At 37.3% G+C, this 129,583-nt stretch overlaps 3 protein-coding genes across 5 annotated transcripts; 1 reads left to right on the top strand and 2 right to left on the bottom strand.

Moving 5' to 3' along the window:
* Positions 1–36,263: 36,263 nt before the first annotated feature.
* Positions 36,264–47,671, bottom strand: CDO1 (cysteine dioxygenase type 1). Its single transcript, XM_006203955.4, has 5 exons — positions 47,236–47,671; positions 44,076–44,153; positions 42,333–42,487; positions 37,843–38,012; positions 36,264–36,991 (listed from the first exon to the last, which is right to left on the bottom strand). The coding sequence occupies exons 1-5, from the start codon at positions 47,403–47,405 to the stop codon at positions 36,962–36,964; spliced, it is 603 nt and encodes a 200-aa protein (XP_006204017.1). The 5' UTR covers positions 47,406–47,671; the 3' UTR covers positions 36,264–36,961.
* Positions 47,672–50,880: 3,209 nt separating this feature from the next.
* Positions 50,881–63,060, bottom strand: ATG12 (autophagy related 12). 2 transcript variants are annotated; one of them, XM_006203954.4, is made up of 4 exons: positions 62,636–63,028; positions 59,328–59,464; positions 53,239–53,301; positions 50,881–52,568 (listed from the first exon to the last, which is right to left on the bottom strand). In XM_006203954.4, the coding sequence occupies exons 1-4, from the start codon at positions 62,796–62,798 to the stop codon at positions 52,509–52,511; spliced, it is 423 nt and encodes a 140-aa protein (XP_006204016.2). In that variant the 5' UTR covers positions 62,799–63,028; the 3' UTR covers positions 50,881–52,508. The 2 variants fall into 2 exon arrangements, with proteins under 2 accessions (XP_006204016.2, XP_031529010.2); XM_031673150.2 differs by lacking the exons at positions 50,881–52,568; positions 59,328–59,464 and having other exon boundaries at positions 53,240–53,301; positions 62,636–63,060.
* A 56-nt stretch (positions 63,061–63,116) lies between these two features.
* On the top strand, positions 63,117–127,638 carry AP3S1 (adaptor related protein complex 3 subunit sigma 1). 2 transcript variants are annotated; one of them, XR_012070729.1, is made up of 7 exons: positions 63,140–63,345; positions 81,992–82,083; positions 85,094–85,205; positions 99,083–99,154; positions 110,082–110,189; positions 123,101–123,205; positions 127,536–127,638. XR_012070729.1 is itself a non-coding variant. In XM_031673147.2 (6 exons), the coding sequence occupies exons 1-6, from the start codon at positions 63,277–63,279 to the stop codon at positions 119,321–119,323; spliced, it is 582 nt and encodes a 193-aa protein (XP_031529007.1). In that variant the 5' UTR covers positions 63,117–63,276; the 3' UTR covers positions 119,324–119,920. The 2 variants fall into 2 exon arrangements, 1 of the variants encoding a protein (XP_031529007.1); XM_031673147.2 differs by lacking the exons at positions 123,101–123,205; positions 127,536–127,638 and adding an exon at positions 119,195–119,920 and having other exon boundaries at positions 63,117–63,345.
* Positions 127,639–129,583: the final 1,945 nt, after the last annotated feature.

The raw sequence follows: 129,583 nt of genomic DNA, 5'->3' as shown, positions 1-129,583 counted from the left end.
CTAAGACTGCCATTTTGCTACCCCAATTAATTTGACTCCTTATCTATTTCTCCAGGTTTGCTGCAAATGCCCCAAAGCCTAGCACTCTCCTGGATTCAACTCACCCCTCCATACTGCAGACCCAAGAGGACCAGGCAAGGAAGGGGTGGGTCCCTGCAACCCAGCTTCCACCATAGCCTTCAGCTGGGGAGGCAGGAAGGGAGAGGATGGAGAGAGGCCAAAAGCAACAGGGCTAAATCACCTTACATCCCTAACAGGAAATATGAGGGTCAGAAATAACTACTCAGCTGACAAAAAGTAATACTTAAGATGCATTTCTGTTTCATGTATCACCAAAACAGACAAAAGAACTGTTCTTTAAACCATGTCACACCACCTAATGTAAAGTACACCCCAATTAGAAAAAAATTACAAATTGGAGAGAGAGAGAGAGAAAAAGAATATTAGAATCAATGAAGTATAGTAGTTATAGTAACAAGAGCTAAAATTTGGAGGTAGTAACTACGTTCCAGGCTCTGTTAAGCTCTTTATTTGTCTTGTCTCATTCAGTCCTCACAAGACCCTCATCAAGGCAGGTATTATTATTCCCATTTTACAGAGGAAAATGGAAGTAGAGTGAGATTAGTAACTTGTCCAAGGCCACATAGGAATTAGTGGAACTGATCATTTGAATCTAAATCCTTAATCTTGCATTACTGCAGCTCATTTGGAAATTACAGAAAATATATAGAAGCAGGAAAAGAGTCACTTGTCATCTAAGTGCTGAAAGACAACATCACAGACTGGACATTGTTCCTTCCAGTAATAAAAATAACAAGACATTTTCTATGAGATTTTTAATGATCAGTATGTTCAAAGGAATAGTTTTTACAGGAACCAAAAGGAACTGTTAGTAAATATCATCCTGAAATTTCTGTCCAGTATTTGAGAATAGTCCTATTGTGAGTCCTTTGAACTACACAATTTTCGTTGGGCATCCCAGCCAATCCCCTCCTTGCTTACTGGGTTAATCCAAGCCTTCCCATGGTTTTCCCAATTTCCATACGATGCTTAAGAAAGTCACCCAGTAGTGTGTTTCTTTTGTCAGTGCCAAGTGCCTCACTTAGAACCCGGGCCCTGTAACATGATTCTGTGGAATTTTTGCAGAAAATGATCACAGACCCCCTGAGACACCATATGGCAAGAAACCAGATGTCATCATAAAAGTATGACTCAGATTTCTGGGCAGCCAAGAAGCCTCAGAGGACAAAGCTGCTCCAAGGCCTTGGAGTTCTGGCAGCACCGCTAACTGGTTGGAATGGATATTTCTAGGTCCGAGAACCAATCCCAGAGGGTGTCTGACACTTTGAGGATGCAAGTGGGGCTTAAAAGCTTGTGCATAACAAAGTTGAAGACTTCGCCTATGCCTATGACATCAGTCATTCACACACCCAGCAAACCCAGACAAATGGAATGCAGATTAACTCTGTATTCTACAGGAACAAACTGAAAGCATTATATGTAGGTTTTCATATAAATATATGCTGCCATATATTTCTCCTTAAACCACAAAGAAGGAAATAATGCCGTACCTCCAAAGACCTCATATGTGATTGAGAATGGTTTTGTATAGAAATAAACTCATGGCTGGTGTAAGTTTTTTCAAATCAGGTAGGTGTGAGAGGGACTTGCTGTTTCCTAGAGGCTTGGAAGTTTTGTGAGGAGTTTTAAATGTTGAGTTGTCATTTTGAAGGTAGCATAAAAATTATCTTGCTATGAAGAGATCATTCATTTGCAGTGATAATTCATATCTGAAAAATTCTTTTTCTAGAAAGACTCTTGTTTCTTATTGTTTCTCCCATGAAGTGGGCCAGCATATTCTTGTGACTTTATGAGAAGGTTTTTCTTTTGAAAAGTTTAATATAGCTCTCAAATTTGAGAAATACTGATCTGGTACATTAAAAAATTTTTTTTCTTAAACTACAACACCTAACTATAATTTGGGATCCCTCTTTATCTTGGTCTCTCTGTTGCATGACTCCACTCGCTCCCTTAAATGAGATGTAAAATCGGGTGAAGTTAATAAGCTGTAGCTCTCTCAGTGGAAAGATACGGACTTAATGAAGGGCATAAATTGTTTTTAGCTCTAGAGTAGGAATGCAAAGCACTCTACAGATAAGAAAAAAATTCATTCTTACCCAGAAGCCTTGTGGGGGCGAGAGGGAGACAGAACAGATGCTCCAAGCCAGCTGGTCGGCTCCTCTGGCTTCTACGCAGCGGTGGAGCATCCCGGGCATGACCAGCAGGGAGGCCTGAGCAGGAGCAGCAGGGGGGCTCCTGTTTTGGTCAAACGAGCAAAGTACACCTCTATGGAGAGGAAACAGTTGCACGCAGTTGAAAGTGCACCTGCAAGTACCTACATGACGCCTGGCACAAAGCCGATGCTCCTCGGGTGTCCGTTCATTCCACGTCTTTAATTCCAGTCCTGGAGTTGTATATGGAACAATGTGGCTTGACAAAACTGTTGTTTTGATTAATATTCTGGATATGCTTTTGTATTACGCTTACTTTGGATATAGGTCCAATGAACGTAATCACATTTGACAAGCCTGTGGAGGACCTCTACCATAAGCCAGACACATGTGCCAGGTGATTATACAGATTGCAATTCCAGTCCTTCTCAAGTCGTCCAGTGCCCGAGGGTCAACCAGTCTCTAAACACCCAAATAAATAACTACAGTCCCTTCCCGCATTACTCCGGAAGCCCAAAGCGCAAAGATTTTGGGAGGAAACTCCCTTTTTCCTAGTAGTTTTCTGTCTGGTTCACTTTATATCACAAAGTGGATACAACCTCCTCTCTGTCATTCCCCAAAGCACACTATCTGGGGCCCTTGTGCCCCTAAAATGAATTCAGTTGCTTCTCTGAATCAGGACTCTTATCCCAAACAGTAAGAGTGTCTTTTTATTCCTTACTCTACCTTTAAATTCCTAGCCCCAAATAAATCACCCTGCCTCTCCAGCCAGCCGCCTTACTATTGACTCTGTACCTAGATTCAGAATGCTGGATACGCAAATTTACACTGATGCCTACAAGTGCTTAAATAGAAATTAAGGTTGATCAGAAAGGGAAGTTGCCTCACATTTGAAATTTTACCAAGTCTTTCTATTATAAGGCCCTATCTCAATTATTTCATTTTGGAAAACAAAGTACTATTTGGGCAAGCATGCTATCAATACTAATTATGACTGCTTATAGAGGTCACCTGTTGGACAAACAGGTATCCTTAGTTAAAAAACAAAGGAGGAATATAAATTAACATACACTTAGTTACTATTCCTGAATGTATTACCACACAAGTGGTGACTGAATGCTCTTGTAAATAAGCCTTTTTAAAATTCCTTTTAAAAGCAGTACAGTAAGCAGTTAAACTTGGGCAACCAGAGAAATACATACCTACAGACGGAATGAAAAACAACACCCCAGTACGGTCCTGCCATTAAGTGACCATGCGCTTGCAGTTTGCTTCAGGGTTGCGTTCAGCTACATGTCACTGAAGCCTGACTACAATGGCTTAAACAAAAAGACGCTGACTTCTTTTCACATGGCAAGAAGTTTGGCTACGAGCAGTCCAAGTCTGGTAGAGCCATACTGCAGTCCCACTAGGAACAAAGCTCCTTTTCACTTTCCCTTCACGGTTCTCATCGTGTGATTTTAGTCCTTCTGATTACAAGATGACAGCTCCACCTTCCAGCTTCCTGTTTACATTCCGGGCAGAAATTAAAGAAAGGATTAGGCTCAGAAGGCAAGTCAAAAAAATGCACGCAAGCTAAGTACTCCTTTTATGAGTAACTTTTCCTGTAGCCCATCCAGCAATTTTTGCTTACGTCTCGTTGGCCAGATGAACTGTGTTCTGTGGTCAAGTCGAGCTGCAAGGGAACCTGGGAAGGTGGGCTATTTTTGATTGGGTACTGTCAGCAGAAGGGGGTTGAAGAGGGATTCCAGGAGGTGAGCTGCCCAACCGGAAAAATGTGCGAGGAGCCGCCAAGCTGCGCAAGAGACCGCGGGAGTAGGCGAGGAGCCGACATGGAGTAATACGGCACTTTATTCTAGTTCAACAAGATGGCGCACGCGGCGTGGCGCACTCGTCCTGTTTTAGCCATTCTGCCCGCACATGCGCACTGTTCATGAGGCGTACCTAACGCACTAACGCATGCGTACATCTACCTCCTTTTTTTCGTGAGGCTTACATAACTGGCGCATGCGTACATCTACTGCTTAGCTCTTACACAGGCGAGTTGTTGTGACCTTTGACCTGGGTCCCACGGCCTACTCGCTTGAGGCTGCAGACAGGTATATTGTTCCACACAAACAAAATTGGAGTTCCCTAGTTAAGGTGAAAAATAATGGCTACTGGGAGAACAGTGAGCAGCGTCTGCCTTAGCATCATACAGAGGTTCAGAGCACGCTGTACTGCACGCAGTTGACAGAAAGTGAAGATTGTGTGCTCTGAAAAACAGGTGACTGGAGATTACATGACACTTGTGTAGACCAGTTCCTCTCAACCTTTAATGTGTATACCAGTCACCTGGGCATCTCGTTATGTATTTTGACTCAGTAGGTCTGGAGGAGAGCTGGAGAGTCTGCATTTCTAACAAGCTCCCAGATGCCAGTGCAGTTGTTCCATGGATATGTGTAGCAAGGAAGAAAAAAATGCATGTGAAGAATATGAGTAAAATGGCTTATTGCTCTGTTAGAATGGTGAAAGTAACATTTATAAATTAGTACATTATTTTCTATAATGTGTAATTTAAAATATGGGAACATCAAATTTAATAAGTGAAATTGTGTAAGTAATCGTTTCAAAATTTCATCTACTTAAGTAAAAGTTTACATATTCAAGATGGCCCCTTGAAAGGTTTAAAAAATTAGTCTCAGTGAGAAATTAGGAAACACCTTTTACCTGGAGTTGCTATCTGTCTGGGCATACTGAGTAATTTTGGAATCTTGCATTATGTCCTATAACTCAAATACTCTCCTGGATTCCATACCTGACTCCTGGGGCCACTGTTTAGGTCACACTCAGTAAGATAAGCCATTTTTATGAGATGTTGTGAGGGGAAAAATGATGAAGAGATCTAGCTCTCAAGTTAGACAAATCTGAATTCTAATCTCAACTGTATTAATGATCTCTTCCTAAATAATAAATTACCTCCAATTTAGTAGCTTAATATAGCCATAATCATTTATTATCTTTTGTAGAGCTCGTGGATTTATCTTGTGCTGTATTTTATTGGATACACAAATTAGCTCTGATTTCAGTACGGGAGTAGATTACGCATGGATGGGAATATCAGGAGGTAAAGGTCACCAAGAGCCTTCTTAGAGTCTGGCTACCATATTTCAGCTCTGTCACTTATTTTGGGAAGATTCCATAACCCCTCTGAGCACCAAAGTCCTTATCTATAAAGTGGGAAATAATAATAGTCTCTAACTCATGAAGTTGTTTAAAGCTGAGATAATTTAAGTGTCTTCACTTAGTAGGAACTCTGCATACATTAACCATAATCATCCTAATACTATCATCAGCATTGTTAGATGATGGCTGTGATATTATGATTTATAATAAGAAATACAAATTTGGTCTTCCTCCCCTTCACGCTGCTCCTAAAATCCTTGCAATTTCCTAGGCAGTAAGAGGAATGAGAGCATCTCTTTTTTTTTTTTTTTTTTTTGTCCTGATTCCTGAAATAGCTCCAGAGCAATAAAGATGAAAAGAGTGTCTTTTGTTATTCATAAAGAAATCCTTTTAACCACACTTGAATTTATGTTAATGAGAGGAATTTTGGAAAGCCCCTAGATGACTGTGTGATAGGGGCTTGTTGCCAAGGAAACCAACCAGGTGATTAGAGGATTTGCACTTTCAGCCCCACCCTCTACCCTTCAGAGAGTGGAGAAGGGCTGGAGTTTGAGTTATCACCAGTGGCCAATAATTTAATCAACCATGCCCACATAATGAAGCGTCCATAGAAATCCCTAACCTACGAAGCCTGGAGGTCAAAGAGCTGCTGGTTTGGTGAACATGTGGAGGTGCTTGGGAGGGTGATATGCCTGGAGAGGGCATGGAAGCTCTGTGCCCCTTCCCATACACCTTGCCTATGCATCTCTTCCATCTGGCTGTTTCTGAGTTTATCCTTTCATAATAAATCAGGAACCTAGTATATAAACTGTTTTTCCAAGTTCTGTGAGCCATTCCAGCAAATTATCAAACTGGAGCAGGGGCCTGGGGAACTTCTGATTTATAGCCAGTCAGAAGCACAGGTGACAATCCAGACTTGGTGTCTGAAGTGAGGGGCCAGTCTTAGGGGAACTGATCCCCTTAACCTGTGGGGTCTGATGCTAACACTAGGTCGATAGTATCGGCAATGAGTTCAAATTGTAAGACATCATCTGTTGCTGGAGAATTGGTCACTGTGAGAAAAAAAAAGCCACACACTTGGTGACCAGAAGTGAAGTCTTAAGAGTGATGTGTGCGGAGAGAGGGAAAACGATATTTTTTTCCTTTTCAATGGCTAAAAATATTCCCACATTGAAACCATATAGGTATCAATCCAGTTCACAGATTAGTCCACATTGGCCAGGTCGTGAAGTGGAAGACTGACACAAACTTGCTGATTCCTTCAGAGATTCATAGAATGTGAGAGCTACCCACCTCCTGGCATCCCTCCAATCTCTGTGCTGAATGACTTATAGTTTCATGTTACTCCACATTTTCAGCCTTTGTTCATGCCCTTCCCTTGCCTGGAATGCTCCTGTCTCTCCAATACTTCACCTAACTTGATCTCATCCTTCTTTTCTCAATATTAATTTGTTTTCCTGTGCGTTCTCTTTTTCTCTTTTTCTTTCTTTTTCCCATGTATGTATTTATCTTCTTTTTTATCCCCCTTTTCTTTCATTCTTTCAACAGAGAGTTACTGAATGTCAACCACGTGTCAGGAAAGCATTAGTCAACAAAACTAAGTGGCTGTCCTCCTGGAACTTATATTTTAGGGAGAAGCATAGGAATAGGTAACCATCCCCAAATATATACGTGTGTGTGTGTATATGTGTGTGTATATATATATATATATATATGTGTGTGTGTGTGTGTATATATATATATATAACATAATGTGAAAAGTGCTATGAAGAAATACTTAGTAGGGTAAAGGGATAAAAAGTTGTGGACATGGAGAGCTATTTTAGTCAGAGTAATTTAAATAACGTAAATAATTTATCTTCCTCATAGCCTATAAATTTCTCAAAGTCAGACATTAGATCATCTACTTCTATATCTCCAGTACTTAATGTGTCTGGAGCTAAGGAGATGCTTCATAAATAATTGTTGAATAAAAGAAAGAATGAATAAATGTATGGATGAATGAATGAATGAATGAATGTTAGTTTCCAGTATAAACCCCAGATGAGAAAACTGCGGCCCAGAGAGGTTTGATCTCCCCAAGAGCAAACAGAGGGCAAGAAATAGAAATCTTAACTCTCCAGAATGCTTGCTTCAAGGACAATGCTGTTTTTACTGTGTCATATTATGCATGCCTAAAACATCTTTGTTTTAATAATGCCCCATCTGTTCCTCTTTCAGCATTTGACTAGACTTGGCTACTTGGATGGAATTCTGAGAGGTTGTTTTTCTAGTTTTTCATTTAGTCTTCATGGAAACCATCACTATTTACTCTTAAATAGAGAAAGGGTTTCACCCAAGTCTCCACAGAATATTTGTTCACCTGGTCAAGGAATTGGTTGGTGGTAAATCACAGGGATTCAGAACCCACAGCAGGTCAAGGACCAGGAAAGAGTTCCCATTGAGATCCCCTAGGATGCTTTTATAGAGGAAAAATAAGTTTGGGACAACAGTTCTCAAACTTTTTGGCTCAGGACAACTTTACTGTCTTAAAAATTACTGAACACCCCAACCAGCTTTTGTTCATGGAAATTATATCTACTGATACTTACTATACTAGAAATTAAAGCTAAGTAATTTTAAAAATACTTATTATTAATTTATTCTAACGTAACAATAAGAGGCACATTACATGTAAACCTAAATAACATTTTTATGAAAAATAATTATTTTTTCAAAATAAAAATATATCATGAGAAGTGTGGCAGGGTTTTACATTTTTTGAGAATCTCTTTAATGTCTAGCTAGCTTAACAGAAGAAGTCTAGAACCTTCTCTCTGCTTCTGCATTCAGTTTGTGGTGATACCACTCACCATTTAGCCTCTGGAAAACTCCACTGCACATCCATGAGAAAATGAGTATGAAAAAGTCAAATAACATCTTGGTATTATTACAAAAGTCATTTTGATCTGTAGATTCCATGAAAAGGTCTTGGTGATCCCAGAGGCCTCCTGGACCACACTTCAAAAACTGCTTGTTTCAAGAGCCATAAACTTATATTGAAAAAACAAACAAGGAAAGGCAATTAAACTATGTTTTGAGTTTTTATTCTAAAAATGTTTGTATTTCCATATTCCTATAACAGTGGTCCTCAACTTGTGGTGCATATGCTTAAGAATCACTTAGGAGACATATTTAAAATATCGATTCTGGGCTTCCACCCCCAAAGTTGCTGATGCACTAAGTTTCAGCTGGGATATAGGAATGTGCACTTTTTAACAAGTCCCACTCTCATTCCTCTGCTCCCAGGTAATACTAATCCATGGTGGATGGTTTGAGAAAAATTGTTCTAGAGAAAAAGAATAGTTTAGGTATTTTGCAAAACTGAAATACATTTCAGTGAGATGAAATTTTAAAATTTGAAATGAAAAATAATACCTAAAACAAAGGGAGCTACCAAGAAAAGGGAGACCCATTTCTTGCAACATACATGGCCCATTCTGTGGTTATTGCACCAAGAATGTGTATTCTTGGTAGGTTGTGGCATATAGAATTTCCTGTCCATTGGATTTCACTATAGCTAAAAGTCCGTTAAAGTCAAGCAAACACAGTTCTTCAACCTACTAGTAGGATATTTCCTTTATGCCATGAAAGTAAAGAACAACAAAAAAAATTGTTTTTTTCTAGAAGGAGCTAAAGGTATCAATAAAGCAAAAAACATTTTCAAGAATATGTAAACATTTTAAAATGAGGACTTGAAGATCTGTGAACATTAAGCAGATGCCTTTTCTAAACAGTAATGGCAGTTAAATTCACCATTTCATGAGTTCATTTATCAAATACTTACAAAGCTTGTATATCAATATCAAAATATTTACCCAAAAGGCTCTCCCATTTCTGCCACCGGCACAACCATCTACCTATTTGTTCAGGTTGGAAATCTGTGAGCCACGTGACTTCTTTTCCTTTATACCCCACTTCACATCTATCAACCAGTGTTTTGACTGTAACTCCAAAAGACCCCTCAGATCTGTAGGCCCTTCTCTGACCCCTTCTCCTCCCCTTTACAAAGCCACCATCATCTTTTGCCTGGACACCTGCACTTGTTAATAACCTTTCATTCATTCATTCATTCAATATTTATGAGTACCTGCTAAGTACTAGGTATTTTTCAGTTCATGAAGATAAAGCAGGGGGGAAAAAAAGACAAAATCCCTGCCTTCATGGAATTTTCACTTTAGTAATGGGGACACCAGGCAAAAAACCAATTATGCAAATAAATGTGTGTACATCAAATAGGTAATTAGTATAGTGTCAGAATCTCAAATGAGAGATCAGGACAGTTATAATATTTCTGTCTTCTAGCAACTTCAGAAGCAAGCCAAGCACTCATTTGCTCCCAGGGCCTTTGCACATACTGTTCCCTCTACCTGGGGCTCTCTTCTTTACATTTTCCAAGACTGATGCTTTCTCACACCTCACAGCATATGTCACCTTCCTTGAGAGGACATCTTTGATCACTCAATTTAAATTAGTTCCCTCCTACAATTTCCTCTCAGGAATACCTATTTATTCTCCTTCTTAGTATACACAATAACTTGCAAATATACATATAACTTGTCTATTTATTGTTTCTGCCAATACTAAATTGTACCTTCCATCTTTATTTTGTTTATCATTGAATATTTAGTGCCCATCACCTAGTGGACGAGAGAACAGAATCAGTAGATTATAAATCATATATATGTATGAGATTTATTGCAAGGAATTGGCTTATGTGTTATGAGGGCTGCTGAGGCAACTCTGAAATCTGGTAGGAAGGCAGACTGGAAATTCTTGGTCAGATGTGCTGAAGCTGCAGCCCACAATCAGAATTTTTTTTCCTCAAGGAAACCTTGGTTTTGCTCTAGAGGTCTTTGAACTGATTGGATGAGATCTAACCAGATTATTAAAGATAATCCCCCTGATTTAAGGTCATCTGATTGTATATGTTAATCACATTTACAAAATACCTTCACAGCAGCACCTAGATTCATTTTTGATTGAATAGCTGGATTCTATAGCCCAGCCAAGTTGACACATAAAACTAACCATCACCACAAGCAATAAATATTTACTGGATGAATGCATAAGTAAATGAAGGAATGAATGAGTGAAGGGTTCCTGCTTTCAGGGAGCAAACAGTCTAGGAGAAGAGTTGAAGACGTAAATAGAGTATTCCAAAACAACAAGGCAACAATGATGTCTTAAGGGATGCACTCAGTGCCATGGGCATCCTGAACAGGGACCAAAAAATTCACATATATTGAAGCTGCAATACTAATTCATATTTAATTAGCTATGAGATTAGTAAAAACTTCCACTGGGAAAAGTTGAAATTCACTTTTCCCGGAATCAGCTAGAGACTTTCCATTTGCTCTGAAACATTTTCCAGGATAACTTCCGTTGATGATGTTTTCTGGGTTTGCTAACACCATCAACCAGTGAAAGAATTCATAGCTGTGGAAGCCACATCTTCCTCAGTATAGTTTGGGGAGACTAAATGAGAGAGGGAGAAAAGGGCATAAGCTCAATTTAATTTGACATTTTTAAAGATAACCAGGTCATTAAAATTATCTTATTTTTTTTAAATTTTAGAAAGTGAATCTTTTTATTGTTCCATAAAATGTTCAATGTTTTAACTAGAATATTATATTTAAACAGGGTTATCAGGCATCCAGTATATATGGGACATACTCCGTATTTAATCATGTCCTGTATCCTGTATAGACTCTGTCAGGACACATTAAATGCACTATATTCAGCTTTTTTCAAGAAATTACAAAAATTCTTCAGTTAGAGCTGTTTTTTCTGCCACAATGATTGGTGCTCAAGTCACTTAAATGGCAATACCAGCTGAAACCATACCTCTGCAAACAACCATGTGGATAATCTCTTATTATCTCTCCTGCAGGTTTGGCTGAGGGGAGACCAAAAGGGGAAACTGAGAATTAAAAATGTTTTTCATATTCAAGAAAAGAAAAGACAAAAATGCCAGCTTTTGAACAAGTTATACTTGATATATAACCACTGCTATACTTGATACCAGTATATATGCTCTGAGTATCAGCCAAACAGCTATAGCCTCACTCTCAGGGTCCTATTTCTGGAAACTGACCAATCAACAGCCTCACTCCAAGCTTCTAAAAGCAAGCAAATCAATGACAACCTGAGCCTCTGAATGCCAGCCAATCAGTGATAAACCCCAGTTTTGAAAGTCAGCACGCTGTGACAGCCCATGCTTCTATATAACACGGATCAGCAAGTGCCTCACTCCAGCAGCCATGCTCCTGGAGGTCACGGTCAGCCAACCAACAGCAGCTTTCCTCCAGTGACCACACCAGGGCAGCTAAAAGTCCTTCCACCTCTGTAAACTCTTGGTTTTGAAAGTCCGCTCGTCCCTGAATGTCAAACTTCTCAAAACCTTAGGTAAGATCAACTTTGGTTTTTCTCCTGGAAACTATCTTATGAGTGTAGCTCACCCTTGCAGGCAAACAAGAGCTTATTTGCATTAGATACTGAGTTTTATTGTTCGCTTGCAACATTGAAACCCTGTTTATATTTCTTTATAATTTCAGGTTTGTGAGTGATCAATGGCATTGAGATAGATGTAAGATTATTAAATGAAAGTGTCTCATATTTTGCAGTGATTGATAGTAGCAAATCGATAATTTTTTATTTGTGTATATTGGAAATTTCAAATGCCAAAACATAACAGTAAATCTTGTGATGAATTTCTTGGTTTTTTGTGTGTTTTGGGGGGATTGGGGGGAAGTAGTTCCATTTATTCATTTATTTATTTTAATGGAGCTACTGGGGATTGAATCCAGGACCTTGTGCATGCTAAATCCATACTCCACCACTGAGCTACACACTACCCCCTTGTGATGAGCTTCTGAACAGTGTATACTTACTAAGAGAGAAAAAAAGTCCTTTTGAAGCCTTTGTGTAATATAAAAATTGTCAGATATAAACCAGCATATAATAATAGCTGAGCATAAGAGGTGTATGATTTCTTCAACTAGTACCAAAGAAAATGATAAAATAATAAATATTTTTAATTGAGAGAAATTCAGATGGAGGTAAAATAATCAAAGCAGAAGTTATAATGACCTGTACAGTCTATATCATCTATCTTTCAAGCTCAAATGTTTAAATTTACTGCTACCAGAAGGATTTTCTGATTCCAAAACTGCAAGCAAATACTCAAGTGCCAAGACAAACTCTACAATCATCATAAAAACGGTTATACCTGCAGGATTATCAACAATCTAAATGCTTCCTCACTTTTTTTGCAGCATAGCCACAAATAATTGCAATAAGAAAAAAAAAGTCCTTTTGCTTCTGCAATATTTTTCTAGTAAAAAGGCGTACTTACAAGGACATTTGTGAGTAAAATTTCTTCCAGATTGAGACTTTAGAAACAGCAAATTTTAGCAAGGACTCTCTTACAGAGCTAGGAGTCAATTTTACTGCTTTTGATGTAGATGATGCAGACATTTGTGTAAAGGTACAGAAAAAATTTATTCAAATTTGAAGCAAAGCATGAGATTCCATAGAGTATGTTGGTTGTCCTACCCATACTCTGCATAATGCTGCTTGAATAGCATGTGACATTCTTTCTATGTGATGAAATGATTCTCTTACTTTAGCACCTATACTTACTAACAACATTATGCTGTTTGTATTGAACAGTTTAAAAAGTTTGTGATTTTGTTGGCATTATTCAATTCTCTCAAAATATCTACTGGCTCTCTTTAACAAATACATTTGAAGTAATTCTTGGTTTACCACTTAAAGTATGAAATCATAGTTTAATTATGAAGGAGATAATTCTAAAATTCTTGTTGAGTTTTTACTAAGCTGTTCAGTGAAGGCTACTTATTTTTTGTTCATAACTTTTAATCAGTTTAGCAAGAGGATTATGCAAATTGAAAGAAGCGCAAACATTTTTGAAGTACACCATTGCTTAAAGAAAAAAATGATGAAAAATTTATCTCTTTCATTATCAGGGTTGTTCTTAAAAGAGGTAATAGTACTTTTGAACAGGAAAGAAATTCTGACTTAAAGTGGACAATGATATGGACAACGATTACAACTGGGCTTTGAAATTGTGAAGAATTTGATTCTTTTACCGGATGTTACTAAATATTCTTCCAGCATGGGAACAAGTGAAATCAGGTGTATTGTTGAAGAAGAAGGAGATAAAAATGGACAACAATACTCTTTCATATCAGTGGACAACATTTTAAAAAATTATTGATCAAGAGATGCAACATAGCCTTCAAGAATAGAAAAGCAAGTTACACCATGAAAGACGGTATGTGCTTCAACAAATAACATTTGAAGACCAATGATCAGAATTTAACTTTATGCCAGTGTATGTTTAGTATACTGGCTTATAATGCTAATATTAAGTATACATTCTTATTGATCAATGTTAAATTGACAAAAGAAAGAAGTTGAATGTGACCACTGTAGATGATATGTTACAATATAAATAGGAAATAGACTGTAAGCACGAAGAACTTCACAAACCAAGTCTATGAAACAAGAAAGTTAAGGAGAGCCAAGTCATCAGAGGAATAAAATTAAAGGAAGCGGTATGTAATTCAGATGATTATAATTTATTTCAGATAAATACCAATACTTTTACAGTAAAGTATGTCCCATACAGTATTTCTCATTTATTGAAATGTATAAACGCCAAGGCAATTAAAAATAAATCAAATTTAACTAGGCATCCTGTTTTGTTTACTAAATCTGCAACCCTATATTTAATTCAAATTTAAGTTTTAATGGAGTTTTATTTTTACATGTTATATTTATAGTTTATAACAAATTACAGCACTTTGTATACTGATGTGTATATTATAATTTTTCGCATGTAATAAGGCTTGGGAACATTGCTTACCTCTTTATTGCATGACTTGGGGTTATTTTCATCTTTGTTCTGATCTGGTGTTATTAGCAATATTATTTCTCTTTTCATATTTTTATAGCATATTTTATTCAGCTTTAATGAGAGATAATTAACATAGTATATAATCTACCCAACTAAAGTCTACAGTTCAATGGTTTTTTACTATATTCACAGATACACATCTGTGTGCAACCAAGATTGCAGTCAATTTTAGAGCATTTTCACCACCTCGAGAAGAAACTTGTACCCTTTATCTATTTGCTTTTGGGTCTCATCCTTCCTCTTCACTTCACCTCCCCTTCCTGCCACCCAGTCCAAAGCACCACTAATCTACTTTCTGTCTCTATAGATTTGTTGTTTCTGGATACTTTGATTAAATTCAATTTGGGTAGTTTTTTCATTTGTTGCTTGTGCTTTCGGTGTCATAGCTAAGAATCCATTGCCAAATCCAAGGTACTACAGATTTACCCCTATGCTTCTTCTAAGAATCTTATAGTTTCAGCTCTGAAACCTAGGTCTTTGATCCATTTTCTGTTACTTTTTGTATGTTGTGTGAAGTAAGCATTTGATTTCTTTCTTTCTTTTTTTTTTGCATATTGCCCAGTTCCCAGCACCATTTGTTGAGAAGACTATTCTTTTCCCATTGAATAGTCTTGGTAATCTTGTTGCAAATCAGACCAGAGTCTGAGAAATATGGAGGAAGAATCCTGGGATGAGGATTGAAACTTGGGGAGAGCATGCCTTGAGGAGATCTGCAGATCTCTACCCAAGGGAAACTGATGGACACCTCAGGGCAACTGAACAGGAGCACACCCTTCTCCTTCCCTGAGGAACACCAGCTTTTACCGGTGAGAAGAATGAGAGCAGGAAGCTACTCTCTGGTCCTTGACCAAGGAAGGAGTCACAATTGGTGTGCTTCTCCATCGCAGGCCCACGGCAGCCAAGACTACCGCATCTGCAGCATCACTCTGCTTAATACACCTCCATAGCTGAACTAAACCTTAGGTGCCAAAGAGAGGGCCAAGAATAGACAAATTGTCTTAAGCAACCCAGCAGCCAAAAAAGGATAAAGAGCAACAAGAATGCCCAGAATTGGGTTAGCTCCTATTTGTAGTAACTGCTAGAGGAGAAAGAAGACAATTTTAATAATAAACAAACAAACAATACTCAAAGAGATTCTATTATAGCATAAAAAGGACTTTCTGGACCCAAAAGCATTGTTTTGAAACTAAATAATTCAGTGAAAAAATAGAAAGAGAAAAGATGCAATTGAGAACCCAATTAATGGCATGATAATCAAGCTGAAGAAATAACTCAAAACAAAGAACAAGAGTTGTGGTTTAAATAAAGACTGAAGTCATCACCTTGAAAAGGTTTACTGAGTTCCAGGCAGGATGTGAAAAATAAATAATATGTTTACTCCCAGATACATCCTGGTGAGTTTTCTAAATTGCAAGGATAAAGAGAAAAATCTTACATGGTTCTGGACAAAAGACAAAGTATCATCTTGGGACCAGACTACTTCTCAGCCACAGTGGGAGCCAGGAGAGGGTAGAATGATATCTACAGGGCGTGGAAAGAAAGGAATGCAGTCTAAAAAGTCTACTCTCAGCCAAGATGCCATTCACCTCCCAGGGTAAAAAGAAACTTATTGATGATCATGGGATGATTTAGGTTATGTATCCCAGCTGAGAAAAATACTAAGAAAGAACATTTCAAGCAAAGGGAAGCTCAAGAGAAGATTGGAGCATGACAAGCAATGAACCTGGACACACATATTGTTCTATTTTAAATAAATAGAGGCAGAGAGGCTGCAAATTTGGAATGTAAGTGTCAGAGTCTCAAAATTGAAGAAATTGAAAACGCATATGGCACATGAAAAATCTAAAAGTAGTTTAGAATTAAAAATACCAAAGGATCTCAGCCAAGAGGAATTGGGTGAGGGTGTGAGGTAAGGGAAGTCCTCGCATCCTAAAACTCCCCTTTAGAAAGTGAGGAAGAAAAACACGAGGATGAGTAGAAAGGCAATGGAACCTTTTAGTATCATGTTTTTATGTAACAGTAGAAAAATAATCTGTTTTCTAATGGGTAGGAGAAATTTTAAAACAACTTCCAGTGGACTGGAAATGTAAGTAAGAACTTCTAAAATGAGGGCCATTTGCCAGGAGAATTTGGACAGTCTCAGTTTTATGCAAGAGGGCTCAGTTTCCTGGCTCTCAGAATCTGAACAGCTCAGCCTGAAGCCAGGACGCTTATCTAGCCTGGAGACTGTGAGAAAAGCCTGCTGGAGAGGCGGGGTTGGGGTGGGGGCGCAGGGTGAGTAGAGCACGATATTTGGAGTCAATCAGAACTTGATCCTCCTCAGAAGTCTGAGATTTTGTAGCTTGTCCTTATCTGTAAAAGGAGGATAAAACACACCCTCACAAGGTTATTGTGCAATGGGGTGAAGTAATACATGAATATGCATGTAGTGCCTAGCATAAGTAGCTATGCTATGCTACAACGGTGATTTTTACTTTTATTATCCTTATTATTATTATTATCCTTATTATTATTTGAGGGGATTAGCTCAGGCTGTGCTCTGGAACCCAGGGGCCAGCTGGACTCAGCTGATTAGCCAGGGACTTCGGTTTCAACACCCTGACTCCTGTTTTAGTTCTTCCCTGTGTGACTTTGCGCTGTAACTCCAAAACAACCCTCTCATGCTGAGACCCAGGACATTCCTGGATTCCACCTCCTACCTCGGACCTCTGTTCACCTGAATCTTTGGAATAACTTTCGATGATTTTGTTGATCAGTTTCTCTACATTTTGTGAAGTGAGGATAGGGTAAAGGGAGTAAAAAAAGATCATTTTATGACTATTCTAAAAAAAATGTGAAAATTACTTTATAAAGTAAAAGAGTTCCATGTTTTCAACCATCTTGGATTTTGAAGTTTCAAAAATTAAAGTTGGATTTGACCTTCCCAGGCTAGAACTGAAACCTGTGAACTAAAAACAGATTTTTTTTTTCCCCAGTTGGGACCACTGCAAATTCCTGCCAATATCTGGTATGGGTGAAGAAAGAATGTGTCAGACTCAAAATTTGACTTAAAATATTGTAGATGGGAAAAGAACTCGATGAGGGTCTTGCAAAAAGGGCTGAACTAACATATGCAGACAAGTTTATATCTTGGAAAAAGACAAAGCATAGCAAAATAAGTAGAACTAGATGTAAATCAATGAATTTAGAACACTCCCTCACACCATACACAAAAATAAACTCAAAATAGCTTGAAGACTTAAATATAAGACATGAGAACATAAAACTCCTAAAAGAGAACATCGGCAAACATTCTCTCACGTAAACTATAGCAATGCTTTCTTAGGTCAGTTTCCCACGACAATAGAAATAAAAGCAAAAATAAATAAGTGGAACCTAATTAAACTCATAAGCATTTGCGCAGTAAAGGAAATCATAAACAAAATGAAAAGACAACCTATGGACTGGGAGAAAATGTTGCGACTGACAAGGGCTTAATTTCCAAATATACAAACAGTTCACATAACTCCATAATTAAAAAAAAAGCAATAAAAAAAAATAGGCAGCAGACCCAAATAGACATTTCTCCAAAGAAGATATACAGGTGGCCAACAGACACATGAAAAGATGGTCAACATCACTAATTATTAGAGAAATGCACATAAAAACTACAATGAGGTAACACCTCACACTGGTCAGAATGACCATCATCAAAAAGTCTACAAATAATGCTGGAAAGGATGTGGTTGGGAACCCTCCTATACTGTTGGTGGGAATGTAAATTGATGCAGCCACTGTGGAAAATAGTATGTAGCTTTCTTAAAAAACTAAAAATGAGAGTTGCCATATGATCCAGCATTCCCACTCCTAGGCATATATCTGGAAAAGACAAAAGCTCTAATTCAAAAAGATTCATGCACTTCATTGTTCATAGGGACACTATTTACGATAGTCAAGTCATGGAAGCAACCTAAGTGTCCATCAATATATAAATGGATAAAGAAGATGTGGCATATATATATATATATATATATATATGCCACATTCCAATATGGAATGGAGTAATATATATATATATGTATATATACACACACACACACACACACACACACACACACACACACACACACAATGGAATATTACTCAGCCATAAAAAGAATGAAATGATGCCATATGCAGCTACCTGGATGGACCTAGAGATTATCATACTAAGTGAAGTAAGTCAAGCAGAGAAAGACAAATATTATATAATATCACTTACATGTGGAATCTAAAAATGGTACAAATGAACTTATTTATAAAATAGAAAAGACTCACAGATATAGAAAACAACCTTATGGTTACCAAAGGGGAGGGGAGAGGTAAATTGGGAGTACAAGACCAACAGATGCACACTACCATATATAAAATACATAAACATCAAGGATTTACTGTATAGCACAGGGAACTATATTCAATATCTTGTAATAAACTATAATGGAAAAGAAACAGAAAAAAAATACAAATATACACATATACATAACAGAGTCACTGCCGTACACCTGAAACTAACACAATATTGCACATCAACTATACTTTAATTAAAAAAATAGAACTAGCTTTTCATGCAGCTTTAAAACCACCTTTAATGATTTGTATGGGGATTTTTTTTTCTGAAAGAAATGAATGTGAAAATTCTTTCCATCATGTACCTATGAATTAGACTCTGTTATATTTACTTCATAATAATCCATTTACCCAAGTAAATTAAGTGAATCTTCTTGTACAGGGAATTTTTTTTTTAAGAGGAACTCCTAGAAACAGAGGAGAATGCTGGTTGCCAGGGGGTTGGCGGTGGGAGAAATAGGAAGAGACTGGTAAAAGGATACAAACTTTCAGTTGTAAAATGAATAAGGTGTGGGGATCTACTGCATAACATGGTGACTACAGTTGATAATACTGGACTGTATAACTGAAATTTGTTAAGTGCATAGAACTTAGTTGTTCTCACCCCACCCCACCCCCACCCAAAGAAAAGGCAAATAATGGATATGTTATTAGCTCAATGGTGGGAATTCTTTCATAGTGTATACATCTAACAAATCATCATATTTAATATATTACAATTTTACCTGTCAACTACACCTCAGTAAAGTTGAAAAAATAAATTTATGAATACAATGAAAAAAACAGAGTCTATACATTGCTGTCTTGGCAATTCACACAGAATTGGCTGTCCCTGTAAAGCATCTTCCATTCCTTTACTGACTGTATTCGTTTTCTTTGCCCCACCTTGCTCATGTTTCCTTTCAGGCTGTGCTCTATTGATAGCAGTGCAATTCAGTTTGATAAGAGAATTCATATAAAGCAGATTAGCTCATAAATTCCATGTCTCTGTGAAACTATCCAAAAATCAAACAATTTTTATCTTTACAAGATACATTTCTTCCTGACTTGTCTGTGTAAGTACACGTCATCTCTTCTCCCTGGAGCCTGGTGGAGACGTCAGAGCCATCTTTCATTACTGGCTCCCTACGGCCAATCCATGACCAAGTCCTGGGGATTCAGCCTGGCCAATGGTTTGTCTCTTCCTTGCCTCCTATCCTTTCAACTGCCAACACCTAATCCAGATCTCCCTGTCAAAACTCCTGCAGAGTCCTCTAAAATGACCTTCTTGTCCTGACTTCTCTCTTTTCCCCAACCCAGTTCACACCAAGAACCAGGTAAAATTTTCTAAAACCGAGCTCTGATCACATAATTCTTCTAATTTGGATCACTCTACATTGCTTTCAGAATTAAGCCCAAAGTCTTCAGTCTTGGCCCCCTGCTTTTCCCCTCAGGCTTCCACTTCTACCCTGCCCTCTGGTCAAACTGGATTCAAAATTTTCCTAAATAGTAAAGCCCCCTTAAGTGTATGTGACACAGAAGTGAGCCTTGGCTTTCATGAGACTTTCCTTCTTCCTACAATATACTATCTTCCATGTCTACTGGTGAAAATCCTCCCCATCCTTTAAGCAGGGGAGTTTCTCATTCTCAGCTTCCACAGTTCTGGGTTGTTTTTTTCATAACATTTATCATTGTTTTTATTAGTTTGATATTTATCATGTGTGTGTGTGTCATATACTTCTGTTCAGGATGGTGGCTGTGTCCTACTTGGGTTTTCTGCAACTTCTCACACAGGTCTGGCACCTTAGGAGGGACCAGTAGATGTCTGTTGAATGAATAAATAAATGAATTCATTTATTGAATTGGGTTTTGCCAAAGAAGGCTTTCTTTCTGCAACTAATTTAAAGTTTAGTTTCCTGAAAGGATTTCCTGAAATTTGGGCAAATTTTACCACATCACAGATAAAGTATTAGTTACATTAAACAGGTTTTATACATATGGGTAGCTTTTATTTTTTCCTACTGGCGACAATCAAACAGCCAACTTAGGGGTTGCCAGTGATGATATATGTCCTACTGGCCAGGAGATAATTAGACTGGTATGGGACAAGTTAGTCTAAGGTCATATAAGTACTTGTGGCTGCCACGCTGTATTATATAGTTCTGTAGACAAGGTGTTTGTTGTGGAGGACAGCCCTTCCCAGCAGGTGACGATGCTGGCAAACTAGGGCAGGTGCCATTGGTGTCTTCCAACATGTTCAGAGAGGGCAAGTATTTCTTTGTACTGTACTTTCCTTATTTGTACACATGCATAGGAAGGATACCTCTTGATTCTTCAGTTAATGGAAGTTATTAATGCCTTTGGTACCTCAATCCTTCTGGCCAAAGGAAGAACTTTTTCGCTGCTCCTGCCAAGTAGCTGGTGCCCACTCTTTCCAGAGAACACATTTCCATGGCTGAACATGGCCACCGTTGCCCAGCCTGGGAGGATGTCTCCCTTGTTTGCTGCCGGTCCAAGGCTCTTCCTGCTGGGGTGATAGCATTACTGCCCTTGAACAGAGAGAAAGAACTCAGTGGAATCATCTTATCTTGTCTTGAAATGATTTGATGTCTCTCTGAGTGGAACTGTACCTTTTAAATGCTCTAGGTATCCACTGGACAGTCTATTGTCTCTTCCCACACAACTTGTAGATAGTTTACCAAGGACATCACTGTGAGAGGGGTAATGTGGAGAGGAAGCAGGAACTCTGATGGAGACCGAGCAGGAGTGGAGGGAGGGGCATTGTCCTTCTCTGATAATTAGGGTTAAATGACTCTTGAGTTGATCCCCTGGTGAGCACTGGTTGTCACAATGCCCATGTCATCCACTCACACCTCTGGTTCTTAATGCCACATGCTTCCCAGAAGTGAATCTTTCTTCTCCAGCTTAATAAAACTAGCTCCTATTGACTGGGCATGAGATGGGGCAGAAAAAACCACCAAGAAGGACTTGTGCCAGGGATTCCATCCAGGATCTCTGGTATCATAGACACTAAAGATCAAGGGACTCTTTTAAAGACCTTATTAAATACTGAGGATTAAAAAAAATCAGCAATAAGGTCTCTCCCCTGCCCAAATAAAATCATTTTTTGGAATTCCAAGGTATAAAGTAAAATTTCAAAGCCAAGGAGTTGGGGGTTAGGAGGCAGTGGCTTAATGCCAGACTATTAATCTATCTTTCACTCCTCATTAAATCTTTGGGTCTGGGGAAAATCCAAGTATCCTAAGGTTCTATGGAGCTCAGTATTTAAAAGTTCCTTTAATTGAAAGATGAGGAAGCCAAGGCCCAAAGAAGTTAGAAGCCTGATATCCCATACAAGCTGGTAACTCAGCGAGGTCAGAAGCCAGATCCCTTGGTGGAGTACAGTTTCTATCCCTCTTAGAACAGGACTGTGATAGAGAAAGTCAAAGGAGAAACAGACTAAAATGAAAAGAGTTACCAAGAAATAGTTAGGCATATGCACTGTAGCAGAAGGAAGTCCTAATAACAGTAATGAGTGGTATTTCTTCAAGTGTGTTCTGTAGACCTTCTGCATCAGAACGCCCTGGGTTTCTGGGGAAAGTTGTTAAAAGTGTAGATTTCTGGTCCTCACTCCAGATCCGAAGAGTTAGACTATCTAGAGTTGGGTCCAGAGACTACATTTTTAAACCAGCTTCCCCAGTTGACTCTAACACTGACTACTGTATAATCCATCCTTCCCACAGCGGCCTCACACCCAGGTGGGTGTGTAGTGAAAAAGAGGATATGGCAACTACATACCATTTATTCTAGCTGCTGCTACTTAGTTTTTGACATTTTTTTCCTTAGAATATTTATTTATTTTAGTTTGGGCTACATCTTGGAGTAATGAACTCCATAAGTAAGACAACATAGTGGTAGATAATATTCCCTAATATTAACTGTTACCTTAGCTCAGTAGTGCTTTTGGAATAGCCCTTTGTGGAAGTGTTCTGAGACTCAGTGGGCACCAAGCCTGGGCCTCTCTTAAAGGTTTTAGCTACTTTAGTCACATCCCCTTGTGTTAGGGTTCCTCCCTATAAGAATTTTTCTGTCTCTCTTCCCACCACTCATCTGTCATCTCACGTGCCCCCTCTGCATCTTCTCTAACTCCAGAGTTTCTGCCTTAATTTGTGGTGCTCTGCCTTCCACCCTAAGTTTTGTACTTTGGAAATAAAGTGTCTTCTGCCTTGCTTCCAACACTCTGAGGATCCCCGATATTTTTCTGGTCTGTTGAGCACAATAGCTCATGAGTTCCACTGTCTCCTTTGTTGCATTGAATTGGTAGTTCAGAGCCTATCATCCTATAAATGTGTTTGTAGTCTCTGCAGCTCCTCCTTTTCATAAAGGGAAAATAGTTTTTGACTTTTAAAAGTATCTTTGGTCATATTGGAAAGAGGGCATAGTGGCCCAAATTTCGAAGGTAATTTCCTGTTTTCACAGTTGCTTTAGCTGGCTGATCTTTCATAAGTGTTTCTGTTCTTTCCTTGAAACGTCCCCAGGAGACAATCATCTAACCTTCAGTTGAGTAGGCCTCTCGTGGTGAAGAAAGGTCAGTGGTAAAAGAGGGCATTTCCCACTCCTGCTGTCATTGTTTCTTACTTCTATGGCTTGACTGGCTTCCAGAGCTCACCCTCTTTTTCTTTTCGAGGGTGGTGTTTGGAGAAGAGGTTGTAATGAATCAATATGGAACCAAAATGGGAAAGAAATTGCAGTCCTGAGTCTCAGGCTGAAAGGTGATGTTTTTCTCCTTTAAATTTATATTGAGGATGTGGAGAAAAGGGAACCCTTGTACACTGTTGGTGGGAATGTAAACTCATGCAGCCACTGTAGACAATAGTATGGAGGTTCCTCAAAATACTAAAAACAGAGCTACCATATGATCCAGCAATTCCACTACTGGGTATAGATCCAAGGAAGATGAAAACACTAATTCAAAAAGGCATATGTACCCCAGTGTACATAGCAGCATCATTTACAATAGCCAAGATATAAAAGCAACCTAAGTGTCCATCAACAGATTAATGGATAAAGAAGAGGTGGCATACACACACACACACGCACACACACACAAACATTGGAAAAAGAAGAAAATTTTGCTATTTGCAGCAACATGGATAGACTTGGAGGGTACTGTGCTTAGTGAAATAAGTCAGACAAAGAAAGACAAATACTGCAGGATATCACTTATATGCAGAATCTAAAAAAATACAACAAACTAGTGAATGCAACAAAACAGACTCACAGATGTAGAGAATGAAGTAGTGGTTACCAGTGAGGAGACAGAAGAGGGAGGGACAAGATAGGAGTTAGGGGATTAAGAGGTACAAACAACTGTGCATAAAATACCTAAGCTACAAGAAATATTGTACAGCACAGGAAATAGAGCCAATAGTTTATAATAACTATAAATGGAGTATAACATTTAAAATTTGTGAATCACTGTTGTACACCTGAAACTCATACAACATTACACATCAACTGTACCTCAACTTAAAAAATTAACATTAAAATCACATATGGAAACAGACCTAAGAGACAACTTGGCCACCAAGAACGCTCTAACCACCATCCTGCTATGGTTCCATGACTGCAGCCTAGGCTGGCACAGCCCTGACTTCTCTGCAGTGGGCTCTGGGAGCAAGGAAAGGAAGAAGGGGGAGAAAGAAACAGCAGCACCTGTTGTCACCAAGGTTGAGGAGAGCACATGTGACACAATCAGTTTTGCTTCAAAAGGTTCAGATACTAAGATTCAGAATCTAGAACAATGTAGGGTCATTCTGAATCATGCCCACAATGCTGGAGTTAGGAGAAGAATCAGGAGACTCCATATTAAAGTCATATGATTTCTAGTTCCTGTTTCATGAATCCTCTGCTACCATTCTATGGATTAAACTGTTGAAAAAAACTCAAAAGTAATCTTCCCTAACTTCTTTTTTCATTGAGTATCAACTTTCATGTCTTATATATTTGCCTTTGGCCAAACATTGAATCGCATAACTGCCTGAGTAGGGGCTTACTCCTTTTGTAGGGTGACATCATCACATCAGTATCTCATGGCATGATTTCCCCAAGTGTGATATACATCTGCTGATATATATGAAAGTATTTTAAATGGTTCATGGACAAGCAATTTTTAATAGTTGATTAATATAGTACTTATTTTAATGTATATCAGAAAAAATGTATAATTAAATCAAACCCCTGATTTCATGGGAATTTTTGCTTAGGACAAGCCTATAGTAGAAAAACATTAAAGAAACATAATAAACCTTTAATAATAATACAATGAGAGGTATGACATTCACGTTTCCATGCAGAAGCTGCTCAGCTTCTCTAATGGTAGGTGTGCCTCTCCCCACCCCTCATTCTGCTGGGAGGAGGGGGGAGTCATCTGATCAGAGTTTGGGAAAAGGGACTGAGCATGCGCACTTAGCCCTTTCCTCGGTGTTTGACTACTCCCAGCTTTGCAGCAAGCGTGCTGCTCCTGGGGAAAGGTGTGTGTGAAGGGAAGGGAGTTGGGGAGGAGGCTTGAAGTTTTCCAGCTGAGCAAGTGCCTAGATGAGAGACTAAGTCTAATCAAGGAATGAAATTTTAGCTAAGATGCTTGGCTACAATCCTGAAGTCATACGGGCCAACCAACATTGTCAGTAACAAAGTTAGTACCTTCTGCTCTATACATCTGATTCCTAAGAATATCCTTCAACTTGTTCCTTCAACTTGTTCCTCAGGCTCCCTGAAATTCCCACTGTGTGTGCAGCTATGAAGGCAATGAGACAGGCTGGAACCTGGGACCTGGGACCCTTTACTGCAATACTTGCACCTGGACAAACATCTTTTCGAGAACAACATACCCAGAAACTATAAGGGACTAAAAATAACTGCATGGGGCAAATTATGAATAATAAGATCCAAAAGATTGAAACCCAACTGCAACTTCTGAGGTGCCAGGAGCAAAAGTAGGGTGCTGTGCATGATCCCTGCCCACAGCACTGCCTGGTAGGGGGCAGACCACCTAAGCCACCCCTCTTGCCCGAGCCTCTGATCCACCTCTACCCTCACCCTGGTCAGGGAGGGAGCCAGGGAACCTGTTACTTGTTTTCACTCACTCATGCTGCAGCACGAGTCCCAGTTAAGCCTTGTCTGAATTTCTCATTTGGCCTCTTATCAATTTCTATTGATTAAGGAGTCCAAGAACCCAGGTAGGTAACAGGAATCTCAGAAATATGGGAGTGTAAGCTCCATCAAGACGGTGAAAATGGATTCAGCTGATACCTGTATCTCTAATCTACCAGTGCATCCCTATTATTATGACTTGGGTAACAAATTACTCCAAAATGTAATGTAAAGCAACCATTTGTTATAGTCGTAATTATGAGGATCATAAACCCAAACAAGGCACAGAGGAGATGGCTTTTCTTTACTCAATGATATCTGGAATTCTCTGAAAGCTCGTTTACTCACATGGTTGGCATTTTTTGCTAGCTGTTGGCTAAAGACCTCAATCCCTGTTCTCATGGTCCTCTCCATGTGATCTTTCTGCATGAGCTGGTTTGGGCTTCCTTGAAGCATGGTGGCTGGATTCCAAGAGTGAGCATGCTGAGAGAGAGAGACTGAGAAAAGGTCGAAAGTGGTAGTCTAGCCTTGGAAATCATGCAGCATTACTTCTGCAACATTGTACTCACCGAACCAGGTTTGGGGAGGGAAATAGGAATAGGTTCTGGAAGCTCAAGTGGACCCAGAGGTAGTGCTGTAGCCATTCTGGAAAATATAATCTGCCACACAGAGTAGCTGGGTATAAGAGAAATTGTCTTCCTCTTAATAAATGTGTATAAGTGCTGTTGTAAGAATATGCTACAATTAGGTCATTGCTTATGCTATTGTGGGTCTATATTGTGGGTCCATTCCTGTGTCCGTCTACTCTGGATTGCTGATCAGCTCTGAAGAAGGTCTGTCTGTCAACATGGAAATAAGGAAGGGGTTGAGGTGGGCACCAAGGTGGCTAACTAGGGTGAAAAACAGAATAAAGCATTCAGGACTCCACTGCTCTATGGGAGAGAATATGATGTGCTTTGTCCATGGGGCTAGGCTGAAATGTAGCAAAAAAGATTTCAGAGGCGATGTCAATGAAATTGCCAAAGCCCCAAAGTGAAGTTGTGGTAGGAACTGGATATTCCTATTGAAAAACCTTGTATTGTACGCAATTTTTTTTAATGAAGTATTTTTTGCCAATATTTGATTACAAACAATTACAAATATAGTGCCTAAAACAATTTAGCCTAATTGTAATTAATTAGAATTAAATATTGGTTTACAGATCTTTTTTAAGGTAAAAATTTAAATTTATTCATTTTAGTATCAGTTAACTTCTTTTAGTATTGCGATAGCACCATGTTCAAGAGATTTAAGGAAAGTAGCTTTATCCTCGTGCAGGCCAAAGTGTTGAAGAGGGAGCAGCATTCCCTGGGACCAGGCTAGGGGGTGGCAGCAGAAATTGGAGTGGAAGAGTCTCATGGAAAAGCAAGACTCAAGGGCATAAATGAGACATGCTTGGCCTGCTGCTGCTCACGCATTAGGTCCAAAAAATCTCTCACCAGCCTGCAACTGTAACCATAGATCATCACGTTTCTATTACATATATTCATGATGAAGCTTCATGGCCCCACCAGTATGATTTTGGACCCTAGTCCTGGCCAAGAGACACAGGGGTATTCTTGAGAACACGTAGGATGCTGTCTTGTGTGTGTTCGACAACAGCTCCCTTTGTTCCTCCATGCTGCCTCGCCTACTGATAATGCCAATGATTCTTGAAGATTTCTGGCCTTGGGCCCACCACTGCAGCCCCAACTCTGGCCTCAGGGAGAGGACACCACAGCCCCTTTGCAGATTCAACTCAAATCTTCCCTTGATCCTTCACGGCCCTGCAAAGACTAAATTAAAATGAACAAGACATCGCTGAGGGCTTGCGCACAATGAAATGAACTGTGTATAATACAGAGCCTCGTGGTACTGCTAGAGGTGTTTCCCAAGACCCCAGGCTCAGACCTGCTCTGAGCTTCCTTAAAGGGTGGCCTCCTGCCTCCACCTGGAGGGAGCAGCCCTGCCTCCTACAAAAGTGGCCAGACTAAAACCATATGTTACACTCTTCTGCTGGGGAAGAAGAAGGAATTTCTCACCCCCTTCTAGCCTGTGGCTCACCTTCTCTTTCCCTCAGCCAGAACCTGCCTCTTCCTGGAATGACTGAGAGAAAACAGACACTCCATTCAGGAAAAACCTGTCCCACCCTGTCCCCCACCTCTGCCTCCGGACATGACCTGGCCTCTGGCTCCAGCAGGACATTCCCAACAGAAAACAGTCCAACAGAACTACCTTGCCAAAGTCTGGTGTATTCCATCTTGACAGGGATGCCTGCAGAATGGCTCCCAGCCAGTCTAGTTCCTTTCCACCATCTCCCGCAGAGTGAGATGACCGTGACCGTGAGGCCGTCTTGTCTCTCCAGCTCGTCTCCTGCAGGCCCCAGGTTGACACACTGTCAACACAGAGAAAAGATCCATTTACTCCAAAGTAACAACAAAGTCTGCAGAGACATAGACTGAATTCATATGATCCCCCGGAGCATTTAGCTTATTTATCTCAACACCTGTATAGAGAGAAATGATAACATCACAGTTTTCCCAAAAGCAAAGGTGTGGGGGCTCATTCATTCTTTGATTATATTTGTTATTAAAAGACTGTCTGAAAATACTTTCCAAGAACCAAAAGTTAGTCTTTCGCAGAAGTATATTTGGAAAGATCTAATAATTTTAAAATCACATTTCCCCCCAATTTCCTATTGTCCTCAGAGTTTCTAAAAATTACCAGGGCATCCCATTACACTTACTCATCTTCTCTACCTCACAAAGATTTGACGGCTTCCATGATTGACACACGTCTACGGGTGGTAGTTAACTACTGTACCTGCTGATGATGATTTGCATTTTGAACCTCTGACAAGTGCCTGTCATCTGCCAGGTCATGACTATTGTATAAGCTGCCAGCATGGGGAAGTGCACATTTTCAGAAGAAGGCAAAACAAAATGCATCTCTCAGGGCTCACTTTGAGCTGGGAAGCCCCACAAAAAAGACCAGCAGGATCCCCAGGCAGGGCCACTACTCTCCTGCCAGCAGCATCTGCTTACCTGGCCCAGCGACTTTATCTTACTTTTTGCCTCTGAAAGGGCTAACTTCTAGGAAAGTGGGCTCACTCCTGATTGGTCCATTTCCCTCACTCCTGATTGGTTATTTCTCTCCCCCCGAAGTTGGTCCATTTCTACAAAGCTTGTTCCTAATTAGTCAACTTTTGTTCTACTTTATTTACATATGATTTTGCAAAGTGTAAACTGGCAGCCTATAAAAGCCTGTGTAAACCTACAGACGGGGTCCAGAGCTTGGAGTGTTAACTCCCCTGGGCCTGCTGGCGTAATAAACCTGAGTTCGCCAACTCTCCAAGTGCTGCTTGGTCTCTTGCCCGGATCCAGGTTGCTGTCACAACTGAGCTGTAACACTGAGCTGTAACACTGAGCTGTAACACATTTTTTCTGCAACAACCAGATCCCTGGATGACAGTGCCTTCTGTTCTTAGACTGTGCTCTTTTGCTTATGATTAGAACCTTCTCTGAGTTAGAAATCCAGTCAGCAGACTCTTGCCCCAGGGTCCAGTGGACTGCAAGTCTATGAATCTGGACCCAGCTTGAAAGAATGTCCCTTTGACTCAGCATTCTGTTCGCAGCAGCTAGGCTCTAATTCAGTACTGAAAGCTGCATTACTTTATTTTTCTGTGAATCAAATTAATTCCAGCTCTTGGTTAGTATTTTACCAGGCTGGTGGGAAATACACTTTTAGGCTTTTATTGGAGGCTGTTCCTTCCTCCACTCAGGATTACACAAGAGTTCAGGAAGCTTACGTGATGCTGAGAAAGTAAATATCAGGCTTCAGTTTATCTTTGTCATCCCTGATAGGCTTATTGCTTAAGTCCGTGTGGTCTCTGGAAATATCCTGCTCTGTGTCAAGGCTGAAGGCACTTGTTCTCAGAGTCCAGCCTTTTGGGGTGCACCGTAAATCCTTGCTTTTCAAAATACTTCCAGGGGATGGGGCACAAGTCCTTCCAAAGGAAGCGTGTTGTTTTCCATCCAGCTACCATCCACAATCCTCACCTTACCCAGCTCCTGAACACTTATCATAATCTCTTCAATCAGTTTAGGCTTTTTGGGGGGAAAAAAAAAAGGTCAGGAGTGTTTGTCCTGAAGTCACTGCTTTATCCCCTGAGGCAGGGGAACTCAAAGACAGACACAACCAAAAAAAAAAAAAAATCAATGGCCCATATTCTTTCTGATTTATGTAAAGTAGCAAAAATAAGACACAAATTATATTCTGTATAAAAAAAAATTGTCTACAACTCAGTACAATAGGAATTAGCTGGGCCCACTGAAGGGTGCTCTGTCCAGTGCCTCAAAAGTCTGTTATCCAGTAGTAGAACGAATACAAACAAATTCCTGTAACCTAGAGCAGAATGTGATAAATGCTGTGTCGATGAAAAATTAATCAGTCAATCTAAGAAAGAAACTGAAAATCTTATTTGAGACAAATTTGAGGATTATAACCTGGGAAGAGCGTCTCAGAAAGCTCTTAGAAATGTTCCGCCTGTTTGAAGTCAAAAGCAATGAGTTTTTTTTGAGACAAAGGGCTGTACATTAAATGATATATTAAGGACAGTGTACACAGTCCAGAGCCAAGCCTCGTCATGGCCCCTTATGAGATCAAGAGGAAATGTTATCTTTTAAGGACTTGTCTTGATGTGAGGGGAATGTTGCTCTTGATGGCTGAGCCGGCATTTCTGCCAATGGGGGAGGTTTGGTCGATGCACAATGCAGATACACAATGCACAGCAGCGGGAAGAGAGGAGGCCAAAGGGCAGAGAAAATTTTTTATGTTTAAATTTTTTCTTGTCTCGCCATAAAATATGAATTTTATTTCACAGCTACAAGAAAGTGAAAATCAAATTCTCTGGAAGCCCAGAGATGGAGATTCCCTCTCACTGGGGAAATTCTGGAAGAATTGGTGAATCAGCTGGGCCTCAGGAGAGGAGCTGCTCTTACCCTCAGAAGGCAGAGTACTCGGGCAGACTGCAGCGTAGACAGGAGACCGAAGGCAGTGAGGAAGGAAAGGTATTTAGCCACAGCACAGGGAGGCCTAAGATCTGAATGGAAAATCTGGCTCAGCTGGGGTAGAGGGGTGGAAATAGGGTGGAGGGGCAGGAGATACAGGGGGTATGGCCACAGTGGGAACCAGATGTGGTTCCAACAGACTTATGCAGTCGTACAGATTTAGGAATGAACACTGAGAGAGGGTCTGAGTAACTGACAGTGGCAATACAAAGATGCCAGCTCCTCAGCCTTACCTCACAAGGGCCGGGGAGGGGTGATGGAACAGGCTTATTGCTAGAAGAGTGGGGTCCGCCCACTCCTAATAACTCATGAAGGGAAACTTCTGACCCCTCCTCTCAGTGACTTTGTTCACTTTAGCATATGAGGGTATTTGACACCTTTTGTTTTCAACCTTAGGATTTAGCTAGATTCTGGGACAATGGAGAAAGCACACTTGCTTCCTATCAAGTAGAGCTGTAATTCTGGTAGAAAAAATTTGTTCATGGGTTAGACTTGATGGAGGATATTCACATATTGGAAGTTTCCTGGGGGCACACCCACGATTCTGTCTGTAAATTCCTCTTTGGGTGTGTTATAAGTTTCATTGGTAAATAAAAGAAAAACAACTAGCATTAAATTGTTTAAAATGATATTACCAGCGGTAAAAAGGTGATGGTGATTTACATGCGATGATTCACTCACTCCTTCATTCATTAATTCAACAAACAGCTATTAAACCCCCATGTAGTAAAAATTTGTTGATTTTGTCTGCATAGCATCTAGTCTCCCCCTTCCCCTTGCTTCTCATGACAGAATTCTGATTTCCCTTAGCGACCTGACCTCCCATGGCAATTCATTTGATTTTGTGGAACTACTCCCACCTCTGACTCCAGAGGCAAACCAATGCCTCGGGCCAGGGCCGAGCTCATACCCTGTGGCCCACAGTGAATGGGTCAGGGATGGGCATACGATGCAATCAGAGCCCACAGAGCTAAATCCCTCCACTTCTATAGAAAGACTGCCAACACTGAAATTGAAATTGCAAGCCTGGAGATGCTGGGAATCACCTCACACCACTAGGGTAGTCTTCAGACGCAAGAAATGCAGAGGGCAAGGTAAGAGTACTAAAAAGCTGTTTGAGCCCCTTTACCCACCCTTGTCTGGGGATCCCCTGCACTTTACAGTTACATGAGCTTGCTTTTCTCAAGTCTCAATGGGTCACATTTTGTTACTTGCATCAGAGTAGGTCCTAATCAAAACAACCTGGAATACTGCTGTGGTGCCATGGGGTGTAACTACGAACACAGTCCCAAGGCTATAACCTGTGCGCTGTCAAACATGCAGGAGCAAAGCACAGTTCATTCTCAACCTTCGCTGTGGCAGAACAGTTAAGTGGGTCCACTTGGGGAAAATTCGACTCTACTGTCTCATTCAGCCTGAGTACCTGGTGAGTATTTTTTTTTTTTAACTATGAAGTCAGCTTGACATATCTCAGACAGGAAAGCCACAGAATCAACATTGTGTTGGCCACATTGTTAACTCTCTGTCCCTGCTTAATAGTTTGTCTCTTCTGCCAAAGGTCCAAAGTGTCCTGGGCAGAACCAACGTCTGTTTTGGTTTTTCCATTACCCAGCAGTGTGTCCTTGGGTAAACTACTTTATCTACATCTGCCTACATGTCCCCACCTCTGAAATGGGGAGGGGAGAAGTAATATCCCTGTCTCACTTTAAGGGATTTCTCTGAAGTGACAGTAACATTTTTCTACATATGCAAAAGTGACTTAAAAACTTATTAGTCCAGTAACAATGAAAGGGGAAAAACATATATTTAAAAAGTCCAGGCAAGCTCTGTCTTTGAGTTGACTGAATAGCGTTTGATACAGTGACATGCTGTCAAATGTTTAATAGATTCTCTTGAGGAAGAGAACGACTTTGATTTGTAGTATTGGCAGATTTCAACAGCATGAATATTCCCACGTGGCTGATTTAATCTGCCAATCAGCTTGTGAAATCAGTATCAACTCCCCAGGGGCTGTGTGAATCTGCACTGGTAGAACACCGCTCAGGTACAGTTTTAACCTTAACCTCACCTGCCTCAGTTTCCTCTTTTATCAAAAGATTTGTTTGGCAGCATGTTCACTCAAGTACATGTCATCTTTGTGATTCCATGCTAGCGTTATTTTCTAAATATCAGTTAGATGAATCCTTCATAAACTCATTCTGATTATACTTTCATTTGCTGAAAGGTGCATCACAGTGATATATCGCTGTAATGACACTTTTTCTTCTCGTTGTGACATGCCTAGGAGGGCTCTTGGGATTGAAGGCTAATTAGTCATTGGTTGCATTAGATTTCTTTCCAGTTCTCAAATATTTCTACCCTTCACGTGCAAGGGGTTTTTCTGGCTGCACTTTTAGATGAATACTATACATACCACTGTAGCATATGATGGGCAAACATAATTATGTTAAGCAGATGACCATCTCCTTGAGCTGCTACAGGGATGTCCCTCAGACTACTGACGCAGGCTTACACCAGTGCTCAAAATTACATTCAGGAGATCTGAGTCTCACAGTTTCTTTGTGTCTCTATGTGTATCACTCAAAAAAGAAACAAAATGCCCCTCATTAAGAAACCTGTGAGGTATGTTTTCTGATAGCACGTAAAGCCATCACATCTTCAACCACTCAGAAAAATTCAGTGATAAAAGCAAACAAGAAACAAAGGTTAGGAACGCATCAGCTCTCCTGCCGAGCATAGGCAGAATTCTAAATTTTTTAAAATTTAACTTTAAAAATTTTTTATTGAAGTGTAGTTGATTTACAATGTTAGTTTCAGGTGTACAGAATTCTAAATTGGCCGTGACTAAACCATTAGCCTTCTCATGAACATGTGGGCTCTCTGTGGGCTTTCTTGTTTGTGAGAAGTCATCTCTGTGAGGGTTAAGTTTCTGACAGCGCTGGAGGCTTCACATGGACACACTTGACCAACGAACTTCAGACTGGAAGTGGCTGAAGGACTATGACATCAGGGGAGTGGTTCTGCACTGAAGGGGTCCTCCCAGCCGGGGCAGCTTGCCGTGACCTTCCCCTGTTATCCTTCTTCGGGCTGAGTTATCTTGGTTGTTTTGTGATAAAGACATGTCAACTGATACTTGTGAAATGACGTTACATACATGGTTATTCATTGCAGAATTGTTTGTAATTGTAAATCTTGAAAGTTACGTCAAAGACCATTGATAGTGGACTTGTGGACGAAACTATGTACGTTCATACAATGCAATACCATGCAGCCGGCCACCAGTACAAAACTGTTTGTATTTCGATCTGGAAAGATCTCCTTGTAAGTGCACCTCATGGACTTCTGAATGCTGCCCTGTGTATAAACAGTGGGAAAAAGTAAAGGAGGAAACACAAGAAAGTGGTAATATAGGTCAGGCTACATCTAGAGAGGGAAACTGAGAGTCTGGGGATGGGAATGTAAAAAAGGTACTTTTCACTAATGCCTTTCATACTGTTTGCTTTCTCTATGACAGTATGTCTTACCTATTCACACACACACACACACACACAGACTTTCTTCCCACTGACACTTTAAAGAAATAACTTATTGTGGGAAAATAGGCATAATGTTTACTATTTTAACTGTTCATAAATGGACAATTCAGTCACATCAAATATATTCACAATGCTGTGTACCCATCACCACCATCTACACCTAAACCATTTTATCATCCCCAACAGAAACTCTGAATTAAACCGTAAGTTCCATTCCTCCCAACCCCTTGGCCTCTGGTAACCTCTAGTCTGCCCCCTTTCCCTATTGGCCTATTCTAGGTATCTGGTATAAATGGAATCACACACTATTTGTCCTTCTGTGTCTGGCTTCTTTCACTCTCCTATGTACACTTTTTAAAGAAAACATCTACCAAATGGATAAATAAAGTTGTGAAAGTCTGCAAAATCTTTCATGTCTTAAGAAACAGAGAGAACTGACCTTGTGAAATGTGTGGACGTGCCGGGGACAAGGTAACACCAGCCTCTGATGTCTCCTAGAAACCCCACTGGAACTTGTTTTTATCCCATGGTAACTTTTAAAAGGTTAAACAGTAGCCCAGTTGGCTAAGGCCTCCCTAGCTCAGAAAATGAGCTGAAATAGCCACCATTGACAGAAGCCTCAGGAAAGCCTCACACATGGCAGGGCTCTTTAACTCAGGCCCCTAGGGGCATTCCAGAGTCCAGGAATCTGTTCTGAAATTGGATGCAAATCTGCTGTGTGCTGGCCTTTCTGGGGAGTTCTTTAGCATTTGAAGATTTTCAAAGTGGTCTGTGAGTCAGAAAAAAAAAAAGACGAAGCATCATTGCTAAACGTAATGCTGTCCCCATGAAACACAGGTAAAAGCCCTTCAATCATCAATCAGTTTGTCTAAGTGCATGATTAATGAACCCATGCCAAAAGTTAAGCCTCTGACATGGGCCTTGCACATGGCGCTGTGAAACTTCCGACTATTGACCAGTGGAGCTGTAGGAAAATAAATTTGTGTTGCTTGGAGCCACTAAGTTTGTGGTAATACATTACAGCAGGAGTAGAAAACCAATAGTACCTAATTCATATGGAAGTTTTGGGGAATTCAGTGTATCAGTTCATCGAAACAACTTATAACATGCCTAGTATGTTGTAAGCACTCAGAAAATGTTAATATCCTTCTCAAAGATGAGAGGAGCAAAGATACAAAGATGTAAGTAATTCTATGAGATGCTATAAACACCGCAACCAGAACTATCTTCAAAGGACTTGACTTTTCTACTTAAGTTCTCAGAGACAAGAAATGCTAAGATTATGGCAGATATTACTATGGAAACTGCCTAAAGTAGGGGCAGCAAACTCAAATGCATATGTAGGCTTTGCAAGTGACATAAATAAGGGAACCAAGCAAGCTGGGGGCTGCTGCAGATGGGAGAGGTGGCCCCATCCAAGGGGCAGACCCCAGCCCAGCTGACTGGTATTGAAAATGCAGTGCGGGTCCAAGGTTGCCAGATACTTCCAAGTCCACATCATCTTCTGTGAAATCTCCAGTTTTTAAGTGCTGAAAACCAATTCATGTTGAGACACACACAGACCCTACATACAATTTTCAGGCAAAACTCATGATGTCCCTGAGCTGCTGTAGGGCCAGAAGACCTTGGGCTAGTATCTCTGGCCAGTTGGTGAAACACATATCAAAGCCCCAAAAGGTAAGATGCTTCTGGTAGTCTACCTCAATCTAAGAAACCACGAATTATATGAATTTCTCATCATGTAAAAGAAAAAGACAACTTCAGATAATGTTCAAATCCAGTTTTATTAAAATTATTTGGCAATTTTGGCAGCAGTAGGAAGTCTGACTGACCACTGGACACGTCAGACATTTTGGTTTGTTGTGGGTTTGGGTACATGTACTTTTCTAAATCTTCTGCCCTTCATTTCATTACCAAATGGCAAAGTGCCAGAAGTTTCTCTATCTACAATACCCTATTGTTTATGGAAGAGAAATCTGTAAGGTAAGACTGAAAAAATAAAATACACAGATTCAAAAAATTCTCTTCAAGTATTAAGAACATACAAAGTATATTAAAGACATCTACATTTAGTCCTCCAAAAAACAAGGTGAGCAGTTTGATGTCTTGTTTTTATTTATTGCTAATTATAGTTCAAAGATCAAGGTGTTTCAAAAAACTATAAAAACCTTATTGACATTCCCAGTATGGTTCCAATGGCTTTAGAGGATAAAACCAGTAAAGCACTTGATTTGACCTTAAAAATCACTAGCCTTTTTATATTTAGTGGGATTTTTATCTTCTATAGTAGCTCAGGGCACTATTTGTTTACTTAATGCCTTATAATTAGCATCTGCCTTATCCTAGATCTAAGTATTGGCTTTGTAAAGTGTATTACTGGACAGCAAATGGTGGGAGGCCTTCCTGCCCAAGGTAAAACCTTCATCAGACCTTAAAGTAAAACCTCAGAGGACTTGGTGCTCCTTAGTTGTTCTCCAGTGAGCCTGAAGTTGCCTGTAAGAAAAAAAAAACAAAAAGAAAGCTGTGTAAGAATCTTTACCTGTGACATGCTTGTTCTGAGTAGTCCTGCTTTTCTAGCAGCGTAAGAAAATTCAGTGTGTGAAAATGAAGTCGTGTTGCTTTGTTCCTGTGATAAGAGTATCTCTTGGGGACAGGAATGCAGGAAACAAAGCAGGGCCATCATTTGAGAAAATGCTGCCTTCCTTCTCTCAAAGGCTGTGCTTTCTTAAGACTGACAAGGATTTTCAGTCTTTGTTTTCATGCACTGTCTGTTTCTGGGCATTCCAATGACCAACTTAAGACTATTCCCTAAAATGGCTAACTTGTTTCAGAGGTAGAAGACTGCCATACCATGCTGCTGCTGGCTGCCATCAGTACTCAAAGAAAAAATACCTTGGCAATCAAAACAGCAGTCTTCTTTATTCATATTATCAGACTAGGGTCTCAACCTTGAAAAGGTCAACTATGCAAGTTATTTGTATTGTCTCAGCTAATTAGACCATGAACATTGTCACAGCAGTAGCAGTGTACTTCTTAGTCTTACTTCCCTAATAAAGAGAAAATAGTTTCTTTAGGAATAAGTGTACATTTTGAAGTTCTTCAATAATCAGCTCTTTGCATCTAAGTTTGTTTTTTTTTTAATGAAAATGTAAAGTTAAAGACAGTAATAGGATATAATGGGCCTTTCCCCCAAGTTCAGGTTCATCTCATTCTCCAATTTAAGAATACTCAAAACTTAACATATTCAAATTCTATCTAGAACAGAAAAAAAAAAAGCAGTGCACACAGTATAATGCTGCCAATCCACAACGCATTTACCTCTAGGAGAGAGAAGTTATACTTACAAATGGAGTCCTGATTCCAAATTTGCTATGGAATGTCATGGTGACTTTGTTTTTATGTCCTGTTCTTTGATCAAAGGCATGGCATGTATCAAAAGGCGGACTGTATAAGTGAAGGCTCACGGCAGGTTCTGTGTGGCTAATATTCTCTACCCGATGTAAACCAATGGAATCTAGACAATATCCAAGAGGAAGAATAGATGAAGGATCTTAGATGAGAGCTGTAGATAAAAAAATTTGTCAATCGCCCAAGATCCTAAATCAACTTGATACAAATGGAACTGATAAAAATTCATTAGAATTGAACCCTCTCAGTTAAAGATAGTAAGTGATATGCACTCTGCTTTTTCCTGAGAACCCCAACAACTGCAGTAAAAGAAGAAAAAAGGCATCAATGTACAAACACAGAGAAAATGGGAAAAGAGAAAACTTTATTGAAATTTTTAAAAAGATTTTTTAATTTGAAAGCTTAAAAGTAGATGGCTGGCTTTGCAGAGGAGAGAAAGCTAAATTCTCAGCTACCCTTGGAGACAGCCAAGAAATAACCTGATTTATGTCCTGAAACTAATAAACAGCTCAGGAACTGGCAGCACAGGTACTTCCTGAAATGAAGGTGAGGATGGATTACAAGAACTGGCTGAAGCCTATTCAAGTTCAGTCTCAAGTCCTTTTCACCACCTCTCCCTCACCCTGCCTCCACCCCTGGTAGAAGTCTGAGGTCTATTCTCTAGAAAGATTTTAATAGATGAACTCAGGATGGGTGGCTACCTGGTGAAAAACAGGTGACTTACGTGAAAATTTATACACTGAGTGGTAAGATCTCCACTTGCTTCACCAGAATGCTGCCAGACAGGACTTTCTTCTTCAGGCAGAAGATGAGAAGCAGCTTCTCTGAGAACCTGATCAGCTCAAGAAAAAATTCCTGTAGATACTGCTATTGGTTGTTCCTCAAGGAAAAACCTTACCAGATTATCCTAGAGTGAGGTCCAGTTGACAAACACCATTCATGTGTGAAAGCTACCAATTAGCTTTTTGTCCCTGCTTCTTTAAATATTAGCCCACAGCCGAGGCCACCAGACACACGAGCAGAACCTCTACCATAGGAGAGGCCAGAACAACCTGAAAAAAGGCAACTTGAAATAGACTTGAAATAGACTACTCTATTTCAAGTAGGAGAAGACTTCAAAAAAACAAAAATGAAAACAAAAACACAACTTATCATCATTAATACCCTCATAGAGATAAGAGAAAATATAAAAAGGACCAGAGAATAAAAAGAGCTTTTAGAAATAAAAAGATGATAGCAGAAGTAAAAACCTGAGTAGAAGGGTTGGAAGAAAAACTAAGGAAGAGTCGAGAACAAAGGGCCAAAGATAGAACATAGGAAAGATTAAAAAGAAAACAACAAAAAACAACCTAAAAAACCCCAGAGGACTAGTTCAGGAGGTTTAACATCTGAGCAGCAGTAGTTTCAGAAAAAGAGCAACAACAAAATCAAAGAAAGTACTTGAGAATATTTTTGTGAATTGAAAGACACGAATTTCTAGATTTTCAGAGCCTACTGAGCTCCCAGCACAATAAATGAAGAGTCATGAAACAAAGTACATGACTATGACACTGGGGACAGAGAAAAACTATCCAAAGAAAAAGTCCCAAAAGTTTCTAGAAATGAAATACAGGTTTCATCAAAAGATTGAAGAATCTGAATGGCACCAGGCTTTCAACAAGACAACTGGAAACTAAAAGACAAGGGGTTGCCTTCAAGTTCTGAGAGAAGATGACTGCCAGGTCATGAGCTAAATTATCCAACTAAATTATCAATCAAGTTGCAAGGGTTGAAGATAGAGATTTTTAGATATAAGAAGTCTCAAAAATTTACTTTCCACGAACCCTTTCTCATAGAGTCATTGGAGGTGGTATCCCACCAAAACAAGGGCAGGAACCCCAAATGAGTTCAGGCAACAAGAGGATCAGCAATAGGAAGAGAGCAAAAGGAAAGCCTGGATGATGTCAGGAGACCCCAGGATGACAGCTGACCCCTGGTAAGCCAATCCACACGAAAGCAAGTCAAAAGGCCTATGGGGGATGCCTTCAAGAAGATTAAAGTAAAGACAAAACACTTGATTTTTCTAACTATGGTGATAAGAAACTTACACAGTAAGTAGAGAGTCTGAGGATTAATCAAGGAAGGAATCCAGTGTTTGAGTGTAGTTAATACAGGCGCAATTAGGCAGCACGCTTTATGATCCAGATCTATGAAGCTACACAATAAGGAAGAGCACAGCCTAGAAGACTTCAGTTCCACTCCCAGCTAGAGTGACTGCCTTTGAACAGCTCAGAACTTCCAGGATCTTCAGTTTTCCTCATTTAAAAAAAATGGAGCCTAATTCTCAGATCTGTAAACTCTTCGATTCTATGGCTTACTGCTTTTATAATACACTGGCTTAATTGAGCACAATTCTGAACAAAAGTTATGAAGAACTGACTGCTTTTATACAAGTAACTTTTCTTCCCCCTCCAATTGCAAGTGCATAGATCACCCAATGCAAGCAAAGATCCCACAAAAACAAGTCACCTATCCTTTAGAGAAGCCCCCACAACTCATGTCTGATCTCTAATGTTAATAATCCCAGCATGACTGTTATTATTATTATTATTATTATTATTATTATTATTACTATGTCTGTGCCTCCTTTTCCTTTATGCCCATGACATACCTCTGTCACAATAATATTGGACGTTTCTTCGTGATACTTATGAATGCCAGCTTGGTGGAGGCAATGTCCGCCTTTTGCCTATTACAATAGGGAACTTGATCTCCTTGCCCCAGTTCTCCCTTTCCTCCATCTGATGATGCATACTGCTACTGAATTGATCTAGATATTCCCAAACAGAATTCTGCTGACCAAAGAAAGCTCTTATTTTAAGCTGATCTTGGAGGTTAAGGCCCTGATCTCACTTTACTCTTCTATTACTATCCAAGCCCATTTTTCCTTCCCTCCAGCTAGACCATGTCTGCATAGCTTTCATTCTTTGCAGTGGTATGCCTTCATTGATGCCATTCCTTGTACTTGAAACATCTTTCCCTGATTACTATCTATCTCTAGCCCTCCTCTGGCATCTGTAAAAATCAAAGGTTGAAACTGTGGGGCTTTTGAGTAATCACTCTACAGAAATATTTAGCTTATCCTATCCAATATTTTACTGATTGGCAAAATTTCCCATAAAAATGACAATTTCCCACCTCTATGGAAAAAGAAGTCAGGACAATCTCATGAGAGCTGGGTGGCCATTTCTGTCCCCTTAGGCAGGGTGGCTTGCACACCAGCACCCACAGGCTACACCTGGCCTGCATCACTCACCTTACCTGCTTGGTTCCTATAGACTTTTACATTGAAGAGCCCTGAAAAAAAAATATTACGTGTTCTTCAAGATCTAACCCAGCTTCACAAAGACTCTGTGACTCTGGCAGAAAGTAATTACTCTGAAAGGCTTTTGGCTTTATTGTGAGCAGTACAGGCACTCTTATTCTTGGAAATTTGGTGTGCCTTCTCTATATAGCAGCTCTCAAATAAGAGTTTCCTGCTACCTAAGAAACTAACCCCTTTGTGTTATGTGAATGGGTTAAAAAAAAAACTTGCTATGCTATCTGACCTTTGTAAGTGACTTGCATTCTTAAACTATCAAGCCAATATTGAATTTTAATATCTAAGAAGAAAGAACCTGCTTTGACAGAGAAATCTCTGTAATATTTTATCTTATATAAGTGGGATAGCATCCCAACAAAGACTATGGGCTTTGGAATCAAATTCCTTGGGTTCAAATCCTGAGGGACCTCGGACAGGTTATTTAATCTTCCTATGTGTTGGCAATCTCATCTGTAAATGGGAATAAAAAATATTATCTCAGATAAGCTTTTAAGGAGCTTTTTAGAAAGATACTATGCCCTCTAGGAATACAGATGCTAATCACTGCCTCTACTGAAGAGCATTTGGCTCTCTTATATCACATTTAGGGTAAAGAATGAATTCTTTGTACAAGATCTATAAATCACTGCTAAATAATGGGCTTTGGAAAGTTTCTCCTGAGAATACTTTAAGTATGCTGTATGCACTTTAGTAAAACAGGGACTAGCTAGCATTCTTAATCACTTCCAGAACATTTCTTTACGTTTTCTAACCAAAGGCTAATACTTCCAACTTGGCCTCATGCCTTTATTAAAAGACTCTACTTAAGTAAATTCATGTTTGATTCCAACTGTCCTAAGGCTTGGCAGCTAAACGACTCTTCTGTGGACGCTAATCTTTTTAATAAGTGATTCCAATTCACATGCAAAGCTTTAAAAGAAGAAAACCCACGGCTTTTAAGTCACTTCCTAAGCAGATGAAATCATAATTCCATAATCCAAGTTCTACTGCACACATGTAAGTAAGCAGATGGGAATTCAAGATTTTTCCCACTTGCTGAAAAGCGTATTGGATTCAATGTATTACCATTGATGTAGGCACACTGGTTTTCCCTCAAGATTCTTTCAGACTTCTTGATCATCTCATTGGATTTTTTGTCAGGCCAGGCAAACAAAGTTTCCTTTAGATTTCCCTGCAGCATCTTCAGAAAGCAGTGGGAGTCGGTGTGATCATGGATACTGCTATATATACACAAAATGACAAATGAACTCAGTAGATGGTCCGGTAGCCCGACTTGTCAGTCTGTCCAGAGCTTACAGCTGCAAACTGTCAATAGGATATCTCCCAGGCCAAAGTCCATTTCAGCTGGATTTTAAAATGTCATCAATTTATAATTCTACATTGTTCAGGGCAAAGTAATAGAGTAATACTATGTCTTCCACATCAATGTATATAAGGGGTACAGTTTTGATGCATACCCCTACTGAAGAACAGTTCACTTTTTAAAACTTTATTGTACTACCCCTTTGATAACAGAAACACAAAACCAGTAACCATTTATCTTCTCTGAGATATAGCTTTTAATGATGCAATTAAGCTCAGTGAGAACTTGATTTAAAAACTACATTAGATAAATTTTAGAAAGGATAATCATCTGTAATAATTGTATCACATTGAGAAGATCACACAACAGTGTTTTTGTTTTTGTTTTTTTCCCTGGTCTCTTTCTTTTTTCTCCTTCTTTTGAGGGACAAAAGGTATGCATATGTGTTACCACCTGAAAATTATACTGTGAAGTATACACAATGTTTACACTGTGTAGATTTAGAGTATTCTACCTGTGATTACCTTCCAAGATTGGTAGGACACAGAAAGCAAATTGGATTTGGGGAAAGAATTTATTCCTGAAATCTTACAGTAAATAGTATTTAAGTTTATTAAAGTAGTATTAGCTATAGGGTTGATTAAAAGATACGAACCTGTGTATGTTACTAGCATTTATTTCATATGGCAAATTGTTAACCCATATGTGTACTGTAAAAACTTGTTTCCTAATTCACAGGGCCTCATCTTAATCCTGGCTATGATCTGCTTTCAAAAAAATACTAAGAAAAAACAAAATATTGAGAGAACGAAACAACTCCATTCCATACAAGTACATAAATGTACTCTATAAACCTAACTTTCCCAAATCTTGTAAATTCATGTTTCTTTTCTTGCATCAAAAATGGGTCTGGATTATTATTTTTTAACATTCTCGAAAGACTGAGGAGGATCTATTTAAAGAGATAACAAAACTTGATTGGTAGTAGGATTGGCAAATGTATAAACTAAGGAAAAATTAAGGAACCAAGTTTCAAGAATTGGCATTAGTTTAAGTTGCCTTATCTCCTGTGTAAAGAAAACAATGAACTTGAAGTGGGAAGAAATTTTCTGAATTTGTGAATTGCTTTTCTAGCTCCAAATCTGGATGCTTCGGTCTTTGGTTCCACAATTGTTTACACACTTCAAAGCACCACAAAGGTCAAGTTTTAGCACAATTCCATGTAAAGTTTAACTCCATAGGAGACAGAGGTTAAGGTAAACTGGTTTCTTGCCTGCACCTCCTTTGACTACTCATTTTGGGGGCAGGTCTGTCATACATGGTGTATGTCTAACCCCCTCATGCAAATTCTCATGAGAATTTTTGCTGGGATCAGGGGATATTGTGAACAAACAATTATAACATGCAATTTGTTAGTGCTCATGAGGCCCGTGGCCAGCCTGGCACTGTACTTTTCATATGCTAGAATAAATTAATAAATATCTGTGAATGAATAGTTGTATTACCTGCCATGTCCTTCACCCCAACATAGAATCATTAGATTAAATTTTCCATTTCCTTGATCCACCAGATTTCGGGTATACCTAAAAAAAATGATTTCAGAAGTTTGAATTTGGCTGATGAAACAAGCACTGGGAAAAATAAGTGTGTCATAAAGTATCATTCATTTACAAATGCAAATATTTCTACCTCTAAGCAACTTTAAATGTGGTTGTCTAAGTAGAAGCCGAGCACAAATGAAAACAAATATTTTTCATAGTTCACTTTAGACATCTTTGTATTTTGAATCACTGCATTTATAGCTGCTCAGTTTTAGATAATGGCATGAAAAAGATAACAGGAAAAACAAAAAACTAAATTCCTTAATTCTCCATATGCCAGCCTCAAACTGATAAAAAGAATAAAAGTTTCTCACAGAAAGTATTTGCATAGTGCATTGCTGCTCTAGGCAAGAATGTTGCTATTGTTTGTTTGTTTTTTCCTCCCTGCAGCTAAACCAGAATTTGAGAAACAAGGTTTCATTAAATAGCTGTTCTAGAATTCTCCTTAGTTTTACTGTAGCCCAAACACAAAGGACATCCACATTCAAAAGCATCATAATAGAATGTTCCCAACAAATAGAGTGGGGGTTGACCTAAGTACCAGAACAAAAGAGACCACAGTAGGGAAGAAAAATGATACTTTCCACCTTTTACAATGAGGACAAATTAGCAGTTGACCCCCAAAATCTCAAACAAAACCATCACACCCACACCATCCCTCCAACCCCCTCCCCCAAAAATCAACTGTAAAGTTTTTATTGCTCCAACAGCCTCTCGTGACACCATCTAATTAGCAAAGTTGATAATGATGATATTCATTTAGACTCATTTTTAAGGAAAGGAATCTTTATCCCATTTTGGGGTAGCATTTGCTCACATGGTCATCTGTTCACTTTTGTCCCATATGCCACCTTCGTTCCCTCCCCTCCCCCAGGCTGGAGGCCAGGTGCTGGTGGAGGATCACTGACAGAGTTGATTAGTGAGTGCTTTTTCCATGTCAGTCAGTCATCCTGACTTTCTAGCCTTTATGACCTAGAAAGGGGCTGTGCACACACCCTTAAACCCCAGAAAACTCGGTTCTTGTACCAGGGAGCCTACTTTTCCCTCCATCAGTCCTGGGGACACTCCTCTTGATACTCGGGGCTTCTTTCAGAGAATTTACTGCCTGGCTTGCACTGCAACATATTCCAGCTTGATTCTTCTGCACTGGCCTTCCCAAGGTCAGAGATCAGAATCATTCACAGTGCCAGGACATTTATTAGATGCAAAAATTACCATCCCACTGATTTCTGCTCCCCTATCTTCCTCCCTCCCTACTCCAGCTGCCCACCCAGGACTGTACCCACTGTCTTGTTGACCTGTGCCTCAGAAACCTGTGGAATAGATCAATCCAAATGGCAGCGTTCCAGCCGGTTTACAGCTTGTCAGTGAAGATGAATTCAAGGCCCGTGGAAATGCCCTTGTTCTACATACGGAAAGCCCTTACAACCCACCCTGGTTAATTAACTTGGTCAGTAATAAACCTAGGCAGAAGACGGTTATGGCATCATATGCCTGCCTGCTGGAAGTTCATGAAGTTTAGTAGTGGTTTACAGTGTAGGCTCTGGGGAAAAAAAATGCTAATTTGAACCCTGGAGCTGCTAAATGATATTAGTATGTCCTTGTGCAGGTAATCCAACCTTTTCATTGTCTACTATTCCTCACCTGTAAAGCAGGGATAAGAATGGTACCTATCGTATAGAGTTGTGAGGAAATGAGTTAATACATGTGTCAAGTGACCGGAAGAGCACCGGAGCCCATAACAAGCCCTCAACCACTTGCAGTTAATGCAAAATTAAAGTAAACTGGTAGCTTCATTGGAAGCCACGAAAGAATAGGAACCAAAAGAATTTCCTAGGGCTGCCTGCAGATGGAAAACAGGGTCCTAACTAGACTTTTTTACTTCAAATCCTAAAATACAGTTGAAACAGTCCTTGGTGACAAAACTTTACCAATACATACGATGTACAGTGTAACACTATATGTGTATGTTGAGGTAAAGTGACTAACAGAAACTGCTGGGAAAGAAAGCTTCACCTGTCCATATACTTCTCTTTCAGCCGTTCCCCCTCTCCCTGCCCTCACCACAACCAACAATTAAGACTGAAGAGCTGGCTGCCCGTCAGAAAAGAAACTCTCATTTTTCAGGGTGATTAAGTTTTACTTCTCGTCTCAAAGGACTGGTGCAGTGATTTATTTTTACTTAATCTCCAAGCCCTCGCTGAACGGAGCAGCCTCCCAGGGCATCTCACCCAAACACATCTGGGGAGCAGGGCTCTTCAATTTACATTCCAGGCCCTCAGATCTAAGGATAAGAAAAAGCATATTGCTTGGGGGCTAAAAGAGAAGCACTAGTTTAATTTGAGAACCTGATAGTGGGTTTAAATAAACTCTCAGTCCCGGGAGTCAAAATGGTTCGGGAGTGGGGAGCAGCATAAACTGAACAATAGCAGCTGACAACCCCGAGACGTTATTTTGTATCAGCAAAAATGCTTGTTGGCAGAAGCCTTGTTGCAGGCGACCGAGAGAGAAGTGATGGAGAACTGGTGTCGTTTAATTGTGACCTCCACCGTCACCCCTTTTTGTGGACGGCTGTTGGAGTTCTCTCCTGGGAACACCCCTGGTTAGTCCAGCCAGTCGGGAGCCTGAGCGTGGCGGGCCGGGTAGAGCCTGAGGGCCACCGGGGTCTCCCCGCACCTCCACCGTGTCCGAGGCAAACGATGGCTCCAGAGAGGAGGGTTTTCGGAAGCCGAGGGGTCGATTGGCGAGAAGAGAACAGAAAACTTGCAGCCCCGCGGTGGCCTCCCCTTCGGGAGCCTGCCGCAGTCTCCGGCCAGTGCGACCCACCTTCGGCCCAAAGCTCCGGACGGCGGCCCCGCGGCTTGCGGGCGAGGAGGCGCGGCGCTGGAGTGCGGGAAAGGCCCGCGAGCGCTGGGACGGTGGGCCCGGCGGGCGCCTCCAGAGCCAGACCCCGATCCCCTGATCCCGCGCCCGCGCCCGCTCCCGCTCCGACTCCGAGTCGGCGCCGCTTGGCAGCGAGGCAGGCGCCCGAGATCCTCCGCGGGCAGGGCGAGAGCGCTCTCACCTGTACTGGTCGAACTTGGCGTATATTGCCCACTCGGCCGGGTCGCTCTCATAGGCTTCCATAACGGCCTGCACCTCCTCCACATTGACCTCCTCGCCGGCGAAGAGCTGGTGCAGGATGCGGATCAGGTCGGTCAGGGTGCGTGGCTTTAGCACCTCGGTCTGCTCCATCCCTTGCGAAGCTGGCGGCAAACGTCTCGCTGCTGCTGGGCAGCAGTGCTGGGGCTGAGCGAGCCGAGGAGCCGGGGACTAGGGGCGCGAGCTGCTAGCTAGACAGTTACACACAGACACAAAGCCTCCAAATACGAGTGCCACAGCTTAAAGAAACCCTCGTCAAGATATCAAGAGACACCCGCTCAGGAAGGGCTGCGCATCTAAAGACGTGCCGCCCACAGAAGCCTGGACCAAACCTGCTGGATTCAAGCCTCCCCGGCCCCTTTTAAGCTCTCGGAGTCTGCGGGAATGTACCAACGGCCCTCAGAGGGTGGGGAGACGCGTGGAGCGAACAGAGAAGGGTGGCAGGGGTGGCAAGGGCGTGCGGGCAAAGCCCACGCACGCAGCCCCGACACTCTCGTCCCTCCGGCCCTCCAGGAGCCCTTCTTTCCTGGGTCCCAGCGCTCCCGGTGGGCTTCGTGCAATCTCTCCCCCACCTTAGCAGAGCGCGTTTTGGCCGCCCATCCCAACCCCTCTCCCCGCACCCTCGCCCCTCCGCCGCTCCCTGGGGATCCTCTCCTGCGCGGTGGCTCGCGACGCTAAGACGTCGATAGAAGGGGTCTGGAGAAGGATGGAGGACGCTGAGGAAGGAATGGGAAGGAAAGGGACCCTTCCTTCCAAATGGAGCCGAGGGATTGTGAAGAGTTGGAGAAAGTTGAGGATGGATTCCACTCCCAAGGCTGAAGAGCTACTATTTTGTCGACTGAAACCATATGCTTCAAGGCTCGGTGAAAATAATTCAGTCTTCTATTAAAAAAATTTAAATGTGCTGTACTGAAAGTACAGTTTGACAAAGGAGACTCGGGTCTACAGCAAGACTAGTGAAACAGTGGAAGGCCTGGTATCCCTTCTTGGATTTTTAAAAATCAAACATTTCACTAAGAACACTATACTCAGTGCAAAGACCTGATGTTTCAAGTAATGGTTCAAAGAAATGCTGATTTTTTTTTTTTTACTCCTGATGCAGTAATTTAAGATTCTAATCCTTCAATAATAAGCATGTGCTTGAAGGAGTCTACTGGTAGGCTCACACATATACGGAAATACATTTTTGTGTTGTGCATAGCATGTAGCAAGCTTTGAGAATAACACAAATTAAGTATGAACGAAAATAAGAGAAATATGAGGGACAGAAGAAATGGCAGTAATCTTTAATAACTTTAATGACTCAGAGTTATTAAAGATCTAGACTTCTGGAAGACTTTTTTTCCTAGACTTTGTTCCAATGTATGTATGTACATACATATGTGTATGTATATAATGTATATACTTAAATTTACCTGTGTTGCCTGAAGTGTTTAACATCCTTGGTTAAACTGATGACACTACAAGTATTCTAACAACGTTGTCAGAAAGTAAAAATGACATCTAAGTCACCTCAAAATGGATAGAGCCTTCCTTGTGGCCATCACTAGAAGTAATCAGCCTAAGTTTCAGGTGTATCTGCTATGAGGACATAGAATGAACTACGGGAGTTGATTTCTAAGGATTCTTCTAACACAAGATTCTAGTCACTCATATACATAAATGTTTTATCTTTCCTCCAGTATCATGTAAATCACAGGTAAATTTAATATTTGCTATCAAGTGTCTTTTTCCTTTCCATTATTTCAAAAAATTCAACGTAAAATTTCAAGAATTATTTAAGTTCATACCTGACAGTCTACCTCCCAATTAGAATGAAAGTTCCAGGAGAACAGGGACCTTATGTCTTATTCCAATGCTTAGGAACATTAGGCACTTGATAGGTGAATAAACAAATGGAAATTTATAGTTTCAAGCCTTTTGATATTGCCAAAATGTCCCCTAAAAATGTAGTATCAATTCACATTTAATTCAACAAGAATATGACAGGACTTACCTCTCCACAATGTTGCCAATATTGGTAATTATTCTTAACTATTGATACTATGAGAGGTGATAATCAGCATTTCAGCTTTTACTTGTAGTTTTTATAACTAATGAGGTTCAGCACTTTACATGCTAGCCATCTATATTTTTATTTTTGGTGAGTTACATTTTAATATATTTTCCCAGTGGTCTTTTTTTTATCAATTGAAATGAGCTATTCAATTATTGGACATCAAAACCCTGTCATGTTACAAATATTTTCATCTTTTGCCATACAAAAATTTTAAAACATGTAAATTTACTTCATTGCTGCTTTAAGTTAAATCATTCTGCAAGCCACAGGTAATTTCATAAACACAGTATATAATGAATTACTGATTATGTATGAGTGTAAGGAAATGTAAAAAGTACTATGCATGTGGGCACCAAATAAAAAAAAACCCAAACGTCCTATTGTCAGGGACATTACAATGATGAAAGGGTGTTGGTCATGCTTATAAGGTAGCAAGTGCAGTAACTGCTGTTAACAGTGGTAACTGCTATGTTCTTACGAGGAAGAGAGTACCTCCTCCTTGAGCAATTCAGATAAGCCTTAAGGAAGTTAAAATCTGCATTAGGCAGAGAGGTAGCACTTGAAGGGGTGGAGGTTTAAGTACATTTCCAGAAGTGAACTGCATGAATAGACATAGGAAACAAAAAAACACAAGGCATGTCCAGGGAAGAGTGAATAATCCAGTGTGGGTTGAACAATTTTGCAGGAAAGTAGTATGTGTAAGACTAAAACTGCTGAACAGTTTTCTGAATACTTTCCTTCTATTATGTGGTCTGTAGCTGAATTCTCTTAGTTCCAGAAGCTTACTAAATATATTATAATCCTTGGGAAATGAAGCAGAAGCTATATAAAAGGTGACTTTCATTTTCATACCCCGGAATACTGCGATTTCCTGCTTTGGGTTACACACAACTAAACTTGCTGACTAATGCTATAGAATCTAAAAATGCACCTCTCTGAGTTTTCTACTCTTATCAGTGTAGATGATATTTAAGGTCTCTTCAGGGTTAGAACTTCTAGAAAATCATAGATACCAGGGAGTATTCAGTATTACTTTGATTATAGATAAACAATGTTAGCTTACCTTATCCCCTAAACAGGGAGAACTCATTGTGAAACCCTTGGCATAGGTAGCTTCAAAGATGGAAGCACAATATTCTTATATACACCCTGTATACCACAGGTCATCTTTCCATGCTGAGATAAAGCATGACACAGTAGACCTCGATTTTCTCACAAACATGGAAAACTTAAAATATAACTTGAGGGTTTCAGTTTCCCCCCAAGCTCAATTACAATTAAGACATTTTAAACCAGACATCTGCAAAAATATTTCGTGAATTGTATTTTAGGTTCTAGTCACCCAGTAACTTATGGGATCCAGGCTTATGAGTAAATGTTGCAAAGTTAGCACAGAATGATTAATTCTTTGGGTAAGGGTTAAAAGACAATAATGTAAATATGGTTTGAAAAAGTGTAAAGCCCTAGGTATTCTTAAACGTTATGAGGGAAGAAAACAAAATATACATATTTAACTAACCTCAAATTTAATACATTAATAAATCATTTAGATAAAAAAAGAACAATTAAGTTGATCACACAAATTCAAACTCAAGTAGTTTTGATTGTTGAGATAAGTAAATATTCTACCAGTTGAAACCTTAGCAGCAAACATAAACTATGCATAGGTTAAACACATTTGTTATTTGTTAAATATATATGCATATAGATAAATATATTTGTATCTTTCAGTAAATTCTAAGAGCACAAAACTAGAGAACAGATCTTTTCCACATCCAACTTATTTGACTTGAAAGTAATACTTTCCAGCTTTCAATATATGTACCAATTTCTTACCTCATCTTATAAGACAGAATTTGTTCTTGGGCAGAAATGAGAAACAGTGATTTCATCACCTTAAATGGAACTGTTCCTTAGCATCCCCTAATGCAAATGCATGGCAGATCATTAACGACAAAGTACATTCTTGGACTTAAAGGACATAAGTATATAGTTCAAAGTCCTTTGAAAAAGTCATAACATTCTCATTAGCTTTGAAAATACACACAGAATTCTTGTACATACCTTAGATTCTATTTGAACATTCCATTCAATTTACTGGAATGCTTTTTTTTTTAAATGCTGCATTACAAGTATACAGAATGAAGAAAAAAAGTTAAACCTCACTTCAAGCAAATATCAGTTTAATAGCATCAGTAAAAATGGTACTTTCAGTCATGGCATGAAATACACATAAAATCTAGCTATTTTCCAGTTATTTTTGAGCATTTTCAAGTTGGAAAATACATTATTAAAAACTCAAAGATGCTGCCAGGTTTACTTATCGATTGCTTCTGACACTGTAAAAATAAGAGAGAGAATACCACCGCAGTTAGAACCACTGGGACTCAAGAATCATTAAATGATAGGACTGAAAGAGCTAGGTGACTCGTTTGTCCAGAATTTGTAAAATTCCTTATTTCCCAACAAAAATATGAAACCTAGACCACGCATTTTCTCCAATGCAGTCTTCCAGTGTGTCAACACGTGAGCTCTTCTGGCTAGGTATTTCCTAGAAATTAGCAGGAATAGCTATTACTTTCTGGCAAAGACGTAAAACCAAACTGCCTCTTTCTGCCAGCTGGGTTGCCCTCTACTGGACTATGCTGGATATTTGTTTCACAAGATAACATCGGATATAAATGTAACTGAGAAAAGGCATATCCCATACTTCAAACTGAACTTCCCTGAATACACCCAATAAGAATCCTTTAGTAAATTGACTTTTATAGTGGGGGGAAAAACAGCACCATGCTAATTCTACAAGTAAAGAATTTCAGTCATTTTGAGAAGGGGTACAAAAGCAGGTTTACATAATTTTAGTCTCCTTGTCAATATGCTGGAGGCAGCCCTAGAGCAATAGCTATAGTAATGGTATACTGTAATATCAATCTTTTACAATGATTTGTATATTAATACAAATCACTTTTTGTGAGTCCATCTACTCTGTGGATTTTTTAAATGTATAAACATGGGTCATAGTAGATACATGCTGAATAGAACATATCCATAAGTCTCCTGCTACAAGATCAAAGCCTTTCAGGGCTGTTTCCTTTGTGAAGATTCATTTTAAGTTAGCAAGATCTTCCCTCTGTAGTTCATCCCCATGCCTGAGATTTGCAGTAATGCAGGACCAGTTTACCATCACTGCCAAAACACTGGAAAAAGAAAAAAGCCAATAAATTAAACTCAATTTTTGTCATTCTTAGATGAAACTACGAAAAAAAGTTACATCATAAATATCCTCATACATGTACATGTAAATTATCTATAGGGCTATTTCTTTCAACAGATGCTAGCTGCTATCGGACACATATCAGTAATCAGAAATGTTTCATATAACTTGTCCTTTAAGCACTGTAGGCATGGACAGACATACATATTTTAATCTTAACCCTTCTCTACATCTGACTATAATGTATGTACTATTTTCTGTAGTGCTGCTAGTCATTCTTACACATAAAGCCATTCTTTCACAGTCCTCTTTTCAATTTCATGGAAGGAGATCTGGATTACTGATTATACAATGTAGAAGAAACTAAATGTAGGTAAAAAAAGAGGAGACTTTATTTCCTGGGCATATTTCATAGTCATCTTCTGCTTGTGTTACTCAATCCTTAATTCTTCAATCACTGTATAATTTACTGAGTTCCAACTATGTTCAAGGTGTTAGAGATGTAACTAAGAACAAGAAAGCAATCTCTTTGTTTCTTTTTAGACAAGTAAGGTTGGCTTATCATCTCTTAAAATGGTATGAATTAATTTTAATGATCATACTATACACAGGTGTGCATATTCCATTACAAAAATAAAGCAGTAATGTTTTACCTCATAAAGGGTTCCAACTTCCTGGTCTGGGGAGGGGGCAAAGGACTGATTCACATAAATAAACTGCAAGAAAGAAGAAAACTTATGGTGATTCATTTTTAATGGTATCCAGATTAATCTGCCTTTTTTCTGGGTCCCAATCAGCCAGCTATTTCAAATTCCTTGTCTTCAGAATTGAAGAAAGCTTCCCTAACTTTCTTTCTAATTCTCATAAATTAGTCAACTAGTGAGATCTTTATGAAGAGCATGCCTTTCCTCTGGAGGAATAACAGAACTTTTGTTCCCAACCTTTTATAACTAAGAAACTTTTATTGTTTTTACAAACAGCTTTTGAAGGTTATCCAAGAAATTACATTATTAAAAATAACAATTTGCTTACTTACTCATAAAGACAGAATTTCTCCTAACAAAATTTTACACACAGTCCAAAATCAAGAAATCTAATAGAGGCTGTTTGTGCATTTTTCTTGAGTAAATGACACAAATGGCTTTTTTTTTTTTTTTTTTACCATTACCACTTCTGAAAACTCTTTAAGGTAGTGAACTTCAGGATGAATGCAACTACTGTAATGTCACATGCAGCCAAATGAAGTAGAAAAACATGTCCTAACACAATTGAAACCAAATGTCCTTACAACCTTGTCCTTTAAAGGATTCATTGTTCAATGTTTCACTTTAGTCTGTTTTTACTAAAACATTTCCAGTACTTAAAACATTCCTGAAAACACTGAAACAAAAGATCAATGTCAAAGTGCCTTTTGATAGTTTTCTTTTTAGAAAACAAAACATTATTTGTAGGTAACATTTTCCTTCATCTATAATCAAATTCTGAGACTAAAATTTCCTGGGCTTAACATGGTCCTTAAAATATATATATATATAAAATACACATTTAAATAGTTGGTTGAAAGACACTACTTGGGTCACCAGCTGTAACGAGAGTATCACTTACATTTTTCCTTCAGGTAATACAGTGTGGTAATTAAGACCAGGGGCTCTACTGAGACAGATCTAGGTTTTAATTCTGGCTCTGAATACAAAAAACTTTCCCCAAACTGTTTGTAAATATGGTAACAGTACCTATACTTCTTGGAGCTCCTGGGAAATAGAATGAGATAGTATACATCTAGTATCAGTGCTTAGCATGTACTCAACAGACGTTATACTTATTATTTAAAAATAGTTCATGCTTAAATATCAGTTCATTGTAAAGGCTGAGTAAGGTTCTAATATAATTTCAGAAATTTAACAGAAATCAGTGTGCATTTTAATGTGAAATTCCCTGTGATACAGATATAATAATTTGTGTTTGGTTCCTGGTAGTTTAACTATGAGTGAACACAGATTTTACTCTTTGGTACATTTTAAATTAGGCGAAAAGCTCTGGACAACAATTTAGTTTATTTCAGCAAACATTCCCTGAGTGTCTATCATGTTCTAGGAACTGTACAGTGTGTGGAACAATGAAGATTAAGATGACGTTTCCCCTCAATGAGTTTTCAATCTATTGGAGAGGCAGACACACACAAATAGTTTAGAATATAGATGGAAAAAATGCATCTGACAAGGTGTGTAGTATAGAGTTCTAGCATTATTTTAGCCTAGTCTTTTTTGGTCAGGGAAGGCTTTCTGTAAGGAAAGACGGGAATAAATTAGGACTTAAAAAGGTGAAGAGAGTAGTAATTAGGGCTTTGTAAGCAAAAGGAACAAAAGTAAGATGTTACAATGGCTGAAGGAACAGTAGAGCAGATGTGGTAGAAAACTACAGGAATTCAAAATAACAAGAGTCAAGTGACAGTGACTTTAACAAAAAAAAAAAGCAATTAAGCTAATCTAAATGGAAGTTTCATGGAGGTAAAAATTTCAAGATGCAATCTTTTGCTAAATGCTAGAATTTGAGAGGATAAAATTTTTGTTTTAAAGAGTAATGATTCTTTATATCAATGTCTCTTTAGTTATCTTGGTTGTTATAAAGCTCTTTCTCTGGTAGATTCCTCAAGAACGGTTCGTGGGAACAGCATTCTCTGAGTTCTTACACATTGTTAACAGTTTGTACCTTGAATAAAAAGTCAGTTTTGTTATGTATAAAAATCCTTATCTCACTCTTATTTTGTATCTTTGCTGCCACAGTTTGGTGGTAACCTAATTTCCTAGGCCATGTCACCTTCCCAGATGTGAAAAGGGTTTTTTCTTTTTATTGCTTACCCAGTAATTTTACCAGAATGTCCTGGTGTTATGATGAATTAGTATTCTTAGGATCTTGGTGTATTTTTTCAATACGTGGTTTCAAATCTTTTTAAAGAAATTTCCCTTGAATTATAGTGCTAAGTATTTTTGTTCCTTTGCTTTGGTTTTCTTCTTCAGGGACTCCATTATCTGTAAGTTCACTCTCCTTTTTTCTATATGCAATATTTGTCATTTTTCTTTCAAATTGTTGCTTTCCTCCACTAGGGCCTTCACAACCAAAAGCTGGGAAGGTTAAAGTTTTTTATTTAAAAAATTTTTTTTGAAAATTAAAAAAAGTTTTTTCTTAAAGGTTTTGAAGTTTGCTCTGCTTTCAGACTGCAAGGTCTGAAAGTAAACAATTGATAAAGTAAACACCGATAAAATAACATCAAATACTTATTTTTTAAATAATATCACAGTTTTGGGAATTTGTATATTTTAATAAAATTCTGGACAATATGTACAGTTGATTCTTGAATAATGCAGGGGCTGAAGTGCCCATCCTCCTCACAGCTGAAAATCCGCCAATAACTTTACAGTCGGTCCTCAATATTCATGGTTGTGCATCCACAGATTGAACCAAATTTATACAATTTTTATAGGTTACTTTCCATTTAGTTATTACAAAATATTGGCTATATTCCCCGTGTTGTACAATACATCCTTGAGCCTGTCTTACATTCAGAAGTCTGCACCTCTCACCCTAACCCACAATGGTAACCACTAGTTTGCTCTCTATAGCTGTGAGTCTGCTTTTTTTTGTTATATTCGCTACTTTTTTGTATTTTTAGATTCCACACATAAGTGATGTCATACAGTATGTTTTTCTCTGACTTATTTCACTTAGCATAATGCTCTCCAGGTCCATCCAAGTTGCTACAAGTCAGCTGACATGATCCCTTCAAGTCTTGTATCATTTTTCTTATGTCTTTTAACATCTGGTTGGCATCGTAAGTTACAGTTATTGACCTGTCTAGTAGGCACATTTTTCTGGCAGGCTTTCATTGTCTTTAGGGATGTTATTGGTTTACTTTTCCTTATAAACATTGTACAGGATTTGATCTTGACACTTCTCTGTTGCTTATTTTTACATGAAATTCATTTATTCAACTTTTAGAAAAATGGGGGGTTACTGTCATTGTTCTAAGTCCACAGAGCTCCCTCTCTGTAGTTTTTTGTATAGTGTTGAACAGTATGGAGGCCTGCTTTCTGAGCTTTCCAGGTTCCCCTCCACTTTTATCTGGTCCTTCTCTTTCCTTCCTCTCTCACACTCCTGCCCTGCTTAAATGTGTTTCAATTCCAGAAGTTCCTCCTCAGTGTAGGATCTTGTCTTGGAAGGGAGTCTAACTAAGTCTGTTTTGAGATCTCTCAGGGGCTATCCTAGTGCAGATATACTGTAATCGCTTCTACAGGGGAGAAACAAATCCTTTCAGTTTCAGCTACTATTCTTAAATTGGCCCACTGCACTTTCCAGTAAACAGCTGTTAGCTATTTTCAGGTTCTCCCTGTCTCAGTGCTGTCAGACGCCAATCCTACTGCTTGCTTTTTTCAGCATATTTGCTGATACCACACAGATTCTGTGGTTGGTGGTGGATCATCCCCAACCAACTTGCATCTCAGGGTTCATGAGGATACTTTGTCATCCACTGATCATGGGTTTTTGGTTTTGCTACCTAGTTGACTATGTTTTCGTGGGAATTAGAATTTTAACCATGCCTCTGACACCACTGCTATCTTCCTAGAATCCCTACTGTTGATTTTTTCTTTCGACAATCATATGTGCAAATAATGTGGGGCAAAGCTCTATTAAGTCAGAAGGTGAGTTCTAGTTTAATCTAGAAAAGTGACTAAAAGACTACTTTGTTTATGTTTCCTATTGCTTAAATGGGAAGGGATACTCAGATTCACTAAAAAGGTTTAAGATTGGACCATATGAAATTGCTATTTTTACAGGTTAAAATGATTAACTGACGGCAATTTATATTGTTCAACCTAATAGATATTGACATCAATCAAGTCCTTTCAGATCACTGAATATAGGCCATGCAAAATGCCAAAACTCTAACACGGAATATAATGTTGTTTGATCTTTTCTTCTATCAACAAAGTTCTAAAAGTAATGTTTTAATTATTTGGTGGTCCTCTGGTTTCCTACCTCTCCAACTCTTCATGCTCTACCCTTAGTAGAGATTCAATGTCTGCTCGTTTCTCTTAAGTGTATGTCCTCATTCCCCTTACTTTTCCATTTAGACTTGGACTCTGCTCCTGAGGTTTTAGCTACCATATTCAAGTGGATGTCATAATAATCTTCTTGCCCAACTCTGATATTTAATTAAATCCTATACAGCACTCATAAAACAGATGATTTTCTCTGTTGATCCACTATGAGGGATCACAAAGGGAGATGTTCACCTGTAAAACTTCAATATCCCCAGCACTTTCCCCTTACAGCTTCTTTTGGAGGAATCTCTGGCTCCCTGCTATCCTTGCCTCAAATAAGTTCTAGTGATTAACCTATCTTGCACTTACTTTTGCACCTATGACCCTTTTGTGAGAGCCACTTACTGCCAAACTCTCAGATCAGAGTACTGTCTTTCTCTTCATTGGCAAAAAGAAATAAATTCCAACACTTCATGCTTTAATAAATAATCAGTTCATTTTACCAGTTCTCACTCCTGTGTTCAGAAGCAACCACACCCCTCCCATGCTTAAACATAACTGTATTTAAGAAATACTTAGTGATTCTTCAATTACCTATCCACTCATATATTATGTTAATACTGACAAAGATCGTGGTTTGAAGATAAAGGTGTCTATTAACATGTGACAAAATGTCAAATGTATGTATAAATTTTAATGTCTGTAATCAAATACCAAGTTAAAAGCCAGTGGCATTTAAAGTATTAATCCTTACACCCCACCATGAAATGCTTAACATGTACCTTGATATGAAATAAGCACAGCTGACCCCTGAACAATGAGGGGCATGGGGTCCACCATCTGCACAGTCAAAAATCTGTGTATACAGGGCAGATTCAATCACGTGCAGACTTTATAGTACTGCAGTATGTATTTATTGAAGAAGATCAAGTGTAAGTGGACTGGCACAATTCAAACTCATGTTGTTCAAGGGTCAACTGTATATCTTAGTTCTTCCACAACACATGGCAAAGGTTTATTGCTCACCTCGGGAACGATGAGAAGGAAGCATTTCAGATAACAAAACAAAGAAAGAAAACCCCAAAACTTTCTGTACCAATGTTCTATGCTAGATCTTTCTACATGGGCATTGACTTTTTGAGGAGAATGACCAATACAGTAGATTAAAAGAAAAAGTCAGTTCACGTTGTAAAAGCAAATCTAATATTCATTTCATTCCAGGGTTCCCCAGAGAATCCTTCAATAAAGCACAGAGATTCCACTAACAAAAGAAATAACAGGACATTACTGAAGTTAACATGTGTGGCTCCATGTGTATTTCTATATACAACAGTTATTCATTGTTGCCTAGGGACTACAGTTTGCCCTCTGTATCCATGGGTTATGCACCCTCCCTCAGATTCATCCAAATGCAATGGAAAATACTTGGGGAAAAATTTTCCAGAGAGTTCCAAAAAGCAAAACTAATTTGCCATGCACCCGCAACTACTGATGTAGCACTTATACCGTATTAGGTATCATAAGTGATCTAGAGATGATTTAAGGTATACGGGAGGATGTGAACAGATTATACATAAATACTGCATTTTGTATAAGGAACCTGAGCATCTGCAGAGTATAGTCCTGGAAATCAATTCCCTCAGACACTGAGAAATGAATGCATGTGAATTTTTGTAGGGCAATGATCACTACTGCTTTCATACCAGCTGTTCTGAAGCCACAAGTTTAAGGAACTTTTTGATGAAGTCAATGAGTCCTTGGATGGTTCGGGTTCGCTCTACAGCCCACTTCTTTGTTTTCATTATAGGAGTGTCTCCCACAGCCTTTAGCAGGATGTCAACTGCAAAAGGAAAAAAAAAAAAAAAACATGATCCTGATCAAAACAGAAGTTAAGGTTATCAACCCTCATGCAGTCAAAAATCCACCTATAACTTCAGTCAGCCTGCAGTTCTGCAGCCATGAATCCAACCAACAGTGGATTACGTGGTATTCTAGCATGTGTTTATCGAAAAAAATCCAAGTGTAAGTGGACCTGCTTAGTTAAAAACTATGTTGTTTATGGGTCAACTGTACAGACAATTACACTGAAACATTTAAAAAGACTGTGATATAAAAAACTTTACAGAAAACTTAAACCATTAATCAATATACAGTTTATGTATTTCTGATATTGGAGGTATGCCTGAGTTGATAAACATGAGATACAAAAAGATTCAAAGGATTTCACGTTCATCAAAACATTTATTTTTAAGGAAAAAACCCTGATAAACCTAAATATCCAATGAAAATATTTAGAGTGAACTGGTTAAAGGATATTACACTCTACGATAGGATTTATATACTGCAGTAAAGAGTACACACTCTAAACTCCCGGGGTTCAAAATCCTGGCCCTGCCATTTGCTAGGTATATACATGTATATCTAGATAAGCTCTTTAATCTCTCTTTGCAACAGTTTTTCCATTTGTATATTATGGATAATAGGACCTACCTCATAAAATTGTTATGAAGATTAAATAAATACATGTAGTGTTTAGAACAGGATCAGCTCATAACTTATTAAACCTTAAGATTATTAAGTTGCCATTAAAGAAACATATAATAAAAGCATATTTATCAGTATGCAAAAGTTATTAAAGGCACTAAATATAACTTAATTTCATTAGAATCATCACAAACACATATTCACATAAATGTAGAATATATACCAAAATGCTATTTCTCAGTAGTGACATTATGAGTGATTATTATTTGATTTTGTTTGTACTTTTCGTAACCACCAAGTTTTCTATAACTTTTTAATAAAGGAAAACAATAAAAATTATTAAAAAGAAAATACAATTAGGGTCGAGAAAAGTTTCAGAAAAATCAAAGGTTTTAACAACTCAAAATAAAAAGATGCAAACACGACGACTATGAATCTATCTCCTGAAGTTACTTTGCTTATTAAAAAAAAAAAAGTTTCCGCCATCAAAAGCAACACTGAAAGCAAAATAATGCTCTGCTGCCCCCTCAAGTCAACTCTATTCTATTACATCCTTTTGTCCCATTCTTTTGTTTTAAAAATTGGGACCCAATGAGGTTACTGAGATCATACTCAAGTTTACCCATGGATTGAAGGCATCTAAAACATAATGCACAGTTTATCTTCCTTCTTCCATTTAGTAATTCCACCCTAAGTAACCTAAGGGAAAGAGATGAATTGAGAGATACCTAAGGGGATTCTGGTTAACTCACCTTCCATACCTCCCCTTTCCTGCTCCCTCAAACCCCTAGGGCTATCAGTCAACTGCAATTGGGCATTCCAAGAAAGTGGAGAAGAAAATAGAGTTGTAATTCTGAAGAAGGGGCAGGGGGGCAAGATGCTGGAGAAGTAAAAATATTTATTTTAATTATTTATAATTATAGCTGTACTTTCAAAAACAATTCTAAAGGTGCTTTGCTGGTAGTTCTCACCCTAGCTACACATTAGACTTAACTGGGGGAACATTTACAAGAATACAGGTATCTACATCAATTAAATCAGAATCTTCTGAAAGTAGGGCCTTGGCATTGGTATATTCAAAAGCTCTCCCAGATAATCCAAAAGTGCTTTCAGGGCCAACAACCTCGGTCTGCCTCAGTAACCTGTAGATTAAATCAAACGTGGAGCATATGAAATATTTAAGCTTTTTTCATCAGAAGAGGTTCTCAAAAAAGGAAGACAAATTCAGGATAGAAATTCAAAAGCCAGAAAGTAAGCTTTATACCAGAAAGGCTAACTCAAATGCTCACAGAAGTCAGAAAATGAAATTTTGATTTTTAAGTGATGGTTTAAAAACATAAATTGTGCAGACCAAAGAAAACATGCCATAGTAACACCTCAGGCCATATCTGGGTTAAGGGCCATTACTTTATAGTCACTGTTTTACACAGCAATCTTCAGGGTCAAGTATGTCCTAAGCTGTTGACTGAGACTGCTAGATATTAAAACAAACCCTTTGAAAGTCTGTTCCTGCTTACAGTAAACCTGAAGGAAAAGAGGGAACAAAAATCTGTAAAACTCATGGGATTCATCTGAAGACGGATACTAGTAGTTACTTACAGAAATAATCGCAGGTTTTTGTTTCTCTACTGGTGTATCACGTGGAAGTGACTGAACAGACATCCCTCAAATGTAGATGCAGTCTGACTTAAAAGGAGGACAGTGCTGGGAAAGACAATTATCCTCCAAAGCAGCAGAAAGTGAAATTGGATGAAAGGCCCCGAGATCTCTGAGAACATGCCATACCTACACTTTAAGACTCTGGACTGAGAAAACCTGTCTGAGGCCCAGGGTCAATCTCTTCCAACAGACGTTCATTTCCTGCTTTTCTCATAGGTAACTCTACATAGAGTGCGCCACTTAGTAACTTCTATATTTCACAATAGTGAACTAATTCTTCAGCAATAAAGGGCTGAAGACAGCTAGTTCAAGCAGAGAAATGATTCACTTACAAAGGTTCCAAAACAGCGTTTAAAAAAAAAAAAGGCGATGTCTATGCCTTCGGTTTCCCCTTAGCATTCTTCATTCTGGGTAGAACCCGTTTTTTTTTGGTCCAAGGTGTGAATTCACACGCAAATGGTACAGAAAACAGCAACCTAGTGGGAAGGTGTGGATTCTAATTCAGATTTGCTACCGATCTTCTCTATCACCTAAAATCACTATTCAAATAATTGGGTCCCGCGTTAAGTACCTGGAAGTACAGAGATCCCACTGAGCTCCCACCTTCAAAGAGCTCGCACTCCGGCCAACTCAAAGATGCGAGTACAGCGTAATAAACGCTGCGGCACCCAAGCACCGAGCACCTTGAGACGCAGTCAACTCAAACGTCCTAAAAGACGAAAAGTACACTTCCTCTCCCCTGACTTGTCAAAAACCGGGTCTGGAACCAACCCTCCTCAAAATTTGCTTCTTTATTAGCCGCCATCCCTAGTCGAACACAATCTAAACCTCCCGCCTCTGCCCAGGGTGAAAGTGCTCCGAAAATTACTTTTTTTCTTGGTGTCACCGACAGGTTCCTCTGTACCCGGGGAGACTGCAGCGGAAGAAGGGGGCTCCGGAGTGACCGTCTCTGGGGAGCCCTCCGTAGGACCTTCGCCTTCAGCAGCACTTGAGGGAGGGAGCTGCAGAGAAGACTCCGGGTCCTCTGCCATCTTGCTCTGAGGGAAGTGAGGGCGGAAGTGGTGGCTCCGCGTGTGCAGTGGGCGGGCTTTGCGCCGGGGAGCGTCGCTAGGGAGGCGCCGGAGTTGGTGAGGGGAAGCTCAAAGTCGGAATTGCAGGTTGGTCCTCCGCGTCCAACCTGTTGCAATCCCTCTGTCGTGGATAGCGCTACTGCTATCTCCCCCAGCAAGTCCCCGGAAAAGGTGGGTGGGCACCGTCCCAGCGAGCTGACGAGTGCGCAGGCGCCCCTCTACTTCGCGCTCCGGCCTGGAGCAGTTTCCGCTTCCCTCCGCGCCGACCCCGCCCAGGCCCCGCCCCACCCCAGCCCCGCCCCGCAGCACAGGGGCGCGCGCGCGCGCGTGTGCGGGAGGGGGCGGGTGGGGAAGGATCGCCGGCGAGATCCTGAGGCGAGGCTCGCGCGCCCGCCCCCGCCCTGGCCCCCAGCTCCCACCCGGTCGGCCCGGCTCAGCCATGATCAAGGCGATCCTCATCTTTAACAACCACGGGAAACCGCGGCTCTCCAAGTTCTACCAGCCCTACGTGAGTACCCCGCCGCCGCCGATCCGGGTGAGGGGGGAGTCGGCGGCCGGCGGCGCCCTCAGGGCGACCCCCTCAGGCGCGCCGCGGCCCTTCTCGCGCCCCGGCCGCCTCGCGCTCCCGGCTGTCAGCCTCCGGCTGGGTGTGAGCGCGGTGCCCACCTCCCGCGGCACTCCCATCCTCCGACGTGGCTCTCCCCGGGCGGCTCCTTCGCCCGTCTGTGGGCTGGGTTGTTTCCCGGCTGCGCGGGCGAGGCCCTGGAGACTTCGCGTTGTCGGGCCGAAGCCGGTCGGGCAGCCGCAGCCCACCTGCGCCCGCGAGCCCACCCGGCACCCTCGCCTTCCTGCTGCCCGCGGCTCCTGTTAGACGCCGAGGGAGGCAGCGCGGAGCCCGTTGGTTTCGCAGCCCCACCTCCCCGACTCCCAGCCTTTCCTGGTGGACTTCTTTCTCTCCTCCCGTGGACAGATGGGCTGCTGTTTTCCGCCGTAATCCTGTCCTCGCGCAGGAACTTGGGCTTCCTGCGTTGGGAGGACTGCACGCTCTGTACGGTCTCTCCTGTAGGTTGTTGCCAGACGTGATCGACTGCCCACGGTGACTTTCCGGTGTCTCCTTATTAAAGAAAAAGATGATTGAGGACCCAACGTTTTTTATGTGGCTTTCCCCCAGTGCTGCAATTTATTTACTCCTGCAATAAATGGCAACATTTGTAGTTGACCGATTAGAATTGTGATTTTGTACTCAAAGTTGGCATTTTTCTGCGTAAGGGAATTTGCCCCAATTTGTAGTTTTTCTCCTTATGAAGAAGAGTAATATTTGTAAAACTCTTTTAGACGTGTTAATATTGTTGAAAAAGTGCAGGAGGCTTTAACGTAGTAAAGATAAGTAATTTGTCAACGATTGCGGGAAGGTAATAGGCAGTTGTGCCTATCAGAGGGCGAAATTCTCCACTAGGTAAAACACAAAATTAGGCTCTCAGTGATAGGATTAATGTAGAGGTATAACTGTTGTGTAGTGTTGAGGCATTTTGCTTAGAGCCAAAAATGAACTTTCAATTAAATATTGAAATTGTGCCAAGGCTACCACTTCTATGCAGCTAAATCGCAGATGGAAATCATTCCTGCCATTAGAAATTAAATGTGAAAATGTCACTTTACCTAAAACGATAATGCAGTCTGTGGGTGTTAGCTGAAGTGAGAAATCTTAAGTTCATTCCTCATTTCCTTAAGTAGTTTTGCTTTTGCTGGCAATAAAGAATATTTTCTACTACTCTTGCCTAGTTTGAGTATAGTATAATTTAAATCCTAATACTCTAAGAATTCTACACTATTCTTTAATCCAGGATAAAATCCTTCTTGATCCTTCTGAGTGAAAAAAATGCCCTTAACTTTGCATTGTTAATCATTTGGCTAAAATATAGTACTAACCTTTACTGAAGGAATCGTTCTCTTTGCCATTTTGCCTGTGCCATCCATTTGCAATGTGAAACTGATATGTTCCAGTTGTGAAACAGAATTTTAAAATGTTTTTCCATATCTACACTAAATAATTAAGCAGTATTCAAAACAGTAGATTTCATGGCTAATCCATAATGTCAGTGTTAACCACTCCTGTAGGGCAGAATTTAATCATGTACAGAAAGATGTATTGAATTTGGAAATCCAGAAATACATCTTTTTCTTGTCCAACAATGGGAGCAGAAATATCTTTTACCTTTACTGGGTAGGCAGCAGTGAAGGTGAATGTGGGAGGAGACAGTTCTTGCAGCAGTGGCAGCTCTGGTGTCATTTTTGGCCACTGCTAAATGACAGTGTCACAGGGGCAGAGAGAGTTGTAATAAAAAGAAGAATCTAGTGGTCACTGAACATGTGGAAGTGGGGATGCCAGGAACTGTTTCTGCATTACTAGTCTTTTATAAATTGAGTTTTGCCAGCTATGTGTTTATTTTTGTCATTCAGGAATAATTTAAGATAATTTATAATTTGCTTCCTCTGATAGATCATAATCTGTTTGAGGGCAGAAATCTTTTTCATTTCTTTATTCCATCAGTCATTTTGTTGACAAATACTGATTTCATGCCTACCATGTGCAGTGTTTAACAATTTGGAGATGAAGGAACAGATAACTTCTGCTCTTTCAGCAGGGGGATAGACAGAGCTAATAAGCAGAATGTATACTATGCCAGATAGTAGTAAGTGCTGTGGGAAAAATAAAGCAGGGAAGAGTGATAGGGAGGACAACGGTGACAGTTTAAAATAGTATGGTCAGGTACATTTTCACTGAGAAGGTGACATTTGAGCAAAAGCTTGAAGGAAGTGAGAAAGCCATCCTTGTAGATAACTGGGGGAAGATCATTCCAGGCCCAGGGAGCAGCAGATGCAAAGGCCCTGAGGAGAGAATGCCTGTTTGAAGAACCTGCCCTATTAGAAGAACACCAAGAAGACTGGCATGGCCAGAGCAGACGCTGTGAGGAAAGGGTAGTTGGAAATGAGGTCTGTATGTATAGGCCATCAGTTTATTCTTATCTCATTGCCGGGAATGTCCTTCCCTTCCATTGCCAAATGGCCAAATTCTAGGCTTAACTCAGACATCACTTGAGCATTCTTTGAAGCCTTTTATCTTGCCTAAAAACTCCTCTTGGTTCTTAGGATTTTGTTTTTAGCATTATTATGGTACAGTATTCTGTTTCACAGCCCATAATTCCTTGGGGCATCCTATAGATTCTTCAAAAGAAGATATCAGATTTTAGATATATTTGTGTTACCGTCAGCAATCAACATTGAGCCTTGAATATAGAGAACTCCATAAATCTTTGCTAAATTCATTCATTAGAATCTCCTAGCTTGAGATGGAGTTCGCATTAGACATGCCTTCCTAAGTTTCCTTCTAAGTCTTGAAATTTAGTCCTTTATTAACTAGAGGTTTTAAGAATCCATGCCTTTAGGACAGAAGTAATAGGGGAATAGCTGTTACTACCACTGTTTCTGTTTTAAGTTGAAAGAAGTCTTTAAGAAGTATATATCCAATAATAGTGACAGTTTTGAGTTTAATTTATTAAGGGGTATCTAGAGGTGTGGCTGGGGTACTCCAGATGCATCCACTTTATTTTGCCTTCTGTATCCTTTTGCTGTGACTACAGAAGTTCAAATGTTTTTCTTGGTTTATTTCTTTAATTGATGTTTAGCCACAGCGATGTGGCAACAATAAACTTTCGTCTTTTAATATTTTCCTGGAGAAATGTATATATTACTGTGAATGACTAATGACGTATATATTTCATAAACAAGATATATTTTTACATAGCAGTCAAAAAAGAAAAAAACCCTTTGAGGGTAGTTAATGTACCGTGGAATATCCATTGGTGAATCACTTTAATAAAGTAAAAATATTTTTCTTTCATATGCATTGTCTTAGTTGTATCTACAGATATAAAAATTGTTTATGTATTAAGTGTGCACACACAAAGTACAAACAGAAACGTTTTCAAACTGTTTTGTACATGAGTTGCCTCAATATTTTTATAAACTGTATCTGATTAAGTTGTTTGTCATCCAAATACAAGCCCTAAACAGAATGCTCAGATTGTTCTTTCCTTTTATTTGAATTTGTTTACATAAAAAATATAAAGGACAAGTAGGAATAACTGTTTCTTTTAAAAAAATCCTTGAGATGCATTTATATTTACTGATGTCTTTTTTTAGCAACTATTAAGACAGTGTGGCATATGGGATAAACTTATTTTTATGATCAAGATGTAGTTGTCATCAGTTCTAAGTATTAAGGTGTTAACACATATTAGCGCATAGTGTTTGAGCTGTTTTGTTAAGAAGATGATTCCAAATGAATTGTTTTCCTTCCATATGAGTTAGGATGCTTTTGCCTATGTAAATTGGGTCTTATGTAACCTGACTCCAATTTGCTTAAGAAGAGCTTTGTTAGCATACATGTTAGGAGGTGCAGACTAGGAGATTCCAAAATTATTTGATTCAGCAAATCAGTATCTTGGTCATAGAGCCAATTTCTTTCTCTTTCTCTGCTTTGCTCTTCACAAAGTTGACATCCAAAAGCTGATTTTCTCCTTGAAATCAGTGGTGATCAGTAAAATCCACAAGTGAAAGTAGTCTGTTCCTGCAGTCCTGGACTATATCTTTCCCTTCAGTCTAGTTAATTCTATCCAAGACCAGTGACAGCTTGTGCTAATCAGGATACACCCTTGGAGCTGAGAATGAGGGTGGAAACATGAAGAAAATCGATATTCTCTTGGAAAGGTGGAAAAGAGGAGTGTTTAGGCAAACAGGTGTCCGCTATTCCCTCTTTATTAGCCCATGTTATTTTCTTTTGAATAAGTATTTTTACTTCTCTATAATTTTAGATTGCTTCTAAGGTTGTTAGTATCAGGAATGGTTCTTGATAATATGTGGTTCTGACCATGTGCCACAAAAGATCTTAGTTCAGGATATCTTTATATCAAAGGATCATTGAAAAATTCAAACCCTAATATGATCATAATGTTTGTATGTAGTATGCTTGAAGACTTGCTTTTAAAAAATTAAGATTAATAAACCTGTTGAAAATTGAATAAAGTAGAAATAAAGTATTTTGGGAAAAAAGTGATAAATAGGGCAATGTTTTAGGTCATTCTTCTGCCTTTCAAAGCAGTAAAGTGTTGTACAGGGTAGCTGTATTGTTTCTTTAGTAAAGGTGATTGTTAAATTATTTATTATTTTCATTTTTAAATGTATTTCTTTATTGTGATTACATGGGAAATATTTAAGTATTAAGATCAATAAGGCCATCCTTGATCTCACCATCCACAGATAACTATTAATATTTAGTATATTTCCTCTCTATATTTTTTTTCTTTCAGAATACCCTGATGAAGAGTATATATACCTTTTAGACATAATATCACAAAGAGTGCATTGAACCTGTTGGTGAATTTATCGAACATTTGTGGCTTTAAGATAATCAAATACGTGAATATCTGGCTGTTATTTTGTTAAATGTTTAAAAATACGATAATGTATGTTAACTGCACTTTAATAATTGGCATATATTTTTTCTCTGTGTGTCTTCCCCCAAAACTGAACTTACATAAGTAACTTGAGTGTATCAGGGCCCTTCCCTTTTGTGATCACGAAGGGAAATCATTGCTGATTTTTATTATAAAGTCAAAGAATTCATTATTTAGCGCTCGGAAGTGTCTTTGTACTTTTTGGGTTGTGGATTTCTTCACTGCTGCTGCTATGCCAAGGTGATTCTGAGTTACAGATCTCCTAGAGGAGCCAGTCCCCTTCCAGCCTCTTGCTGTGTAAACCTCTCACATTCAGAAGAGTATTGCAGTGTAGGAGGAGTTGAAGGTCAACATTCTAGCTACCAGGTGTCAAGTTCTTAAGACTCCAAGGAGAGGTATGCTTAGACTTTGCTCTTTGAGGGTAGGAGTGGCCTTTTGGACCATTAAACTCTCCTTTCTCTCTTTTCCTGCCCATATTCCCTCAAAAGATACTTATTTGTTGTTTGTATGCCCCTTTTCTCAGCACTGGTGATACTGTAATGAGTAAGACAGATGTCCTTCCTCCCCTGTGAGTTTACATTCTAGTGATAGGAAATAGACAATAAACAAATTATGTAAAACTGTGATTAGTCTGTAAAGAAAAATGAAATGGTGTAAGAGCATAAAGAATGGGGTGGGGGGAGAGGCTATATTAAAGATCATCAAGAAAAGCGTCTTTAAAGACCTGACATTTGCGAAGAGAACTGAGTGAGGTGAGGGAGTGTTTGAGAACAGCTGAGGAAAGAATGTTTCAGGGAGAAAGAGTTACAGGATCCCTCAAATGGGACCAAAATTTGTGTTGAGGAATAGCAAGAAGGCAAGCTGAGTGATCACAGGTAAGAGGGCAAGAGATAAAGTCAGAGAGAAAGACAGGGACAGATCACGCCTGTATTCCAGATCATACAGTCTCTTCAGATCTTTCAATCCAATGACATAATCCCTAATGTGCTTTCCATAAGAAATGGTATTTCTCCTTGAATCCTTCTGTAGTTTGCACAGTTGAACAATGCCTCTGGACTCTGCAGTAGAGGCAGTGATGCTGTCCGTTGTTCAGTTATTTTCTTCTCTACCTGGTGTGGAGAGGTAGGAGAGCTAACCCAGTGAATGATGGTAAAAGTGAGTGCTCCAGTTCTGTGCAGCCTCTATACAAATGAGACCAGTGATCAAGCTGGTTCCATTTCCTAAGGAACCTGTGAAGTGATACGACACAGGAAGAAAAGCATTTATTTTTCTCAGACATCTCACAGCCTTAATTATAGATGAGCAAAGTTTATGTGAATCCCGCTAGACCACCTGTTTTATTGTGTGGAGAAGCATTTACATCTTTCCTGTCTTGTTTGAAGCCTTGTAATTCTAGAATCGCTAGCTGTCAGTCATTTGTTCTCTTTGTTACCCAGGAGAAAAGGGGTCTTTATCAGTGTGTCAGATCCATTGAATTGTTTTGATTACTGTGCGCTGTCTAATTAAGTGGGGGAAGATTGCCAGTTTGCCCCACCCCACATATAATTCTGCCATTTCCTGTCATTGATATATCTTAGTGGGATTGTTATAAAATAATTTGATGGGGGTAAAACATATGTAACATTTAATTTACCAGTTTAAGTATATAGTTCTGTGGCATTAAGTAAATTTGCAGTGATGTATAACCTTTGCTACCATCCATTTTAATAATTTTTTATCTTCCCCAAATGAAACTTTATACACTGGTAAATGCTGATTCTCCATTCTCCCCTTCTCCCAACCACTGGCAGCCATCATTCTACTTTATGTCTCTATGAATTTGACTACTCTAGGAATCTTGTGAAAGAGAGATCATACTATGTTTGTCCTCTTATGACTGGCTTATTTCACTTAGCATAAAATCTTCAAAGGTTTACCCATGCTGTAGCATGTCAAAATTTCCTTCCTTTTCAAGGTTGAATACATTTCCTGACTAATTAGTGATGTTGAGCATCTTTTCATGTGCTTACTGATCATTTGTATATCTACTTCAGGTAAATATCTATTTAAGTCTTTTGCCCATTTCATAACCTGGCTTTTTTTTTTTGAATTGTAGGAGTTATTTATACTTTCTGAATATCAGTCTCTTCCCAGGTATATATATATATTTTCTCCCAAACTATGGGTTGCTTTTTCACCCAAGGAATGGTATCCTTTTTCAAAGGATAGTGTCCTTTGATGCATTTGATACCATTCCTTGCATTCCTTTTTATGATCAAATAATATTCCATTGTATAGATATACCACATTTGTTTATCCCTTAATCAGTTGATGGATGTTTGGATTACTTCTACTGTTTGGCTTCTGTGAGTAATGCTGCTGTGACCATTTACATACAAATTTTTGTGTGGACGTATGTTTTCATATCTCTTGGGTATATATCTAGGAGTAGAATTGCTAGGTCATATGGTAACTATGTTTATTAATTGTTGAAAGAGCTGCCAGACTGTTTTCCAGATTGTCTGTTCCATTTTACATTTCTGTCAGCAATGTGTGAAGGTTAATTATTTCCTCATTAACTCATTATTTTATTATTATTTTTTGATTCTAGCCATCCTGGTGGATGTCAAATGGTATCTCATTGTGATTTTGATTTGTATTTTCCTAATGACAGTGACTTTGAGCATCTTTTCATGTGCTTATTGGCTATTTACATATCTTTGGAGAGAAGTCTATTCAAATTCTTTGCCCATTTTTAAGTTAGGTTATATGTCTTTTTATTATTAAGTTTGTAAGAATCCTTTATATACTCTGGATAAAAGCCCCTTATCAGATGTATGATTTATAAATATTTTTTCCAATTCTGGTTGTTTTCACTTCCCTGCTGATACCATTTGCAGCACAAAGATTTTTAATTTTGATGTTGTCCAATTTATCTGGTTTTTTTTTTCTTTGCTTGTGTTTTTGGTGCTGTATCTAAGAAAGCTTTGTCCAATCCAAGGTCATATAGATTAGTACCTATATTTCCTTCAAGAGTTTTGTAGTTTTCTTACACTTAGGTTTATGATCCATTTTGAGTTAGTTTTATATATAGTGTGTGGTAAGGATCAAATGTTACTTTTTTTGTATGTGGCTATCCAGTTTTCCCAACACCATTTGTGGAAAAGGCTATTCTTTTCTCATTGAACTGTCTAGGTACCTTACTCCAACTTTTCTCCCCAATTTTCCTTGTTTTTGAGTTCTCAGACCTTTCAGCTTCCACCGTGGTTCAGGCTCTCTCATTAAACATTTCAAACCCAGTCTATCACCTTCTCAGCTATTTGTTACTTACGTAAGTAATAGAGTTTTTGCCACTGAAAGTGGGAAACATCTTAGTATAGTAGATGTTAGTTTTAGAGTCATAATAATAGCTTTCTTTTACTGAGTGCTATCCTTCTTGTGCTTAAGCAGGTTTAATGCATTTTTATGCATTGTGACGGAAAAAACCAGAGAGTTCTTCTCTAAAGAAATTTAATGAAGTATCTGGGCAAGTGTTAATTTCTGTTGTAGGTGCCCTCTTCCCTCCTTGTTTTTTGGGATTTAAGGATAGACTCATCTTGACTGCTTGTTCTTTACACACTTGGGCTAAAGTGAAGCCTTCTCACGTATACCAATTCTCCAGCCAGACTTCCTCCTTGGGAGCAGTCTGGCAAAAAAATATGCTAACTGAATTTTCTTTGCTGATGCCTTCTCTTTTTTATGATTCCTAAGTGTTGGAGTACTCTGAGGCTTAGTCTTCAGACTTCTCTTCCGTTTAGGAAGAAGACAAAATCTTCTCTTCCTTTTGCATTTTTATGAAAAATGAACTAATTATTATTCCTCATATATGTTCTTTGCTTTCTTGATTCCATGCTTTGGCCCAAACTTTTCCTTCTACCCCCAATATCATACAACTTAACATTTCCTCTTTTCTGCAGTTCTGAATTATACCTATTCTTTAAAGCCTTTCCTAGATATCTTTCTCTTTTCTTTGAAGGTGATAATCTTGCTGCTGAAAATCATGTGTTCCCCTTGACTTCTTACGTTATTTGTTCTGTTCTTATATCAGGGGTTGTCTTCTTTTTAAAAAGACATCTGTTTCTTTTTTGAAATATAAAAAAGGCAAGATACAGAACACTAAATTAAAATGTTAAATAGTTATATTCATTTTATTTCTTGTTTTAAGCTCTTTGGCAAAAAAGCCTGTTACTCTTTCATCTTGTTAATCCTCGATATTCTAATTTTCAGTAGAATGATTGAATGCATTTTAAGAAGAACGTTCTTCTTTGAGTATGTGTGGGAGGGAGGGATGAGGGAAATGACCTATTTACTCTTTGATTAAAGGGAAGTTTGGGGTTTGGAGTTCCCTTTTATGATCTATACATAGGACCAAGAAAGGAACATAGGAAAAGATAAAGTTTTATCAGTGGGATGCTGAATTTTAAAACTTCAATTTTTTGTTAATGCATTAAAAATATTTAAAATAATTTAAGTTGTTGCCTTTATGTAACTCTAGTTGTCTTTAGACTGATGTAATCTGGGAGTTGTGATGACCAACAGAAATGAATCTCTTTTGACTTCTGCTATGAACCTAAAGCAAGAAATCTGATCAGCCTGAAGCAAGCTCCAGGCTTTATGAAAGCTGTTAAATTAAATTGATCTTTAAAGAAAGGGAAATTGTTTTATGTCAGCAGAGACCTGATTTGTTTAATCTTAACTTAGACTTTGATTGTTTTATTAAAATTTCAAGACATTCTTTCCAGTATTGATTTTCTTAGTTGAGTATTGCTTAGCATTTTAAGAAAGACGATTCCAAGTGGTAATCTTGATGTTCATATGAGAAATCCTTTTCACTATTTAAATAGTGAAACATAATTAAGGTTTAGCATATTTAACTTGCTATTTGTTTATAAACAATAATATAATGCAAGAAGATAACTTTCCTTAAGAGAAAACTCCTGTAGGACCTTTATACTATCGTTAGTATTTTCGAGCTTATTTAACAGATGATGACAAGGCCCAGAGATAGATATTTTAAAATAAATCAATGTTAATCCATGCTTATTATGGGCTAGCTATTATTTTAAGAGCTTTATGTACATTAATTCAGTCCTCACAATGACTCTATGAAGTAGTACTGCTATTTTTTCTTGTTACAAACGTGAAAAACTCAGTCACAGAGAAGTTAAGTAACTTGCTCAAAGTCATACAGTTAATAAAGACCATATTCAGGAATAAATCCATGTAATCTGGTTGTAGATTCTATATTCTCCTCCCTGCCTTCTTTATTTTAGTTTGCTTATCCAAATTATATGTAAACATAGGTTAAATAATGTAATAGTTCTATAAAGTTTATTTTGAAAAATACCATGCTGTCATTTCCCTCTTTCCAGTAAGTACTTTTAGCTGATTACTCAGTGTCTATGTACATGTCTCTAAATAACATGCTTACTTTGCTGCCTGATTTTTCACTTGTAGGCATGATCTGTTGACTTCTGCTATTGAAAAATATTATTTAGCTCTTTTTCTACCCATCTCGCCCAACATCTGTGTCCTTCCAGTCTTCTCATAGTTATTTCATAATTTTGGTTAGATCAGTATTTGGTTTTTACATTAATTTCCTGTGTAAACGCTGTCCTCAGCCAAGCCACCTTGTAAACTGTGCTTAGTTTTTCCCTTCCTGACATTGCATTTTCCTCGGAGATACAATCACCTTTTCCTTTGGTCTGGTTTTCTATTTGCTTATCACTAATTCATATCTTTGCCAATTGTCTCAGTTATGTACATCTCTCAATTTCATGTTCTTGAAGAAATCCCTCCCATAATCCTTTGACTAAGGCCAATCTGGACCTGTTTTATGGCAGTCATACTAGGATCTTTGTTATCTTATGTATTCCTTTTGCTTGTTCCTCCAATTTGTGATCCCCTTTGATTTCTTGGTTTGTTATCTTACCATGGTGGAGCATATCCTCCATAACTTCTTGAGAAAAGACATGCGAGGTAGATTTTTTCAGACCTTGTGTCTCTGAAAAGAGTCTTAGAACTTCACCTTGACTGCCTATAGAATTCTAAGGTTGGAAATAACTTTTCCTCAGAATTTTGATGGCATTGATATATTACCTTTTAGTTTCCAGTATTGTTATCAAAAAGCCTGAAGCATGTTCCTTTAGGGTTAAGCCCTCTAGGCCTGGTTAACCTTAATCCTGATAAAGGCCCACTTCCAGTCTACTCATACAGAAAATGTACGTACTTTTATGCAGGATGTTCATGTATCCCAGAGAATGAAGTTCAGTATTATTCTGAAATATTAAGGACAAAAATAAATGTGGAAACACAAATTTTAACTTAACAAGCAACTGTTTACATTTTTCTTTTCTAGCCCCATAAATTATATCACCTCCTTTAACTGTATGATATGGGGGTGAAGGGCATGGGGGACCTGGAAAAGTCTTCCACACAAGTCAATGAACATGGAGTAATTATTTTCATGGATAACTCTAAAGTTGACCTTACAGAAATATGAAACAGAATTTGCAATTGGGCTAATTGTTCCTACGATCAAAGAGTTAAAAAGGTGGCTGAGAAGGTGTGGATGGGGGGTGCTTAAGCCAGTGGGATGGGGTGGAATATGGTCTTATTTACCAATCTGTCTTTTTATTTCATGCTTATTGGTAACACATTGCATAAAACTTAAACTCTTCAAATTTGAATATATATATCTCAGTATTTTAAATAGGAGATAATGCTTTATGGAATTGGCATTTTTTAAAAAGCCTAACTGCTCTCATGTGCAAATTTATATATTTTTACTTACCAATTCATTAAATATTCAACCCTAAAAAAAAAAAGCCAGAAGCAATTCTGATTACTTATTCTCTGTGTATGATCTGTTTTTATTGTCCAGAAAGTATGTAAACTCTTGTTTGTCTGCAGCTTCTGAAGTTTCACAGACCCTTTACATTAGTTGTGCTGGATACTTGATGATCCCTTTAATTCTTGAAATTCTTGTCCTCTCTCCTTGAAAAACTTTCTCAGTTTTTTCTTTTTGAATCTCTTTTTATTCAGCATCTGGATTGTTCTACTTTTTTATCCTTTCTCTTCTATTTTCCATCTTTTTGCCCTTTAGGTCTATTTTTTGAATGATTTTCTCAACTTTATTTTCCAGTCTTTCCCCTGAATCTTAAGATTTCTCCTTTATTTTTAATTTACATAAGCTCATTTTAAAAAATTTCTGAGTGTTATTTTTTTATATGCTGTTCTTGTTTCATAGTTGCATTATCTTTTTTTTTAACCTCTCTTTTATGATATTAATGATAAATACTTAAAATTTTTCTTCTACCTACTTGGTTTGTTTCCTCTAAGTTTCTTTTCCCCCATTTTTGTCCTTAGTTTTTATGTTAGAGCTGTCTTCAGACATCCACTAATCTTTGGTTGAGTTCTATATAAAAGTAGGACACTAAAAGTTAATTGGAAGCTCTGAATCCATGAGTAGAGATTGTCTTTATAAGCTTTATTTGAGACTATCAGGCTAGGCAGTTTAGTGTAAGAATTGCAATTGTAACAACAGCCCCCCAGTATTAGTACCTTGACACAATAAAAGTTTATTTATTACTCACATCAAGTCTAGTATTGGTGTTCCTGATCAACTGGAACCTTCTGTGTAAGAATTTTTTGTCATTCTTGAGATGGGATCAAAGGAATTTCTGCAACTAATTAACATGGAAGATTGTGCAGGAAGTTTTATGAGTGAAGCTTGGACGGTATATTTTTAATAACTGGCTCACCGGTGGGAAGGAGCTCTAATCTGTAGCTCTTGCTACATGATGTAAGTATTCCCGTTATGACTAGTTTCAGGCTACCAACATGATGTCACTGAATGCAGAGTTGGGAAGACATACGCACAGTTGTGCCAGCTCGGGTATTCCACTGCAGCTGCCCACCATGTTACATTGGCCAGAGCTGAGTTGTATGGCTCCCCCTAAATTCAAGAAAAGATGGAAAATATTGTTGAATTGTGTGCTGGGGTAGTCGGTTTTAATGAACGAATAACAGTTTCTGCCATAGTGGGAACCTCCAATGTCATTACCTTTAGATCTAGGTAGAATTCCAGGAGAAGTTTGTTCCAGGCTCCAGCCTAGAGGGTGAAGAAGACCTGGCTGTAGGAATTCTGGGGACTCATTGAAAAAAAGGACTGGAGATTTCCACATCGGCTTGTTCACATTTTCTTAATTCCTCTGTTTTCAGTATGACTTGGTATTCATACTTATAAACTGCCCTGACAAACGACCACAAACTCAGTGACTTAAAACAACGCTAATTTACAGGCATACCTCGTTTTATTGTACTTTGCTTTATTGTACTTTAAAGATACTGCATTTTTTACAAATTGAACGTTTGTGGCAACCCTGCCTCGAGGGAGCGTCTGTCAGTGCCGTTTTTTTCCCCATAGCATTTGTTCACTTGTGTTTCTCTATCACATTTTGGTAATTCTCACAATATTGCAAAGTGCTTTATTGTTATTATATTTGTTATGGTCATCTGTGATAGTGATCATTGATGTTACTGTTGTAATTGTTCTGGAGTGCCACGAACCATACCCATATAAGACAGCAAACCAAATGTTGTGTGTGTTCCGATTGCTCCACTGACCAGCCAATCCCCTATCTCTGTCCTGCTCCTCAGGCCTCCCTGTTCCCTGAGACACAACAGTATTGAAATTTGACCAGTTAATAACCCTGCAGTGGCCTCTAAGTTCCACAAGTGAAGGGAAGAGTTGCATATCTCTCACTTTAAATCAAAAGCTCAAAATGATTGAGCTTAGTAAGGAAAGCATGTTGAAAGCTGAAATAGGCTTAATTGTTGGCCTCTTGGCACCTAACAGTAGCCAGGAGATCTAGAATTAGAAGTGGAGCTTGAATATGTGACTGAATTGCTGCAATCTCATGATAAAACTTCAACAGATGAGAAGTTGCTTCTTAAAGATGAACAAAGAAGTGGTTTCTTGAGCTAGAATCTACTCCTGGTGAAAGATGTTGTGAAGATTGCTGTTATGACAAGAAAGGATTTAAAGTAGTACACAAACTTAGTTGATAAAAGCAGAATTTGAGAGGATTGACTCCAGTTTTGGATAAAATGCTCCAGTTGTGGGTAAAATGCTGTCAGACAGCATTGCATGCCACAGAGAAATCACTTTTGAAGGGAAGAGTCCAACGATATGGTGAACTTCATTGTTGTCTTAGCCTAAGAAATTGCCACAGCCACCTCAATTGTCAGCAACCACGGCCCTGATCAGTTAGTAGCCATCAACATTGAACAACAGCAAAAAGATTATGATTCGCTGAAAGCTTAAATGATGGTGAGCATGTTTTAGCAATAAAGTATTTTTTATTAAGGTATGTACATTTTTAAGACATAATACTGTTGCACACTTAGTAGACTATAGTACAGTGTAAACATAACTTACATATGCACTGGAAAACCAAACATGCACATGATTCCCTTTATTATGATGTTTTCTTTATTGTGAGAATATTTTCTTTATTGTGATCTGGAACCAAACCTCTAATATCTCCAGGATATGCCTTTATATATACCTCACTTTTTTTTCCTTATCCACTCATCCACTGAGGTACACTTAGGTTACTTCCATGTATTGGCTATTGTAAATAATGCCCTAATGAACGTGGGAGTACTTATGTCTTTTCAAGTTAGTGTTTTCATTTTTTTTTTTCAGATAAAAACCTTGAAGTGGAATTGCTGGATCATGTGATAGTTCTATTTTTATTTTTCTGAGGAATCTCTATACTGCTTTTCATAGCTGTTGCACCAATTTACATTTCCACCAACAGTGCACAAGTGTTCCCTTTTGACCACCTCCTCACCAATGCTAGTTATTTTCAGCATTTTTGATAATAGCCATTTTAACAGGTGTGGAGTGATACTTCATTGTTGTTTTAATTTGCATTTCCTTGTTGATTAGTGATGTTGAGCAACTCTTTGTGTACCTTTTGGCTTTTGTGTGTTTTGCCAGTTTTTTAGTTGGGTTGTTGGAGAGTTTTTTTGCTATTGAGTTGTCTGAGTTCTTTATTTTGGATATTAACATCCCTTATTAGATATACAATTTGCAGAATTTTTTTCCATTCAGTAGGTTGCCTGTTTATTTTATTGATGGTTTTCTTTGCTATACAGACACTTTTTAGTTTGATGTATTTCAGATCTTCTATTTTGCCAAGGCATTTTCTATTGGGATGTGTATCTTTTCCTTACTGGCATGTAAATGTTCTTTATGTACACTGGATATGATCCTTTTGTCAGTTTTTATGTATTGCAGATATATTCTTCATGTTTGTAGCTCTCTTAATTTTTCTGGTATCGTATGAGCATTAGAAGTGCTTACTCTTAAAGTGATCAAATTTGCCAACCTTTTTCTTATGGTTACCCTTATTTTATGTCTTGTTTAAAAGTCAATATTATAATGTCAGAAGGATATTAACCTGTATTATATTTTTAAATTTTTGTAACTTCACCATTAACATTCATTTTTAATCAAACTGGGATTGATTTTTGAGAATAATGTGAGAGCTAGAAGTTCACTGTATTAGAAGAGAACCAAAAATTTTTATCCTGGCACCATTTGTGTAAATGATTTTCCATCCTTGCTAATCTGCCATAAATATTCTGTTTTAAATTAAATTACTGTACTTACTATGTATGAGTGTGTTTCTGGTTCCATCAGTCAGTTTCCCTATTTCTGCACCAATATGTTATCTTAATTACCGTGGCTTTGTAATAATTCTTATCTGGTCAGCAGATGCTCTTATTTTCTACTTGCATTTCCCAGCGTCTTCTTATTCTAGTTCTCTGATGCAATATTTATGTTTTGGAGTTGTAATCAGGTTTTCAAGTTTTTCCCCTTGTACCCCGTTGGGATTTTGATTAGCATTACCTTGAGTCTTTGGAGCATTCTGGGGAGATTGAACATCTTTAAAATATTGAATGATTCAGTCTGTAAACACTGTACATTTTTCTATTTACCTACATCTTCTTAATTTTTTCAATAAAGTTTTATATTTTCTCTTGCTTTTGTTTGTTTGTTTAATTTATTCCTGGGCACTGCATGGTTTTTGATGTATCTTTTTAAAATAGCATTTTACAGCTCATACTTGCAGAAGCTTAGAATTGGAATAGAATTTTGTATAATGCCTTTGTGTTCTTATTTAAATCTTCTGATAATTATAACACTTGTGCAAATTATGTTAGATTTTTCTGTGTGGAAAATTTTTCATCTGTGAATGACAATTTTGTTTCTTTGAAACTAATCCTTTGAAATTTGTTGTTTCCATCATTTTTTGTAGTTTTATTTTTATCACCTGTATATCTATCATTATGTAATATTTAGTTTTGCATTTTATACTAATGGAATGATTACGTATTCTTTTTTTTTTTCTCTATTGAAGTATAGTCAATTTACAATGTATCAATTTCTGGTGTACAGCATAGTGTTTCAGTCATATATATATACATACCTACATTCCTTTTCATATCATTTTTCATTATAGTTTACTACAAGGTATTGAATATAGTTGGCTGTGCTATTTGCTATAAACTTATTCTTTATCTGTTTTATATATAGTAGTTAGTATCTGCAAATTATGAACTCCCAGTTTACCCCTTCCCATTCCCTTTCCCCCAGTAACCACAAATTTGTTTTCTGTTGTCTGTAAGTCTTTCTGATTTGTGAATGAGTTCATTTGTGTTTTTTTTAAGATTCCACATATAAGTGATATCATACGGTATTTTTCTTTCTCTTTCTGACATATTTCACTTAGAATGACAATCTCCAAGTCCATCCATGTTGCTACAAATGCCATTATTTTATTTTTTATGGCTGAGTAGTATTCCATTGTATATATCTCACAGTTTCTTTATCCAGTCATCTGTCATTGGATATTTAGGTTGTTTTCATGTCTTGGCTATGTAAATAGTGCTGTTGTGAATGTTGGGGTGCATGTATCTTTTTGAATTAGAGTTCCCTCCATGTATATGCCCAGAAGTGAGATGATTACATATCATTCTGGTACTTCCTTTTCTACCCTGCTATCGACTGAATTGTGTATCCCCAAAATCTGTATGTTGAAGCCCTAACCTTCAATATGATGGTATTTGGGATTGGGACTTTGAGAGGTAATTAGATTTAGATGAGATTATGAGAGTGAGGCCCTCATGATGTGATTCATGCACATACAAGAAGAGATACCAGAGAGCCTGTTCTTGCTGTCTCTCCCCACAAGGACACAATGAAAAGGTGGTTGTCTTCAAGCCAAGAAGAGAGCAATCACCAGAAACCAACTATGCTGGCACCTCTGTCTTAAACCTCTAGCCTCCAGAATTGTGAGAAAATAAATTTCTGTTAGTTAAGCCATCTGTCTGTATTGTTTTTTTTTTTAATGGCAACTTGAGCTAAGGTAACTCCTTTTTTTCCACATTAAATTTTTAAGAATCTTTAATATTGATGGTGTAATTCACTTCTTTAGTTTTTACTCCTTACAAGATTCCGTTTTATGAGTATATCATAACTTATCTGTGATAGGTGGACATTTGGGTTATTTTCAGCTTTTTTGATTGTTGCAGTGACTTTATGAACATTTTTCTCTGTGTCTCTTGGTATACAGCTTAAGAGTTTATTATGTATACATAGTTGCCAATATTCTCTTGTTTTTGAGCTTCAAAAACAATGATTTCATATGGTATGGCACAGTAGGTAGGAGTGGAAATGCTGGATTATAAAACTATTTGCCCAAGTGGTTATACCACTTACCCTTCCCACTGATGGAACGAGAGTTTCTTTGACTCCACATCTTTGTCAACATTTGATACTGTCATAATTTTGCACTTTTGCTAATATGGTGCACATGGTGTTATCTCATTGTTACTTTAATGTGTATTTCACTTCATTACTAATGAGATTTAGCATCTGTTCCTTTCTTTATGGGCCATCATATTTTCTTTCCTGTGAAATTCTTCTTCACAGTTTTGCCCAGTTTTCTCTTGCAGTGTTTGAGAAGCTGACTTTTTTTTTTGCTGGGATATGAATTGCTTGGTGAATTTAATAAATATTTATTGAGTGTATTCTTGGTTTTAGGCTGTGCTTATGTAGAGTTGAGTAAGATGGATAGACTCTTACCTCAATTTGCCTTAAGTTAAATTTGCTTAATTGGAAGCTCCAAACTTTGGTTACTTTTCTTCCATTAAAATATAGATTAGCTACATGAATTGTTTATAACTTTATCTTTCTGTTTCACTTTACTTGTTTGTAAAACAATGAGCTTTGACTAGTTAATATCGAATGCCCGTTTTACTAGCGTCTACAGTTCATGTGTCTGATATTTTTCTTGTGGGTTTTTGAAGCTGAGAAATAAGTTTTATTGTAGTGGTAAACTATAAAGTGCTGATTTTTGTTCTGTTTTTGCTTTTAAAATGTTGGGTTTTGTTTCTGTTAAGATATGATAGATTTGTTCTCCAAGGACCTCTCTCTTAGATGCATTTCCCAGACAGATATTACTATCTTTTATTTTTAAAATTCTTAAAATACTGTTAAACCTAGAAATTTGATCCTAACATATATGAATTGTTCTTTTTCAGAGTGAAGATACACAACAGCAAATCATCAGGGAGACATTCCATTTGGTATCTAAGAGAGATGAAAATGTTTGTAATTTCCTAGAAGGAGGATTGTAAGTAAAGCATTTCATGGACATTTCTAATCTTTGACTGTATGATTAAAATACATACTGTTTGATCAGTTTATTGTAAAGTTTCTTAATTTGATTAATTGGATCAGGTGAATTAATTGCCCCTTACATTAGCTATAAATCAAACTTAAATAATTTTTGAAGATATGCAATCTTTTTCTTTTTAAAAATTTTATAAAAGCATTTTATATAGAGATAATATGTTCATATGGCAGAAATTCAGACATTCCTGGGAAGTACAAAATGGAAACTGTCTTCCTCCTCCAGCTTTAGTCCTTCTTCCTGGTTTCTTGTATATCCTTCTAGAAAACTAATGTTACACTAACATACAAAAGTATAACCTTAAAAATTTTTACATACGGGGTCATACATGTATGCTGGTTTTCGTGTTGCTTGTTTGCACTTACATTTTGAAAAGCTTGGCATATAAGCATATCTAGAGCAGTGTTATTCTTTTTAATAACTACAGACTATTCCTTAGGGTGAATGGACCTGTTCTTCAAAACTTAGATAGCTTCTTTTATTATTATAAACAAAAGTGAACTCTGCTTTTCAAATAAGTGATGTATTTATACAGATAGATAGGTTAGGTAGTTCAAATTCAGCTAATAGACTTTTTTCTGTTTTTAAAATGAATAAATAAGAATTGCTTATAGTTTGCCAGCTATTATAAACAAGTACTTTTAAATTAATGGGTTTCATGAAATCAGTTTGTTCTCAAATAGTTTCATAAATGGTCCCTCTCATCTTTTATGTTTAATTTCTTAATGAGATATTTCCTCATTGACAATTCAAAAACTAAACTTTAGCTGAACCTCATTATGAATAATTATAGATTAGTTAGAGAAACCTATACTTTTCTGTATTTTTAAGGTGTATGATGCATATTATGAAAAATAGTTAGATAATAGAGAATTCATTCTTACCTAACCATAAATTACTTTTTATCATGTAGAAAGTTTACTTGCATTTCTTAAAAGGTTGTATCATGTTGCACTTAAATTCGCAAATATAAGCCTATGATTTGTGAATTTTGCTGTTAACTGAAGGCCTCCAGTTTAATAGTTGAGACAGGAGTACCAGCTTTGTTTAGTATTTTTATTATATTTTACTTATTTCTTTTAAACTTCGGTGTTTAGTTGTGTTTGCCAGTATCATCATTTTCCTTCATCTCAGCCTCTTAATCTAATCTCATAGGAAATGCGTCACCCAGCGCAGTGCACTGCATATGGTAGATGTGTAGGAACCTGATTATTGTAATCAGGGCATTGTTTGAGCTGGAAATTATGACTTGAATTTGTGATTTTTCTTTTCCAACCTTATAAAAGGTAGAAAGCAAATATTGCATTAGAGATGAGGCTACACATCTGGTTTAGTCCTGGTTTTGTTACTAGCAATCAGATTTTCTTGGTCACATCAGTTAAAATCTTTGTATCTCAGTTTCTCTCTTATGATAAATAAGATATTTAGATTACGAGGATTCCTAAAATCCTGTGGTTTTTATGTCGTGTATTGAATTCTATGAAAGAATTTGACTCACCATTATACTGTAGTTTAAAGATGAAATAACAGCAAAATTTGTATTTATATTAATATCTTTGCTTTCTTTTAATAACTTTAGTAGCCATTTTGAAGCTTATTATTTTCAAAAGTTTGGTCTTCTAAAGTAGAGCCAAACAAAAGTTTAAGATAATCACTAAATTGCAGATTCAGGATGAAGTAAAGCCTGCTGTTTGTGCTCTTTTTGTCCCTTTCAAGGAACAGTTGCATTGATAGTCTATAAATACAAGTCCAAGAATCTTGGAGTGCGTGCACATATTTTTAATTATCTATTCTAGATAGTAGGAGTTTTTAATTCTTGTCAAAGATCATTTTCACTTTTGCAATTAGAGAATATAGAGTAATAAAAAATAATGAGAATTTGGAGAAGTTGTTTCTGCAAAACTTGTTAAATTTAGTGTTACTTTTACTGAGTAAGAAATAGATGCTATTTTCCTGTGTGTCTTGTTTGAATGTTCAGTAAGCTTTGGTTACTTTTAGCCTTGATTTTTATATTGTGTTAGTGTTAAAGGGTCTTTTGAGAAGGTGAATTAATTGTTGTAACTATGGAAAGCTAGGTTATATTTAGAAAAATAGAAGGTGTTTGGAATGATTCCTAAATTATTGTTTTTAAAATGCTGAAATACCTATCAATCTAATATTATCTGGTGAAAGAATGGAGTATCTCTCAGCTCAGTTTTCTTGCATTTATATTCCAAAACAAAGTGTATTTTTGGAGGACATCTTGATGGTAAATCTCTCCAAAACTTAAGAAGAAATGTCATTCTTTTTTTTTCCCTAGTTGATAATCAGTCTTACACTGTGTAACTTACTGTGACCTACAGAGTTAAATCTAGTAAGCACTTAGAAATGCCCTATGATCTCATTTCTGCCTGCTTTTCTGATCTAATCACTTACTAATCTATTGTTGGTCGCAGGCCTTCTTTTTCTCTTTTAAACATAGATATTTTGTTCTTGATAAAATGGCCTTTTTATTAGTTGTTAGCTTTGCCTGAAATGCTCTTCTCTAAATTTTTTCATAGCAGGCTCCTTACCATTAGACGTCAGCCTGGGCATCTACTCTTTTCTTAACACTCAGTTGGAAATAGCAAATCCATCAATGTTGCATCATCCTATGTGATTCTGTATGTAGTGCCTTCCGCTCATCATTTTTTCTCATTTGTTTATTGCTCCTTACCCACTCTCCATGCCTGACACATAGTAGGTACTCATTAGATAATTGAATGACTGAATAAACTAAAATTAAGCACCAGCATCTTTCACTTGACTTCTCTGAGAAAAGCAAACATCTAGTTCACTTGAGTTCTATGTCATTAAATGTTACCTTTCATTTTATAGAGGATTTTAAACAAATTGTCAGTTTGCTTGAGCTAATGAAAATGTTTTTCATTTTGCTCCTGTAACATTCCAATTGTTTTGTTTTGTCATTTAGATTAATTGGAGGATCTGACAACAAACTGATTTATAGACATTATGCAACATTATATTTTGTCTTCTGTGTGGATTCTTCTGAAAGTGAACTTGGCATTTTAGATCTAATTCAGGTAAGTTAACACTTGCTTCTTATTGTCTTAAATAACAATTTTGGCATTTCTATTTTTTAAAACTTTCTGTGTTCTGCATTTTCTAAAATAATGTTTTGTTTGGTAAGAAATAAAGTTCCATAGTAGATATTGGGTGGGTAAAAGAGGAATGACGGTTGTAGAAGCACATAGACTAATTTAATCTGATTAAGACTAATCACAAGTAATTTTCTCATGCCCTTTTTCTTGTTCATATAACTCACCACAAGAAGACCAACACTCATGGGTTTTTACCATGTGTATCCATATCTAACCTCCCAAACCCACCCCTTTCTGTCTCCTGAAAATCTTTGTTGCCGATAGATGCAACTGGTGTTCCAGGTTCTTGTCCTGTCCCAGAAAGAATTCAGAGACAAGACTTAGAGGTTAAAAAAGGTAAAGTGAGCATTTATTAAAGGATGGATAGTACTCTCTCAGGGGAGAGTGGGCAGGCTCAGGTGAGCAGCTGCCCTGAGTTTCTTTGGCAAGTTAGTTACATAGGGTGTAAAAATGAACGGGCGGAATATTCATTGGGGGGGAAGGGTTTGGGGTCGTATTCCCTGATTATCATCCCAACTCCACCTTCCTGAAGGGAGGAGGCATTTTTGTCCTTATTTAGTCTGGATCGGAAGTGTCATGGCGTCGGTGCATGATGGGTACTTCTGATCTGCAAGGCTAATTTTATTGAAATGAGGGCATAATGAGCAAAAGGTCACATTCGGACACTAGAAATTCCTGCCTTTTCACCTTTCTTTGTTCTTCTCCAGGCCACTTGTCATCCCAAAAGGCATGATCCCTTATCAGCCCCAAGGTTCCTCCTTTTGTTTCTCTACCTAAGGACCCCTGCTGCTTACATGATGTGTGGTTTCTTGCATTTGGCCTGTGCCCCTCCTTTCTGCCCAATTCCTGCCATTTGGTCTGTGTCCCCCTTTGTATGCTCATATCTAGCTATCTGCCTGCTCTAACACTTTCATAATGTCCCTGAAACTCAAAGTCAGTCATCAGCAAATTCCTCCTTACCTTCAACCTCTTTTATTACTGTTACCTTCAGCTTTTTACTCTCAGTTAAATCTGGGTTGCCTGATGACACTACCTGCCACCCTGTCAGGTAGTAGCAGTTTTCTCTCCTGCTTTCTTCATGTCATTGAACCTGGAGGATGTTCTCTTTGCTTTTCATTACTTTTTCCAGACCTTTTTCTCTTCTAAAACATCTCCAAAATTTATCTCATGTTTTCAGACTATGCCACCTTCTACCCATCCTGTTGCAGTAATCTCTCATTCTCACCTCCCATTCATTGGAGATAAAAACTTCCAGTGGTCTGAGAATTTAGTCGACTTGCAAGCTAACACGTTAACTACCACAGTTTATGGATGCTGGCGAAAGAAGCTTTCTGGGCCAGAAACAAAGAACTTTATTACTAACAGTAAAAGCAATAACCAAAGTGACAGCATTTGCTTACACTAGTTACTCAAGTCCTAGTTCCTAAAGTGTGACTTGGTAAGGTACAGGAAGACCAGCATGCACAGTGGATTGCATTATAGGAGAGGAAGCCCAAGCTTAGGGAACTGGAATCTTTTATAATGGACACTTAGCATGTCTGCCCATGTCCTGGAGGAAGAGAATATCTTCCAAGGGTGTAGATAAACCTACCCTTTGCTTTGGAGGGAAACACTATCTGGTTTCCAAAGCTGTTGGCTATACAAGCTTACTTGGCAAGACAGTCCACAATAAAGGCAGTCACTACGTCTGTTCCCATGATATGCAGAAATGGAAGGCCCATGCAGAATTGTCTAACAGATTTTAGTTCCTAGTTCAGTGACATTCACGTAGTACTACTTGTGTTATAATTCTTGGTTATTTCAGTCTTAATGTGAATAATTCATTCAGTACACTGGTATTGTCAAAACTGGAATTTTCTTTTGGAATTTTCTCATTTCTTTGACGTTGTCTTTATTTAAACTTCAATCCCTCCATCATCTCAATTTCAGCTTCCACTCTCTACCATCTCTTATCTTTTCATATCATGATTTATATTACTCTAACAGTTCTTTGAGCCTGTTGGGACTTCAGTCTTCTTTTTAAATTTTTTTTAAGGATAAAAATGTTTACTGATACTTTTATAGCTATAGTTATACATTTTTGACTGTTCAATTCGTTTATTAATAGATGCATGGCAGTCTTAGAAAAATAGACATGTTTATATCCAGATTCTCTATTCTCTTCCTATGTTCATTATATCTCTTCAGTGTCTCTTTGGGACCTTCAGTCTTAAATCTGTCATTTTCTCGCTGTTCCTGATCCTCCTTATGTCTTACTTTCCTTGCCTTGCTTAAATTCCATGGTCAGTCATGATAATCATATGCTTGTATATACTCAACTCTTTGCTTGTATTCACATGTCTAAACATACTTAGAGGGAAAAAAAAGATAACCATACATGCAGGCTTCACTTTAAATTCATGATCCCTAACCTCATTTAGTCCTTAATGCTACCCAATAATCGTGTCATATTTCCTTGGTCATTTTACTCTCCCATACTTCTAGACAGCTGCTGATACATTCTCCTGTAACCCCTAGCGGTTCTAGCATGTTGCTTCCTAGTTCACTAGGGAGTCAGAAGGAATCAGACTCTGCATCTGTGTCCTTGCTCTACTCCCTTCTTTGAGAAGTGGATGACCCTTGCTCCTAGCTGAGGCCAACTCACCCACTTAATTACTAGTTTTCTCCTCCTCATTGCTCTAGCATTTCTCTCTCATGTATCATTTTTCCTCTCTTTTAGATCATTCCCACTAGCCTATAATATGTTCTTGCATCCAAAAAAAAGGAGGGAAAAATCCTGTCCCTGTTTCCTTCTCCAGCCACTGCCTCATTTCTTTGCAAAAGTTGTCTGTACACAATATCTTTAGTTTTTCTTCTCCCTTTTTTTCTGGAACACACTCCAGTCAGGTTTTTCAGCTCAACTGTGTGTCATTGAATCCAAATGTTCTCATCAGTCTTTCTTTATTTGATTAAGATTGTTTATTACTGTCTTCTTCGTGAAATATTTTCTTCACTTGGCTTCTGGGACACCTTACTTGTTCAGTTTTCATCCTACTACTTTAGTTGCTTCATTTTAGTTTCTTGGTCTGTCTGATACCTTCTTTGATAAATCCTGTTGATTATACAGAATCTGCTTACTACTGTCTGCCCTGCCTCCACATTGGTCCAAGCCACCATCAGCTCTTGCCTGGATTATTTTAGTAGTTTTCTGACTGGTCTTCCTGCTTTCGCCGCCTTTTCCTTTTTTGCCTTTTCTCAGTAAAACAGCAATACTATTGAAATACGTTACATTTTACACTCTTCCATTCTGAATTCTTCAGTGGTTTCCCTTCTCACTCACAGTAAAAGCCAAATTCCTTATAAATGACCCATGAGGCTTCACATGACCTGGCTCCCCTCCCCATACCGGCTGCTTATCTCTTACTCACCTCTGTCCATTTTCTCCCCTTTTCCCCTTTGCTCCACCCGCACTGGCCTTCCTTATTCCTCAGGTACACCAGGCATGCTTTTACCTCAGCCTGTGTTCTTGCTGATCCTTCTACTTGGATTATTCTCCCATTATTGATTATTATTTTGCTGTTGCTGATCTTAATGGTTATGATAGCATGATTGTTATATCTCAGAAGGGAATTATATGAAGAGTTGTCAAAAAACAAATAATCCTATGTCTTCCCTGAAGTAAATTCTATTTGTCATGTATTTGTGGGAAGTGGAAACTATGTCTTATGTTTTACAGAATGTTTTAGCCGTTACTGTTTGAAATGTTGGTAATTTGTCTTGATATTAGGTAAGATACAGAGAGAAGAATTTCAGGAGGATTGTGTCATCTTCCCATTACTAATGTGGGTTTGAGCTGTTTTTACAAGAAGCGCCTATTGAGTTATCACATGTTGATCTATCATATCACACACACACAAAAAAAAAAACTTTCTGTAATTTACCTTGCAGGGATGAATTCTGTCACTACCTTGAATATATTGGAAGTGCTATAGTTGCTGTCTTTCCCCTGTGATTATTACAGATCACTAAATACTTAAGAGGGAGTGCTGAGCGTGTGTGTCAGTCACTTTAAAAACATTGGTTTAGTGAACAAAGATGGAAGGGAGTTACTGTTTCTGCTTCTGTTTCATGAAACAGCTATTCAGAGCTTATTTAGAACTGATTTTCTTGGAATTGTCCACCCTCTAGTTTTGAGAAAGGCAAGTGTAATATAAGTAAAAGTGGAAAATATAAATCAAGAGAGGTTAGATCAAATTCTCTTGGTTTTGTATTTTCTTTAGATAATGAATTGAGAAAATGTAATAAACATCAACATGTAATGACTAAACACCTGTTTAATTTTGATTTCTTGAATATTAAAAATGATACAATTTAAATGATCATCATAAGCATATATTTTTATGCAAAGATTTCGTGTTTCTAAGGTATGCATATCTTGTCCCAGATTTGATTTCATTTTTTATCTTGTATACAATCTGAGAGAAGGCATTGTTAGTAAATTACATATGGGATTTATACCAGTATGTCACCAAATTGAATAATCAGCTTCTGTTTTCTTTGTTTCTTTTAATTCTTTGTTAGTAGGGAAAAAAGATGATCTATTTTTGTTTCTGATGTGTACTATTTTAGTGTGGTATTGACTGCAGTATAAGCCAATTTCAGAGTTGATACCTAGCCTTTTTCGAAGTCCCTTCTGTTGTCGTGTATCTTGATTGAAAGTGTTAAAATATTTACAGAGTGAGAATGGAAGTTCATTAAATATTAACATTGGTTGTTTGAGTTATTTATAAGCAGTTGTATTGTCCAATTAATTTAGTATGCTAGGATGATAATGGAGGCATCAAAGTTCACTAGATAATTCCAAATTTTGTAATAGTTTTCTGTGTCACATGTAGCAGTTACATCAGCAGTAGTCTTGTTCAGCAATAGTTAGGAAAAAATTGAGAACTAACAGCTAAGCTTTTCTTTAGATTTAGAAAGATATATTTTTACCATGGTATTAGAATATGTATATAAACAAGAGCTCTTATGTATAGGATTTGTCAGTACTACAGACCAGAGTGTTAGACTAGCTGTTGTGAAGTTATTGTACTTATGATTACTAATGTTAATTTAGTATGGTATTGCGCAAGTCACTTAATCTTCATAGATCTTGAATTTTTTCACCTGTAAAGTACTCTTGTTTCAATATGCTGCCTATAGACCTCATGAGTTGTTGGAAATATCAGTGAATTAAGGCAAGCTAGTGGCGGTTAAAATCATTCAGGCTCTGCTTTGTACTGGCTCTATAACTTTGGGCAAGTTATTTAACCTCTTTGTCTCTAACTTTGCTCATCTGCAAAATGGGGGTGATAATAATAATATCAACTCATAGAGTATGTGAAAGCATTAAAAAAGGTTAGTGTACATGAATCCTGTCACTAAATGACTGACATGTAATAGTCAGTGGTTTTTAGCTAACATTATTGTTTAAGCATATACTTGTAAGGAAGGCATTCTGAAGTATTATTTCATTAGTATACAAACTGAATTGGGTAAAGAATTCCTTTTGTTTTTCATTTTTACATGAATTTGTGAATCTTTTTATACTATATGTTCTTTGATGGCTTAGGGATTCTGCATTGTGATAGAATTATGCGAAAAGAATAGGCTTAATTGGGGAAACTTGTAAACCAAGAATACTTAACTGAAGACCCCCTGATCTTCCCACTGTTGCATAGGAGGCTATGCTGAGGCAGATATTACTAAACACAGACTAGTGTGCCACCCCACATCATTGTTCTCTTTTACTATAAGGGTCGTCTTTGTTGAAAACATCTGTCAGTGGAGTGACAAACAGATTACTTAATCTTTGAGTTATACAGGTGTAGGTGCCACCTGTTTTTAAGAATTGTCTGGGAAGATTAGCCAACCAGCTCTTTAGGACTGTGGGAAGTTTCAGCTCCTCTGTTGGGGGATTGGGTAGGATAAACCCCTGGTCCTATGGAGATAACTTCTGGTACAGTTCCTCCTGCTAGACAGAGAGGGAGCCCTGGCCCAGTTCATTTGTTTTCCAGGTAATCATTTTTGGAAAATTCTGCGCTCTCCACCATAACTATGTTACCAGTGTTAAAAATTTCTCTTTTTAATAAGAGCGACTACAATGTAATTAAGTTTCCTGTAGTACAAGCAGTCTTTGCTTTGCATAATACTGTGTTAATGTGGGTGATAGAAAAATGGAAAGTTAATATTTTTGCTTTATATTTTTCTGTATTTTCCAAGTTCTCTAAATAATCACTTCTTACTACATTAAAAATAAAGGGCCATTTTTGTTGTTGTTGGAAGGAGTATGCCTAGTGAATAAGAATGTGAATTCTGCAGTGAGACTTTCTGGACTTTGATGGGGACTCTCCTCCCTAACTGTGCTAGTAGTTAGTTAACTTCTTGCTTTAAGTACTCTTCCACAGATGGTTGATAATAAAAGTACCTGCCTTATGGGATTACTGTAAAGGATTAAATAAAATAATTTATTTAAAGCACTTGGAACAATAGCAATGCCATAATAGCATAAAACTCAGTAAGTACTAAGTATTATCATCGTTAACCTTTAAAATTTTTTTAATTTTATTTTTTAAATAGAAATAAATTACACAAAAAGAATCATTAATCTGAACTGTTAAGGAATTATTATGACATGAATATAGATGATAGATAGTCCTTTAATCAACTCTTAAATTTTTCATATTAAAGTCGAGGGTTTAATATGTCTAACCAGTACATAGTAAGTGCACAATAAATGTCTCTATTTTTACTGATAGAAGAATGTCAGTCATCATTGGCACATTAGTTTCCAGGTCAGGTTTAGTGGAAGTGCAGTTCAGAATCCAGTCATATGCTGAGTCAAGTGCTATTTACACACCATAGTTTAAAGATTCTGAATATTACATTACATACTACATTTAACAATCCATGTTGGAGACTTTATCTAGGCTACATTCACAGTTGTTTTTCAAAGGTAATTGATCTGATTTTAAATTCAGCTCTACTAGTACATTTTTAGTGGTATTTTTAAATTCCTAAGCTAAACCAGTATCTGTCTAGAACATTTTGCTGACTGAAAAACATTTTTTTAAGATCTCTTGGCATATTCTTAAGTTTATACCTCCTATTCTTGGGCTTAAAACTTTCCTGTCTTATAACATGTCAATTTAACATTTATGTATTTTATTTAATACTATAGATTAGAAACAGTAGGATCAGTTCCTCCTGAAATTTAACATAAGTCCCCAAACCTAGACAAAAGCATACATTTTTTTTACCTAGAAACTCTAAAGGTGGGGGCGGGGGGGTGTCTGCCAAATAAGTGATATTGCTTAAGGATATTTTGTGGCATTTATTTTACCTAGTGCACATTTTTATTTCTTCATCTGTGTATAGTATTATAATACTAGCTAACATTTAACTTATCGAGTACTTTATTTTTTTTTTGGTGAGATACTGTTGTAAGCCCTTTATATTTATTAATTTAAGCACCAAAACCAACTCTGTGGCATAGAGTTATTATTGTGCCCAACTGAAGAAACTGAGGCTTAGAGTTAAGTAACTTGCCCTTGATTTCATAGTTAGAGGCTAAGCTGGAATTTTAATAGGGTGCTAAGGAATCTTAAGTACTCAGCTGCCTCATAATAGACTCCTGTTATCCTTTATGGCCCAAGAATATAGATTTGTAATTAAAGATAAAGAGAAACACGAGAAAGTTCTGTTGATAGAAGGGCACAAGGAAGGGAGACTCTTTATATGTAGATGTGGCATTTTTTTGTAATGTCTCTATCTTTTATATTTATTTTTGGAAAATGATGTAATTATTAACATGAAGGAAAACTTAAAATATGATTCTTAGTAAATTAAAAATAATTTTTCTCCTATCAGCCTTTGAATCCCCAAGGCCAGAGATTAATGAGTAGCTATTTAGTAGATAACAGTTATATTGAAATTGACTTTAAACTTTTATTGTTTTAAAAAATGAAACATAGTAGGGTGCTGTTTACCATGTCACTTATAGTTCTTTGCTCTTTTTATCTTTCTCTTTGTGAAATATAATGCAACAGCAACTTTATTATTTTTTGGTTGTTATGGTCAGAACCCCCAAGGCCCATTAATTTTTCTTAATTTCTTTACTTCAGTTTGTAGATTATTAGTTTTATATTGGGCTTGTCCATGTAACATCAGTAGTGTATATCTACCTTGGGGCTCTAGATTCTAATTATGTTAAATAATTCTTGCTAACTCAGAAGAAAATTAATGGAGAGTTTTTTGAAGAGAGTTTTTTATCTCATTTTTTTTACCCAACTTAGCATTTCAATGCCTTCAATCTTAAGAATTCTTTTCCTTAAGTTAAGAACATGTAGTTATTATGACATTTTGCTGCAAGCTACTTTTTAAAAAAATTTACATTTTTCATAAGTGGTATTCTTGTGGTTTAAGTATTGACATTTTTTATTTCTAAGCTAATAAGCAAATCACAAAGATTTGGCAACCTCAGTGTACTTGCCTTTATATCAATGATCACTAGCAAAAGTAGAATTTTCTATTTCTGTTTTAATTTTATAATCATATGTTTTGAACAGATAAATAAGGGTACTGGCTTTGGTTTAGTAGGTGTGTTTTTGGCACTATGTAGGGTGCTTTATCTAAATTATTTAACTAAATCTTTTGGATAATCTAGAAAGGTAGATAGTTGTGTAACTATTTTATAGTTCTGATATTTAGAGGAGTTAAGTGATACTTAGGCTCACATATGTAGGTAGCAGCCAAGTCGGAATTTGAAGTCAAGTCTTTCTGGTTTCCTCACCACTTTGCTATACTGCCTGTATACATAGCTTTTCTTTTTTCTTTCTTTCTTTTTTTTTTTTTGCACTCTTTAGTTCACCACTGGCACCTTCAGTGCTACCATGAACTTTTTTTCTTTGTCCAGTATAGTCTTCACATTCAGTGGGTTCCACTGATCCTTCATAAAAATACATAATGGAAGGGAAACTATTTAGATAGCATTTTCACCAAGATAGTCATCTTCTGATGATTAAAAAAGAATGACTACAGTATATGGGTAATCAAACCAGTGGATCTGGAAAAAGTAAACATGGAAAAATAAAGGCATACTGGAAACTTTATTCTGATTAACAGATTTAATAATGACTTTAAATTAAGAAAGATCACTTCACTTCAATTAAAAATTAATTCCAGATAGATTTGGTCCAAACATGAAAAGTAAAATAGTGAAGCTTTTGTTTTCTTCTGGGAAAGTATCTTTTTGACTTTGCTGTAGGCAAAAATTTCTTAAATTGGACATACACACAAAAAGATTAACCATTAAGGAAAAAAGCTTATAGGTTGGATTATACTGAAATTTAAACCTAGGTTCTTCCAAAAACATTACTAGAAGAATGAAAAGGCAAGTCACAGAGTGGGAGAAGATATCCATAGTATGTATATATTGACAGAACTGTGTCATATATATATAAAGAATATTTATATATATTATATATATAAAGAATTTCTATACATCAATGAGAAAAAATGAGCATAAGTCTTGAACAGACATCACAAAAAAGGATATCTAAATGGTTGATAAATATGAAATGGTGGTTAATCTCCTTAGGCAACAAGGAAATACAAATGAATATCATAATGACATGCCACCACACACCCATACGAATGGCTAAAATTAGAACCATAACAAAATGCTGGCAAGGAGTGGCCCTTTGGGATCTCACATGTACTGCTATTTGAAGTGTAAATTTTTATAATTGCTTTGAAAAATCTATTGAAAATCACTTTGAAAATCACTTCTCTGTGACCCAGTAATTCTGCTCTAGATATGCACTAAGTAGATACGTGTATGAATGTTTACTGAAAAGACTTGTATAAGAATGTTCTTAGCAGTACTAATTGTAATGGCCCCATACTGGAAACAACCCAAATTTCTGTCAACAGTGGAATGGATAAATATATTGTGGTATATTCCTACAGTGGCACACTGTATAACAAAAATGAGTAAACTATTAATTATATAATAATATAAATGAATCTCACAAAAATAATGATAAATTGAAAAAGCCACACAGTTGGTTACATACTGTATGATTCCATTTAAATATACAGTTGTCCCTTGATATCTGTGGGGGATTGGTTACAGAACCCACTGTGGTTACCAGAATCCACGAATACTCAAGTCCCTTACATTTAACTTTCCATATCTGGTTTGTGCATCCCTAGATTCAGCCAACCATGGGTCATATAGTACTATATTTATTGAAACAAATTTGCTTAAAAGTGGAACCATGCAACTCAGGCCTGTGTTGTTCAAGGGTCAATTGCAGTTCAAAAATAGGCAGAATGTATCTATAATGTTAGAAAAGTAGAATAGTGATAGTTGATAGATGGCGTATGAGGAGGCTTTTACTGTGCTGATAATATTCTAATATTTGAATATTAAGTGTGGGTTACACAGATAAGTTTACTTTGTAAAAATTGATCAGGTTATGATTTACATAACTTTTTAAAATTTTTGAGGTGTGGTTGGTTTACAGTATTGCATTAGTTTCAGATATACAACCTAGCAATTCATAATTTTCATAGATTATACTCCATTTAAAGTTATTATTTTAAAATACTGGCTGTATTCCCTTTGCTGTGCAATATATCATTGTAGCTTATTTATTTTATACATAATAGTTTTTACCTCTTAATCCCCTATCCCTATATTACCCCTCCTACCTTCCTTCTTCCCAGTGGTAACCGCTAGTTTGTTCTCTATGTCTGTGAGTCTGTTTCTGCTTTGTTATATTCATTCATTTTATTTTTTAGATTTCACATATAAGTCATAACATATAGTATTTTTCTTTCTCTGTCTGACTTATTTCACTAAGCATAATACCCTCCAAGTCCATCCATGTTGTTGCAATTGGCATAATTGTCATTCTTTTTCATGGCTGAGTAGTATTGCATTGTGTGTGATTATATATGTGTGTGTGTGTGTATAATGTAAGATATATATATCTTACATCTTCTTTATCCATTCATCTGTTGATGAACACTTAAGTTGCTTTCATTAGTGGCAGTTGTAAATAATGCTGCTGTGAACTTTGGGGTGCAAGTATCTTTTCAAATTAGTGTTTTTGTTTTCTTCAGCTATATGTCTAGGAGTGGAATTGCTTGATAATATGATAGTTCTGTTTTTAGGTTTTTGAGGAACCTTCATACTGTTTTTCACAGTGGCTGCACCATTTTACATTTCTGCCATCAGTTTTGTGTACTTTTCTGTATGTATGTTATACTTCAGAAAAAATTTACTAAAGGACAGATCTTTTACGGCTTTATTTCCCATAACTTATATAACTATGAGTTATAAATGTATTCAGATCACTTCCAAGTTAAAGATACTATTTCAGAAATAAATATTTTCATCTTTCTCAATGGGTAAGTTTTCTCTTTTTTACTCTTATTCTTACTTTTCCCAAGAAGTTAATATTTAAGTGCTTACTCTGTGTTCAAGCAGCATTATCCCCTTTTGTCCTCGTAACAAAAATCTATTATAGCAAGAAGAAAAACGAATCTGAATTAGGTAGAAATAGAATAAATAAAGTCATTTCAGTCAAGGTCTTCAGGAGAAATAGATAAAGTTGGGAGTTTGGGTAGATACTCATCAATATTTATTTTCTACCTACCACACAATTGAAATAAACTAGGAACTCACTTGAGGGTGGAATGTATATGCTTCACACTTGGTCATCTTAATAACTTGCCTTCTCATAAATGAAATTATGTGTAAACTGTATATTCTACTGTTGATATCTTATTTTTTCCTACTAACTTTGGTCTAAGTCAAGGATCAACAAATTACAGCCTGCAGGTCAAATCCAGCCTGCTATCTATTTTTGTAAATAGCGTTTTATTGGAGCACAGCCACGCTCATTTGTTTGTGTTGTCTGTGGCTACTTTTATGCCAGATTGTATGGCCCATAAAGCCTAAAATCTTTACTCTGGACCTTTGCAGCGAAAGTTTGCCAACTCTGGGCTAAGACAATGTTGATCATGATCAAATAGTTAAATATATCTACATTCTTTCACCTGTCTTACCCTTCTACATTGATGCCAGAAGGAACCTTGGATTGTAGGTCTGTGTAAATTGGCCTCAGGTTGGAGTAGTTACAGCATGAAACCTACTGTTTAGATTTTACTCTGACCCATAAGATCACCTGTGAATAAGGTGACCAATACATTTCAGTTTGCTTGGAGCAGTCCTGGTTTACATCTGTTGTTCTAGGTGGTTATTATATTATACTAACATTGCATACTGTTGATAATATAATGATTAATAGCTGCTTTTTTTTACCCCCCCATTTGGTATATATACTTTTTGCTGAAGTATAGTCAGTTTACAATGTTGTGTCAATTTCTGGTGTATAGCATAATGCTTCAGTCATACATGAAAATACATATATTCATTTTCATATTCTTTTTCACCATAAGTTACTACAAGATACTGAATATAGTTCCCTGTGCTATACAGTATGAACTTGTTATCAGATTTTGTGAGAATCCGCCTATATTTCAAAGCAAGAGATACTCTGCCAGAGCTCAGGAGGTGTTCTGTGCGATTCAGATGTAATTCTTGGTGTATCTGTGAGAGAGGGTGAGCTATGAGTCTCTTCTCCACCATCTTGGCACTTCTCCTCTTTTACTCTTAATACCCCCCAGTTCAGATGGTAAATTATATGGTCAGTCTGTCTGTGAAAATACCATTGAGAAGGGTAGTGGAAACAAATAGAAATAGGGTAGTGACAACTATGCAAAATGGAATTTAAGAGATTAATTTTTGCAATTTTGTGTCAGAGGTCTCCAAGACCCATCTCAGTGTTTTGTAGGATTAACAGTTCTTAGAAGTTGCTATGCTTATGGTTAGGGTTTATTACAATGAAAGGATACACAGTAAAACCATCAAAGGCACACGAGGAAGTGTCGAGGAGCCCAAGTGCAAGCTTCCAAGTGTTGTCCCTTCACACTGGAGTCACACAGATGTGCCTGATGCCTCCAGAAGTGATATGTGATGACATGTGCAAGTGTTCTCGACCAGGGAAGCTCACCCTAACCTGGGTGTCCTAGAGGTCAGTCATATAGGCATGTGGCACCTCCGTGACTGACCTTGCTTACTTAAGCTCCAGAACCTCAGAGAAAAAGTATGTTCATTGTAAATCACATTGTTTGCATAAGCTGGTACAGTGTGGCCCAAGACCTCAGTAATGCAAAAACACTCTTATCAGAAATTTCCAAGGGCTCTGTTCCCAAGAACTAGCCAAAGGCTAGTCTGAAAATGGGCCATTTGGGGGAATGTGTAAGGTTTGAGCAGCCGAGGCTTACTGAGTTACTACACAAGGTCATACAAAATATTTGAGCCAGAGTTTGAGTCTAGGTAAATCTGATTCCAAAGTCTGTACTCTTTCCATAAGTTTAATTTTTACTGATTTGCTAATTAAAAACACTGGCTACATTAAATGTGGTAGAGACTTGGACTATGCCTGTCTATCTTGTTAAATACTTTTACTTGTGATAAGCTTTCTTTTTTCATCATATTGTATTTTGCATATTAATTTATTGAAAAGTAGCTTAGATGAAGAATAGTCTGTAAGTATTCCTTTTGCACTTAATACGGCGTTTAATTTAAAAAAGAAATGTGATAGAAGCTTTAGTTTACAATTAAGAATTGTCTGCCTTGTAGATAATAGATTCGATTGATCTTATACAATTCTCAGAAGCTTTTAACCTTTTTTTCTTTTCTTTAGGTATTTGTGGAAACATTAGACAAGTGTTTTGAAAATGTCTGTGAACTGGATCTGATTTTCCATGTAGACAAGGTACAGTTTCTACATTATCAAATGGTCTAAGCTTTTTATCTTAGAAAAATATTAATTTGTATTTGTCAAAGTAAAAATGGATTTAGTGAGGGGGGAGGATACAGCTCAGTGGTAGAGCGTGTGCTTAGCATGTACAAGGTCCTGGGTTCAATCCCCAGTACCTCCCTTAAAAAAAAGTAAATAAATAAACCTAATTACCTCACCCCCAAACATAAATAAAAAACAAACAAATAAAAAAAGAAAGTATTTTGGTTTGAGTCATGAAATGACAGGCTCCTGGCTGAGGTGATTTAGAGTGGAAAAAAACAAGAAGCAACATAAGAGCGACAGGCATTATGTGATAAATAGTGGTAGAATTGCCATTTAGAGAAGGCTATAACACATTAGTGAAGCTGCTCACTAAAATGACTTTAAAAAATGGGTTTAGTGAATAAAACTACTTTTATTCCTTTATTTAATTCATAAGTTATATTTACTATGAGCCAGGCACTCTGCTTAGTGAAGAAGATTCAGACCCTAAGGAATTCACATCTGGAGGAGGAAACTGGCATGAACAAGTATGTTGAGAGTGTTAATGGAACACAGCTACACCAGTTACCTCTGCCTATGAGAGTGCAACTGGAGGAAATTACATTTAAACTGGGTTTTTTTAAGCATTAGTAGGTGTTCCATAGAAAAGGAGAGGATGGCTCTACAGGCAGAGATGTAAAGTACAGGGTTTTTGTGACAAGGGGATTTGGTATTGATCATGAAGCCTAATTTTAAAGTGCCTTTATTTTAGTGCCATGGATTTTGGAATTCATTCTGAGGCAATTTAACTTTTCAAAACAAGTTTTTACTGACATTATTGTTGCTTTGGTTGTTCATTCTTGACGGATTAGGCTAATTTTTTTCTGCATTAAGGAGGTTCTGTTGGTAGGTGGGAGGTTAAAGACAAGGAAATCAGTTAGAAATCTGTTGCAGTAGTCCAGAAAAAAATGAACTAAGGCAGTAGAGTAGTGATGAAAGAAAGTGGAATTGACAGAACTTGATGTATCGAAAGAAGGTAAGAGAAAGGAAGAATGACTGAATTCTCTAGCCAGTATTACTGGATATTGGTGGTAGGGAATTTTACAAGGAAGAGATTCTACTTTTACTATATATAGATTTTTTTTTTCTCTTTTAAGTTTATATAATGTAACAGATTGTTTTGAGTGATTCAGGCTTTGAATAAAATAGTCTGAAATTTTAACAAAAAATTGTGATTTTTAAAAATCAGCTTTGTTGAGGTGTAATTTACACACATTAAAATTCAGTAGCTTTAAGCATACATTTAACTAAGTTTTGGCAAATACATTTAGTTATGCAACCACTACTACAATCAAGATACAGCACAAGGAATGCATTTTATTATTTGTGAACATCAAAAGAATACATTTATCATTAGCCAGTCCTTTAGGATCATTTTTCTCTTTTACTAAGTGATTTAATTTCGTATTATTGGCTCATTTTGGATAGAGAACTTAAACTTGATATTTTTAAGACTTATTTTAGTTTTCTACTGCTTTTCTCTATTAATCTGTCTTACACTATTCACACTTACAAAGACTTGTTATTTTTAAGCATTAAAATTCACAATATTCAAAAGTATGTTTTGGTACATGGTTAAAACTCTATTTTTAAAATGATTGCTCAAAAATCATTAGCTTAAATGATACATCTGGCAATTTTTTGAGAAAATTGAAGATTCTTTTTGCAAAATGTTGCAATAAGAATAAAGTTATCACGTTTGTTCTAGAGAATAAGTTTTCCTTAATAGGAAATGTTTGACACACAGTGTTTTTAAAACTTCATTTTACATTAATAATGCATTTATTTTAGAAAAATCCAAAAATACAAATAAGAGGAAAATAAATAGAAGCCATTTCAATTTCAAAGATTGCCTAGTATTAAAACATAAACTGAGGCACATTAAAATTTTTAAGCAAAACTTGATTCAGATTGGGTGGCACCAAACTGTAAGTGGTTAGGAGCACTCCACCTGCAGGAGCTATGGGAAAGTCTTTTATAGAGAAGAGGCAGAAGCAAAGCGAGGAAATTATCTGATTGGCTATTGCCTAAGCAGTTGCATTATTTGGAAAAGCCAAGTTGGCCATTTGTAATTGGTTGTTCTTAGGTTTTGATTTCTTAACCTTGAGGCATTACAGACTTAGGTTCTGGTTTGCTTACGGAGGCTGCTAATGTATTAGAACAACCTCAGTCTAATAGCTGCCTTGTGTAATTACCACTAGTTAACATTTTAGAGTACATTTCTGATTTTTTTTGAACAAATGAGTACAGAAACAAATATGTCTTTAATTAAAAAAAATTGGATCTTATCTGTAGTGTATATAGCCTGTTCATTTCACATAGCAGTGTATCTTCTTTTTAGAACCTGCCAAAATTAGCTGTGCCTCTTTTTTCTGGCCTAAGCTCTTATTAAAAAAATTTTTTTCAATGCAATGAGAAAAAAGCTTCAGTATAAGAATTAGAGACCAGTCAAATAGATATTTCCTTTCCTACATTCTCTGTCTAAAACAATGCTAGTCTTGTTTTCACCCTTTCTTTGAAAGTAGGCTTGTTTTCAAGTTTCAAGCAGCCCTGGACTTCCCAGCCATTAGGGATCTTCTAACTAGCTCAGCTCATTTTCCCTAGGGGCAAATGCAGAGAGTCCACTGTGTGCTTTTAGATGACAGTTGGGTAGAGGAAAGGAGGAAGTTGTAAAGAATACCCCTTTTCTTATCAGTCGGGATGGGCTAGTTTATGCTGCAGTAACAAATATCAGAGTATTTCTAATTCATGCAGTATTTTATCACGTCCCACATGCTCTCACTCTGGGATCCATGGTGACAAAGCTGCCAGTATTTGGAAAATCATCCGTTTTTACATCACAGAGAAAAGAGTTTTCATGGGTTAATTTATATGCTTTTCAAAGTATCACACATGATAGTTTTGCCAACTATTTTACCACTACAAACATGGGCCACTAACTTCCTAGCCTCTAATGCAATTGTTTCCGTGTGGCCTACTGCCCACCTCCTAAGTCAGTGTCTTTTCCTTTATTGTGATTGTGAATCAGTTTCTCATTACAAACCTTTAAGTACTAATTTCTGTGTCAGTCATATAGGCTGATCTTTGTAGTCACCCTGAAGTAGTGGGACAGCACCCCCTACTCAAATTGGTTTGGACATCGAGACTGGAGATACTACACGTACACCAACAGTATATGATCTAAAAAGGTTTATCACTCACTTAATAAACTTTTTGGGGAAGAAAAAGGAACAGCGTCTATCTTGGGGTTTTACATGATTAGGGGGTAGGGCTTGGACGAGGGTTTCTGTGTGCAGGACAGGTTTTGCGTAGTTTCAATTTCCTGCCAGTGCAGAGTAAGGAGCACCTGGACTTTCTTATCAGCTTGCTCAGATGTGGGCAGAAGAGGAAGGGGAGCAGTGGGGCTTGAAAGCTGTCCACTGTCAGACATCAAAAATGGAGTCAGACTCTTTTTTTACAGCTAAGTTATGCTGTGGTAATAACACCTAAAATATGAGTAACCTAGTTTATTACTTATACTACATGGCCATTGTGGTTTTGCTGAGAAGGTCTCCTTATTTGCTCATCTGTGCTACCTGTCCATTTCCTGAACACAGTGGCTTTAATTGGGCAGCCCCAGGTTGTTGACACTATTGCAGCATAGCCTCAAATCCCAGGGCAAAGATGAGAGAGCTGAAGATTTATGAAGAGCTTGGTTTGGAGGATATATGACATTGACAGCTATGAATGTGCTCTGTCCACCCCTTCCTACATACCCCCTACCCCATCCCTCGGATGATCCGGGTAAGGGAGATCTGATTGGAGGCCTCAGTGTCTTTCCTACCCTTTAGACTAGGAGAATGAAGAATTAAGAGCAGAGTGATTTCCTCTAGCCCAGTCCCTCTTGAGGACTTTGACAGCCTATCCTTAAACCATAGGACATAAAGTGAAAGACTCCTTTTCATTTCACCAACTGAAGAAGTCTAACCATTAAGAAGAGTATCTCAGCAACCAGACCTAAGTATTAGTGAGCCAGCAGAAAGAATGCTATCTCAGCAAGAGAGATGAGGAACACCAGAATATGCTCTGTGAGGGGGAAATACAACTACTGGAGGAGATAGATGAACATTTGAAATTTAAAAATGATAAAAAGTACTTAATGAGATGCAGTTTGAAAAGGTCTTCCTGGGGCTTAAAAATGTGTTTTCAAACCGTAGAGTTTAAAAGGAGATGATATCACAGTTGAGGCTTGAATTACAGATATAAAAGAGAAATGCAGGAAATAATCTCAAGGCACATAACTGAAAGCTAAGACATAGAAGACGTGAAGAAAAAGATAAGAGAATTTGAAGTATTTAACATGTATTATAAAAGTATTTTGTGACTCTTATCCAACTGGAGGAAATGAAAGTAGGGAATAATCAGAGCATTTTAGTAGGAAAACAAGGCATCTCAGTGGTAGGAAGACTTAATATTTTATAAATAATAATAAAACCATATTTGTTTGATTAAAAGCAAGGAGAGTTTTCATTAATAAAAATTATAAATAGTAGAATCTCTGATTTAAAGGAGGGAGAAATAATATAAATAAAATTTGATCAAACCAACCAACTTTAGGGGGGAAAAGGAAATAATTTAAAAATAGATGTATTATTCAGTACACTAAGTGTGAATTGAGTGAAACAGTCCATTAAAAAGACAGAGATGATGGGTTTAAAAAGGTACATCTTATATATGAAGGAAGATAAATTCTAGAGTATTTCCCTTTATTAACCACTTTTCATAAACCTATTACCTACCAAAAGCGATCATTGAATTTCTTTTTAGTATCCTTGTGACATATGAATTTTAACGTAATTGATTTGTTTTAATCCACTACAGATGTTCTTTTTGATGTTCAAATTGCCCCATCTTTGGCCAGTGGGAACCCCTTCAGGTTGTCTTCTGAGTTCTTTTGACATGACCCTTCCCCCACCTCCCTCCATGGACTTGGATAGCTGCTTTGTGTTTTGGTACAACTAGATGTTCCAGATTTATTTTGTTTATTTCCTGCTCAAAACATGTTATCAGTCATTCCTTCTAGGAACCCTGATTCCTTTTAGTGGGACATGGTACAGAGAAACCAAGGTCTGGAGGTGCTCATAATTATGAGGCTGATCACTGTTTCTTGGCCTTTTGTATGAACAAAACGTCTTATATATATTTTTCCCCAGCCTTCACATCTGTCCTCTCCCCAAGTTTCCTTTAAGTGGATGATGATATATAGAAATGACAGTCTCAGCACCAAGTGTGCTTATTGGTATCGGGGTGATATTACTCCTGGTTCTCAGTGAATCAAGCTGGGAAATAGATGTACGTACACACACACACACACAGTCTGAGCACACACACACAGATTTGTGCGTATTTCTATATCTTCATATATATTAAAAATCTTTGAGTTCTAATACCTCAGTCTGGTGCAACACTGTAGAGTTACTCTAGCCTTCTCCTTTTCCATATCTGCAGTTTGCTTCTTTGACAGTGAGAGATTATTCTGATTATTGTCATTCCTATTATTCCTGTTAATATTGATGCATTTACTTAGTTTGCTTAATCTTTCCTTTCTATAACCAAACTCCTGGCTGAGTCATTCAAACGCTGAGCCCCAGACATGCTCAGCTTTACCCTCCCCTGCCAGAACCAGTCAAAATCTTGGCCCCCTTTCTGCTGAGCAAGTTGTTAGAAAGTCAATCCTAATTTTTAAAATTGCAATAAATAATTTTTTTTAACTTAGGTGATTTGAAAAAGAAGTTGGTGGAATTTCTAGAAGAGGAAAAAAAATCAAATTTCAATGGATAGGTTTAAACATAGATTGGACCTATCTGAGTAAATGGAAAGATAGAACACGTTGTCCATAATACAATGTAAAAAGACAAGAAAGATTGAGAGTTTGAAAGATAGTTTACAGGTAAGGAAAGATAGAATGAGAAACTTCTAATGAAGAAGAAGAAAGAAAGAATGAGGCATAATCTGAGTATCTAATGGATACTCTAATGGATATCTAATAGGATTTTCTAGAACGATAGAATTTTCTGGACGATGCCAGTCCGCAGATAAAAGAATCACAAGCAGAACAAGTAAGTCCACATATAGACTAATGATAGTAAAATTGAATAGCAGAGAAAGAGCTCCTAAAATCATCCAGAAATAATAGACATATTACCTTTACAAGAGCAGTGGTTAGACTGGAAACTGATTTCTCAACAGCAACCACAGAAGTTAGAAGATAATATGTTGAAAGAAAATAACTGCTAAACTGTAATTCTAAAATTAGCAAAAATATCTTTCAAGAATATGAATGAAATAAAAACATTGTTAGAGAAACAAGTAATGAGAAAATTTGCAACCAGCAAGCCTTTGGACTAAAGGAAATTCTCAAGAGGGTACTTTTCACAGAAAGAAATCTATGATATAAAAAGGAGTGAGTTGAAGAAGGAAGAAGAGCAAAGAAAGAAGTAAATTTATGAGTAAGGATAAAAGATCATTGACTGTTAAAGTACTTAAGTGTTTAAAATGAAAAAAAATTTGTAGACTTAAAATACAAGTCAACAATAATATATAAGCCAGTAGTATTGTCAGGTCTTATAGTGAGCCTCTGTGACTCTATAATAAGCAAGCTTTAAAAAGGATTTCTGTACTGGAGAACTTCATTCTAAGTTAAGTAAGCCAGAAAGAGAAAGAAAAATACCATATGAGATCGCTCATATGCGGAATCTAAAAAAAAAAAAGATAACTACAGAACAGAAACAGACTCAGGATATAAGATACAAACTTGTAGTTGCCAATGAGACGGGGGGTAGGAAGGGACAGACTGGCATTTCAAAATATAGAATAGATAAACGAGATTGTACTGTGTAGCACAGGGAAATATATACAGGATCTTGTGGTGGCTCACAGTGAAAGAGAATGTGACAATGAATGTATGTATGTTCATGTGTAACTGAAAAATTGTGTTCTACACTGGAATTCGAACCAACATTGTAAAATGACTATAGCTCAATTAAAAAAAAGTTTAAAAAAATAAAATAAAATAAAAAATAAAAAGAACTTCTGTACAATCAACCCAAAATATAGAGTAACAAGTAAAAGAGCTAATTTTTCAGTCAGACTTGAATATTTTGAATTTTAAGATTTGAGACATTCATATTCAGTATGAGTATAAAATACATTGTGTACCAAAATAGAATTACTCTTACCTATTACTTTGAATTACTATGCCCTTGTTGCTTTCCATTGATCAACAATTAACAATTGTCTTCATTATTATTAGTATAGTATGCTATATACATTCCCTTTCTGTTTTGTCTTAAAAAATGTATCAAAATTTTGATGGGCTAACAGTATACTCTTAATTCCTTTCAAGATTATTTTCAAAATTGTCATACTTTGAAATTTTCTTTTGTAATATATTCAAGAAGACAGTAGTTTGTGCAGGGATTGTGCTCTTTAACAGCAGAAGCTGTTCAACTGAATCAATCTCAAGATAGTATTAACCAGATAACTGTAGAACTGATTATTTCCTTAGTGGGCACTTTCTTCATGTTAATGACATTATCAAGTGAAAGTTTAGATTTATATAACATTTCAGCTATCTTGTTGGAGAATAATTATAGCAAAATTTATTATATTTTTAGATTTAATGAAGTTGTTAAATATATTTTGAGAGGATATATTTCTGAAGGTAGTTTTTTTTTTTAGTGTTTGTGTACCTTTCCAGAATTTTTCTGGGTATATCCAACTGTGTGTATGTGTGTAATTTTTTTTTCCATACCTCAGTGGGACCATATTACAGATATTGTTCTGTCCCACTCATTTGTTCATTTAATAACCTAGCTATATTTCTGAGGAATCTGTAGATTTCTCTCATTTTTAGATGTATGATAATTAATAGTGTAGATTCACCATTTTACTTTGGTATTTTTCTTTGCTCTTACCAACAGAGTTTCATTGATCATCCTTATACGTACATCTGACTCCACCATCTTTTATTAACTCACATGCTGATTTTTTCCTGCCTCCAACTTTAAGTCCATTCTTTTATTTTCTTGTAGAACTGTGGAAATAACATATACAATGTGATCTCATTTGTGTGTATTAGATACATATACACATGCATATAACAAATACGTGCATAACAAGTTTTCTGGAAGGATATATAAGATACAATTAACTGTGATTATCTTTGGTTAAAGGGACCTAATAACAGACACAGAGGATTGTAGACACTATTATTGTTTATATACAAGTTTCTGTATGGCTTATATTGCAATTTAGAGGTTGTGGTCTATGTCCAGAAGAAGCTGTGTGGTTGAGTAGATAGAGCATATATATTTTTTTAAAAAGCAAAAATATCTTGTTAATGTGGTATTTGCTACTTTTTAAACACTTAAATAAAAGGAGAGTAAAAATTCATTGAATTCTTATTTTAGGTGAACATTAAAGCAGTTTATTTAGTAGATGAGTTGTATTATTAGCATACTGGTACTCTTTTATTTCCATCAAAATCTGTTTTAAGTAAAGTTTATAAAACAAAATATGGAAATATGTCAGCCATATGCATTAAAACTAAGCTAAAAACAGCTTTTATCATCCTCTTTCTCTTAAGTCTGACAAAAATTCTTCTCAACTCTTGAAAATGAGTTTTTCTATCACTAGATATATTCATCTTCTAAGTTTCCTCTCCTCATGTGGCATTCCTTACTTTTGGACACCATAACCTTGATAATATTGGAGTAGCCTCCCAATTAACAATTCTCATTCCCATTCTATTTATCTCCTTAAATTTCTACATAATGTGTAGCACCTCCTCACTGAGAATACAGTCTTTCGGCATTAATCTTAATCATAAGTGAGATTATGTTTAAGGATTTAGCTCACAGGCCCTTCACTTGTGTTTTCTGTCTCTTTTTGGATCTCAATTTGCTTTCATAGAAATTATTTTTACTTTGAGGACAAATTTACATCCTGGTTCTTACCTCTTAAATTGATACACAGTCTTAGAATTTCTTGCGTATGACCCACATTTGTAGGCTCCTCATACTTTGCTACCTCTAAACTTGGTAAATGTTTCAATAATATAGAAACTATGGTTTCCACCAATCTAGTGCTTGTGTTCTGAGATATTTGGAAAGACAGTAGTACAGTATATATAGGGATGAACCCATAAGAAAGCCTGAGAAAAGGGGGGGTGATGGAGTTACTCCACTTTTATCAGCATTAGAAATCATATTTTCTCATGAGAGTTTGTTTTAAAAAGAAGAGAGGAAATTCCACTGCTAGAACAGAAGTTTTAATGAATTTCTATCCCCTGGCCATGGGCTCTCTTTCTGAACACTTTTTCTGTATATAGTACCTATTAGCTATTATAAGGATTTTATTTTATCACCTAGTTGCCTTTTTGACCTTTAATTGAATTTTCTTAGATTATGACTAAAAATTAATTCACTGCATCAATTCCATTTATTATTGTTAACAGAAGAAAGCAAAGAATTGGACTTGGATCACTCAGATTTAGGTTTGAGTCATTGGTTTGCCACATACTAGCTTATGTGTTTTTAGTAAGCTGGTTTATTCTCTCAGCTGAAATAGGTTAATGTGATAATTAAATTAGATATTTAAATACAGCATCAAAATAGAGTTTTAATAAACAGTATCTAGTGACAGAAAGGATAATATATTAACTGATGATTTTTAGCACTAATTTTTAAAATAATTGTGGCTTGTGGTTTTGTTTTGTTTGTTAGGGAAAAATTCTATAATTCTTCAAAATTGGTATGTGAAGTGTCCATCTTTCCAAAATGAAACATTAGTAAATAATGATAGGATATTTAAAAATCATGAGTACATTTGCATGAAATTTTAAAGAGGAATTACAATTGAATAGTATAATTAGATATTTAATCAAAAAAAGTTTTTGTTTAAAGCCTATTGGGTACTGTGCTATGTACTTTACATGAATTATTTAATTCTTGTGATAACTCTATAAGATGCCTATACTATTTCTATCTGTTTTATAGACAAGGTAACAGAGATCAAGTAACTAACTACTGAAGGGCATTCAGCTTGTAAGTGGTAGAGTCAGTATTTATACCTGTCTCATTTCAGAGTCTCCATTCCTAATGCCACCACATTATTATTTTTTTAATTATACCACAGTGTGCTGTTCTTTGGCGCCCAATTCAGCTTTGAAATGGTAATTTTTGATCAAGTAAATAACTTATGACAAAACACCTGGGTTATAGTTTTCTTCTCAGTGGAAAAAGTTATTTTTAGTCAATGCAGGATATATTTGATGATAAAAAATCTGAGTAATTAGATACATAGAGAAGGCTTTGGGGTAAAAGCATAATTAAAGTATCATAAAAAGAAAATTTTACTTCATTTTAAATCTAGAGCTTGTAGTAATGCCATGTAGCTTCATTAAGTACCTTGAGCACAAGACAACTTAATATTGACTAGGAATCTGGTATAAAAGACCCTATAGGGAATTTTTTGCACCTTGACTTGATACTATAATAATGGTAGCTAATGTTTATTGGTTATTTTCTTTATTTTGGGAATTTCTGTGGTTGACCTTACTCCTTTCAGCAATCTGTGAAGGAGGTACTATTATTATCTCTGTTTTACAGCTTGTTAAACTAGGATTTAAAGAGGGTTTGTATAATTTGCCTAAGGCTTCACAGTAGTGACAGAAGTATATTATGAACCTTCACTCCAAATTACTTTTATTTTACAGCTCATAAAATAGACACAGCAATATTTGAAACAAAAATTACTGGAATCATTAATGTTCTTATGGTGAATTCTCTTTATGGATGTATATTGTATTTTCCTTTAGGTACACAATATTCTTGCAGAAATGGTGATGGGGGGAATGGTATTGGAGACCAACATGAATGAGATTGTTACACAAATTGATGCACAGAATAAACTGGAGAAGTCCGAGGTAAGAATGGAAAATGCCCTAGTTAATGAAGGTAGTAAGCATGGTCATAAATTATGCATGATTTGTAGCTTTCACTGTTTGTCCTTCAGTATCACCCTTTAGGTACAGCTGGTATGCTTTTTCAGCTTTTTTAAAAAAAATGAAATATACACATTTTAATATGTTAAATGTTCTATGACCACTATCCACCAGAGAATTTTGTGTATTCTTTTAGCCACAGTTGTAATTGCCTTGGGTCAATAAATACAATTCCAAATTCTTATTGCTTAAAAAATATTATTTACTTGAATAATGAAATTGATATTTATTATTAAACCTTAGTAATTATCAAGGAAGTCTTAGAACTGATTGTTTTAAACATATAAATTTAGTATTATAAAAACTATTTCTGAAAAAGCAAAGAAGAAATGGAATTCTCATGAGAAAGACATGTTATAATAGGTGCTTAGCAAGCCTGAGTGCACGTTGAAAAAAGAAATTCAATGCATTAATCTTTTAATTCTGGATCCTTCCCAAAGGTCATTGACAAGTTAGCTAAAGCATATATTTTACACAGTAATACATGTATTCATGGCTTTTATTGTGGAGAGAAAAATTAATTAGTTATACACAGCTAACTTTGTGCTGTTAGATTTAGTGAATGAGGACTAATCAGCATGGCAGCATTGTATAAAACTCTACTTTAGAATTTTATGACTCTTCTCTCAATTACTAGGCTGAATATCAATTAACAGATGCTGTAGCTGAGCCACTCAAGTTAACATTATTTTGGTTGCTTCTTATTACTACGGCAGAAATTTAGAAAGATGAATAGTCTCAATATCTCATTTAACACTATACTTGTTTGAAGATACTCTTACCTTTGGATATTTATAGTCATAACTCGGTTTAGACAACTAATTTTATTTATAATTATTTGTATAGGTATCTGGTTGATTTAAAGTAAATATTTCTATAGGAGCAGCAAGTTATTAAAACTATGCTAGCATTAATTTAAAACAGGTGAGTTCCGAAGAATTTTTATCTTGTTAGTACTTTAAAGGATCAGTTTAACAGAGTGCTGTGCTCACTGGAATTTAATGAAACACAGGATGGTGGATAAATCTAAGGTCTGAGGGATAGAAACAGTTGAAGCTTTATAGAAAGACATTTTCTCATGTTCTATTTTAAATTAAAATAGTCCTGCATTTCTCCTTATCTCAATTTATCATCCCTGTTGGTTTCTCAAGGAGAGGCCTGTCATGGTGAAGAGCTTAAAATCATGACTCCTTTAAATAACTGTATATATTTTGTGTATTCGACAGCCAATTTTTTAAATACTGGTTTTTGAAAAGGGAACGCAAACTAGACTAACAGAGAAAATTTTGTTTTAGGGTGAAGGAAAGGGCTCAGATTATTTATTTAGTAGAGTTGGCTTACAATATATTGTTCAGTATGGTAAAAGATTTACTATAAACTCTAAGCGATAGTTTTAAAGTCTTAAAATGATAACTTGAATTTTATGTAATCTGTTAAACCGTACTTTACAAAACTATGGATATAGATTTTAAAGGCCAAGAGACAAACAGTGATAAAATCCATTAATAATCAACCTAAAGTGAGTGGATATGTGGTAATTTGTGAATTCTGTGTAGTCATCTGTAAAAATATATCAACCTCTGGTCTGGAATTTTCACATTTCCGGGTATTTAACTCCTTTCCATTGGTGATTCCACCCTTTTCTCCCCTCTTTAGTTTGCTGTATGTAATATTGACAGAAGTCATGAAGGACTTACAATAATTACATAATATTTGCTTTTTGATTGTCTAGTAAAATTTTGTTAATGAGGCAGTTTTTCTTATCTATAAAGAGCAGTAAAATACATAATTTACACTTTCAACAGAAATAGTTATAAGAATGCTATAACTTAAAAGAAGTCCTTTCACCCAAACTACGCTGTTTAAAATGTTTTTGAATACTGGTGAATACTCTGTTCTTCATCCACTGATCATCTTTTAATATATATAGTCGATTGTTATTTGCTACCAAATTAGTTTTTCTTTTTCTCTTTTATAAAAAAGTATGTTTTAAATCTGATGGAGACAAACACAATATTATATGTTTATCAAGTGTTTCTCTATATGTGATGTCTGCTAATATTTTACTTATAAAATAGAAATTTGAGTCAAAATGAAGCCATTTTGTTCTGATCATACTTTAAGAAATTGTGTTGAAAATAATGTGTAATTTTTTCAGTAATTTTCATATATTTTAAGTATGTTTGGAAAGCTTCCAGCTTTATTCTAGGCACATTGAATTGTCAAAAGTTTTAATATGAGTTGCATTTCCATGTTAAACTTATATTTACCAAATATAAAAACTGCAGAAGAATCCAAAGTAATTTGAGAGCAAAATATAAGCTTTTATCTATCTTACTCTTATTAAATTTTAGTTAATATGTATTATGTAAGCAAAAATTTACTGAGAAAATCTTAATTAAAATCCAGAATACCATAATGGTGAAGACCTGTTTATCATATTTTAAAAATTAAGTAATATTTAGAATGTCATTTATCTTTTTAAAAGCCTGCATGTAATTAAACTACAGTTTTTAAAATAAAGCATGGATCTATCGAGGTGCCTTTATCAGAAATTGAACAGATTATTTTGTCATTAAAAGTAGTATATTTCCAGTAATAGTCAGAAGTGAACCAGTTTAATTCCCAATACCTAGACAAATAGAAGCAAAGGTCACCCAGATCTTTAAAGAGAGGAAAAGCAAAGATACACTCTGAATATATTTTTATCTATCCTGCTTTGATAGATAAATGGTTTACTATAACATTGGGATCTTGGGAAAGGAGGGTTTTAGCTGGGATGTTGGTGGGATTTGGGGAAGGTGTCAGAGGCACTCAGGAGTCTGCCTAAGGATAAAAGGGCTCCCTGGGGGTGGAGAGGGGTGGGGATGGGGAGATTTACTAGCTTTTATATATTTCATGTGATTTTCAAGATGAATAAATGGGTCTGAATTTAGTCACTACTTTTTAAAAGTCAGTCCTCTTTTTTTCCGAACATCCTGATCTTTCTAGCTCTTTCCATTCTTCTCTCTTACAGACCTTTATCTTTCAATCTCCCAGACAGGACAGGTAGACAAGGTATTGCTGACTTTGAGACAAATGTACTTTAACAAAGGGAAAGCAAAATGATGTCAAAGGCAATTAATTATTTAGGCCAGACTCAAAAATTCTTTGTGTTAATGAACCCATATAGTCCCTGTAGCCTATTTTCCATTCTAGTTTCTCCTTGTAGTTTATTCATCTTTTATTGGACTTAGTGTATTTTACTAGTATATCATTGATGTCATGTTTGTTCTGTTTTGTCTGCCTGCATTGTAAAAGGAAAGTTTAAATTTTTTGTTTTTTTTTAAACATTGTCATTTAACTGACAAATTGCATTTGTTGAAATGACAGTTTACTTTGTATATAAATTAGTGTTTATTTTGAGCATCATATGGCAGAACCAATATTAATTTAACTCTCATAGGTATTTGTTTCCCATCTTTCTAAATTAGGATTTAACGTTAAAATTGCCTGCTGGGTTTTGGAAGCTGTGAATTATAAAAACCAAAAGCTGAGCCTTTAGAGATTTGCATGCAAAGTGGGAAGCACTGAAGGCTTAGAATAATAACTGTTAAATAGTCCTCCTCCCCTCTCCCCCTGCCTCCTCATAATAGTTTTCAGTTCCAAAGTCTTAACAGCATTGCTTTTACAGTTTTGACTAACACTTGCATATTAAAAGTAGCCAAGGAAAAGTAAGATCAGAAATCTTAGTAAAATTAAATTAAATGCTCTAAAACATGGAATTAAATGTATTGACCAAAATAAAATGGATTTCCACTGTAGCAACCTTCTGACATCCAAACATGTCATAATAAGACTCAATAAAATATTACAAACCTTGAAAATTTTTACAAAGTATATTGGCAAAAATTAGAAATGCTTTTAAAAGACTCCTAACCTTACTAAATTTTCTCTGATATTTCCTGTGCATTTTTCATACCAGAAGCTAACTGTGTGAATTACTTTTTGAATATTTCCATGTAGATGTTGATGAACAACTTTTTTGTACAAAGCCATTTAAGGAAAAATGAAAATGTTTAATACCTCTATTTAAAAATTTCAGAATGAAAATACTTTATTGAGTCCCATGGAGGAAGAAAAATATATAAACTTAAGTTAGATTAACCATTTTACTAATTAGAAAAATGCCTCTGAGGATTTGGCTTTGCTTTTTAGACACTAAATTATTACTTTCTGGATGTGTTTAAGAAGCAGTAACATACAGGTGGCTTTACAGTTCCTTATCCTGAGATTGTGGGTTGTGTATCATGAAGCTGGGAATACCACTTTTGGTCCCTACGTCCGTATTACTTTATCCCTGGAGGAGAAAATACGTAATGGTCTCATTTACTCTGTTGATTCCAATCACTGCCAATTTCTATGTTCTAGTCTTTAATTTATGTTAAATTGCTGTTTTCTAGCAAAGAACCATCAACCACTTGGGTCTTTTAACTTCCAGCACTTGAACTAGTAATTTGCTTTTTTTTTTTAATGAAGTATCCAATTTTAAAAAATAGAGAACAAGAAAAGTGTCCCTGAGATACAGATGTTGAAAAGTCATCTTGTGAGTTGGTTCTGCCCCTCTGCCTTGACACGCAGTTAGTCTTTTCTTCAAAATTATAGTGAGGACCCCTGAGGTCGCTTGTAATGGTCAAAATGAATTACATTAAATCCATAAATGGCATCAGTCTGCTATATTTATTTCACACAGGCAAATCCTATGCTAGAAATTAAAACTGTAATTTAAGGTTATATAAAAATGTCTAATATTAAAAGGTTTAAAATGTTTAAAATAGTCTGATTTTGATAAAAATTTTTCATAAAATGCCATAGTTCTTGCTCACTAAAGAAAGCACTGTCTGTCATAAGCATTTCTAATGTGTTTATAATTGCAGTATTAAAGCACTGCCTTTAAAGCAAAGAGCAAGATTGTTCCCAGCTTAAAAGTTAGTCTGCCTTGAATTCAGAAATTAAAATATTGATATTTTCTGTCTTGCTCAAAACATTCTTTCAAAACCTGCCATTATTTTGTTAACAATTTTGAGTCTGAAACCATTTAATACTGTGTTTATTAATGTTGATGTTCTTTCACTTTGCTGTTAGGTCAAAATTATGAATGTGCATATAGCAACTTCCAGCAGGAAGGGTGGGTAAAGGTTTTAGTATGTACAAATTATTCCAACTACCGTCTTATTATGCTGTATTTCAAGCTTGAAATAGCATTTTAAGATGGTAGAATGGTATTTTGTGTGTTAGAGGAAATAAATATCTAGGTTCTTTCCTTTTCCCTTCAAGAAAGCTAATTGCTTGATGCATGAGGAAAAGGGAGCCTTCAGATTCTTTGAAATATATTTTAGTAATGCTGCTTTTTCAGTTTTGCTTGCACATATTTTGTTTATTTTTGGGTCTGGCAATTTAAAAACAAAATAAAAAACAAATCATATCCATCCATTATTATCTTTGTGATTCAAGTGCTTGAAATTTCTGAGAGTATGTCTGTATAAGTCTTCTATCTGTTTGGCCTCATTTTGGTATACTTGCAGACTTCATTTTGTTTTCTTTCTCTTAATTCTGTTAATTTATTTAATCTCATGGGAGAGAAAACATGATCATTCTTTTATATACTGTACTTCATTTGTCCACCAGATTCATACTCTTAACTGCTTTAGATTCATGTATTTGTTTTTGTTAGTGGAGTTGCTCGCGGTTTACCTGCCATGGTGGTGCTTGAGTATAACAGCATAGATGGAAACAAGTTATTTCTCCAGTAGGCTTTCATTCTTTTTATTTCTGTTTTATGTCAACTGTGTGATCTTAAATCTATAAGAACTATGTTGTATTGTCAGAAATATCTTATTTTTACATTTTAAATTATACATACTACTAACAAATTAGGTAAACTTAATTTCTGGAAATTGTAGTGTTCAAAAAAATTGTGGTAGTAGAAGCTATCTTGTTTGGCGTATATCTTAGTGAAAAAAAAAAACTAAGATGAAAATTACTTTATATTTTGTGTTGGGAAACTGATTTCCTAATGGCAAATTACTTCTTTTACATATTATTCTTTAATAAAAATATTCCAGACTTCACTTTCATGAAAGTCTGAAAATGAAATGTGTTTTATAGAAGCTCTGGTGTTAATGACCTAAGTAATATGAAGTCTTTTTTTTTTTTAAGCCCTGAGTTTTTGTATATAAACATTGACGGCTCACTTAAGCATTTACTTACTGGTCAACAGTCTTTCACTTGTTTTTCTTTACATTTTACATTCTACAGAATTTGATGTCTTAAAATGTTAGTTTAATTAAAACTTAACTGAAGTGCACATTACAATTTTTTAATTTACTGTCATTTAAATTCGTGACATACTACCCAAAAGTATTCAACATGCTTGAGAAATAATTTGATTCTCTTAATTCATTTGCGTGTTCTAAATAGTTACCATCCTTTGCATGTCTATGGCTTGCTGCTTATGTTTAGAGGAATTGTAGTTTGTCATATTTAGAGCTTCTTTTGGTTTTACATAATAAGAATTTGGCATATATATGCTACTTAAATCAATTGTTATATTGACTTTATGTATTCTCATTAGCAGCCAACAGTCAACACCATCTGTGGTCACAAAGAAACTACTTAATCTAACAAAATTTAACAGGATGCATTTTTATTCTTTAGTTTAGCTGCTCACATGGTACAGAGTATTACAGAAAAGAAGGCTTCTTGACAGTGACATTTAATACTAAAAAACCCCGTATTTTACTATTTGTAAATGTAAACCACAGCATCCTGTAAAACAGACAGACACACACACACACCCCCCACACACCCCTTACCTTTTCTCTCTTTTTTTCTCAATATTAAAATCCTCTAATAATCCATGCCTTTTAAAATATTTATAAATATCTTATCAATACTTTAGTATAGTCTACTCATATTTTGTACCCTGTATGGAAATTCCAAAGAAAAAAGAGTGGCGATTTGATTTTTTAATTAGAAAAATTAGAAAATCTTTTTACCTGGAAAAATTATGTTCGTTCCAGGTTGTCTTTAATTTTGTAAAATTTTTGTTCTCTTGGCAAACAGCATACTTCCTAGTAAAAGGAGGAGAGCCTACAAGATGGTAAAGCTCTTTGAATCAGATTCTTCTCTGATTCTAAACCATTTTAAATGTTGGTAGCTAAACTCTGAACTTGAAAAGATCAAGTTAAAGACCCTTTTGAATATGATTCATGCTACCCTAAATAATATTCATCCATATCTCCAACATCTTCTGGGGGGCAGTTGGAGAGAAGTGGGTATAACAAAAACTCCATTGCTTCAGGTAGGTATAAATGTAGAGGTCAGTCAGATTTTTAGTTATACATCAAAAACCACTAACCTCCATTAAAGTATAAAAATGAATTCTCCAGCCCTATTCAGTCATTTTGGGTATGGAGTTTTTCATCCATATCACCCTTATCATTGCCTGTGTGGACCATATGTATTATTAATACTATTTTACTCATTTTTCTATTATTTCAAATTCTGACTTGATAATCCATGGCTTTTATTTCATTGCTTAACAATGTTTGTATCCTTTATTCAGCAAATAGTTTACACTGGCCTATTTTGTATCATTCAAGATTTTTCTCAGGTAACAGCTTTATTATTATTATTGTTTTAATTAACAAAAGAGGTAGGATTACATAAGGAAAAAAAAACCCTGAAATTACAAAAAGGGACTTTAAAACTGATCTTTCTAATTACATGGACATTGTCTCATATATGTAATCTAAGCAAAGTGGAAGATTTTTGTTAGTTAATTGCTTTTGTGCAAGATGATGTATGCACTGAATTCAGACGTGTTCGTTGGCTATACTGTATTATATAACCTGAATAAAAAGTGATGAAGTCTAACTGGTATATAAATTAACCCTTAAAAATATGAAGATTGTTGATGTAGCTATTTGAAAAAAGTAATATGTATGCATTTTCCTTTTATTTTTAAGCCAATTTCCTCTCAAAATTATTTCACAAATTATAAATTTTCCTACTGACATGAAAGCCAAATATTGTACACTAATGCTACTGGAAATTTGAAGCTTTATTTATTTATATATGCTACCTTTCGCATTTATCCTATTCTTTCTCTAAATTTGCATACTGTGAACGGAACATATGTTGAATCTACTTTATATGGCAACATATTTTAATCATTATATTTTCACTAATGCATTGAGGGGTTAGATTGATCCTCTTCTAGCAGTTTCATTTTTAGGCCGAACCATTCTCTTTGGATTGAGGCTTCACTTTGAAAGCCTGATTTTATTTTTTTAATTTTCTAGAACTTTTCTAGAAAAGTTTAAAAGAGCCTCCACAATTAAAAAAACAATTTTAATAAACTATTGTTTTGAAATTTTTTAAGAGTTTAGCCCTAAGAAATTAAACAAACATGATTTATTACTTTCATTTTTTATTTCACAGCATATACTGATATTAAGTGACATTTTAAAAGCAAAAACACCCAAAAATCTATGATGATTGTTGCAAGAGATGTCTGATAAGGAAGCTAATGTAAAATATGCTTCATGTTTATATCATAAGTCAGTTAAATAAAGATAAAGGTGAAGATGGGCTTTGTCACTTGAATATTGTGTGTGATGTCAATGTAGTACAGGTTAATTTGTATTTTAATCTTTACATTGTTATCATTGCATGTATTCACTGTATTTTTTTAATGTGTCAACTGTTTTCTCTTTATAGATTAGTATTTCAAAGTAATCATTCCATACCAATTCCAACTACCATCTGGTCTCTAAGCTTGTTATATGAAAATCTCTTATCATTGTCCTCCATTTTTAGTGTTTTTTAATGAGCTACACCTGAGTTGTACATTTTCTTTTTCTTTTATTTGCTTCTGTATACAGGCTGGCTTAGCGGGAGCTCCAGCCCGTGCTGTATCAGCTGTAAAGAATATGAATCTTCCTGAGATCCCAAGAAATATTAACATTGGTGACATCAGTATAAAAGTGCCAAACCTGCCCTCTTTTAAATAAAAAATTTAAAAGGCCACTCCCAGGTAAAATCCAGGGGGAAAAGTCATCTAAGTTTACCATGCAATTGTTTACCAAAAATAGAGGAGGAGAGTCTTAACTTTTGCTCTTGGATTTAAGTCAAGGTACTGTATAGAAGTTACGTAAAATCAGTATGGAAGTTCAATGTTGCTTTTCTTGCTCAGTGATTTTGAAGAAATTGAGTAGCTCCAGTGTGATTTTTTATTTTCCTTCCCTTTCTATAAACTGCATTCTTGTGGCCACCTAAGGCATGCGTCTATGTATTGGCTACTACAGTATTCTGAAAAGTGTTTGGGACATTTCTTTAAATTATGTACAATCCAAAATGTTGGTGTTCTGTATGAATCACAAGTGCAGCATTCCTTAATTCTTTCTGTTGTTTGTCATAATTGTTATTTATAGAATCAAGTATGTATTGCATGAAAACATTATGACCTTTTTCTCTTAGTTTAAATAAACTCCAAGGTAACTGGACTTCTAAAGCACCTTTCTGTTTGCCTGATATCTACTTTAGCAATAATTTTTTTTATGATTCTCTGACTCAACAAACTAAATAAAAGTATATTTTGTCACTGTTAAGCAGCTGTTAATGTTGATTTATTTAATTTATACTTACGTTTTTAATATTCAAAAATCATTAAATTATTCAAAAGCTCAGCTATTTCACAAGTCAGGAGTAGTGTATCCCATAGCGTATTGTGTAAGGGAGATCTGGGGTGGGAGGTGACAAATACTTTTTTAAAATCTGTATTGAGTAATTGTGAAGTCTATTTTATACACACAGGTTTAAGTTTTGTACCTGATCCCTTCTTGCTGAGATGGTGAACAATAATTTTACAGCAAATACTTAGTTGCCTTTGCATACAAAACCCTTTGGTTCACAAACCCCACTTGACTGTTCCATCCCAAAGTCAAAGCTAAACTGTTTTCTTAAGTTCTAATACCCTTTGCTTTTGGGGAGAAGTTCTGGGAAATTTCAGTTTTGGTTTGGTTAGGATGTACCCAAATTAGGGAAACCTCTGGGCCAAATCCTAATTTAACTTCAAGAAATAATCAAGAGGGTTTCATCTCTTATTATAGTCTAGTAAGAAAAAGAAAACTCTCAATGACCAGTAAATATGTAGAGATGCTTAATATCACTAGTAGCCAGGGAATGCAAGTTTAAAAGACAATAAGATTTTATTTTCACTTGTTATAATAGTAAAAATTAGAAGAGGAACAACATCCAGTGCTAGAGAGGTTGTGAGGAATGAGAACTGTCACACATTGCTAATGGGAATGTGCTTTACCATAACTTTAAAAAAAAAAATATGCCAAGTTCTGTGTAAAATTTTTAAAGTTAAAAATAGACCTACATACCATGTAACCCACTTTGGGGACTCTATATTCTCTTAGCATTCCTTGATATCTTTATATGCAAAAGTATTTATTTCATCAATTTTTAAAGCAAAAAAATAATAAACTGGAGATATCGTACATGCTCATCAGTAAGGAAATGGTTGAATAAATTGTAACTATCACACTGTTTGTAATAGCAAAAGACTGAAATGACTCAGATGTCTGTTAGAAGGAGATTGGTTGAAAAGCTCAATTAACATCCACATTATGGAGTCCTATGAAGCCACCAGAATAAGAAATGTCTCTCTATATTGCCACAGATTGACCCCTAGAGTATATTGTTATGTGGAAAAGCCAAGATAGAAAAAAGTATGTATGTGGTATATGTATTAGTCAAGTTCTCCAAAACCAGTAGGGTGTGTGTGTGTGTGTGCGCGCGCACGCGTGTGTGTAAGATGAGATTAACATTTAAATTGGTAGACTGAGTAAAGTAGATTGCCCTCCTTAATTTGGGTGGGCCTCATCCAATCAGTTGGAGGCCTGCATAGAATAAAAAGGCTGACCCTCATCCAAGTAAGAAAGAATCCCTCCTGCCTGACTGCCTTCAAACTGAGATTTTGGCTTTTTCCTGCCTCTAGACTCCAGCTGAAACATGGGCTTATCTTGGGTCTCAAGCCTGCCAGCTCTCAGCCTGGAACTGCACCATCAGCTCTCCAGGTCTCCTGATTCTCAGGCTGTCACATTCAAACTGGAACTCTACCTTAGGCTCTCCTGGGTCTCCCATCTTACCAACTCTCCCTGAAAACCTTGGGACTTATCAGCCTCCATAATCACATGGTCTAATGCCTTATAATAAATCTCTTTAAATGAAATAAAACCATGGTGTTGGTGATTTTTTTTTAAATAAAATAAGAGATTTATTATAAAACTCAGAGTCTGAAGGCAGGAAAAGTTGATTTCCCAGCTTAAAGGCAGTCAGGCAGGAAGAATCCTCTCTTACTTGTGTGAGGGTCAGCCCTTTTATTCTAGTCAGGCCTTCAGTTGATTGGGTGAGGCCCACCCACATTAGGGAGAGCAGTCTGCTTTACTCAGTTTACCAATCTGAAGGTTAATCTCAACCAAAAATGCTTGCACAGAAACGCCTAGAATGTTTGATCAAATATCTAGTACCCCCATTGCCAGTGAAATTGACACATAAAATCAACCATCACAGTTGTGTGTGTGTTTGTGTGTTGTTTATACTTGTAAATGAAAGAGTAAGTTGTGTGTGTGTGTGTGTGTGTGTATGGTGAGAAGGAGGAAATAGGGCACAAGTGTGGGGATAGAAGTTAGACTTTTTGAAATGTACCTTGTTTTGAAACCATGTAAATATTTTTCATAATTAGTAATCAAAATTAAATTTTTAAAAAGTGATGCCTAAATATTAAAAGCAAAGCAAATAAATTGAACTGTGTGATGAGCTGGTGGCATATGACTTTAAAACTCTTGTCTATACACCACTAAAGACAAAAAAACCTGCCCTGTCCCCCCTCAAGAAAAAAAATTAGATTGTTTTCTGTAATCCTGGTATTGGTGATGATTTTAAATTCTAAGGCTGTGCATGTGGATTGTGGAGAAAGTGCCTTGGTGCCTGTAGTGGATGCTCCGGTGTACATCCTTTAGGACTGAAGCACTCATTTCCTCCTCTGCTAGCGGTGTTGGTGGCTGAGAGCACTCAGCCAAGTTGCTCTCTGAGACTTGCTACCAGCTGAAGGGAGCTGCTTCACCTGAAGTCATGACTCTTCAAAGACCTTCTGCATCCAAGTTATAAAAGCCCAGCCCCCTGGGCTAAGACAGGACAACTTGGAAAGGCCATCCCACCTCCAGTGCTACCCATGGGATCAGCTGAGGCCTTTGTTCTGACTGTATTGCAATTTAACTCTTCTTCTGCCTCATCCTATTTCCTTCAGACTTTAGGTTTTGATCCCAATGGCATATCACAGTGATTGGCTTGCATCCAAGCCTCTGTCTCAGTCTGTTTCTCAGGGAAGCCCATCTAAGTTATAGCCAAGAATGGTCTGAGGAAGCAGTTTCTAAAATGAGATTTGGGAGCTGGATCACCCACTGGCAGGCTGGCATCAGAACAGCCTATTACTGGTGGCAGGTGGAGTATGGTTCACCGTTGGCAAGCCAGAGCAGTGTAATTGTTGAAACTTTGTCACTGGTGGTGAGCTGGGAATGCCTTCGTAGGGAAAATGTCTCAGGCATTTGAGAAATTCAAGAGAATTAGTAATTATGAAGAGTATGGAATTGAATGACTGTTCTTGCGGGTAATCAATAAATTAGAGAAATGCTGAGGGTGATTAATCACCAATTAAAGGCTATGTATGAAGGCCAGAGGGCCTCATTGACAGCATATTTAAAAGCTTTCATCTTCTGCAGGGGGAGGCCAAAAAAAGCTGAGGATCAGGCTCAGGACTTAACTGTACAATTGGCAAAGTTCAAGAGAAGATTGGATTCCAGCCTCATCATGTCTGTTCAGCCAAGGTCAGGGACAAAAAAATTGGATACAGACCCACAGAAATAGTCCACTTCTTCCCATTAAGCTCCTCCTCATTCCCATATTCCCCCTTGCTTGAAGAGGATGCAGAAGCTTCTGCCTTGCAGAGTAACATTCACCCTCCATAGGATTTGCCTCACCTGCTCTGATCACCAAGCCAGTAATTAGGGTTGAGACAGAACATAATTGGGCCAGGAAAGTGCTGGGCCTGCCAAAGCTGTTGCAGAACCTTGCCAAAATATACCTGAAGGAGCCAAGAGAACATACATGGGCCTGGATCCTGAGGATTCTGGTTTAAGGGGGAGGAAGCATAAAGTTGGATGGGGGAGAGTTTATTTTGTATGTAAGCACTTCAGTGATAAAAAAATTTAACATTCTGGCAGGGACCTGGGGAGACGGTGCTGAAACACTCCTAGGGTAGTTTCTGGAAGCTTGGAGAAAGGCTGAGCCACTTAGCTTGGCCCAGCTAAGTGAAGTATAACAGAATCTCCAAGCAGGCAAGGGGAAGAAGAGATTAAAAACCACAGAGAAGTGAGCTGAAGTGTATATACTGTGTAAGGCAAGACAGCGCAAGATTCCTCCATTTAGCAAAGCAATAAGGAGTATGCTGTTTCTAGGGACACTGGCATCGTTCAGGAGCTCAGTAGTGGCTATCTTCTGAAAGCCAGGGCTGATGGTGGGAAATGCCGTTACAGACCTGGGTGCCCTGATAATGATGGTGTTGATGAGATCCTGAAATAATAGATGCCAGCAGGAGCAATAGTTGGTAAATTATCTTCATGAACTGCAAGGTCAGAGTGGCAGCCAAAGTCCTGATCTGCCGAGAACTTTAGAGATGGTAAATGGAACATGGCTTCAGTAGGTGCAAGATAGATGGTCAGCCAGTAGGGTCATTGCCCAAATCTATATAATCAAAAGAAATTAAAAATGGATGATCAAGAGTTGAGAGCAGCCACCACAATAAAAGGAAGGAAGGAAGGATGGACTTTTGTTCCAGTTTCTGGTCCTGAACCAGTTCTCAGACCAAGAACTCACTGATGGACAGAAAGACCAAATCTCCAGGAGGAAGAGCCCTGCACACCATGGCAACTGCATATATTAATAATTTTCCCATTATTTCCTCAAAAGGACTTACTTAGATAACCATACAATGGGAAATGGAAAATACTCAATCTTTTAATGATTATTGGACATGGTTTCCAAGTTGACACTGATAATTAGGGACTAGGCATCATCATGCAGCCACCCACCCCCATTACCGTGGGAGCACATGGGTGCTGGTCCAGGTATAACTCATAGTCTACTAGGTCTACAAATCCACCTATTGGTCATTTTTCCCCATCCTTGAATATAACTAGCATGGACAGTTATCTGTGGGATAAGGAAGACTTAAATGGAAGCTCTGAAATTGCCCCGATACTCACAGCCAAGATAGTAAATAACAATATTGCATCTTGAGGAGAAGAGAGAGATTAGTGCCATGCTTAAAAACCTAAAAGATTTAAGAATGGTTGTCAGCATCACATGCCCATTTCATTCACCAGTCTGTTCCCTGCAGATGGATCCTTGAGGATGACAGTGGACTACTGCAAACTTTAACCAAGTTGTAGCTCAAATTGTAGCTGATGTACCCCAGGTGTGGTATCTTTGTTAGGGAAGATTAACAAGGCCTCAGGTAGATGGTATATGGCCATTGATCTGGTAAATGCCTTCTTTTCCATCCCTGTTAGATCAGAAGACTAAAAAGTTTACATTATGGATACTCAACAGTGCACTATGAATATTAACTCACCTGCTTTCAATACATAATATAGTCAAAAAGATCTGGATCATCTGGATATAATATCACATTGGTCCACATGTTGATAACACTCCATTACTTGAACTGAAGGAACTAGAGGTCCCAAGCACATCAGAGGCCTTGGTAATATATATGCCCTCCATGGGTGAAAGCTAAGTCCTGTGAGGGTTCAGGGGCCTACCACATTCAGTGAAGTTTTTAGGGATCCAATGTTCCAGGATATGCCAAGATACCCCTTTCAAAGTAAAAAACAAAGTATTGTGTTTCACAACTCCTTAACTCAGAGGCCAGCACAACAGTTGGTAGTTCTATTCAGATTCTGGAAGCAGCATATTTTTTACTGGGAACACTACTTCAGCCCATTTATACAAACAGCTAGCTTTGAGTAAAGCCCAGAGTAGTAAAGGAATCTGCAAAAGGTCCAGCTGCCCACAGTGCAAGTGATCCTCTTGGACCATACTCCCTGACAGACCCAGTGATATCAGAGCTGTCAGTGATAGAAAAAGATGCCATGTGCTGTGTATGGCATGCCTCAGCTGGACAATTACAACATAAACCCTTCATGAGTCTTCAATCAGACAATGCCATCTGTGGTGGAAAATTATACATCACTGAAAAAATAGTTCCTTGAGTGATACTGGGCCCTGGTTGAGACAAGCATCTGATTATGGAAGTGATCATACATCCAGAACTGAGCTGGGATCTGTCAGACTCACAAAATCATAAGGTTAGACAACCCAGGAATAATCTGTAGTTAAGACACAACTGAGGCATGGGAAAGAAGGGGGCCAGAGAGCACAAATATGCTGCACAAGTCCTGGCCCCAGTTTCATTCTCCACTGTTGACCAGTGCTTCACCTTCAGCTCCAGGGAAAGATAACGGTGTGGAGAAATCCTTCCAGTGGCCAGAACTTTACATACATGGGCATCTACTCTGTCTGAAAATAAAAATGGCCCAAGGACTCACAGGTAATAGCTAGTGGCTTAGTTGGTTAGCCAAAGCCTTGGAAGGAGAAAGATTGGAAGATCAAGGACAGAGGTTTAAGGAAGAGGCATATGGATAGACCTATAGGAATGAGCGTGAAAACATGAAGAATTTTAAATTGTGTTACCCATAGAAGTCACCTGAAGAGATACAGAATAGACACTATAAAACCAAACAGACAGAATGACTCAGCAAATTGTCAGGGTGCCTCTATTATTGGCCACTACAGTGTTGACACCGTGGGAACCTGAACAGAGTATCCAGGGATTGAGCTACATATGGGCCCAATAGCATGAGCTTCTACTTATCAAGGCTGATGTAGCTACTGCTTGTGACGAATGTCCTGTCTACCAGTAACAGAGACCAAAACTGAGCCACTGATACAGCACCTTCCCTTGAGGAAGCCAAGCAGCCGTTTTGTGGCAAGTAACTTTGGACCCCTTCCCTTTTAGAAACGGGAGTGAATTAATCCTGACAGAATTGACACATATTCTGGAGTGTAAGCTTTCTTTCCTGGCTGCATGACCTCAATGAACATCATTACTGAAGGACTTACAGAGGATTTGGTCAGCCTACATAGGGTCCCTTCTAGCATCATAAAGGACCAAGGAGTCTACCTTAGAGCAAAAGAAGTGCTGCAGTGAATGGGGAGCCATGAAATCAATTGATCTTGGCTGCTGGACTGAAAGGGCAATGTAATGGCCTTTTAAAAAGGCACACTGAAGCACCAGCTTGGCGATATATCCTGCAAAGTTGGGGCAACACTCCCCAGGATGTAACACATACCCTAAATCGACAGTCACTATATCTATGGTTCTTTGTTCCCAACAGGCAGACTGCAGGGGTCCAGGCACCAAGGGGTAGAAGTAGGAGTGGCCCAACTTACACCACTCCCAGGGACCCATCAGGAGAATTTGCTTCCTGTCCTCACAACTCTAGGATCTATGGTATAGAAGTCTTGGATCCCAGAAGGAAAATGCTTCCTCCAGGGGTGCAATAAGAGTTGTATTCACCCTTAATCTACAGCAGCCCTCTATTCATTTCAGGGTCCTCATATCAAAAGACCTGCTGGCAAAGAAAAGAGTCCCCATCCTCCATTCCTCCACAGCTTACTGAAGTCTGACCCAAAGAAGCGTCTTTCAGAGCACCCAAAATAACAGCTATCATGACTTGTTTAGTGAAAAATCACAGCTATTTTTGAGACTGATTTCATTAGGACTTGGTGGTGTTGCAGCTGCTGACTTAACATAGCTCACTCAGTGTGACTCCAAAACCAGATGTTAAAAATATTTACATTGTGTGTGTGGAGAGAGAGATAGGAAACTTAAGATTATTGCAGGTGAAGAAAAGGTGAGGTTACCTAATAGGCTTCTAGTCATGAAAGATCACAGAAATTAGAGAATATAATTCCTATGACTGAATTACCTTCTGTAATAGATTGCTCCCTAAGAAGTGATTTTGGAGGGAAGTCAGCATCATGGTGACATAAGATATTCCTCTTCTCTCTCCCTTCTTTTTAACAATTAATTAGATGTCTGTCCACAAAGAAAAGTGTCTCACTGGGAGCTGTGGGACCTGCCACCCTACACCAAGGGACCTGGGAGGAATCTCGCCTACCTGTGCTTCCAAAGATAGATGAACGGACTTGGTAAGGGCTGCAGATCCAAGGGAGTCAGCAAGCCTGCCCGCCCTCCCCGCCAAGTAGGGGAAAAACCTGGAGAGTACTGGCCTATTCAGATACCTACGAGCAAGAGGATTTGTAGAAGTCCAGCCTGCCTGAGGGGAGATTCTAGCATACCATTGGAGTGGGAAGGATAAGAGTTTGTACACAGTGAAGAGAGAGGAGCTCTACCAGAGCCCCCTCCACGATGCGGGGCGACACTACATAGGGCTAAGCTGTCAAGTATTGGTGGCCTCTCTTGCGGAGGAGGTCAAAAGCTGTGAGTGCGTGCCCAGCTACCCCAGTTTTGTGGGTCACAGCTGGAGAAACTCATTTCTCCAGCAGCACCCAGAGTACTGAGGTGGGACCTCCATGACGGGGGAGAGGAGGATAAGGCAAGAAAGCAGATAAGAATATCAAGAGGCATCAGGGAGGTTCCTGCTGACTGCTTCAGGACTTCAACAGGAAGTTGACCCACAAGGTTTTGGGATTATCCCACTTGAATATCCTCCCCTTGGGTCCATGGGCAACCCCATCACCCGAAGTGCTAAACCCACACTCCTTCCCCGTCCCGCATCTCCCCACCCCCCGCCATTCTGTGGCTGGATCCTTATGAGTGCTTCAGAGTGCCCAGGTGAGAGCCAGTCCAGTAATCAGAATGCTTTTGTAGAAACGAACCAGGAAGAAGCCACAACCTGGAGCTATAGTGCCTCCTTCTGGAAAACAAGAGGTTTCCAGCAGTCCGCCTGGTGAGTTACAAGAATAAGAAAAGACGTAAAATCTTAAGAATTCTGCCACAAGAGGAAACAAGGAGAGTGGAGCAGGCCTACCCATTCAGAAGTTGAGGAAACCCCAGATACAGCAGCACCAATGATCACTGCCCCAACTAAAGGCAACGAATAAAGATTATGGAGGTGTCTGCCACTTCCGATGGGAAAACAGCAATGCAAAAATATAAGGAACCTAATAAGCCAAGAAAATATGTCATCTCTAAAATAAATAATTCCTTAACAACTGAGCTCAAAGCTACAGAAAACTGATCTAGCTGATAAAAAATTCAGAATAGCTGTTTTGAAGAAATTCAGTGAACTACAAGAAAACTCAGAAAAACAACTCAATGATATTAGGGGGAAAAATACATGAACAAAGAAAATGAACTCTTGACCAAAGAGATAGAAATTACAAAAAACAACCAAACAGAAATTCTGGAGCAACATGGATGGACCTAGAGATGGTCATTCTAAGTGAAGTAAACCTGAAAGAGAAAGAAAAATACCATATGATATCACTCATATGTGGAGCCTAAAACAAGAAAAAATGAGGACACTATGAACTCATCTACAAAGCAGAAACAGACTCTCATACATAGTAAACAATCTTACGATTACTGAGGGAACAGGGGTGGGAAGGGATAAATTTGGCAATTTGAGGTTTGCAAGTGTTAGCCACTGTATTATAAAAATAAATTTAAAAAACAAATTTCTTCTGTATAGCACAGGGAACTATATTCAATATCTTGTAATAACCTTTAAGGAAGAGAATATGAAAACGAATATATGTATGTATATGCATGACTGGGACATTGTGCTGTACACCAGAGATTGACACATTATAACTGACTACAATTTAAAAAAAAAAAGAAATTCTAGAGCAGAATAATGAATGAGAAGATTACAGTAGAGAGCATCTGTAGTAGTAGAATAGGTGGAAAATAGAATTAGTGACTTAGAAGGAGGAATGTAGAAATGACATAGAAGTATACAAAGGAAAAGAATTAAAAAAAGAGTGACGAAAGCCTAAATGATTGATGGAACTGAATCAAAAGGGCAAATATTAGACTAGTCAATGTTCCAGGAGGAGAAGGGACAGATAATTTACTTAAAGAAATAATAGCTGAAAACTTCCCAAATCTGGGGGAA

The sequence above is a fragment of the Vicugna pacos genome, chromosome 3, assembly GCF_048564905.1.
Source record: "Vicugna pacos chromosome 3, VicPac4, whole genome shotgun sequence".
Classification (NCBI taxonomy): domain Eukaryota; kingdom Metazoa; phylum Chordata; class Mammalia; order Artiodactyla; family Camelidae; genus Vicugna; species Vicugna pacos.
This window is presented reverse-complemented; position numbering and strand designations above follow the sequence as displayed.

Coding starts and splice junctions, on each gene's coding strand:
- CDO1 (XM_006203955.4), bottom strand. CDS start 47,405: ATGGAGCAGACCGAGGTGCTAAAGCCACGCACCCTGACCGACCTGATC. Junction 44,154..47,235: donor GCCAAGTTCGACCAGTACAG/GTGAGAGCGCTC, acceptor CATTTTTTTTAG/GTATACCCGAAATCTGGTGG. Junction 38,013..42,332: donor CCAGTGTGCCTACATCAATG/GTAATACATTGA, acceptor GATATTGTCTAG/ATTCCATTGGTTTACATCGG.
- ATG12 (XM_006203954.4), bottom strand. CDS start 62,798: ATGGCAGAGGACCCGGAGTCTTCTCTGCAGCTCCCTCCCTCAAGTGCT. Junction 53,302..59,327: donor TTGTGGCTTCAGAACAGCTG/GTATGAAAGCAG, acceptor TCTTTCTTGCAG/TTTATTTATGTGAATCAGTC. Junction 52,569..53,238: donor AAGTTGGAACCCTTTATGAG/GTAAAACATTAC, acceptor TTCTTTTTCCAG/TGTTTTGGCAGTGATGGTAA.
- AP3S1 (XM_031673147.2), top strand. CDS start 63,277: ATGATCAAGGCGATCCTCATCTTTAACAACCACGGGAAACCGCGGCTC. Junction 99,155..110,081: donor TGATTTTCCATGTAGACAAG/GTACAGTTTCTA, acceptor ATTTTCCTTTAG/GTACACAATATTCTTGCAGA. Junction 110,190..119,194: donor ATAAACTGGAGAAGTCCGAG/GTAAGAATGGAA, acceptor TTCTGTATACAG/GCTGGCTTAGCGGGAGCTCC.